Consider the following 144,179-nt stretch of genomic DNA (forward strand, 5'->3'; position numbering starts at 1 on the left):
TAATGAACCACAATTTTATAACCCAAATCTGCACACCAGGAGGAATAGCCTAGTGGTTAGAGCAGTGGACTATGAACCAGGAGACCAGGGTTAGAGTCCCGCTGTCGCTCCTTGTGATCTTGGGCAAGTCGCTTTACCCTCCATTGCCCCAGCTACAAAACTTAGATTGTAAGCCCTCTGTGGATAGAGAAATACCTACAGTACCTGAATATAAACCAGTGTGATATCTCAATTGAGATCAAATGTCAGTATATAAAAATAAACACCATAAGTGAAATAGATTTTTTTCTCATTCAGTAGACCTCATACATGGGCATAAGTTATAATGCTAGATAGCATGAGCATATATGCACCAATCAATTTATTTTATTATTATTTATTTATTATTTTTATATACCGACATTCATCTCAATTGAGATATCACACCGGTTTACATTCAGGTACTGTAGGTATTTCTCTATCCCCAGAGGGCTTACAATCCAAGTTTTTGTACCTGAGGCAATGTAGGGTAAAGTGACTTGCCCAAGATCACAAGGAGTGACAGCGGGACTTGAACCTTGGTCTCCTGGTTCCTAGTCCACTGCTCTAACCACTAGGCTATTCCTCCTCATAGGCCTTAAATGAATTTTCTTTGCTTCATGAAAACAGTCCAATTTTGGAAATAGTGAAAATCAATAGTGAAGCTCAATGGTCAAAATCAAGTTCATAATGTGCCATTGCATGTATATTCTTCTATAATTACAGGTATTTACTTAACTTATATTGCATGAAGAAACGCCATGTTTTCCATTGTAAAGGAGGCTCAGAATATCAAAGCCCGACACGGACCGTGTTTCGGCTATGCCTTCATCAAGGGGCCGAAATTCACCGCAAATGATAACAACAACAATTTATAAAACAAAGGTGCATTCTTTTCAATACTTGTGAACGATTCTCAGTGATGTAGTACTGACTTGTAAGCGGCTTTTCTTGCCGACCTGCCGGTAGTGCGTTTCCTCAGCCAGAGGGGCCGCACTCACGCCAATTTTTAAAGAGTGGAAAACCAATGAAACAATAACACGTAGGCAGAAGATGATGTCAGCAGTTGCTACTGTCAAGAAAATCCCTTTAAATGATAGAGTACCACGCCACTGATACATTTAGACCATTCGGTTGCATGCTATTCAAATTAAAAATCCATTGTTGCTCCCTGAGATTGAGGAGATGTTGTGGATCACCCCCTTCCCTGATAGATAAATTCAATCTATCACCCACCACTTCAGATCCACAAACTTGTGCTTTTCCAGTAAACAGTGTGCGACTATAGGAGCTTGGATTTTTGTTTCCATAATAGCAACAATATCCAAATCCGCCTCCACCATTAAGGCTTGCAGATCTAGGATTTTATTGGCATTTGTGCTCATAGCTTTCCAGCTTCTGTCTCTCACCTCGCTGCTCTTATTGGATGTATTTTCTGCCCTATTCAGCCCATTTTTGTTAATTTCTTCACTGACTTCTTGGAGCTGTCAGGGGTGACATTCTAGCTTTCTTCTACCACCCCTGACCTCTAGCATTTAAACTAAAGGATATGGCCTATGATTTGACTTTTTCACTTAGGATCCTTTTTCCTGCCACAGAAAAATGTAACAAACCAAACTATATATAAATACCACTGTGAACAGCGATCCTCCCAATTGTTAAACTGATCAAGAACAAAATATTATTATCATTCAAGAAAGCCAACACTAAAGAAATTTGAAGGTACCCGCTGAAATATCAGCATAATTTCATCTTGAATGGTTTCATTTATTTCTGCCTAGAGAGCAGTGCTGGTTACACCACGGACGCCACAGAAATTTTGGGACTATACAGAGAAAATATTAAAAAAAAAAAATTATTTTGAAAAAAATCACATATATTGAGGTGGCAGGAGGTTAATGATTATAACCATCATGATACTGGTGCGGGGACACCTACACTCTATATGAAACCTTCTGCTCTTCCTAAAAAAAAATGTTTTCAGATACATTTTGTTAAAAGGATTAAGTTTTATTGAAAATGTATTCATACCTACTTTGGAGTGTAGGTGTTGAAATTGAAAGTTTATCATTGAAAAAATGTTTTTCAAAATGGATAGATGAAATTCAACAAAAAATTGTTCCCACAGCGACAGAGCAATATTTTGTTCTTGATCAGTTTAACAGAAAAATGAAAGCCATCTTTGACACAGAGCCTTTGACTGTTCCATACATGGCCTCTGTCCCCAATATAGACAAACTTTCTTCCTTACACCAGGTTTGGAGCCATTCACTGAAGTTATCTCTATGGCTTAGTTTGTCTTTCCCCTTTCCACGAACAGGTAAAACTATTGAAAAGGCAATAGTCTTTGCCATGTGCCCAATCTGCTTTCCTAGAGTCTGGCAATCTTTCTGTACCGCTTGGATGCTGTTTCTAGCAAGGTAGTTGGTTCCCAAATTGTTGATAATGTCAACTTCAGAATCCTTATTTTCTTCTCTGATTTGCATTTCTACCAGCTGAGGATCCCAGAAGGCATTTAACTATAGTGTTTACCTTGAAAAGAATTCCCAAATTAGTGCCTCTGAAGACTGAGTCTCCCAGCACAAGGAACATTTTCTTATGGTTTTTGGTTATGTTATGGGATTTCTGTCTGCATCGGGTTTATTCTTTCCTTTTAGATACTACTTCAGTCTCCATAGCTAGAGCTTCTTCATTTTCCAATACACAAAAGACATTTTGTACTTGTGTCATCTGGGAGATTGGGTTTCTCTGCATCACAAGCCTTATCCTACCAGAGCCCACTGTAATCCATTTATTCTTGAGTTTCCAGATGCTGTGTGTGTGTGTGTGTGAAATGGGGAGGGTAATCTGGGCTGCACAATTGGGAAGAGGACGTGTCTTTGGGTCACAGGTCTTCTCCTACCAGAGCCCACTGTAAAACATTCTTCCTTCAGTGATGGAGCTGGCTCTGCATGACCATTGTCAAATTGTGGCATTTTTCATGAATGCCACAAAATTCTCCTTTGCCTCTGCTTTTCTATTGTCCGATGCAAGGAAGCAAGTTCGGACAGGGCCTGCCTGCTCTCTGTTATTGGGAAGCCAAGCCTTGAGTGTGCAGAATGGAAGTGGTGCCATTCAGCTGTTTGACTCATCTTTGAAGAATTCCTTATTTATTATTTTTAGGAATTCTTTGTCTTCCATTGAAAATGTAGGTTTATCATCATCTCTTGTTTCCAAGATCCTCATCACAATTCTCTGTTGTGAAAGTATTCAAATAGGTCTGTATAGCATGAGCTGGTTCTTTGTAGCCAGACATTTCTTTAGTGATTAGGACATGGTTTTTAAAAAGATGTATGTCCATTTTCTAGCACATTGGTAGTGAAATTATCAATGCTATCTGGCTTGCATATTCTATCAATGAAACCATTACCTATTACCTAACCAAGGTCCAGTTTTGGGGCAATAGAAGTGTTGTGAGAACCACTGCATTGTTAATGAATCTTATAGAGTCTCAGCATATTCCTGCCAAACAGAAGCAGGACCTTTGCATTGTGATCTAAAGATGAGATACAATGGGTTATAGCTTTCAAGTGGGGCTGATACCGTGCAGCCTCTGGTGTAGGAATATTATTTCTGTCGTCTGGTATTTAATTGTATTCTATAACAGCATTATTTATTTATTTAATGGCATTTGATATTCTGCTTTTTTTTTCCCACAAATGGTCTCAAAGTGGATTACAATAGAATTAAAGCAGATTACAATAGTATTAAATTCAGACAATAACGATTGAGCATTGAGAGGTAGCTCAATGCTGCCATCTACAGCTTTAATCACATAAGGAATCACCCTCCTCCTACCATTAGTCTCTATTGTCCTGTAGTAAGAATTATCTTTCTGTATGTTAAACAAGTCAAAGAACTCTGACCTGGCCAATGATCTATAACTCTGATCATCAACGATGTGTACATCCTTACTGATCTCTCAGGTTGACCCTTAGGATGCACCTTAACAAGGCATATTTTTGAGTAGGTTCTGCCATTATGTTCTTCTCCACAAACTTTAGAGCATTTGGGAATGACTTTTGGCAATGCTGTCTCTTCTTCTCCTTCTTCGCTGTCTTGAGACAGGGATAGAGGCTTTGGGGAAGCAGATTTTTGCAATATCTGGGAGCAGGGCAATAACATGTTTTATCACTGTACACTTAGGGCCGGATTTTCGGAGGATTTACACGCATAACTGGGCTTACGAGCGTCGGGTCTTTTTTCAAAAGGCCTGGCGACACGCATAAAGCCCCGGGACGTGTGTAAGTCCCGGGGCTTGCAAAAAAGGGGCGGCCCGTGGTGGGGCGTGGCAGGGGCGGGGCCAGAGGCTCCAGACATAGTGGCCATTTGTTGTCGTGCTTGGGATCACGCGCCGGCAGTCGGCCAGCGCGCGCAACTTACTTCAGCCCCAGGGCTGAAGTATGTTTTGAAATAGAAGCAAAAAAAAAAAAGAAAAAGGTAGGGGGAAAAGGGCGAGGGAGGTAGGGGAAGGGAAGGTGGGGTGGGGGGTAAGGGAATGGGGGAAGGCAGCGCGGTTTGGAACGGGCTTCGGCGCGCGCAAGGTGCACAATTGTGCACCCCCTTGCGTGCGCCGACCTCTGATTTTATAACTTGCGTGCGCAAGTTATAATATTGGGCATACATATGTGCGCACCGGGTAGCGCTCGCACATGTACGCCCACGCGCACCCTTTTAAAATCTACCCCTTAATGTCTACTTTACAGTCTTTAAAGAGGTGGTTTGTGGAAGAACAGCATCTGAAGCAGATTCCTAATTCCTTGAAACATTTTTGCATTCACCTAGCGGCTTTTCTCTGAATCTGCGGCACTTCTTTAGATGTCTGGCCCACAGAAATAAAGACAGGTAAAATGAGAATTTTGCAGGGCTGGCCAGATTAGCTGCTGGTGCACACAGGCTGGACAGAACAGACCTGACCAGTGATGAGGCAAAACCTCCCAGGTACCTCTTCTTGCCAAACAGAAGTTAACTCTTTAGATCCAGCTGCATGTGTAGCCTGAGCAGCAGTTGGCAGTAAAACAGCAAACAAGGAAACTGCTTAGAATAAAAGCAAGAACACGTTATCAACAGAAATAGAAAGACTGCTGTGGAAGCAGGACACTGTGAAAACAGGACAGCAGTGCATGGAATGGAAAACATCTGTGGAGACAGGACAATTGTACAAAGGTCTTGTCTGAATATTCTGCCAATAGGAAGGATGGAAGGGGTAGATGATGGAGATGAAACTTCTGTTTTGTGCACAGCTACCGTTTTTTTATGGTTGTTAATCCCAGGGATGGTTTTGGCTGATCGTATCTGATGCATCAAGCATAAAATCTGGATAATTTCTTGTCACCGGTAAGTCTTGGATGAACCTGGAGAAAACCTTGAAAGATGGGCAACATTATTGTCCATTTTCTATTTAGCTGTCTCGAGGTCCAGTAGTAGATCTCTAAGCTCTTGCAGCTTGTGATTATCTTTGTTTAAGATTTTTGGAAAATTCTCAGTCCTCTTGAACAGAGGACTCTCAATTGCTTCTGGGCTGCCATAGCATTGTTCAAGTCTTTGCTACATTATAGTGAGGCTCAATGAGGGATTATGTATGTGCACTGACCTTAGCCTTTTTATGCATTCTGTAGGTTCGTTCCCCAACCATTTCACCAATTGATTAATCTCTTCACTTGGCATAATGTTCAGTTCTGAGATGACGCTTTTGAGTATAGATTTTCCTGCTCTATAGTTTTTCAGGCAGTCATCCTTGTATTGACAAGTTCAAAATGAATCATGTATTTAGCAAGATGTGACATGTCTGTGGCCTTAGTCTGGGTGAAATACTTGTAGGATACTCTTGGAAGCTTTGTCTTTGTTCATCACCTGGCATATCAGTTTTGAATACTACAGTAGGGTGAGGTTGGTCAGGTGTGTGAAGGATATGTATCAGGTATCCTCAGTAGAAGCAATGTTGCAGCCATATAATGACCCCAATTCATGTGGGATAGCTGCGTGTGGGCATGAGGTAGTGTGTACCTCAGTGCAGATGTACCAGGATCTGGAGCCTGTGAATCTATGATAGGGCATGTGTTGCATCATGAGAAGCCTGTATTGCCTCAACATCTTTTTTTTTTCCATAAATTATGATTTATATTCTGCCTATCAGCCAGTTCAAAGCATTCACACCTCCTCATCAAATTTGGAGGGTAAGCTAGAATACCTGGTTTAGCACATAGACTCTGGTATGCTGGGCTGGATCCTCTAAAGTAATTTTACTAATCTAGTTCTTTGTTGTGGGCAGCGGCAGCATTTTGCTCCTTGTTTTCTCACTCTTTTTAGTTTTAAGGCTGCCTCTTTCCTACCATAAGTTGCACGTAACTGTGCGGTTTCTGCTTCAGCATGTACTCTGGTGGCGGCTGTGCTTACTAAAGACAGGTTGGAGTGCAGTGATTTTGAGTATTTTGTCGTGTGTCTAGAGGACACGGAGCATTGTGATAGTTTCTTTTGAACATTCCATTTGAAATTCTGCATTTGCAGTTATCTTTCCAATCACAATGTCATGTCCCTGATAAATATTTTTCTGAAGATTATGCTTCTGCAAGCTTTCCTCAGAGTTGATTTGTATTAGGAAATTGAGATATTTTTGTGACAGGAGCAGGTAGTGTCGGAAAGTAGACCTAAGCTAGCTCACAGCCTGTTTACCTGCTGTACTTACAATACTATAAATAACCATTATGAATCCCTTTCCAGGCTTTTTTCCAATTTTTCATGCTACTGGTTCATGAAAAACGCACTGTCTCTGTTTTCCTCGTGTCCTTGGTAAACTTTTACAGTACATGGTCTATGACAATCTCATAGCTGTCTCTGGCCTTCTGTGTGAGAGTCACAGTCTGCTTAGGCCTTCCACTTTCCTGAATTTACTGAGGCAGGATTTCAGCCTCTGCAGTTTCTGGAGGTAGGAGAGCGTTGTCTGCAGGCTTAGATTCAGTCATGATACACTGCTTATGAGTCTGTAGCACTGATAACAACTTAAAGGTAATTACCTTGCAGCAGGGATGAAAGCTGACAGATGGCACTGCTTAGTGAGTGGCACAGTCAGTGGCACAGAATATCTGAAGCCTGCTCCAGGCTTTGACTGTATAATCTGAAAAGAGGCCTGGCTGTAGAGACATAGCCACAGGAGTGAGTCTGCTCTGGGACCCATGGCAGCGCTGCTTCTTTACTAACCCTACAGTTTAATCTCTCATTTTACTATTCTGTCTCTGCTATGCATTTTCTATGCACAACTTAAACAGATAGTTTAACTTGATTCTTACAGAGGAGGCTTCTCCTTCAGCTTCAAACTTTATTAACAGGCAGACAAACAATAGAGTCTTACTGAGCATAAACTGGAAATAACAGTGACCAGCATAGTCTGGCCCACAGAAATAAAGACAGGTAAAATGAAAATGTTGCAGGGCTGGCCAGATTAGCTGCTGTTGCACACAGGCTGCACAGAACAACCTGACCAGTGATGAGTAAAAACCCATGAGGCAAAAACTCCCACGTTTTTGCCTCATGGGTTGCCAAAAAGAAGTTAACTCTAGAGCCAGCTGCATGTGTAGCCTGACCAGCAGTTGGCAGTATAACAGCAAACAAGGAAACTGCTTAGAATAAAAGCAAGAACACGTTATCAACAAGAAATAGAAAGACTGCTGTGGAAGCAGGAAACTATGAAAGCAGGACAGCAGTGCATGAAATGGGAAACACCTCTGGAGACAGGACGATGACTTCCCTAAGTTTGGAAGCTGTGCCATTTTAAGGAACGTCAGCTACAACTCAGTATCTGTAGCTGACGTTCCCTGAGAGCATCGGGAAGCTAACGCAGGTCCGATGCTCTCAGGGCTGTCAAAGTGCCACTGTAGCCCAAATGAACCACCCTCCCCAATCTGTGGAAACCCCCTTCTAGGGATTTGTGAGACCTCTATCCCATCCCACCCCCTCCACCACCACTTCGAGAGGTAGCCCCAAAACACCAAAAATTAAAAAAAAAAATTTTTTTTTTTTTTCATTGTTAAGCCCTCTGGAGATAGGGAAATACAGTACTTGAACATAATCCACTTTGAAGTGCTGAAAGGCAGAATATAAGATAAATGAATTGAAGAAAATAATATATTAAATGTCACGCAGCGAAGGCTTCTCCCCATTCCCATGCCCGCCTCTTTGAAACAACTGACTCCCTCAAGTTAAGGAAAGACTACGGCACAACCCGGAGGGAGCAGGTTTGGGAACCAGACGGGCTGTTGCCCTTTGAAAATTATTGTCCCTCCCGACGCAGCCGCGTTTGGCGAAACACGGGTCCGTGTCGGGGGACCCCTCGTGCCTGAGGAATTGTGCATCTATAAGCAATGGAGTATGCCGTGATTACTGCATTAAAGATTTGTCCTTATGAAATTTAAAAGTATGGGACTGATTTCAATTTTCTGCATTCCCTCATTGTGTGTTAAGATCTCCAGCCATGCAGGTCCACGACCAGGTTCCCTCACCTGTGCCGGCTGGAGAACTGGCTCAGCCCTCTCCGTCGCCACACCCACGGCCTGCTCTCGTGGTGCCCCGAATGCCACCAATGCTGGGACCTCCCTAGGCGCACGCACACACCGGGTCGCAGGATTTAAAGGGCCAGCAGCGGGAAAATTCCCCACGGCCTGGAGAAATGACGTCAGGCTAGGTGGGTATTTAAACCCTGCCTTGCTGCTTCCACTTTGCTTCAGCAATGGATCCTGCGTTCCTGATCCCTGCATTCCTGACTCTGGCTTGCCTTCTATCCCTGACTCCTGGTTTCAGCACTCCCGATCCTAGCCTCCGGTTCCTGCCTTGCTCCTCTTCCTTTCGGATTGGTCTCTCGGCCCTGACTCTCTTCCTGGTAATTTGACTCTGCTTGATCTCCGTCTGCCCTGAGCCTCTACCTGGTACTTTGCCTCTACTTGTCTTCTGCCTGCCCTGACTTCTGGCTTGCCTCCTCGCCTCTGCTGATCGCCGTCTGCCCCGACCTCTGGTCTGTTCCTAGTTCTTGTCAGCTGCCTGCCTCGACCCCTGATTCACCCGATGCTGCCTCTGCCTTTCATCTTCTGGCTCCACGCTTGAGACACCCGCACCTAAGTCCTGCTGGCCCTGGTACCCGAGGGCTCAACCTGTGGGGAATGAGGGCTGGTATAGGTGAAGGTCCTGTTGGGTCTTCTCTCCCAGAACTGCTTCCTGACAACAAAGACAACAGGGGCAATTCCTGTGGAGGTAGCAATATCCTCGTCTTGGCTCAAGAGTCCACTTTTCCAACAATGGCTTTTAACAAATATGATGAGGAATGCCATCCCTTATTAAATCCTGTCTGATCTGTATGAACAACTGTATGTATCATCACATTTACTCTGCTGGGCAAAACTGCAGCTAAAAATTTTTGCCTTGATTCAGAAGAGAAATTGGTCGATATGACTCTGGCAAAACAGGATGTCTACCAGGTTTGGGAATCAAAATTACCAATGCAAGATTATGCCCCATATCAAAATTCCCCTTCTCCCATGCAGCCTGAAACATCTCCTTTAGAGGTCTAGCCACATCATCTTTTAGCATCTTATAAAATTCCAGTCCAAAACCATCTGGACCCAGGGATTTCCCCAGCTTCAGCTGTGTAATCTAACAAATAATTTCAGTTTCAGTAATGAAAGCATTCAATGTTGCTCTTTGCATTTTAGAAAGACAAGGGAAAAAGGTATCACCAAAAATGTCTGTAGAGGGTATTGAACAAGAAATGGTACCTGTGTACAACTTCTGGTAATAGTCCTAAAATAGTTTTAGAATCTCGAAAGTAGAAGTTGCAGTAACTCCCTCATACTGCAGATGGGTAATCAGAGCTCTTGACCATACATTCCTTACCATGTTAGCAACCAGTTTACCAGCCTTGTTACCCCATTGAAATAGTTTGAATTTATAACATACACCTGATGCACGTGAGAATAGAAAGAATATTCTTTATCATTCACATGTAAAAATCTCCAAGAATCAATAAGATGTAATTCCTTGGTCAGAAAATCAATATCCATGTCATTTTGATTTTTTCTGGTGGTTTTTGAAGGTTTGCAATCTATCATGGGATTATCTGTGATATTGAAATTCCCCCAATAATACATGTGTATTCCATTCAATTTGCTATTTTAAACATCAGCATTGAGAAAAAAAAAACTGTGAATTTGTATTGGGAGCATAAAGATTAGCAAACATGAACTTTGATCCATGTATCTTACCTAAAATGATTATGTATCTACCATTGAAATCAGAGATTTGGTGTTCAATCTGAAAGGATAAGGATTTACATATCAATATTGCCACCCCTCTCTGCCTATCTGAAAATGAAGAAAAACAGCATTGCCCTATCCATTCCCTTTTAAACTTTTGATGCTCAAGATCATTGAGGTGTGCCTCTTGAAGGAAGGCAATGTCTGCATGCATTTTGTTCAACCCTGTCATGACTGTCTTTCTCTTTCCTGGCGAATACAGACCACCAACATTTAAGGAACACATTTGTAACATTAGCATTTAAGCAAACATGAAAAGTCCACATATATGTGAAATAATAGAGTAATTAATGAGTAATCCCTTCAGCCTAAGCCCCCCCATACATCATTATATCTGAATAAATGTTCAGTCCATTCTGACTTAACAAGCAAACAGCTGTTACATACAACCAACATATACACATTGCCAAACATATACCCACTCCCCTATCCCTCGCCCATTCAATATATTAGAAACCTTGTGCCCCTTCTCCACAATTTCTGCATCCTGATTCTTCTCATTCTCCAGCCAGGCAAACATTCCTCATAGAAACATAGAAGATGACGGCAGAAAAGGGCACTATTGCCCGGTATCTCGTCTGCCCAGCAAACATATAATACACAGACCATCAGGATCTGGGCCATGTAGATTACTTGTTTGATTTACAGATCTCACTAGTATGTCTCTCCAATGTTTATTTGTTTTCCCATACTGCCCCCTCCCCCCTTTTTTCTTCCCCCCAGACTAAAATTCATGTTTTGTTTTATTTGCTCCATCACGACAAAAATGTGCGGCATACAATTTACTGGACAATAATATAGCAACCAAATGATTATTTATTTTACACGTGCACACTGGAAATGTGCAAGAAATTTGATATATAGTTTACATTGTTTTAAGAGCGACAGAGCCCCGACACAGCCGTGTTTCGCCTCCAGCTGCGTCAGGGGGACCGAAGTTTATCGAAATTGTGTGTTTTGTAACAACGAAGTTTTAAACTATTAAAAAACCCACTTACAGGGTGGCTTAAAGAGAAGAATAATTCAAATTGTTTGGATAGGCTCATGGCTCAGAGCTCAAATTCGCTGTCAGATTTCTTTACTGTATGAAGGATCTTGCCTCTATCATGCCTCTTCCATTTCACTTCTCTCGCCTCTAGGGAACTGAAGTGTTTATCCCATGCGCTTTTGAATACCTTCATTGTCCTGCTCCTCACTACATCCTCTGGTAAGGCGTTCCATGCGTTCACCACTCTCGCCATGAAAAATATTTCCTGACGTTCAATCTGAAACGTAATCCTAGGAGCTTCATTTTGTGACCCCTAGTTCTCTTATTTCTTTGTGACAGAAGAGGTTTGTACTTAAAGTTGTTTCATTTATGCCTTTTAAGTACCTGAAGATCTGTATCATGTCTCCCCGGCTCCTCCTCTCCTCCAGGGTATACATATTCAGGACCTTCAACCACTCCTCGTAAGACTTTTGGTGGAGAGACCCCCCATCATTCTGGCGCTTCCGAACCATTTCATCCCATAGTTTCCCCAGCTGCTGTGCTGGTGCAAGAAGGAGGAGCAAACCGTCAGTCAAAAGGAGGTGCCCTGCGGCACACCGCTGCTGATGTGCCAAAGTTGTGTGCCAAAGGGGCGCGCCCCAGGCGTGGGTTTCCTGCTATGTAGGTTTTTGCTGTTTAGTAAGTTCAACTGACTCCCTGGCATCTTGTATTATTCTTTCTTTGCCGTGGTTAAAAGGAAGGGCCATTTGTGATCTGCTTTGGCCTCTTCGTCTTCCCAACATTCTATTCCACGTTTGTTTGGTGCTATGGAGCGGTCTATGTCAGGAGCCATGCTTGTTGTAGATACAGCCAAGGAGACGGTGTTTATCTACCAGAGTTGGAGACATCATTGAGATTTGACTATCACTTACCACCCCCTCAAGGATCCAAGGATGGTTTTATTAGGCCTTCATGCTCTGCTGTTTCTGATGTGCGTGCTGAATTGCTACCTGTTCCAGTCTCAGGGGATCCTTGGAAGTCAAATCTGATTAACCTTATTTTATAACTCTTGGATATTACAAGGGGTCAACTATCTGTTGTGCAGTCTACTTCAATCAACCAAGATCAAAGAATTAAAACTTTGAAAAGTCAAAATAATTATTTTCAAGAATTTAAGATTGCATCTATTAAGGACAATTTTTCTATTCATAGGAGAGTAGAGATTTTGGAATACAGATCTAGAATGTGGAATTTGTGTTTTCTTAAATTTCCTAGGTCCCCTCCCTTATCCCCTTTAAAATTACTTAAAAAGTATATGAAAGAAGTTTTGGGAACTGAAGATAATTCCCTTCTGTCAATAACTAAAATATATTACCTTCCTTATAAGAAAAAGGGTTCGAGTGGGGAATCTAATAATAATACAGCTATATTTGAATGTTCGAATTTGACAAATTTTCTGGAACAGTCTACTGATATTATAAATGATCATGCTACCATAATGGTTTCTCTCTCAACTGAAAAAGAAAAGAATATGTTTCTGCGGTTGTTTTTTTTCAAACAGGCAGTTTTCATTTATGGAAAATAAGGTCTGATCTTTTCAGATGTCTGTAAGCAAACTCAGGAACAGAATAAGACCCCGCAAATACGCACACATATACCTCTCCTTCTGTATTGCAAGGAATAGAAGAGGAAGGGTGTGTAATACTGAAGCAGACACTTTCAAAGCAAGAACAGACACAAAAAGGGTTTGATTTAGCATAAGAATCCTGCCCCATTGCACAGGTCCGTCCATCTCACCCCTTCCACAGTTCCACTTCCTTTTTTGTCTTCAAATTATTAAGCCCTGAGAAAGAATAAATTACATCCTAGGAATAGTCTAGTGATGGACAAGGTTGTGGGCTTATAGCTTATAGTTTGACTTGATTGTAATTGGCAATTAGAGACATACCAAGACACTTTGACCCTGAGATCAAGGGGGCCATTCCCTCTAACTGTATTTGCAGATTTGCTGATACAGAAGGAGAAAGAGTCACTGCTAGATCGTTCATCCAGCAGGTGATGTCAACAGCAATTAACACCCCCCCCCCCCCCACACACACACACACACACACCCTCCACCACACACACACACACACACACACACAGTCACACTTACACTTAGAGGCAGCCCGCAGAACTGAACCTACTGCACTCAGCACTTTTTCAGATGCTGCTTGGCAGCCTACAGCATTTGGCATTTTAAACTGGGCCAGCCTGAAGCACCATGTTTTCAGGTTTGCTGATAAAAGAAGAGAAAGAAATTGCCACTAGACTGCCCTAGTAGTGGATGACATTATCAGCAATTGATGTTTCTCCTTATTGGGGCAGTCTGCAGGCAGATCTTCCCACCAACAGGTCTTTGTTAAAGGACTCACCAAATAATGGCCTGTGCCTTTGTGGGCACAGAATGGTCAGCTCTATCTGTACTATGTTCAACCATCTGCTGACTTCCATTGGCCTTTGTTTACCTTGTAATTAGAAATCTGAAAGTTTTTATTAAGGAATCAAAATAATATTCAAAACTTAAAATGGGTTATATAAATGCTCAAATCTTTAAGAAATGATGGTACCCAGTTGCTTGTCTTATTGTTGGTTCAAGACTGGATGTATGTTCATTAAAGAATCCTGGTATGCAGATACTGTTTGTTATTACACTAAATGTGCTCCCAAGTGTTTACTTATGAGGGTGTATGCAGGGTTAGTAAAACTGGTGGGAGAAGAAGGCTCTTCTTTTCTTTAAGGAAGTATTGAAGTAAAAAAGGTTACCATTATCCCTGGTTTCAGATGTTGAGGGCTTGTTAAGATCAGTAATTGGACTTTTTGTCTAATTTACTGTCCACCAAATGTGCAGAATTAAAGAATCTTGTAGATAGCTAAAATATTCCTGACACTGCAGATCAGTCCTTACAACTTGACTATTGCGGGTGACTTGAATCTCCATTATAGATAGTCTTGGTGTATATAATGATGATGACTTTCTGTTTACATGTAATGGCGGCACTAGTTTGAATCTAAGTGATTCATGTCCCCACACATAAAATTTGCTGTTTTGTCAGGATTTTTGGGATAACCTAAGCAGTGTTCAGGGATTGCAACTCTTGCCCATTAGATGTACTGAACATTATTTAATGTTGCTCATAATAAATTCAACACATATTAGTGAGGAGAGAGAAGAAAAGAAATAATAATCTAGAACTGATCTGGAGGGGACTTCCGATGATGATGTCACACTAAGATGATATCTCTTTAGGAGTCAGTGTTAAAACCTTGAAAATATGCTGGTTCTTACTGAATCACGACCACAGAAAAGCGATTCTGCAGTAGAGCAGTTCATGGACAATTTTGTCATTGTCCATGAACCGATATGATGTATGTACGAATACCGGTATATTTATTAAAAACATGATGTATGATGTATGTCCGAATACCAGTATATAAAAACAAACAAACAAATAAATAAATAAAATTAGGTAACCAAGTGATATAGCTACACGACCAAGAGGATGGGTGCCGATGAACTTGGGCCTGTGGTAGAGGATAAGATGGCACCTGAGGTTCGCCCAACTCAAAACCACGAGGGAGTAATGGAAGCGCTCCTCAAAGATCTAACTCATGCTGTTACGGCAGCAAATATAACATCGGCTTCATAAACTTCAATCTGGGGAGGGAAGAAAGATGACTCTAATTATTGTGACTGCCCCTTCCAACCAAGGAACAGCACCGAGTAAGGGCCTGGAAGGAAATGCCTTTTGAGCTCTCAGACCAGGGTTCTCCAGAAAAGCCTGGGAATATCTTCTGAGGAATGGGGTTTGGAGATAGAGGGCAAACAGTGGGGAAGTAGACCATAGAGATAGAGCCTACACAAATCAAATGAAATTGTTTGCCTTCTAAAAATTATTGTTTTCTTTAAAATGTGAGGTTTTAGTATTTTGTCTTCCAAAACCTTGAGTTTCTTTCCAAACATGGATGCATGCAGATATTTATTGGAGGGTGTTATGACCATCGGTCGCAGATGGCTGCAAACTCGTCTACTCACATCTTGTACTGTCCTGCTTCCCCCTCTATGTCTGCTCGCGGCAGGAGCCAGCCTCTACCACTGTGTATCTCCTGGCCCCTTATGGCGGCCAGGACGCCACCACCATCTACGCCAACTCCTGGCCTTCTTAGGTGTGCGTGCGCGCCATTGCGCCCTCTTTTGAAGTTGCTACGGCGGGAACCTCAGGGGCGTCCCTGACTGATGACATCATTGGGTCAAGGTTCTTAAGCACTGCCTTCGCCCCCTGCTAGCCGACTTGGCAACGAGTTCCATCACTACACTACTAGCTCCTGTCTCCTCGGACCTGTGGTGGCTGTCTCGGACCCTTCTTGAACTCTGGACCCTGGCTCAGGTACCCTCTCCTCAGGGGCCTGTGTGCACTCTCTTCGGAGACTCGGTCTCCTGGCTTCCCCTACTCCTTGGGCTAGCCTTCTGCCTTCCAGGAACTCTACCCGCCAGCTCCCCACTCCCCAGGGTTGCCTCTGAGACGCCTCATCACTTGGGAGACCTATCTCTGTGCTTCCCCGCTCCTTGGGGCAGTGCCTACGTTCTACTCCAGAGACTGCCTGTGTTTCCCCGCTCCTCAGGGCAGTGCCTATGTTCAATGCCGGTGATAGCCGGCACTCCCCCGCTTCTCAGGGTTATCTACGTCATTACTTGGAGACCCGACTCGGGCTTCCTCACTCCACGGAGTAGCCTACATCATCGCATCAGTACCTCCCTCACTGCACAGCTCCGCCTCCCGGGGTTGCCTCTGCAGTATACCTTCTGTGTTCCTTGCCTCGCGCTTCCCGCTCCTTGGGCCTGCCTAGCGTCACCCTCTTGGAAGTCTCCACACAGGTACTGTTCTCCAGCCTACCAGCTTCCTGTGGGGTCCCTCAGTGCTGTGTCTCTCACCCCACTCCTCAGGACCATCCCACAGATTCTCTCCCAGAGCTCCTGCTGTACCAGACCTCAACCTCCTGGCAGTGTGGACCTGTGGGGCTCCTCCCCACAGGTGGTAACAACTCTCACCTCAGGCCAAGGGCCCACAAAACCCACAAACCATAACAGAGGGGATGAGACACTGTTATCAGCATGCCTCTTGCTTATTTAACCCTTAACATTTTGATTGATTGATTGAAGTCAGATGCCAAGCTTCTGCTGATTAATATAATTCCATAAAAGATATTATGTAAAAAGCAAATAGCTTCATGCTGAGAATAAAAAGCTCCCCCTCTCCCCCCCAAGGAGCAGCAGCCAAATACATCAGGAAACAAAGGATCAGTATCTACACTGCTTACAAAAAGCAATTTCTACCTTATTTCAGAGTGCAATACAAAGCAATCAAAACAAAGAATGGTACTCTATTAAGACATCACAATAAAAATGAGGTTTTATTCTGGATTGAAAATCTTACATGAAGCTGAGCTCATGCTTTGGGCAGAATGTAAGTAAAAAACTTGAGGTTTGAATGCCTGGAGTCCTTTGATTTAAACCAGTAACATGGATCCAGTGGTCTGAAGTGCTAGACCTCATTGAACAGGGACGGTGGAAGGGGGTCCACTCACCTTGGATGGTGATGTTGTCATGTGATCTCTCTCTCTTTCTCTCTCTCGCTCGCTCCCACTCAAATCGCACACAACAAATGACCCCCAACTCCTCAAAGAAATACACACCCAAAAACGAAAAACACCCTCCAGCTCTGTGTCTCGCCCGTGCCATTTCTCAACTCATTCGTCCTTTCAAAACTGCTACCCTTTCTGGCTACTCTGCTGTCACATCCACCCTAGGCCATCGCCTGTCTCGCCTAATGCTTCCACTAGCCCCAAACATGCAGGACTGAAAGGCTTGAGACGGGGCCTGCAGTTAAACAGAAGGGACTGAGGTGAAGAGACAAAGACTGAACATCACCAGGATCCTGCTATTGTCTTTGCTATTATCCTTTCTGTACTGTGTATTATTATTATTATTTTTTATATTATTAGTGATTTTTATAAACACTTGGAGGTCCATATTCAGAGGCATTTAGCCAGATAACTCCAGAAAAATGCTGACTTTTGATTATTTTCTCCTACTTATCTGGCTAATTTAAGGTCATTCTGGAAGCATTTCTGGGAGGAGTTAGGTTAGCCAGCTATGTTATCTGGTTAACTCTGGTCGTGCCACAGAGCTGTCCTAAAGTTAGGCAGATAATAAACCTATCTGGCTATCTTTAACATGGCCATCTATATTCAATAGTGAGGCTACCCTACTGAATCCCTCCAAAGGGAGCTGGATACGTTTATCCGGCTAACTTTGCAATCCATTTAGTGACTGAATATGGATCTCTTGGTGTATTATCTCTGCAAACAAATGCAAATTATCAGGTTAATAAAATTTCTTGAATCTAAAGAATTTTGTGTATCAGTGAGTTAAGACTTCAAGCACAGTAATGCTGGATTATCATAGAAGGAAAATGAAAGTAACTCAGGTTGGTAATGTGCTGCATGGCAAAAAATCTGTTTCCTGTGCCTTGGCTTATACTTGTGGGAAATAAAAGCAATGTAGAGGTGGCAGTTACAGCTCTTGGAGAGATAATGATTAATAATTTTTATTCCCTGAGGCAATGGTTCTCAAACCAGTCCACAGGATATCCACAATGAATATGCCTGAGATACATTGGAAGCAGTGCAGCAAATCTTTCTCATGCATATTCATTGTGGATATCCTGAAAACCTGACTGGCTATGTATGATCCAGGGACTGGGTTGAGGACCATTGCCTGGGGCACACCAAAAAGTCTCTTCCTTCCCCCAGGAGCTCCCAGTTTTGACCCCATCCTCTCAGCAATCCTCTTCTCCTTCCCCCTCAGCTAGCTGGTTCTGGGACCAGGATATGTCATCAATGAGCAGCAGCAGCAGTCAGTGCTTGTAGTGGGTGGAAGGAATGAGGTATATGCCTTGTGGCCTGGATCACACAAACACACTGGGAAAATAATGAAACCTGACCATGGCTGATGTGAAAATATGAAAAGCTATAGTTTGCTATATAATATATGCAGAAATCAGATGCTTACATTAACATCTGGGAACAATGACAAACAAAACAGAAATGCAGTATATCAGCACATGAGTAAAATAAGCAATCTTTTCCCAAATAATAGGAAATAATTATGCTGTATATATATAAATGGCCTAGCATCTTCCCCAACTTCTCAGTCGGTGTCTCTTTTGGGAAGACTGGAATACAATATCGGAGACTCCGGGTCTTGACAGAGAGGTTTTGTGCTCTCTGTTATGCTTTGCAGAAGTCCATCCCTCCCACCATATGTCCGTGTATTATGTTTTTTTCTAGTGCATGCTCTGAAAAGTTTTCTTTGTTTCCTAACTCTCCTGAAGATTTGCCTGACTACTGATAAGAAAAACTACTGCGTATGTTAGGCTTAATGGTGGATTTCTTGTGGTTTGTACCCTACCTCTAATTGAACAGATTTTCACTCACATGTGGAACCATTACCTAACATATTCTCTAAATCTATCAGTTTGTTTGGATACCCCAAAATAATAACCATATCAGCATATGTATCACTAATGTCAATGTCATGTAAAATAAAAGATAATACTTTGGACAGTAAGTAGAACTACTGTAAAAAAATGTGAATACTCCAAGCACTGGTATCCATAGGCTCTATGAAATCCTGTGTGCAATTTATATTGTGTTTATAATGTATTACTTACTAAAGAAGTTTTAACAAAACTATTCTGGGCAGTTGCCAAGTGTTTTCAGTCTCAGCTCAAGCAAAGCCACTTGTGATGTGCTCCACTGGACACGAAACCTTTAACTCGCTCTCTCCTGGCTCCTTCTCACATGTACGTGCTGTTCTTATTTTCTAACTAAAGTCTTGTCTTCATGTATGTATGTATGTGTATGTGACCTTGAAATTCTCAGTTACTAGACTAGGAGAAGGGAGGGCTAGAGTGGGCTGTAACAGGGAGAGCTATGGGTTGTGAAGGGAGAGGGGCTATCTAACAGCCCAAAATCCTGTAATTTCTTTAAGCAGTACTGTGTAAATCCCTTATCTTTTTCAAAACAAGCTACATACTGACCTTGTATTATAGCAATGGAGTCTAACTTGTAGTATTATAACTTTATCGTTTTAAATATTTTAATATTAATATTAATTTAATTCTTTTCTGTTATGCTTTATTGTTTTTAATTTGTTGTACATCACTTTGGAAGAACTTATTGTAAGTTCTGGAAGGCGATTCATAAAGTTTATAAATAAATAAAATAAACTTGTTCTTTTTTTTTACTCTCTCTCATATCCTCATTTGACATTTTTAAATCATACTTTACCATCTTTTCTGATCTCACTTTCAGACAGAAATGAGGCCTACTGAGCACAGGAAATCAAGCACAAGAACAAAGCTGCACTCTGATAACTATAAATCATTATAATGGTATTTTCTCTTTCATATGGGACTAAATTAACTGCTTGTGCTTCTCTTACTAATTAATACAGTGGCAGAACTGGCAAAGAAGATGTGAACCAGCACATACTCGTATGTCATCTGGTAATTATCTCTTCTGCTTGTTGCTGTCGCTCCCTGCACTCTGGAGCAGTTACCACCTCTGCCACAGCTCTTCAGCTAGTCTTGACACTAGAAAGACTCTTTCCTCACTTGCTTTAAGAGAGATGTGGTTTGGCCCCTAAGTCATAAGGTGCCGTTGCAACTCTTGATAAAGATGTAATAGTAATAGAAAATAGTATAGAGAAAATGTAATAGAAAATAGTATAGAGAAATGTGAGAAACTAGCAGATTACTTTAAAAATAAAATCTCCCAAATTCTTACTCGGCTCCCCTCCAATCCTGCCCCCACAGACCCACTACCTATTGACAATAAAATTAATCTCAGCTCCCTTGACCTCACCTCCTCGAAGGAAGTTGAATCTATACTAAAGAAGATGCGACCAGCCACACATATCGCAGATGCCATCCCATCAAAAATTCTCCTCACCATTCCTTCCGCCATTGCAAAGCCAATAGCAGATATTATAAACTGCTCCATCACCACCGGGAAAGTCCCCGAACCACTGAAACTTGCCATCGTGAAGCCACTACTGAAAAAACCCACCCTCGACCACAATGACCCAGCAAACTACAGGCCCATCTCCAATCTGCCATTTATATCCAAAATCATGGAGAAGGTGGTTAACATGCAACTCACTGATTTCCTAGAAGAAAACAATATCTTACATCCCGCTCAATATGGCTTTCGTCAAGACCGAAGCACCGAAAAACTCCTGCTTGCGATAACTGACACCGTCCTCAAAGGCATGGACCACGGTCAATCATATATACTTGCCCTCCTTGATATCTCTGCCGCTTTCGATACCGTGAACCATCAAATCCTATTATCACGGTTAGCGGAGATAGGCATCTCAAACACAGCCCTATCCTGGTTCTCCTCATACCTTGACCACAGAAAGTACCTAGTCAAACTTGATAACTTTGAATCCGCTCACATTCCCCTCACACAAGGCGTACCACAAGGCTCCTCTTTATCGTCTACCCTCTTCAATATATATCTACTCCCACTCTGCCACTTACTCTCTAAACTAGGACTAAAATTTTTCTTATATGCAGACGATGTACAAATACTTATTCCCATTCGGAAATCCCTTACTGAAACCCTGCAATATTGGGAAACTTGCCTGACATCCATCAATTCTCTCCTCTCCAATATCCACCTTGCACTCAACACCTCTAAAACAGAAATCCTTATCCTAACAAATCAATCAATCGACTCGATCCACCAAATTAATCAAAACGCCTCACAAGCTCACACACTACCGCCCTGTGTCAGAGATTTAGGAGTTTCCCTTGACAATCAGCTAAGCTTCAAATCTCACATTAAATCACTGCTAAAAGGGGGCTTCTTTAAACTTCAAACCCTCAAAAAACTGAAGCCCCTCCTCCACGCCCACGACTTCCGCACTGTTATGCAAACCACCATACTATCTAAAATCGACTATTGCAACTCCCTTCTCATAGGTCTCCCTGCCTCCACTATTAAACCCCTCCAAATCCTCCAAAATGCTATGGCTAGAATCTTAACAAACACCAGGAAAACTGACCACATCACTCCCATACTACAGGATCTCCACTGGCTCCCCATTTCCTACCGTTCCCAATACAAAACACTTACTATCCTCCATAACACATTATACAAAAACAACTCCCCCTGGCTTGAGGATATGCCACATTTCCGTCAAACTAATCGCCCCACCAGAAACACCCTCGCTGGCACCCTTCAAACCACCTCACTCAAAATTGGGCACCTTACCACTACCCGGGACAGAGCCTTCTCCATTGCGGGTCCTACCCTCTGGAACTCCCTTCCTGCTAAACTCCGCCTAGAACCGTCCCTGAGCCATTTCAAAAAAGGAATCAAGACATGGCTCTTTAAACAGGCATACCCCAACTCCTCCCAATCCTAGTCATTGTCATGTCTCGAACTTACTCAGCTCCCACTCTGCCTACACACCCCCTCCTCAACCTCCCCTTCGCCATCCCAACTCCCCCTGCTCCCTTACCTTCCCAGCTCCCCCCTCTCCCTTACCATTCTAGCTCCCTCACCTTCCCAGCTCCCTCCCCCCACCCTTCCCCAGCACCCTGCTGCCTCTCCCCTACCCCTCCCCTCTCTTCCTACAAACAGCCTTTCCTTGAAAGTGCCATTGCCTTAACGTTCTCCTATACCCCTACCCCCTCCTCTCCTTTCCCCTCCTCGCTAACCCCCTCCCCTTCTCCCTGCCCCTGCATTTAATATTAATATTGTAAATAAGTTCATATGTTAAGTTCTTAAGTGTACATGCATCCTTAACATCCTGATGCATACCTATTCTTAACATGGATAATCATCATCCAGTTTTGTTTTACAAAGTTGTATCCCTGCTCGTTGACTCTCTCTATCCTTGTTCCTAGTTCATTGTAATATCGTTGACTCTCTCTATCCTCGTTCATTGTAATTTCCTTTCTCAGTTAAATGTGAACCGACATGATGTGTCCTACGAATGCCGGTATATAAAATTGTTAAATAAATAAATAAATAAATGTACAGAACAGTTTTTGCCACTGTGATTAGGTAGGTGTATTACTGATAGACCCTGGATTCAAAATGTTATAGAAGGGGTTAACTGAAGGCAGACTTCTGTTTTTTTTCAGGTAGTGTGACAAGGAAAGTGTTGGATTCGTGGACCCTTGGAGCGAGGTGGAGTTGGCACAACCTGCAGAGAGAAGCCCCGCAGGTCCCCATTTTCTGTAGGCGGACCAGGATGAGGCAGAGGCCCAACAGGACCTTCGCCTTTACCAGCCCACCTTCTCCTTGGGTTGAGCCTTTGGACTGGCAGGTTTTAAGTGAGGGCTTCTGTTGACAACAGAGAGATCTGTTGGGGTTGCTGGGGAGGAGTAAGAGAGGCCAGGTGAATCCGGAAGAAAGCAATGGTTGGTGGCAGGTGGCTTCCAGGAATGTTCAGGAGTCAGGCAGTGTTCAAGAATGTCCAGGAGTCAGGCAATGGTCAGTGGCAGGCAGCAGGAATCAGGCAGTAGTCAGGGACAGGTGGCATGCAAGAATGGCCAGGAGGCAGGCCAAGGTCAATACCTGGAATCCATCTGAAGGGAAAGGTGTGACAGATAGGTGGGGCTGGAAGACAAGATACAGAAGAGATGGCCAGATGAGGAGACATGGAAGACTGAAGAACTGACCACAGGGGCTGACGAGAAAGACAAGAATCACTGGAACTGAAGATGAGGACAAGAACTGGAGAAAGACCTGAAGATGAAGACAAGGACTGGAAAGCGAAGACTCACTGAAGCAACTCACGCTACTTAGACAGCAGAGAGACCTGTTGCAGAGGTGTGAGTGGAGCATCTGCAGGGGCCTCTTATAGGCCAGAGGCGTGATGTCATCTGGAGGGGACTTCAGCCCTTTCCCACCGTGGGCCCTTTAAAGTTAGAGGCATTGTGGATGCACGTGCCTTAGGAGCGGGGTCAGAGGATGTCAGCGGTGTCCTGCCATGCGGGTGAGTGGCAAAGCGCCACGAAGATTCTGGGAGGCCAGCCGCATCAGGGAGTCGAAGGGCAAGGCCTGCCCCATGGCGGTAAGTGTGGCAGTTTGCAGGAGAAGCCCTATGAGGAAAGGCTGAAGAGGTTAGGGCTGTTCAGCTTGGAGAAGAGATGACATCACGCCTCTAGCCTATATGTATTCCACGCATTAAGGTGGAAGGAAGGCAAAACGATTACCGTCATGGTTAAAAGGTGAGGTGAAAGAGGCTATTTTAGCCAAAAAAACATCCTTCAAAAATTGGAAGAAGGATCCATCTGAAGAAAATAGGATAAAACATTAGCATGTCAAACTAAGTGTAAAACATTGATAAGACAGGCGAAGAGAGAATTTGAAATGAAATTGGCCATAGAGGCAAAAACTCATAATAAAAACTTTTTAAAATATATCCAAAGCAAGAAAACTGTGAGGGAGTCGGTTGGACCATTAGATGACAGAGGGGTTAAAGGGGCTCTTAGGGAAGATAAGGCATTGTAGAAAGACTAAATGAATTCTTTGCCTCCGTGTTTACTAATGAGGATGTTGGGGAGATACCAGTTCCGGAGATGGTTTTCAGGGGTGATGAGTCAAACAAACTGAACGAAATCACTGTGAACCTGGAAGATGTAGTAGGGCAGATTGACAAACTAAAGAGTAGCAAATCACCTGGACTGGATGGTATGCATCCTAGGATTCTAAAGGAACTCAAAAATGAAATTTCTGATCTATTAGTTAAAATTTGTAACCTATCATTAAAATCATCCATTGTACCTGAAGACTTGAGGGTGGCCAATGTAACCCCAATATTTAAAAAAGGCTCCAGGGGCGATCCGGGTAACTATAGACTAGTGAGCCTGACTTCAGTGCCGGGAAAAATAGTGGAAACTATTCTCAAGATCAAAATCGTAGAGCATATAGAAAGACATGATTTAATAGAACATAGTCAACATGGATTTACCCAAGGGAAGTCTTGCCTAACAAATCTGCTTCATTTTCTTGAAGGGGTTAATAAACATGTGGATAAAGGTGAACCAGTAGATGTAGTGTATTTGGATTTTCAGAAGGCATTTGACAAAGTCCCTCATGAGAGGCTTCTACGAAAACTAAAAAGTCATGGGATAGGAGGCGATGTCCTTTCGTGGATTACAAGCTGGATAAAAGACAGGAAACAGAGAGTAGGATTAAATGGTCAATTTTCTCAGTGGAAAAGGGTAAACAGTGGAGTGCCTCAGGGATCTGTATTTGGACCAGTGCTTTTCAATATATATATAAATGATCTGGAAACGAATACGACGAGTGAGGTAATCAAATTTGCAGATGATACAAAATTATTCAGAGTAGTTAAATCACAAGCAGACTGTGATACATTACAAGAGGACTTTGCAAGACTTGAAGATTGGGCATCCAAATGGCAGATGAAATTTAATGTGGACAAGTGCAAGGTGATGCATATAGGGAAAAATAACCTTTGCTGTAGTTACACGATGTTAGGTTCCATATTAGGAGCTACCACCCAGGAAAAAGATCTAGGCATCATAGTGGATAATACTTTAAAATTTTTGGCTCAGTGTGCTGCAGCAGTCAAAAAAGCAAAAAGAATGTTAGGAATTATTAGGAAGGGAATGGTTAATAGAACGGAAAATGTCATAATGCCTCTATATCGCTCCATGGTGAGACCACACCTTGAATACTGTGTACAATTCTGGTCGCCACATCTCAAAAAAGATATAGTTGCGATGGAGAAGGTACAGAGAAGGGCAACCAAAATGATAAAGGGGATGGAACAGCTTCCCTATGAGGAAAGGCTGAAGAGGTTAGGGCTGTTCACCTTGGAGAAGAGACGGCTGAGGGGGGATATGATAGAGGTCTTTAAGATCATGAGAGGTGTTGAACAAGTAGATGTGACTCAATTATTTTCACTTTCGAATAATAGAAGGACTAGGGGGCATTCCATGAAGTTAGCAAGTAGCACATTTAAGACTAATTGGAGAAAATTCTTTTTCACTCAACGCACAATAAAGCTCTGGAATTTGTTGCCAGAGGATGTGGTTAGTGCAGTTAGTGTAGCTGGGTTCAAAAAAGGTTTGGATAAGTTCTTGGAGGAGAAGTCCATTAATGGCTATTAATCAATTTTACTTAGGGAATAGCCACTGCTATTAATTGCATCAGTAGCATGGGATCTTCTTAGTGTTTGGGTAATTGCCAGGTTCTTGTGGCCTGGTTTTGGCCTCTGTTGGAAACAGGATGCTGGGCTTGATGGACCCTTGGTCTGACCCAGCATGGCAATTTCTTATGTTCTTATGTTCTTATGACAGATAGGCAGGGCAGGAAGGTGAGGACAAGAACAGACAGGAACAAGGCTGCAGACAAGCTGACGAAGATAGAAGACAAGCTGGTCAAGGACTGATGACTGGCTGGTTGAAGACTGAAGACAGGAACATTGGAAGCAACACGCTCTACTGTGAAGTAGTGAGACCTGTTGCTGAGCCAGCAAAGGCCTTTCAGAGGCCTAAGTGTGTAATGTCATTCAAGGGTGCCACGGATTTTCCTGCCATGGGCCCTTTAAATCCAGTGATGGCAGGTGCACACGTACCAAAGGAGGAGAGCGGTCAGTCGCAGTCAGCGGCATCCTGCCGTGTGGGACCTTGGTGGCATGCCGCCACATTGGAGCACAGCATTCTGCTGCCAAGAGGGCAGGAAAGGCTCGGTCACGTTGGGAGAACTGGTCAGAAGGGGGAGTGCAGCGGTTCGCAGTGGCCGCCCGTGGACCGCCAAACATAACAGAGTAGAAGCCAAGTCTATGCTATGCACTGTTCCACCATAGGCTCCAGGCTCCCTTCCTACCCTCCTGTTCCTTGCAGAGAGGAGGGGCTGGAGCAGGAAGCAGAGGGCTGTTCTCTGTTGCCTGAGATTCTGGGCACTAGCCAGTAAAGTCATAAGGGCAGGGCCCCGTGCACTCATGCCAAGGTTCCCCTAGAATATTCATAGATAAAAGCAATCCCATTGATTCCACCCCCCTTGAAGGCGGAGGGGAGGCCCCCAGCACTTGCCATCCCTCCTCTCCCCTATTCCCAGCGCTGCCACCAGAACAGTCTCTATGGTAAGGCCTGCATGGAAACCCGACTGGTGGTTATCAAGAAAGTCAGGTTCCTGTAGACTAGCAGAAAGCTGTATCAGTAATCTTCCCCAAGTAAGGTACATTGTAGATAGGATGATAGTTTTCTTCCAAACAGATATCAAGGTTAATTGTCTTTAGTCTAGGGTGAACAATGGATTCCTTTAATGAGTTTGGCAGTATACCAGTCTGGAGTGATAAATTAACAATATGTTTTATAGGCGCTAGTAAGTTAGCAATGCACACTTTAATTAGACCACTAGGACAAGGGTCAAGAAGACACTTTGTGGAATTAGTTCTCTTGGCATTAGATTAGATTTCTTTTCTAGTTACGAGTTCAAATAAAACAAAATCAGGGCTAGACATGGTCATGGGTTCAGTGAATAAAGGGAGCGGTGACATCTCATTAAGTTTGCAATGAATATCCATTTTTTAGAACGAAAAAATCTACACAAAAGTATTTGCTGAAGGAATCTCCAAAGAATCCTTCAGAGTTTGCTCTGGTGAATTCTTACAGCCATTAACTACCCTAAATAATTCTTTAGGTTTATTCTGGGACTGGAAAATGTTCACAGTAAGATTGGCTCTTCATTTCCCCGTGTTCCATGATAAACCTTTCAAGATGCAATCGATTGGTAATTAGACGCTCCGCACTCTTAAACGCATACCCGGCTTTTTCAAGCCTGCCCCCCTCTATTTTTAAGATGTGCACATCAGCAGTCTGCCAAGGGGAAGATCTGTTCTGAGTGCAACACCCCCGTTTATGAGGAGCTATTGTGTTCACCGCAATCCATCCACAGCCTGGGAAGCATCATTTTTGGCCAAAACATTATTCAAATCCTCCAAAACAGCAAGAGGTTTAGAGGGGGGATACGCTTATTTTGAGACCAACATTCCCGGAGGTAAACATTTTTAAAAAATGGTTAGACCGTGCCTGTGGAGAGAGCTTCAATTAGTTTAACTTCAGACTTAAATTATGATCTGAAAAGGTATGGGTTAAAGTATTTTCTCACATTCCTTTTGGAGAACTACCCGCCACCCCCTCTCAGCTTCATATGTTGATCCCTTGTTCTTAAGGTTTTCATTCCACAAAAAGTATTACCTTCTGGTATTTCCTTGGAGCCTGCTAAATATTAGAACGTTTATATTGTATCTCCCTTTTCCTTTCACCAGGCTCCTTAAGGAACAGTCAGATTAACACATCTCCATAAAAACATAATGGGGCCGATGCAATACAGTGCGCTCAGCCGAGCACACTGTGTATAACCCGCAGTCAGACGCAGGTTGAATAGGCGCCAATCAATCCCCTAATGCAATAAGGAGATTAGTGCATATTCAACGCACGTCCAACGTGGAGTGAATCTAACAGCGCTCATCACATGCAAATGCATGTGAATGAAGCTATTAGGCATTCACTCCTGATGCAAAAAAAAAAAAAAATGTACGTCTCGGACACACATTTAGAGCTCAGCTATTAATGCCTGCATGGACCCTAGGGCCTCTTGCTAACGTGACCCCCTAATTTAAATACTGCATGGCGCCCCCCTTGGGGGTGCCTGGGGTGCATTAAGAAAGCAGGCGCTGACTGTTCAGCATTCTATGCACATTTATTGCATCGGCCCCAATATAACCTATTGCACCAGATTACGCTAAATGCCAACCTGTAAGTACTACCAGCACACTAATTTGATTTTCCATAACTCTACAACCAAGGACACCCTGGGGACTCTCCCACCCAAAGCTCCTTGTACAACTCTCATAGATGGGGGCACACTTAGTATCCCCCCCACACAAAGTTATCCTTCTACATACAGTATACCTGGATAATTTTATTTGAGAATACACAGCTGGAAGTTTATTTTGCTGAATGTCCCTGATCATTTAACCTGCTAAAATTAGCCACAAAAGTTATCTATTTTCAATGTTTTTTTAATATTGGCCGCTACTCTTTAGAGCATGGCTTCCCAAACCTGTCCTGGGGACTCCACAGCCAGTCGGGTTTTCAGGATATTCACAATGAATATGCATGAAATAAATACTTTGTGTGGAGGGATACTAACTGTGCTCTCATCTACGAGAGTTGGACAAGGCGCTTTGGGTGGGAGAGACCCCAGGATGTCCTTGGTTGTAGAGTTATGGAAAATTAAATTAGTGTGCTGGTAGTACTTCTAAGTGACCACAGGCTGGCATTTAGCGTAATCTGGTGCAATAGGATATACTATGTTTTACGGAGATGTGTTAATCTGGCTGTTCCTTAAGGAGCTTGGTGAGGGTTTTCCCCTTAAGGAAATTGCTATTTGAGGACTGGTTGGGAGTGGCCTAGGAGGGTAAAAATTCTGGGTCAGTTTGGCAGGACTTACCCTTTCTGAGTTTGGAGTGAGAAAGAGAGGGATCTCCAGAATGTAGGGAGCCTGGAGGAGCCAGCCCTCGGATTGGTGGGCCTGCAAACCCTCCAAGTAAGTCAGTGAGTGGGCCTCTGCAGGAGCTTTTCCCCTCAAGGGAAGAGGCTGAGAGTCCTAGAGCTTAGAAGGCCAATTTCCTCCTTAACATGTTTTCTTATGAATTCAACTTAGCAGTAATATGAATGATTTATTTCCTAGAAATGAGAGAACAAAAATTCCACAATGTCGCAACATGGGTAACAACAGCAGGTGCAAAGAACTAATTACATAAACCTGCTGCATACCTTAGAGACTTTATCTTCAAAGATAAGCAAACATTACAATATTTTGGATCTTCCACATTATATTTATCTGAAATATCCTAAATGAAACAGCTCACATGGATTGTGACCTACAGCAGATATTCTATCAGTAAAGAATGTTATTTTTTTTTAGCTCTGTCATGGCTTTGTTTTTTTGTCAAACACGTCTGATATTTCTCAGCAGTCTCATTAGCACCAGTCTTTCTCCACCATTGCTCTAATCTATGGAGCATTTGTTTAAGATTCATGTAGAGTGGAGGTAAACCAGGGGACAAGCTGAGTGCACCTGGGCTGCATCATCCTCGTGGGGACCAATTCATCATTAGAACTAGTCAGCACTTGCTGTAACACATCAACAGCACATGTATTATCAGAAAGATTAAAATTATCCAACCTAGAAGTAATCTGCTCACAAAGGAATCAGGATTAATTCAGATGTGAACCATGAACTGAGACTGCACTTTTTCCCGAACAGCAGCCAAATCTGGAATAAATAGTTGGCATGAGTTTAAAAATGATCAGACCATAGTAGCTTTTTGGTGGATGTTTTTGGAAATTCTTCCCGAGTTGAACAAGTATTAGCAAAAATCAAATCAACATATGTCAAAATTTGTGGGTATGTCCTGTAACTTGAAGATCCAAACTCATCGCAGACATTGCCACCAAGAATACCTCATAGGATGATGATAAAGGTTACAAATCCATATGCAAGTTAAAAATACGCAATACAATAATTGACCTGGGATTGACTTCTATACTAGATAACACTTCAGAGATGGGAAGTAATTATGCACCATTAATCCAGGAGGGCAATAAATGAAATATTTACAATCTCATATGGGGCATTGAGACTACCAACAACAGGCTTAAAGGCAAGAGGATGCTTAAAAATAATCAAAAGTCCTCCACTCAGCAATCTCTCAGTTGTTAGGATGAGACTGTATAATCTGGTGGCCAAAACTGATAAACCAATATTATGTGTGTCTCAGTCAACCAGGACTCTGTAATGCACTCAGCAGCATAATATTAATTGATCATTATAAAAAACAATAAAAACGGATTTACCATAAATTGATCATTATTAAGGAGATGAAAATAGGAGTGATTCACCAGAGAAACCAAGTGACATTCAGTTCCAAGGTACTCACAGTGTTTATAAATGGTAAGAGAGCCATGCTTTCCCATTCCAGTGATTGTAGAAATCGGCTGAACAGATTCCTACAAACTATTGGTGACTTCATAAATAATCGAAACGGTTTATTCAAACAACTGAAAATTGTAATCTGCCTGGTAGAATTGCACTCAGAAAGGGGCACACAAAAGGGCGAGCTCCTTCGTTGTGCTTCTTCGTGTGAGTGCCACGGGCCTCCAAACCTCGGGATAAGTGGCCAGAATATTCAAACCTGAGTTTTTCCCGCTAACTCAAACGTTTTCTCCATAAACCCCGCTCTATATCTTTAGCTCCCTCAGCTCTTTGATGTATGGCTTATAGTATAGGCCATGCTTCGTGTTGGTGGTCCTCCTTTGAATTACGTCTCTCTTTACAACGTCCTTTTGTAGATGTTGGTCTCCAGAATGGAACATGGTTTTCAAAGTTGGATGTCATCAGAAACCTGTAAAAGTAATATTATTTCCCTCTTTCTGAGAGTGATACCTCTCATTATGCACCTAAGTATGCTATTAGCTCTCCCATGTGTTTTGTCACGATGATTGGCTTTCTTAGTCATCCGAGATTTTGAGCCCCAAAATGCCAATTAGCATATATTTATTGGAATGCAAAATTCACCAAGATTTTAACTGAATATTTTAGGAAACACGTTTATGTGAATGTTTTTAAAAACCAGAAATGTGACCCATAAAAACAAGTTCTGAAGTACTCTTACTCATTTTAGAAATACAAACGCTCCTCGTCACTGCATCCGGCACAACTGTTGCGTCACAGTCACTGTCCCAGTCTTCAAATAGTGTGCCATCTTCCCTGCCATTTAGGACATCGTTGATACCGTATTTCTTAAATGATTTCACAACAGCCTTGTGCTTCATCCACTCACACACCTGTGAAATTGTAAGCTGCGCGTCATTCTCCCTGATGGTGTCATGGACTCTGGGGTATTCATCCATTTGTTCCACTGCTTGCAGGTGAATGCCTTAGGACCTGTTAAGAGAAACACCGAGTGCCTGCAACTGACTAGACAGGCCCTCCAAAATAATGGGCTATGTATATTTTCAATATCACAGCCTTCCGTTTTGTAACTCTGATTATGCATGACATAAGCAAGTCATTTTGGAGCTCTCTAGGATGTGTGTTCAGAAGTATAAGCAACAAGGGTTTTAAAGCTTTTAAAATAGCAGTGTCTCAGAAAGCTTAACATGGTGAGTAGTGGATGGGGGGAACTACACCCTGGATTCTCGGTTCTGTGCTATAACCAATATGCAGTACTGCCAGGTGAAACAGAAACATAAACTCTGACAGCAGATAAGGATCATAAGGAGGCCCATCAAATCTGCCCACATGGAGGGCAATTTATTAAAACTATTTATGTGGGCAAATACTAAGTTACCTGGATAAATTAGCTCTGTCTAAAAATGATCCTCCTCAAAGTGGCTGAAAAATACCTGCAGGGTTCACAGCATGTGCACTTTTGGGCGTGTTTAGTTTGGGGAAGTAAAATATCCTGCGCCTTTGGCATTTTCAACAGTGTGTGCGCTACTTTAACCCTCCCCAATCACCTGTACCAGGAGCAGGTGCAAAGTTCACAGACGCTTTTAGCATGCATACCTCGCACCGGCTAATTCTCAAAGACCCTCACCCACTGTTTCCCTGTAAGAACATAAGAAACGCCATGCAGCGACTGATCAAGGCCCATCGAGCCCAGCATGCTGTCTCCAACAGTCACAAAACGTCTTTTAAACCACGCTTTGCTAGTCACCTTGACCGTGTCCTCTGGCAACAGATTTCACAGCTTGACAGTGCGCTGAGTGAAAAAGTGCGTTCTGGGATCTGCTTTGAATCTGCTGGTTGTTAATTTCATGGAGTGTCCCCCTTGCTTTAGAATTCTTTGAAAGGGTTAATAACCATCCTTTATTTATTGCATGATTTTACAAACTTGTGTCCTGTCCCATCTCTTTACCAAGCTGTTGTCTCTGAGGGCTAATTTAGGAAAGATTTTGTGTCTTTATATTTCACATTTACGCTTCTATATGGCCCTTTCCCCAAAAAGGGACCCAGAGCAGTTTACATCAAATCTTTAAAGTTAAAGCAAGTAATAAAAATATAATCAACTGAATCCAGTATCAGTGAAGTTTCTAAGGTCAAAGATAAATAAGAAGGATAATAGTGCTGTAAAATGAATGGGAATTTATTGGTTTGACTCTGTAGCCAAAAATGCACTAGACGTAATCTCCAAGTGCACTAAACACAGCTACACAATCAATCTGTTCCAATCACAGAGGATGGATTTGCCCTAAATATAACTTAAAATATAATGACTGTTTATTTAAAAAAAAAAATGCATTCAAGTTTTTTGGTACATCTGGTGCAAAGAATCAGTTATGAGTCACATTTCTGATTTCTGCTTCTCGTATGCCTGCAGCTGTTACCTGATGATTTTGGCAGTATGACATACCGATTAAAGAACCGAACTGCAGTGCAAACCTACACACAGGAAGGGACATTTTTAAAAGCCATTTCTATGGGTAAATTGGCTGTCTGAAAATCGCGAACTCTGTTTGCAGGTAAAATTACGGGTGGATATTAACAATGGGAAAAGCAAGTGAGCTTTAATTTGGGGTTAGGTCAAGGCAGGTTCCTCTGTTTTTTTAAATTCATCTACAGGATGTTATTTTATGGGCTTTGTGAAAGAGTCGGCTATTTTGGAATTTTTTTATTCATATCTGATTTTAATATGGAATAATTTTAGACAAAATTTCTCCGGGTCCCTGGTTATACTCCTTTGCTCCTATTTTTGTGTACATTATACAGAAAGGATATGGATTATTTTCCTATTTTTAATGTGGGTTTACATTGTGTTTATATTGTTCTGAGATTGGGCTATTTAAAGTTATTACAAATTGCTCCGTGTTATCTATTGCATTTATTCATATGTATGCGGAACAGTCATTTTTTTAAAGGTTGTAATCTGCTCTGAATAAAATATTTTCGAAATATGAAATATATAAAAAAAACAATGAGCATAGTTTTCTGTTTTCAAAAACCTCTCTGTGCTGTTTTTCAGGGAAAAAGTATCCATGCAAAAAGCAAGTGCAAATCTGTGCAGGAATTTTCCCAGGGCAAGTTCGAGGGTACTTTCCTCTAAAGAACTGTTGCAAAGTCTGCAGGGAAAAGCAACTATGGACTTTGCACCTACCCACATACTTTAGAAAATTCCCTCATAAAAGTCTATTTACCACTTACTATGTGACCCTAAGAAAGCCAACTGACCTCTATTGATGCTCAAACTTAGGGGCCTATTGACTAAAGAGAGTTAAAAACACATTTCAATAACATTCTTTAGTTCCATTCCACCTCCTGCTCACCCAGTGAATAAGGGATTTATTAAAGAGTTTGAAACCCTTAATAAATCTTGTGTACATCCCCAACTCTATTTAATATTTATCTAATACCACTCTGTCGACTACTGTCAAAACTGGGCTTTCCACATTTCATTTATGCAGATGATGTGCAGATCCTTATACCTGTAAACAGTTCTTTAGCTAATGCTCTGAATAGCTGGAACACCGCCCTCACCGAAATAAAAAAAAAACTACTCACTGACAACTTTTTGGCCATTAACACCAACAAAACTGAGCTACTCATCATCTCACCGCCAAACAACCCTGCAATGAATACAACATCCCTATCCCAAGTCTGCCCATCCACTGCACAACAAGTCCGCAGCCTTGGCATTATCATTGACAACCATTTTACGTTAAAAAAAATTCATCAATTCCACAGTTAAAAATGGATTCTTCAAGCTTCATACTCTAAAACGAATAAAACCTCTCCTACATCCGTAAGACTTCCGCACAGTACTACAATCTACAATCCTATCAAAGATCGACTACTACAACTCATTACTATTAAGCTTACCAAAAAATAGTTACAACCATTACAAATGCAGCTGCCCGCATACTCACCAACACTCATCGCCACGACCACATCACCCCTGCACTTCAGTCCCTACACTGGCTTCCCGTTGCTTCCAGGATTATATACAAATCCATTACGCTAACACACAAGGCCATTCATAACCAAAACATGCAATGGTTTTCTGAACACCTGTATGTCAATAAGACAAACCGACCAACAAGAACACAACACCTGGCCAAACTGCGGACACCTTCTCCTAAACTTGCCAAACATGTATCGATAAAGGAGCGTTCAATCATCATTGCAGGAACTACAATATGGAACAGTATGCCCACTGAATTGCGCCAGGAACCTTGCCACAGAAAATTTAAACAAAACCTAAAAACCTGGCTGTTCAGGACTGATTCGACCTTCTACCGGCCGCTCACTTCACTGTCAACCTCCCACCTGTTTCCCCCCCCCCCCCCCCCCATCCTGTCTGGCTCTTACTCCCTAGAAAAGCTCTCCACGGTATTTTTGCCTATATGTTGTTGCGGTCTCGGTCGCCACGCTGGCACCCGAGGCCTTACCTTCTTCCCGGGTCTCGGGCAGCTGCCGCGTTCCGCGGCCTCAGGACCCCAGTCAAGGCGTTCTCAGCCGTTCCGGTCCCCCCGCGGGCCTGCAGGGTCTTCGGCCGCCATGCTCCGGTCCCCATGCTGCCGCTGGCGTGCTCTCGCGGCCAGCCCCGCCCCCAGGCGCGCGCGCGCGACTGGTCTCTGCTTTTAAAGCAACCAGCGCGGGAAAACCCGGCTCCTCCCTCCTCTGACGTCAGACGCTGCAGGGCTATTTAAGCTCTGCAGTTCCTTCCTTTCTGTGCCTTGCAACGAGGTTCTCTACTTCCGGTAGTTCTTAGTTGCACTTCTGATTGACCTCTGATTGCCTGACTCTGTTTGCCTGCTACCAGCCTTGACCTCTGATTGCCTGACTCCGTTTGCCTGCTACCAGCCTTGACCTCTGATTGCCTGACTCCGTTTGCCTGCTACCAGCCTTGACCTCTGATTGCCTGACTCCGTTTGCCTGCTACCAGCCTTGACCTCTGATTGCCTGACTCCGTTTGCCTGCTACCAGCCTTGACCTCTGATTGCCTGACTCCGTTTGCCTGCTACCAGCCTTGACCTCTGATTTCCTGACTCCGTTTGCCTGCTACCAGCCTTGACCTCTGATTGCCCGACTCCGTTTGCCTGCTACCTGCCTTGACCTCTGATTGCCCGACTCCGTTTGCCTGCTACCAGCCTTGACCTCTGATTGCCTGACTCCGTTTGCCTGCTACCAGCCTTGACCTCTGATTGCCTGACTCCGTTTGCCTGCTACCAGCCTTGACCTCTGATTGCCCGACTCCGTTTGCCTGCTACCTGCCTTGACCTCTGATTGCCCGACTCCGTTTGCCTGCTACCAGCCTTGACCTCTGATTGCCTGACTCCGTTTGCCTGCTACCTGCCTTGACCTCTGACTACCTGACTCCGCTTGCCTGCTACCAGCCTTGACCTCTGACTACCTGACTCCGCTTGCCTGCTTCCTGCCCTGACTCCGGTTCGTATTTGACCTGCTTGTCTTCAACCTGCCTTGACTTCGGATTGTGACCCCGACTTCTGCCAGCTTGTTGTCTGCCCAGACTCCAGTCCGGATTCCACTCCTGGGTTTCTTCGCTCTCACCTAAGTCCCAGCGGTCCGGGCCCCTACGGGCTCCTCCTGGGGGGGCTTCGGGCTTCCAGGGCGAAGTCTCCTAAGTCCTAGCAACCCGGGCTCCCACAGCTTCTCTGGAGGAGTCTCGGGTTTCCAGGTGAAGATTCTTTTGCCCAGTGGGAGTTCTGCCTACCGACTGCTCCTTCGGGCCGGTCGGCTCAAGGATCCACATCCGGACTTTCTCCAGCTCAACATATGTAGATCAAATTTTCGGTATATCGTGTTACATATAAGTCAATGATATCTATTTGATTAAAAAAAAATGGTTCTAGTTGCTAAGATGATTGTTAAGCTTTCTGCATGTACTGCTCCGTTTAATATCCTTTTGTAAAGCCTGTTGCTGAATTATTGTTTGCTACAGTATGTTGCAGAATATAACCTAAGTTCTAATTAGCCGGATTAGTATTAGTTATATCCGGATAACTTTAAACCTGCTATAACAGGAGAAGTTGCCCCACCTCGATCTGCCCATTGCCCACCCCCAAGATATCCAGCTATCAACTTAGCTGGATAAATACTTAGCCAGCTAAGTGGTGGCCGCTGAATATAACCAGATATCAGCCTCTTTAACTCCCACTACAAATAATAGGCAACAATTGTTTGCTATCTATTTTTTTTATAGCATCTCAAAGTATTTTAAACTCTGCTTGAGTAAAGTTCCAGTTGAAGCTTACTTTCCCGTCCCAAATCATTCCTCTTCTCCCCTTCTCCTTCACCCTCACTCCAAGCCTTAACATAAAGGGGGTAATTTTGTAACAGCTGAACTAAATTTGAAATCAAATACACACTCAAACTACACCAAATTTCAAAGCAAGCTTAAGTATGTAAGTTCACTTTGAAAATTATCCTACCAAATTTCCCTGCACACAATTACACCTAGTAATCTGTGTGCAGATTTTCTCTGGAAAATTTAACTGCATACTTTTGAAAATGTGAACGTATTCACATAAATGTCAGTATTCAGCTCCTGAACAGCTTGGCTAGTTAGCCAGACAAACCTATCCGGCTAACTTTGCTTATATATTCAGCAGCACAGCCGTGCCGCCAAATATATCCGGCTATCTTAAACATAGCCAGATAAGTTATTTGCCTAACTCTGAATATTGGAGTTAGCCAGATAACTTAGCTGACTAACTTAGCTCCTCCCAGTTATGCCTTTGGAATGCCCCTGATCTGTCAGGCCAAATTTTATCCAAATAAAAGGTTATGTAGCTGGAAAAATGCCCAAATATTCATTAGTTAGATAACTTCTGAATTACTGGCTAAATGCTTCTGAATATGGAAACTCCACTCCTGGAAACGCCTCTGATGAGAATGGGTAAAATTATGTGCATGCATGACATATATTTCTAAGTTTACCCACATGTCAGGTGTACAATTTTGCATTTAGCCATGTATGCAGGTAAAACACTTTTATCCCATAAGTGAGCATCTGCTACAGGCTCTGGGGTCCTGGCATCACCTGGAAAAGCTGAGGGGAGGGGCAAAAAACTATAACCTGAGTCAGCAGGAAAGTAAAGGTGTAGTATGGAAATTACTACGTTCTGATCTCCAGAACCAAAGCATTTTTTCAGATATTAGAGTGAAATGTGTGGGCCTTAGCAACAAGCATTCAGAGGTTACCTGAATCAGCTTGGGTTGCTAAATGTAGCACATTGTTTCTGAAATTCTGAAGTTTTAGACGTATCAGGTAATGAATATTGCAAACCAGTTAAATGCAAGGATATGTCAGGGTATTTTTCTCATAAGACTGCGTGAAAGGGATGCTTTCTATTTCAGGCAAACAATCCAGGAGAAAACATTTCTTACATCAAGACAGTATTCATGTATGGAACAATAATTCAACGTCCTCTTTCAGTATACAAGCTGTTAATGAAAATGCTCTAGTCATATATTATATACAATGAAAACAGCTGGCACAGTTTTCTTATCCGCAGCTGGTGATATCAAGCCTTATCATCAATACTTGTTCTAGGCAGCTAGCACTAGGACTACCCTTTTCACAGGAAACAATGTTCTCTTCTCTGGAGCTTCCGTTGTCCTACAGATTAAAAAAAACCCAAAAGCTATGTTAGGAATGTAGACATAATTTACATCATTTATTGCTCCCCTGAGGGAGAGGAAGGAATATGGAGTTGAGTGGGAGATGCAGATGGACTAACTGGTTGGGCCATAACATCCTGAGCTGTTGTCAGGTTTATATGATTCACTTTGGGAGTGACTAAATGTGTTTTATTTTCATTGTTCCTGCATTCAGTATACCAAAATGCAGCAAAGGTGTTACGCCCGTCAGTCGCAGACGGCTGCGACCACTAATGCTCACCTCTTTCTTTGCTGCCCTGTCATCTCTTCGTCAACCTCCACCAACCACCGTCAACCTGCCTGGCGTTCCCGGGACTGTGTGGGCGCTGCCGACCGCCATCTTGTTTCAGGAATTACCTAGGCGCTCGCACAGGCCACCTTTGTACATGTCATGGCGGGAACCTCGGGGGCGTCCCCTCTGGATGTCGTCATCTATCTGTTGTACTTAAGCTGGCTGGCCCTACGGTTTGATGAGTTAGCAAGGAGTTCCCTAGTTGATGAATTCCGCTCCATCCTTGGTCTTCTGGTTCCAGATTCTACACTTGGGGTGAGACACTCTGGGTACCCGTTCCTCGGGGGCCCTCCTTCGTCTCTGGCTATCTGCTCCTCGGAGGGCCTTCTTGCCTTGGACTACTATTTATCCCGCTTCCCAGGATCTCTCCTTGAACAATCTACTGTGAGTACTATAATGCTTCGGACTTCAACTATACCAAGCCTCATTGTGGGATCCTCTTCGGTGTATCCCGTGCCTCGGGCTACTACCAAATCATCCCCAGTAGGAACCACTCTGGTATACCTTGTGCTGCAGGCCATTACCGCACCATCGCTACAGGACCCTCTTCGGGGTTCCTGCACCTCAGACTACCATCTCATTACCACTACTGAGACACCTCCTTGGCGTACCCCGCTCTGCAGGCCACTGCCGGATCTGTGCATCTGAGGTACAGCTACACTACTGAGAGACTTCCCGGAGTACCCCACTCCGCAGGCCACTACCAGATCTTCACATTGGAGGTATCATCCTTGGGTATACCCCTCTGCTCAGAACTGTACTTATACTGCACCCCCCGCTCCGCAGGCTGTGCCTCATCCTTGGGTAAACTCCTCTACTTAGAACTGTACTTATACTGCACACACACACCCCCCCCTCCCCCGCTCCGTGAGCTGTGCCTTCTTCTTCCTTAATAAAGTCTCTGTTCCACAGCTGTGTCTGACACCACTGAGACTGCGCCTACCGACGATGAGGCTCACAGGGCTCCTCCCTGTGGGCAGAGACACCTCTCACCTCGGCCCAGGGTTCATACTCTTACAAGTTATAACGAACGTTAATCCGGCATGCTCCCAATCTTCAGCCTGGGCTTGCAGTTCTATTGGTGATAGCTCCCCTCACCATGACAGAAGGTAACAGCTAACCTTACCAGAGCTGCAACTGCAGCATTTACTATCCAGTTGTGTCCAATGCTACTCATACCCTTCTCGTGCTCCTTTCCCAAAGTCTTCTTTTTTTTCCTGATTAGCAAATTAGCCACAATGCCTCTACAATATGCAGTCCTAGGTGTGCATTGTTAAAGCAACATTCCCATTCATTTTTCCTCATGTGACAGCCTCGTCTGACCTACTATTAGCTTCTAATCATACCTAACAATATATCTGTAGTCACCCTTAACCCTTCTCTATCATCCTCCTGTTCAAAAATAAAACAAAAGAAAATGACGGAAACAAGAAAGATAAATAACAACTAGTACCGATTGGTTTGCATATTTCAATAAATCATTTGTTTTGGTAAAGAAACTTTTCTAGGTAAATAAGCTGCAATAATTATCTGCCAATAAGACTACATGCAGTTCTAATGTTACAACAGTGTCTCTAGGAGTAAAAAAAAATGCATTGTAACCCTCCCCCATCGGGGTCCTAAGGCCAGTAATTGACAGGGGCTCACTATAAAAATAAGTAGCACCTCTATGTATCTGTAACATCACAAATAGTTTACAAAATTGGCAGGGGAAAGATTCACCAGAGCTCTCTGTTTGCTAGAAGTAATATCCACATATACAAATGGTTAATGCACAGTGTCCAGACATTCTCCAACTATTTCCTACTGGTTATAAATCCAAGAGCCATCCGTAATATACCTACATCTGTTATGTAATAACAAAGAAACTTTTACTTAAAATACCACTGGACATGGGTAACCAGCATAAGCAATTGTATTTTGTGCAGCAAATAACAGAAACTTAAGTATTAGTTAATTATATATGAACAAGCAAAGAGGAAGGGGCATGAAAAGAAAACATGGTTTAAGAATTCCAGTTCTTTAATGCACTGAAAATGCGTACACAGTCAAAAAGTGAGTCCTAGGAGAAGAAAATAAAAGCAGTATAAAGTTACCTTTCCGGGGAAAGGGAAAATATTGTATCTGAATGTAACTTGCCTAAAGCTACCAATGAAAAAGTGTGAGCTAAATCTAAATAAATGAGTTACTTTAGCTGGAACACTTAGGGGTAGATTTTACAAATCTGCGCGCGTGCGAACAAAAGTACATGGGATTTTATAAGATACGCGTGTATCTTATAAAATCCGGGGTCGGCGCGCGCAAGGGGGTGCACATTTGTGCACCTTGCACGCCGAGTCCTGCGTGCGCTGCCCGTCCCCTCCGAGGCCGCTCCGATTTCGGAGCGGCCTCGGAGGGAACTTTCCATTCACCCCCCCGCACCTTCCCCTCCCTTCCCCTACCTAACCCACCCCCCAGCCCTAACTAAACCCCCTCCCTACCTTTATCTTAAAAGTTACTACTGCCTCCGGGCACGCCCCAAACACGCCCCTGATCCTAAACCACGCCCCCGACCGCCCTATTTTGCAAGCCCTGGGACTTACGCGCATCCCGGGGCTTGCGCGCACCGCCGAGCCTATGCAAAATAGGCTCGGCGCGCGCAGGGGGGATTTTAAAGGGTTACGCTCGTACCTTATGCGCGCAACTCTTTTAAAATCCGGCCCTTAGGCTACAGGCCACTGGCCAAATATAGCAAACGTTCTAAAAATACTGGATGAGTGGAGTGAAACTGAAAGTATCTACTTGACTAGGAAGATGTTGGAGGACTGATAACAAAAGGTCATTATCCAGACCAGACAGCAGGAGTTAAAACGTCCTCAGCCATGTCACCCGATGTTGTGTGGGAAGGGTTGGGACTATAAGGGTTAACTAGATAGAATCAACTTGTACTAGTCACTCGAGCCTCCATCTGCCTTCCTGCCTATTATACTGGTCACACCAGCACAATCACCTGTACAGAACCATGTAAATGTATATACAATGTTTATTGTCTTTCTATAAGGGATGTACAAATGCAAAATATTTCTTTCAGTTTGTTTGATTCATAAATCACCTACCTTTTGTTGGGTTTGTAATAAATGAAAATAAAAATTTCATTTATTTCTACCATTCATACCATTTCCTTTTTTTGAAGTCAATGAGGGAAGCAATTTTTAGGCCCTATTAATTCCAATGTAAAAAAAAAAAATAGATTGGGCTGGGCCCTAAGGCTAAGACCCAGAACTGAAGCCTAGGCCTAATGCCAGGGCCCAAGCCGAGGCTGGGTCCCATCACTGAGACCGGGCCCCATCACTGAGGCCTAGGTCTAGGCCCAGGCCCCGGGCCTAAGGCTGGGGCCCAGCCGAGACCAAGTCCCATTGTCTAGGCCTAGGACTCAAAATCCAGGCCCAGGACTGAGGCATAGGCTTGACACCAGGGCAAGGATGAGGACAGGTCCTATCACTGTAGGTCCAGGCCTGATGCTGGGGCTTGGCTGAGGCTGGGTCCTATTGCTGAGACCCAGGCCTAGGCCTAGGCTCAGGCCCTAGGACCAGGCTTCACACTGTCCTCTTCAATATGATGCCATCCATTGGAAAGACATGCTTCAATGATGTCATTGTGGTGCCTTCTTTCCATGAGGGTGGTGCCATATTGATGTATGGCCATACATGTTAGCTGCAGTACATCAATAAGGTGCCATACGCTCAGAAGGAAGGTGCCACAGTGATGTCCCTGAGGAGGTTTCTTCCAGCGGATGGCTTCATTTGAAGAGGATGTTGGATGGAAGAGGTTGACATGAAGCTTGGTTCTAGGGTATCGGCGATGGGACCTGGGCTCGGCCAGACCGTGGTGTCCAGGCCTGGGCCTGGACCAAGATCTTTGGCCTGAGCCGAAGCCTAAGCCCAGGCCTCTGTGATGGGACCCGTTCTCAGCTGAGCCCCAGCATTGGGTCTGGCCTAGGCCTTACACGTGGCCTTGATGATAGGACCCTATCTTAGTCAGTCCCCTGTGTTAGCCTAGGCCTAGATCTGGGCCTCAGCAATGCAACTCAGCCTCAGCCAGGCCACGGTTTCAAGCCCAGGCCTAGGCTTAGGTTGGTCCTAGGCCTAGGCATGGGCCTGGGCCTTGGAAATGGGGCACTGTTTTGGCTTTGCCTGGACCTGGGCATAAGCCTCAGCTGAACTTTGATGGGACCCAGCCTCAATCAGGTCCTGGTGTCAAGCCTGGGTCTGGGCTTAAGTGATGGGATCTGACCTTGACCAGTCCAAGGAATTGAGCCTAGGCCTTGGTGACGGGACCTGGCTTCAGGCCTAGCCCCAGCAGCAGGACTAGGTTGAAACCTGGTCCCATAAGAGGTCTGTTTGGGTAATAGTGCATCCTATTTGCTAATAGGGCACACTATTTCCCGAAAATAAAAAATTCATGAATTTTTTTTCTGAAAAAAAAAATTGGTTTATTTAAAACAGAACAAAAACAGGCTCTTTCATTATATTTTTCATTTTTGTTTTAAAAGAATGAACATCCATATTTTCTGTCCCAGTTTCTCAAGTAAACAATCCTTCCATGCTGCCAAAGAAGAGTTCTGAGTTATTTCTGCATCACAATAAGTTTTTCTCTGGGAGGTGTAGGGGACCTTGCTGTACACATCCAGTTCTGACCCTGACAAATAGACTGGGCCAGATTAAATAGATTGGGCCAGATCAATATCAGAGAAGAAGGAAAAATATATCAGTTTATAGGCCCAAAGAAGTCTGTGAATGTAAAGGAAAGGTTCTGAATTGAGCAGTACTGATCCAGGGATATGCACAGAGCTGATACAAGCCTGAGCAGGCTACAGAGCAAAGTCAGAGGTCAGGGAAGACAAAGGACGTCAAGCAGGCACCCTGCTGCTCCGATCAATGAAACTGAGTACAACAATGAAATAAAGCAATTAACTGTGAAATCATGGCTTCCAGCATAGACCTCAGAGCAGCTGCAAACAGTTAAATGCAAGCAATTATCAGATATGGACATTTAAGATGGAAATCCTGGGAAATAAAAATGAATTATGGAACGTGGTATACAAGGATAGACCTATTGAAAATGTAGAGCATTGGGACCAGAGGGCTAAGGAGGCAATTGCATAATTTCTCTTCTTGTTGAGAATAATTAATTAATGCACATCTAGGGGGTTACCATGATGAAACAGATGTGGAAAGGTCTGAAGAGATTGCACATCAAACTGTTTCTGCTTCACAAATTATACAGTTTAAGACTGAAAGTCCCAAGAAATGGAGCATATTTGAAGAATGATTATTGTTGGGAACGTGGACCCTTGAGCCGGCTCGAGAGTTGATCCACTGAAGGGAGGCCTTCAAGTGGCACTTGTAGCCGGGAGGCGGAACAGGACCAGGAGACCTGACAGGAACTTCACCTATTCCTGCCCTCGTTCCCCACAGGTTGAGCCTTTGGGTGCCGGGGCCGGTATGACTTAGGCGGAGTCTCCTGGCGGAGGGCGATCCGAATCGAGGCTGGCAGAAGTCCAGAGAGACGGTGACGGTCCAGGAGTTGTGGCGGGCAGCAGAGGTGCAGCATGAAAAACCAGGCCAGAGATCAGGGCAGGCAGAAGCCAAGCAGAAGCCGGAGAACATGCCAAGGTCAGGACAGGCAGAAGCAGGAGAATCTAGATACCAGGCCGAAGTCAGAACCGAAGAGACAACCAAAGGCAGGAGCAGGAACAGAGCTGGAACAGGCAGGAACACAGGAACGGAGACTGGAACAGGCAGTAACACAGGAAAGGAGACTGCACAAGCAAGAACACCAGGAACTAGCAACTACTAGCTACTCAGAAGAGCTGATCTGTTGCCAAGGTGAAGGTCTGAAGTGGCCTTAAATAGGCCTCTGCTGGTGACGTCAGGTTTGGGGCTGGGCTGAGTTTTCCTGCTGCGGCCCTTCTAAATCCCAGGCTTGGGCATGTACGAAATGTCCATATCGCAATTCACGATAAATTTTTAGAATTGCGTTTTGGCCATTTCTGGACTTGGAGTGAGGGGGGGGGGGGGGGGTGAGAGAGAGGGAGAGAGAGAGAGAGAGAGAACCCCTGGGCCCTCACTGTGTGCACCTATTTATATCTCTATAGGATGGCCACCTAATAGGTTGAGGTGAGGTGTTAGTGGTAATTTAGTGTTTAGGGTCCAGTTTCACATGCAGACCGAGACGTACAAACAGCACAGAACACGTTGGTGAAGATTTGACATCATTTGGCGTGAGAAAAGTCTCACAAAAATGAAATTTTGTACTATGTTCTCTCACCCTAGCTTGATGGTACCCTGTTATAGAGTCCATTAGGCAGCTCTACATGAATGAGGGAGAAAAAGAGAAACAAGTTTTTCAAACCATTCTTGCTTTAAAGGGAGGGGCTGGTGGATGAAATCAGCCCAGGAGAGGAAAAATCTATTTTTTTATAAACATTTGATATTCCACCCTTTTCCATTAATGACTTCAAGGCAAATTATAGAGCAGGTTTTAACTAACAGTTACAGTGCATAGGTCGAAGGTCATTTACAATCGCTGTTGAATCAAATTTATAATGGATCGTATTGAGAGGCCAAGGTGTGTAACTTATAGTACTTACTTGATAGTTCCGATAAACAGATCAGAAAGACTGAATGTTTCTGTTGAGGGAACTCTAAGAGAAGATGTGGCCAAAGACTTTAGCTACTTTCTTAAAAGTGAGATAATATAGCTTGAGGCATAGGGGTAACGGTACCTTGTTCCAGATTGTTGGAGCAGAACAACTAAAGACTTGCAGTCTCATACAGGATAGCTGAAGCTAGAGGAAGGAAGGAAAGAAGAGCTATTTGAGAGGATTGGAGTTCTCCAGTGGGAGTGTAGGGGAAAAGAAGTTGTGAGAGATATTCAGGGGCTTCTTTATTGATGTACTTGTAGATTAAATAGAAGGTTTTGAGTTGTATCCTGCTTTTGAATGAGAGCCAGTGCAGCTGGTATAGTTTTGGTGTTATGTGGTCAGTTGCTTTGGCCCCTACCAAGATGGTTGCGGCTGTATTCTATTTAGACTGTATTGTCAGATGCATTTTAATGAAGAGATGCAACAGTCAATTCTGCTGGTGATTAATGCATACATCATAGCAGAAAGATTGTGTTTATTAAGGTTCCTCATAGAGCAGAGGGTAAAGCTCGTGGGCCAGTAAAGCTCAGGAAAGGCAGAAATACCTACGTAGATGGATATGTGGTCAATGGGTGGTCGCAACCCAAGCTATGCTATCATTACAGAGATGTGGGGCATTTGAAGAGGAGCTGCCCAGTTTAGAAATCTGAGAACCAGAATGTCACAGAAAGATAGGAAGATTAAGACTGTGAACAGCAATTTTGAAGCTGAAAGTACAGATGTGCATTCATATGACACAAATGGGTAAAATGCAACAAATAAGACCATTTTCATTTCATTTGTGGACCCCAAAATGAATGAAGGGTGCCCATTAATTTAAACACAAATGTTAATTTAATTCATATATATTTCTCATTCAAGACCATAGCTTATTGCTGCAGTGAAACTGGTAGCTATAGCAAATAACCAATGCTTGTGTGAGGTAGCAGCCTGGGAAGAGCAGAAGCAGGAAAAATAGGCAAGTAGAGAAGATGGAGGACCAATCAAATTGAAGCATTTTTTTAAAATTAATTTATAGCTAGCATCTCGATCAAGAAGATCTGAGCATGTGCAAAGAAACCCCATTCTCTCTGTTGGATTTCATAGAGCAGTGTTATCTTTTCAGAAGATCTCTTAGAGAGAGAGAAAAGATTTAAAAAGTAGAGAGAATAATTTTGGCATCCTCACTGCTGCAGTCACAGTGCTATCACTATGAAAGAGCAGTGCTGCTACTTTCTGTATGTTCATTGGAGCGGAGCAAAGGTTAATGGAGAATAGAGAAGCACTGCTATTGAACAAACAGCAGTGATTTTTGTCTTTAACTGCACAGAGTACTGCTTGACTAGCAGAGGGAGAGAGAAGAGCAACCTTGCTAGTTTTTTCTCGGTCAGATATTTTTTTGTGTACAAAAGATGTTAATCAGCAGTGCACACAAACACACATTGTGATGTGTGTATGTAAGCAATACATTTTTGGATGCATTGTCAGGAATAGCCCTAGAAAGACAGAGTCTGAGTTTGTGCCACTAGCAAGATGCTAACTCAGCTTGGCAACTTGGCATTGTTCTTGCCAAGCACCGAAGCAAACTCAGTCTGTCAACTTGATTAAGTGTGTATGACAGTCAGTATTAGAATGTACTGGTAAGAGGTACAGAATCAATAAAGTATATTGTGACATCAAAACCGCCAGTAACCACTTCTAATTTTATCATGCTATGATGACTAAAGAAGAGAGGAGGGAATGGCAGTGGACAGAAACATGGTAGAGGCAGAGGATTGGGTGTCGTTGCAGAGCCAGCCCAGCCTATCATAAATACAAGCAGTAACGGTTGTAGTGAAACAAAGGGGATCCTGCTCCTAAACTTAAAAGAGACTTTTTTAGCTGAAGAAAGCAGGAGTGGAAGCTGGCTCAAGCCATAAAAAAAAAAAAATAATTAAAATTGGGAAAGTATGTGCCACTGCTGCCTATTCCTCTCCCTCTTGCTTGGAGCAGGGGCAATAGGTGGGAAAGCCATACTAGGCTAGAATTAGCAGGGTAATGGCAAGTACAGGGGCAACAGAAGTGCAACACCTAAGTCCAGCAGCATGCTCCTCCATGACTACTGCTTCTGAGGTAATGAAGGCAGTATTTTTCAAAAACGGATTTTGAGGAAGAATCATGTCTGGGTTTCCCTGAATCAGAAGATATTGAAAAGCTAGTAACTGAAAAGAAATTGGGAGTTCTAATCAGTAGTGTCTTAGCCTCCAGTGATGAGTTAGGGGAGGTAGATGATACTGATGGTGTTGAGCTGAGCAATCCCCAGGAAGATCAGACAGTGCAGGTACAGAGTCATGCAGGCCTTTTTCTTTCCAGTTGTGGCTGGGTTCGGAGGCCTGATCTCAGGGAGAAGAGCAGGCATGACAGTGAGTTAGCTTCTGCTCTGCTTTTAGGCCTTGCCTTCACTACAGAAGACAAGAGGGGGAGTGGCCACAGATTCAGTCTCATGCTGGCTCATTAACACTCAGCTGCAGCTGCTCCCCTCCCAGAAACTGGGCTTTAAGACTGGCTGCAACTGTAAAAAAATGGTACATAGAGGAGGAGGTATTAATTGTTTTGCTGGCTGACAGGGTGGAGGAAAAAAGAAGGAATGATTTCTTGCCTATTTTTATTAATGATAAACTGCAAACCTTTCCCTTGTCTCTTCAAAGTTGCAATCCCTTTTTTGCCCCGATCTTCAGAGTTATGCTTCCCTTCAAGGCCCCATCCCTGCAAGAATGATCCCCCCTGAAACTACCTTCTATGGAACTGCAGCCCAATCCCCTTCTTCCTATTGCTCAATATAAGAAATATAAGAAACAATCTCTGATGGATCCGTGCCCCCCCCCCCCCCCCCCCCCCACACACACATGAAGAAGATCCCCAGCACCCCTCTGAAATCTCCACTTAAGACTGCAGAGGGTCTTACTTCTTCCTCAACAGGAAGGACACAATACTTCCTCCTGGCACCACTGAGATATGCTGAATAATGCTGCTTTCAGTGTAGCTCAGTGGCCATCAATTTAAATTCTCACTGGAAGCCAATGTAATTGGCGCAACAGTGGAATCACACTTACCCTTCTTAGACAGTCTTGCCACCTTATTCTGAATTGCTTGCAAATGGTGTATAGGTTTATCAGGCAAATATATAAACAATACATTATAGCATTCCATCAAAAGGGAAAAGTAAGCTTGAATCGCCGTCTGAAAAGAAGATGTACTTAAGAAAGGAAACAGTCTATGTAATTGGTGCAGCTTCAACAAAAGCTCTCTGTAACACTCCCATAATGTGCGAGCCTAGGTCAAATTCAGAGTTAAGCAGGACACCTAAATCTCGTACCTTCTCTACTGCTATAACTTTCCTATTAACTTTCACAGACAAGGAGGGGCATGGATCCCCCATCCCATTCACTAATAACAACTATGTCTTAGCTGCATTCAGCAGCAAATGATTAACAGGCAGCTATTCTGAAATCTTCTGTAGATCTTCATTCAGTTCTGTTAATGGTGCAAATCAGCCAGAATAGGATATTTTGCCTATTATATGTTTAACTGAACCATCGACAATTTTTTTATATAGATGTTACTGTTGATAAACTTACAGCCTAAGCTTGAGACATCGGGAATAGATTTATAAGGCTTCAGATGCTCGTTAACATCCATGTCAAATACACAACCTCAAGATTGGACTAGTGGCTCAGGAACAAGCAGTGTGCATTGTCATGCAGAGGATTTGCATTTAATTCTCAGGTCAGTTCTCCCTTCCTTTGGTTGGCCAGTGCTGTGGACGCTGTAGAGCAGGGGTGGGCAATTCCAGTCCTCGAGAGCCACAAACCTGTCGAGGTTTTAGGATATCCTAATGAATATGCATGACATAGATTTGCATACAACTGAGGCAGAGTGCATGCAAATCTCTCTCATGCATATTCATTAGGTATACCCTGAAAACCAGACTGGTTTGTGGCCCTCGAGGACCGGAAGTGCCCACCCCTGCTGTAGAGGCAGCTTTCACAGCACCTGAGCGGTGTGGGGGAGGGAAGGAGTCTCTGTCATCACTCAGTAGCGACATCTAGCAGTTGGACTTAGGGATCATACATGCAGGCTCTATTAACATGCATAGCGGGGTCACTAAGAGATCAATACTCATACATATTCAGCATTATTCAAATAATGAAATATTGCAAAAAAAAAAAAAAAGCATATACATACATCATTTTTGTGATCACATCAGATACCAAATGTACAATAATAAGATAAATGTCCTACAACAGACACATTGCTGGCCTAGGCATGCCCATACATATTGAATACAATTAAAGAGATGGATTTCACACTTCGGTTCTTGAGCTTTAATTCATTTATTTATTTAAAACAATTATATTCCACCTAAGATAAACTTTTTGTTCGAGGCTGATTACAATGCAACATAAAATCTTATTAAAACAAACTATTAATATACAAATACATATTAACAAACATAATCAATTAAATAAAAATAATAATAATAATAATAATAATAAATAAAACTATATAATTAACATTAAACATGCTACATGCTACCAAATGGTTCACAGAACAGCCAGGCATTCAAATGCTTGTGGAAAAGTTTATAATCCTTCATGTTTTTCAATTCACTAGGAAGTTTATTCCATGTTTCAGGATCAATAATAGAGAAGACTCACTCTCAAATTTCTTTTAAATGAGTATCTTTTAATAAAGGAACATCTAATAAAAGGCTCTGTCCTGAACATAAATGAGTAGGAACATGGACCTTAATAAGCACAATCTCCAAGTTATGTTTACAAAAGCCCTGGAGCAATAATAACTGTAACACTGAATTAAGTGGGGAACAGCAGAATCAGAGCAGAGAGATAGCTCATACTCTGCATTTTTTTTTTAAATGTATAAGTTTGTGCTGTGCAGTAAAAAAAAAAAAATGATGATTTGGTATTTCATTACTGCGGAAGATGCAATCTAGGGCTCAGCCAAGGGAATCTGAAGATGCTCTGATCAAGAAGAAGCACTAGGGGGGAGCCTGTTGCAGCAGTTGTGATACAGTACAATTTCAGCAAAGCATTTGTACAAGCAGCTGTTGCAGGTCTTCTCTGCTTGTATGTGTTACCTTCTCTCTCAACGTAGATTACTCCTGGTAAATGATACAAATTCTGTCTCAAAGCTCTGGAAAACTGAGAGTCTGTACTTTAAAACTGAACAGTTTCCCCCAAATGTTCTATTATGGGTTGCTACTAGGCTCTCAAAAGCCAGTCACCAATGTGTTAAGGTAGTTCAATGAAAAGGTATCACCTATAATGAATTTGAAAACTTTTTATTCTGCATAACTATTAGGTTTTGAGGGAATTAGACATGTATTCATTTTTTTCTTGCATAGAGAAATACTGTAGATCTTGCGTTCATTTTTAATTGCAAGTTCTCTAATAATTGCTAAGTGAGTATCTTGTTGAGTTGTAACACTAGTGATGTCTGTTGTAGCAGACATGATGCAGTCACAAGACGTGACTAGGGATGTGAATCGTGTGATCGATTGTCTTAACGATCGATTTTGGCTGGGGGGGGGGAAATCTGATCATCATGGGTTTTTTTGTTAAAAAATCGTAAATCGGGGGAGGGGGGAAAACCGGCACACCAAAACAACCCTAAAACCCACCCCGACCCTTTAAAACATATCCCCCACCCTCCCGAACCCCCCCAAAATGTTTTAAATTACCTGGGGTCCAGTGGGGGGGTCCCGGCGCGATCTCCCACTCTCTGGCCACGGCTGCGTTAATAGAAATGGCGCCGGTGGCCCTTTGCCCTTACCATATGACAGGGCAAAGGTAGCGCCGGCGCCATTTTGGTTCCTGTCACCCGACGTCACGAGTGCAGGAGATCGCTCCCGGACCCCCGCTGGACCCCCAGGGACTTTTGGCCAGCTTGGGGGGGCCTCCTGAGCCCCACAAGACTTGCCAAAAGTCCAGCGGGGGTCCGGGAGCGACCTCCTGCACTCGGGCCGTATTGCCAATATTCAAAATTGGCGCCGGCGCTACCTTTGCCCTCACTATGTCATCTGAATGTTGGCAATACGGCCCGAGTGCAGGAGGTCACTCCCGGACCCCCGCTTGACTTTTGGCAAGTCTTGTGGGGGTCAGGAGGCCCCCCCAAGCTGTCCAAAAGTCCCTGGGGGTCCAGCGGGGGTCCGGGAGCGATCTCCTGCACTCGTGACGTCGGGTGACAGGAACCAAAATGGCGCCGGCGCTACCTTTGCCCTGTCATATGGTAAGGGCAAAGGGCCACCGGCGCCATTTCTATTAACGCAGCCGTGGCCAGAGAGTGGGAGATCGCACCGGGACCCCCCACTGGACCCCAGGTAATTTTAAACATTTTGGGGGGGGGGTTTGGGAGGGTGGGGGATTTCAGGGTTGTTTTGGTGTGCCAGTTTTCCCGCCCTCCCCCCCCCCGATTTACAATTTTTGACGATAAATCGGGGGAATTGCTATTGTATCGCGACTCTAACGATTTTTGACGATTTAAAATATATCTGACGATTGTTTTAAATCGTCAAAAAACAATTCACATCCCTAGACGTGACTATCAGGCTAATAATAGAGCCTGCATCCCATTGCTGCTTCTTGTGACCTTGGGCAAGTGTCTTCAGCCTCCATTACCTCAGGTACAAACTTACAGGGCCATTCATCAAATTGCTTTAGGGCTTTATCGCAGGCATTAGGGCCCTGTGTATGGTGCCAGCTTTTCTCTCTTGAAGATGTCACACTATAAACTCTTTAATAGAAACATCCAGAGTGTCTAGTCTGGTTCTTTGACACCAATATCCAACAGAACTGCTTACTAACTTCACACCCATAGAAAGAATGTTCACCCTGCACCTTGAGCCGTGGAAGTCTACCTTCCTGCCTTCTCTTCCCCCATTGGAAAATCAACCTCCTGGGCTGTGTAGGACTTTGTGAGAACTTAGCCCCAGGACTGAGTATGACCCCCTGCCTTCTCGGCATTACCTAGAAGAGCAGCTACAAAGGCAAATTGGGGGAAAAGAAACGGAGAGCAACTATCATAAAATCAGGTATTCAGGAGATATTTGGCAAAAAAAGATATTTGGAATAGCCTTTAAAAAATAATCAGGGCACATAGGTGGAAGGCTCACCATAGGCACACTTCTCACTATCTTGTCTAGAAAGATTGAGAGGGCAATTTTAGCCAATTTATCCAGGTAAATTGGCTAAAAGTACACACAAATTTGCATAGAGCTCATACTTTATCTGGACTGCAAGGAGGCATTCCCAGAAGTTTGTTTATATTGGGGGAAAAATACAGCACATACATGACATCTTTACAAGTAAGAACATAAGAACGTCCATACTGGGTTAGACTAAATGGTGCATCGAGCCTAGTAACCTGTCTTCAACAGTGGACCAACCTGGTCTCTTGGAAGAACCAGCAGATCCTAAATAGAAGATCTCTTCCCTCATGTTAATTTCCAGACGTAAGAGGTGGTATATGAAAACAGAATTATAGAAAAACAGGAGAGTTGCTTGGTATTCTCAAGAACTCAGAGCTAAGAAAAGAGATATGAGTAGAGCAGAAAGACATTGGCGATGGCAGCCGTCAGCAGAAAATTTGGGACTATATCGACAAAGTCGCACAGAATACAGAGAACATTGCTACGGAAAATGTTATGTCTCATTGTGTTTGTTAAGCACTCTAAATAGAACAATTGAGCTTTTAATACCATCATCAATAAGATTGTGAAAGCCACCTCCTAGAGATTAACTAAATTTGCACCAGCTCCACAAGAGTTTGCTGATTATTTTCAAAATAAAATCAAGGATTTAGTAGCAGATAATGCAAATAGTATAGACAGTAAATCAAGTAATCAACTAATCCCAGTGACCTTGTGGAGTTCTTTTGAACTTGTTCCTTCATTAGACGTTGAAACTAAAAAAATTCTCACAGTCAACTTGATTCTTGTCATTCTTGGATTTTATCTATTCTAAAGAAAAGATTCTTAAGGACTTGGTTAACCTGTCACCTGTGGAAGGTATACTATTGGATATCCTAAAAAAATCTATTGTACGGCCGGTTCAAAAGAAGGGAAACTTATCTAGTGAATTTCCTTCAAGTTATAGGCCTATTACTAATTTAATAACTATGGGCAAATTGATTGAAAAAGCAGTATACGTGCAATTTACAGAATTCCTGGAGAAACAAGTGCTATATGTCAATCAATGTGGTTTCCGCTCTGATTTGGACATCTCGAAAGGTCAGGCCAGTGGACATTACAGGTTTGTCTATTTTAGGAGTTAATTTAAAGTTTACAACACAGATACGCAATTTAGGAATCCACTGTGATGCCCAGTTGACTTATTGTCCTCAAATTAGATCAGTATTAGGTAATGGTTAATTTAAATTAAAACAGCTTTGTCATTTGAGACCTGTACTGGAGCAGGATGATTTCAGAACAATTATGCAAGCGTTCGTTCTGACCACTATAGATTATTGCAATTCCTTGTACTTAGGGTTTCAAAAACTCAGATACGAACATTGCAATACCTACAGAATTCTGCTGCCAGATTGATTACATACACACTCATAAATATGATCGTATTTCTCCAGTTTTGCAAAGTTTACATTGTTGATTGTAAAGACATTTTAGACAGAATGATGAATCCTGCGAAAATGGGGGGGGGCGATGTCTTTGCTGCCGGCTTTCGCACCGAATAGCGCCACCATGAAAGGTGATGCTATTTTGCACACTACTGGCGACGATAACGTTACTAACCTTATCGTCACCAGCGAAGACACCGCCGAGTCCACCCCCTCGCCGCCCCGACTCCTCCCCACACTGCCCCAACTCCGCCCCCAGCATGCTATCGCATGAGAAAAGGGCCTTTTTGCGTGCGATAGAGGCTTATCGCACACGATAAGCCTTTGAAAATGACCCCCTTAGTATTATTTAAAGAATAATTAAGAACATAAGAAAATGCCATACTGGGTCAGACCAAGGGTCCATCAAGCCCAGCATCCTGTTTCCAACAGTGGCCAATCCAGGCCATAAGAACCTGGCAAGTACCCAAAAACTAAGTCTATTCCATGTAACCATTGCTAATGGCAGTGGCTATTCTCTAAGTGAACTTAATAGCAGGTAATGGACTTCTCCTCCAAGAACTTATCCAATCCTTTTTTAAACACATCTATACTAACTGCACTAACCACGTCCTCTGGCAACAAATTCCAGAGTTTAATTGTGCGTAGAGTAAAAAAGAACTTTCTCCGATTAGTTTTAAATGTGCCCCATGCTAACTTCATGGAGTGCCCCCTAGTCTTTCTACTATCCGAAAGAGTAAATAACCAATTCACATCTACCCGAGCTAGACCTCTCATGATTTTAAACACATCTATCATATTCCCCCTCAGCTGTCTCTTCTCCAAGCTGAAAAGTCCTAACCTCTTTAGTCTTTCCTCATAGGGGAGTTGTTCCATTCCCCTTATCATTTTGGTAGCCCTTCTCTGTACCTTCTCCATTGCAATTATATCTTTTTTGAGATGCGGCGACCAGAATTGTACACAGTATTCAAGGTGTGGTCTCACCATGGAGCGATACAGAGGCATTATGACATTTTCCGTTTAATTCACCATTCCTTTTCTAATAATTCCCAACATTGTTTGCTTTTTTGACTGCCGCAGCACACTGCACCGACGATTTCAACGTGTTATCCACTATGACACCTAGATCTCTTTCTTGGGTTGTGGCACCTAATATGGAACCCAACATTGTGTAATTATAGCATGGGTTATTTTTCCCCATATGATTCACCTTGCACTTATCCACATTAAATTTCATCTGCCATTTGGATGCCCAATTTTCCAGTCTCACAAGGTCTTCCTGCAATTTATCACAATCTGCTTGTGATTTAACTGCTCTGAACAATTTTGTGTCATCTGCAAATTTGATTATCTCACTCGTCATATTTCTTTCCAGATCATTTATAAATATATTGAACAGTAAGGGTCCCAATACAGATCCCTGAGGCACTCCACTGTCCACTCCCTTCCACTGAGAAAATTGCCCATTTAATCCTACTCTGTTTCCTGTCTTTTAACCAGTTTGCAATCCACTGGCTAAAAGACTTGTTCTGCAATACTCATGGTTTTATAAACTTCCATCATACCCCTTTTCAGTTGCCTCTTCTTCATGCACACATTATTTTCCTCCTTTCAACCGCCCATACACAACAGCCCATACACAACAGCATGTGCAAAGTATGTAGCCACTTTTGAAGAATTTTAACACAAAGGAAGTGGCTGAAAAAATTAAGGCAAAAAGAACAGCGTTCAAAAAGTATAAAGGATCACTAAAAGAGGAACACAGGGAAGAATACCTGGTAAAACTGAGGGAGAGGAACAAAGAAATCAGGATCACAAATGGTCAAGTGGAAGAAAGGATTGCCAAAGAGGTAAAGTGAGGTGTCAAAACATTTTTCAGATATATCAGAGAAAGAAGGAAGGTCCAAAGCGGAATAGTGAAACTGAAAGGTGATGAAGAGCAATGTGAGGAGAAAGACAAAGAAATGGTAGAAATATTAAACAAATACTTGTTCAATGTTCACTAAAGAAGACCCTGGAGAAGGACCATTGCTGGTAGACAAGATCGAGGATGGGGATGGGATAGACAAATCTCCATTTACAGAAGAGAATGTATGGGAAGAGCTAGGCAAACTGAAAGTGGACAAGGCCATGGGGCCGGATGAGGTGCATCCCAGGAGCTCAGAGAATGTGCTGGTGGGTCCGCTGAAACACTATTTCAATGGATCCCTGGAAACGGGAGTGGTGCCGCAGGATTGTAGAAAAGCGGTGGTGGTCCCTCTTGTGGTACCACAAGAGTGGGAGCAGAGAGGAGGCTGGAAACTTCGGGCCGGTCAGCCTCACCTCAATGGTGGGGAAAAGTAATGAAGACGCTGCTGAAGGAGAGGAGAGTGAACCATCTTGCATCTCGTGGGTGGCTGGATCCAAGGCAGCAGGGATTCACCAGGGGAAGGAAGGTCCTGTCAGACAAATCTGATTGATTTTTTTTTTTTTTTGATTGAGTGACTAGAGAACCGGATCGAGGAAGAGAGCTCGATGCGATCCACTTGGATTTCAGCAAAGCTTTTGGTACAGTCCCACATAGGAAGGTTTGTGAATAAAATGAGAAGCTTGGGAGTTGAGTGACAAAGTGGTGCATGGGTTACACACTGGCTGACTGATAGGAAATAGTGTGTAATCTGCACGGTTTTTCCTCCTCTCTAAGTGGCAGTTGAGGTGTTTCTTTTTTGCCATTTATCAGTCAGGATTTGAGTACCTGCTTTTACGTTATCCGCTTCTTTCCCATCCCCGCCATGACATGTACATTGAGTCTCTAGTGTGAGAAACGTTTAAGGACTGGCAGCAGACATGCCCAGGGCACTCAGATGTATCTCTGCATTTCAGTTATAAGTATTTAAAAGAATTTTGAATTGATTCACCAAATGAGAGGTGGAATACAGAAGTGAATCATTTAAAATAGACTAATAGTGAAATTAAGGGATATTTGAAAATATAATTTCGATATTAGATAAAGCAGATAAATTGATGCCCTGGCTCGTTGGGCTCCTTCTACAATAACTTAATGGCAGTAAATCGAAGAAGTTGGAACCTGATTTGTATATTAGAATTGTCCTTCTTTCTTTTTAGTGTGAAGCCGATAATTAAGATAAATGAAGTTGGGACAAAGGCAAAACGAAGTGACGCTCTCCTCTGCGATTGAGCCATGGCAGGGGGACGTTCAATTTTTCCGAGATGAGATTTTTGTTCCACCCCCCCACCTTTGCTCCCTCGCTTTCCCCGCCTCCCGGCCACCGCCCCCAGCAGAGGGAGAGGGCGTGCGGCCGAAGGCAAAGGTCAGAGCGGGCTGCGGCCATGGAGCTGTTCTCCTCTCTCTCCCCTTTCTTCGTGGCGATCCTAGGCCTTCTGGTGGCAATTATCCTGCGGGGCAAAAGGAGAGGCGGCCCGGAGAAAGCCAGGTGGGAAGAATCCCGCCCCTGGGTGGATGAGGACCTGCGGGACAGCACCGAGCTGCAGTTAGGAGAGGGAGGTAAGGCGACCCCTGCCGAGGAGGAGGTCGGGGGGAAACTGTGCGTTTGTTCGATCGAAGGAAAGGGGGTGGGTGCTGCAGTTTGCAATCCTCCATTGCTATGTAAAACAGATAAAGAAACATAAAAATACCTCCGGTTTCACAGTCAGCGAGTCTCTGCATTACCGTGGGGCGCAGTGTGATCAGACAGGAGCAAAAGCTGTGCTGTGCTCTACCGCTGAAAAGTTAACTCCGGATGCAGTAAGTTCATAGCGTACGCGTGCAACGGGGACTCTAAAACGCGTGTGGACTTAAAAATGTGCGTCAAACATCCCCCAAATAGCATGCATAAATCATCTTTAACATGCACACAGCACGGCTTATGCTTAAAAACCTTCCTTTTCAGTTTCAACCAATTTTCACCCATAATTTCCCTTATATATTTGCAAAGGTGACAATCGGTTTAAATGGATTTCCACCCTCATTTTAGGCTTCTTTTAGAGCAGCTCCAGAGCTGCAGTCGCAGCGTTTCAAGGTCTCCAGCCACTGCTGGAAGCCAGTGCGAGCCAAAGCAAGTGTACGTACACACACACACACGCACACCCCCCCCCCCCCCCCCTCTTAAGTCCCTGGTGGTCCAGTACTCCAATATTTCACTCCAGGGGAGACTTGGGAAACTGGAGTGAAATATTGGAGTACAGCTGGGCGAATAGCCGGTACCTAAAAGATTTTCAGAGAATGGTCTCACAGAAAGGTGCAGAGATGAACGACCATCCAGAATGATAATAGTTGCATGGGAACCACTGATTTATTAAGTTAAGTAATCCATATATGGACTTTTAAAATATTGCATATAAAAAAGCTAAAAAACTTGGTTTTGGTATATAACCATTTGTTACCAGTGATTGATGATTATATATAAGGCAGAGTCCACATCGATGAAGTAGTATGATGGTCACTCATTAGGAAATATGATACTGTTATATAATCAGTGTCAGAGAACCATTAGGAGCATAGCCATGGTTTTTACATAAAAGTTGTGCCCCTAAAAGTTGTACGCAGAGTACAACTTTTCCTCCTAAATTATATGCACAAAACATGAGTTAAGAGCACAATTTCATGCCTCTAATAGTCTTGCGCATAAGACCCAAATTCAGTGTATAAAATTTGTGCTTATAGATTTGTACAGGTGCATAAATCCTGAGCACAGGACCCTGGCATCCCAAAACTCCAGGTTCAGCCACGTAGGCTAATACTAGCCCCTGAAATTTTACTACGCCTCAGAGCAGCAGTTGAATTTCCAGCATTAATAACACACGAGGAAAGCCTCTGCATTGGGGAGTGAAAGCTAATGCCTTGATTAACATCAGATTTGCATGGATGAGTGCTTAGCTGTGCGTGCGTTTTTTGTGTGCAAAATGCCTTGCTACATCAGAAGTAAAGTTCAGCAAACAAAAATGTACACCGAATACGTGCTGACATGAAGTGCACCTTATTAAAGCAGAGCTTATGATAGGACTTTTTCTTCTTGTGTGTGTTCACTATATTTACATACTGGTCCATCACAATTCAAAATCTAGATTTCTTTTTTTTTTTTTATTTAGCCTTTTCATTGGTAGCTCAAGGAGAGTTACATTCAGATCTTTTTGCCTGCACCCAGAGCATTTACAATCTAACGAGTACATTTTCAAAGGGGTTTTGTGCACAAAGATGGCATATATGCAGGCAAATAGCATGTGCTCGGGAATATGATAATTTATAAGCATCTTAGGGTTTGTGTGTATTTTACATTTTGCGCACACATTTTACTGGCAGAAAAATGGCAGGGTGGAGCATTTTGGGGTATGGCTCAGAATTACATAAGGTAGTTGCTATTTTGTAGGAGATACATGATTACATTACCAAACTTCTATGTACACTGTTGCGCCTTCTAATTGAGTGGCGCCAGCGAAATCTGACTTGTCTATTGGCTACAGTTTTGGATGGGAGGTTTGGGTTAATTGATGGGGGCTCAGGGTGAAGTGCTAGAGCAAGCATGACCAACTTCAGTCCTGGAGAGCCATAACCAGGCCAGGTTTCCAAGATATCCACAATAAATATACATGAAATAGATTTGCATACAATGGGGCGAATTTTAAAAGGGTTACACGCATAACCCTGAAAACCCGCTCCTGTGCGCGCCGAGCCTATTTTATAGGCTCGCCGACGCGTGCAAGCCCCGGGACGCGTGTAGGTCCCGGGGCTTGAAAAAATGGGCGGGACAGGGTAGTCCAGGGGTGGGGCATGGGCGTGGCCAGAGGCCTCCCTACTGCCGCTGGGCCCGGGGATCGCACGCCGGCACTCGGCCGACACACGCAACTTACGCCTGCCCAGAGGCAGGCGTAAATAAAAAAAATAAAGGTGGGGGGGGGATTTAGGTAGGGCTGGGGGCGGGTTAGATAAGGGAGGGGAAGGTGGAGTGAACGGGGAAAGCCATCGGGGCTCCCCTGGGGCTCGGTGTGCACCCCCTTGCACGCGCCGACCCCGGATTTTATAACATGTGCGCAGCTGTGCATGCATGTTATAAAATCGGGGCGCCGGGTTGCGCGCACAAATCTACGCCCGCGCATATCTATTAAAATACGGCCCAATGGGAGCAGTGCATGCAAATCTGTGTCTTGCATATTATTGTGGATATCCTGAAAGCCTGGCCTGTTTATGGCTCTTGAAGACCAGAGTTGGTCACCCCTGTGCTAGAGGCTGTCGGTGAACTGGAGATGGATGGGGTGAATTGGTGAAGATATCAGCAAATTGGTGGTTTCAAGTATGCATACAAAGTATGCATCCAAAACCATATGCATACATCCTTCATGAAATGCTTGCCTCTGTGTATAAATCCGGATTATTATGCATACATGCTATATTTTTTACAAATGTAGAATATATGTGTTTATAAATAGGTAGAGAAAATATGCTTTCTTGTATTGGAAATATTTGCTTGTACTTTCAGAGCTAAACTACGTGATAGTTTTTTTAAAAAGATTTTTATCTTTATGAGATTTCACAAAATGCAGACAAGTACACTATTCCAGCAAAGACTGCTAACATAATTTCAGTGTTTAATGTAAGAATCCCAAACTTAAAGGAAATTTGACAGCAATCGAGTGGCACTTCATGGACTAACCAATTTATTGAAGCATGAGCTTTCGAGGATTGAGCCACTTCGTCAGATGCATGAGGCTTTCCTTCTGAAGATTTTTCATCTAAAGGAAATATATAAGGGGTATTCATTAGATCCCTAAATATCCATTTCACCCTAACAGGTAGATTGTAAAAGCGTAGCTTTTGCAAAACCAGCCCCATACACGCATATGTGGGCTGTGTGCGAGCAGTGCAGATTTTAAGAAGCCAGGAAGTACGTGGGTACATACCTGTGTGTGTGCTTCAGGAGTAAGGAGGCAGAAAAGGGGTTTGGTATGAGTGTTCCAGGGTGGGACCAAGATGTACACACGTAACCCCTGAATTCTGCAAGGCTGACCATGGCTTCTGGTCCTGATGAGTCACAAATCTGGAGATTTTGAGATCCTGAACACTGGGGGGAGGAGGGAGGGAGAGAGAGAGACTCTTTTAAAGAGGCATTTTGACACTCTATGTATCTCCCACTGTAAGAGGGGCACTTTCAACTCAGGGTGGGTTTTGGGAGGATGGTGTTACATTGGTCTGCCTAGGGCACAAGGATCTGTAGACCCTTGTAACACTGCCCCCCCCCCCCCCAAAACCCTGAGTTGAAAGTGCCCCTCTAAAGTGGGATATATAGAGAGTGTCATATTGTCTCTTCAACACACTCTCTCTCTCTCTCTCACATCACTTGTGAGTGCACAGCAGAAATATTTTAAATGCCACTTGCATGCACGATATAAAATTGATAATATTTTTGCTTGTGTGCCCAATATGCGCATTTATGGACGTACACGTGATCCTTTTAAAATTGACTTGTAAATGAGGAGTCAAAAGAAAAATTAATAAAAAAGACAGGCAATAACATGATAACATCCAAGTATAATAAATTACAGCACGATGCTCAAGCTATTTCTCTTGTGGACTCTAATGCTCCAGTAAATCTTTTAGAATCAATAAAGAAGAGCAATTGTTCAGGCAAAAATATTTGATACCTACTTCTAGTATATTTTTAGGAGGTACCTTATAAAGTGTGCAGATCCCACTACACAGTTTATAAAATGCTAGCAAAAATCTCCAAAAACGCTTTCCTGTGAATAGGTTTGAAAGTAAGATTCTAAGTTTTACCTAAGGCTTGCCTGAGGGCACAGGGAGCAGCAGCAGGACTTGAACCCAGTGTCCCAGGCTACTGCTCTACTCCTAGTCCCTTACCCTAACCCCTATAACATCCCCCACCGACAGTGTCCATTTGACATGAACACATCCACAGTCTAATTGCGTCCAGTCTATTCACAGTGAGATTTAGTCAGTTATATATAATACGGTATGGGTAGCAGATATACGGATATAATAGTACGAAACTCCAAAAACTGAAGAGGTTCCTCCCAGAAGTACAAGAGCCTGCCTCCCGGGACATGCACACGCGCATATCCACCGATACGTTTGGTTCAGATTTGAGAAACCCATCCCTATCAGAGCCCTCGTGTTTCCTCCCCGACATGTCCAGAAATCTGTTGTGGATACGACCCAAAATAAAAAAAGATATAAGATGGGCATATATATACCCTCGGATGCGCAAACATAATAATCTTATAAGCCTTATTCTCCTTCACAAAATAGGCTAAAAAGGGTAATCACCTCACAAAATAACTGTGTAGTTTATCTTTAATCTTCAGTGATGATTTCTTCAGATCGTGGACCATTCTATAATTGGGGGGGAATGGAAAGGTTTAGTCCATTTTTTATACTAAAGCCAGAGGACATCTAGTTGCAAGCAGAAGACCATTAATTAATTAGATTTTTAAGATCTACTCAAAAGAAAAATTACCAACGCTTGCAAATTATAGACCGGTTGCTAATGCTAAAGTTTCAAATTAAGTTAATAAAAATTGTAATTTCTTACCTTTTGAAGTTCCGTACAGCACATAAAGTCATGAGTAATTAAATTCCTCAATGCAAATTTAATGCAAAACCTATTCAGACTAATAAACAAGGAATTTATGTTTAAGTTACAAAACAAAAACATGGTCACACCTCCCCTAACATAAAAATAAGTAATAACTCCACACACCAAAAAAACAAGTATTTTAAATTGAAATTTATTGAATATAGCAGCGTGAGGCAGTACAGTACACTTTTATGTCGCGTTCATTTGTAAACACATTTTTTCTACAATGCTGTGCTCATTTGAATACATGAGGAGTTGCATGTGGGAAAAATTAAAAAGCAGCCACCCAAGTATTTTTCTTCTCCAGTCACCCAGGCGGCTTTCTCATTTATCTCCATATTACACCAGTCAAATCATATTTTTAAATCACCTGGACTGGCGAAATTCTCTCTTTCCCTGTCACACTAGAGGTTGTTGGCTTAAGGCTTGGGGTTTCCAGATTATTCACTATGAGTGGAGTTCACTAGATGCTAAAGCCCTTAGAGTATTTACAGGGAAAATAATGAAATGGCCTCTGTTTATTTAAGGTTATTAGGGGCAGTGTTTCAGTTCCAACCTCTGAAGATAGAAAGTTTTAAGCAGGCAAATAAATTGGCAGAGATAAGTAGATAAAACATTCAAAATAAAATTAATTTTATTTACCTTTAATTTAAAAAAAATGACATTGTCAGTAGGTTGGTTTTTATGTATATCAAACATATAACAATTTTCTTTCAAAATCAGAAAATACTATACATTTCAGTTTTATGATATCCTTTACCCTCTTTCTTTATACCAATTTGTTAATTATCGCAAACAAATCAAATTACCAAATGACCTTGTATTATCTCTTACAAAATAACTCTTATTACAGAGTTTTACTTCTCTGGAGAAAATATACTATCAGAGCTGTATCAGAACTTAACTTTCAGATAAGTATTACTTCTAATTTTTCCTAAATTTGAGCACTCAAATATTATGTATATTTATTGGTGTTCTTTTAGAAATGTGATTCTTTGGTGTATTTCCTTCTATAAGGTGGTCCAGATCTCTGGATGGTAAGTATGAAGCTACTTTTTCACTATTCATTCTCTTGTGTATTTTTTCTGTTTCCTTTGTTATATCTTCTATTTGTCTTAACTCTGTCTTCCTCACTATCTCACTTTGTTGTCTCAGAGTTTCTACATGTTTTATACTGTATGTTAATTAATTTTATATGATATGTTAATTATTATTTGTTGTAAACCGTTCCGATAGATTCTGAGGGACGGTATATAAAAGATGTTAAATAAATAAAATGTTCCTTTGCGCTTTGTTTCTGGCTCTTATATGTTGCATCTTCTTTTATTCTTGGTTTCCTTCTTTATTTTTTGTGTACTTTAATCTAGCTAGACCTTTTTCCTGTGTGTTTTTATTTGTATCTGTGTGCACACTTATCTCCCTGTAGGTTGTGTATGCAGTCTGAGAATGCAGCTAGGGAGCCGTGATCCTTTTTAAACTGCAGTCAGAGAATGTAGCTCAGATATGCAGCTGGCGAAACGTTGCTAGTGATGCTTAAGTAGAATATTTCATCACCCCCTCCAGGTTTTGAAGTCTCCAATCTGGTTTTCCCCTCTCCAGGCTTTGAACTACTATTCTATTCCTTTACTAACAAAAAGGGTGGAAAAAACTAACTACATTTCCACTGAATATCTTAACACTTCTAAGTGTTCCTTTTAGTGTGTCCTGAAGACTTGTTGAACTATTTCACTAAGTAAATAAAACCAAAGGATAATTATGATTCCCTATGTTCAGGATTGAAATAGAAGGAGCAACTATCATTTGTTGGTTCACTCACTCAACATCTTCCTTTTGACAAAAATTTCAACAGCTTAGTTTATTTAAATATAGGGTCTCCTGCTAACACAGTGGGAGGCCACTAACACAGTGGGAGGCTTTTCATGCAACAAGCAGAGACCTCACTGAGCCCCATAAACACATTTGCCTGCCTGTGAGAGCATATAGCTGCTGTCTCAGCAAGTCGGATTCTCCCACAAACCTCTGTCAGCAGAAAAAAAAATTAGCATCTCCAAAACAGCAACAAGCCCCTCCATCCATGGGATGACCACAGCCAGACACCTCCACAGAGCAGCAAAGGGGCAAAGCAGGTCATCTTTTTTAAAGAAATCAAATTTTTTTTTTTTTACCCTAGTCACACATTTCATGGAATTGATCTAGTCTGTCTTCCATTGTTACATACTTGAAAAAATGGTTTCCAAATCTCATGAAATTTGTGCTCAGTAACATGTTTATCTATTTGAGGTTTTCTGTTGAAACAATAACCCATACCCTGCTGAGCCACTCATTAAAACCTGGTCCAGCAGGTGATCTCCACTTTGCTGTCATCAAAATAATAGCAGCCAGCAGCAAGTTTGCAATTAATTTATCTTTCAGTGAGTAAAACTATTTTTATTGACAGTTCTAATATGAAAAAAACCCACAACATTTTTTTAAATATTATTTGAGTCTCCACTGTCTCCTGTATGGGACTTGGAAAATATATCCAAGCTCTTTTCCCCCTCCCTTTCAAATGGGACTGTTTGAGATCTACTTCAGCCTGACTGCTTGAAGTTTATATAAATCCTCCTAGAAAAGATTCAGCTAACCGGGAGTATTAAGGGGTGGAAGAGTAAGGAGGGGAGAAGAGATGTCGGAGTATTTTTTTGTTATTGTGCTTTGTAATTATGTTTTGCTTTATTGTTATAATCTTCTGATATTAGAGGACATGTTGGGTTTCTTTTTTTGTTAATGTTGAGAGTTGGAGGAATTACTTGTCTTAGAATTCGTTATTATTTTGTAACTCGCTTAGAAGCTTTTTGTAAAATTAAGCATGTGATAAATATTTTAAATAAATACATATATGCACACATCATAGGCTTTTCTCAGTCTAAGGCATGCAAAGTAGTCAAGTTCCAAAATTCCTCTAAACAAGCAACTATAAGGAAAGACTCCGCTTGCTGCTCTAATAGGAGGCCTTAAAGGATTTCAAAACACTAGGCACTTAGGGCAAATCCCACGATAATAAGTAATTGCCAGCCTGCAGGCCCAGATTTAGGTATAGGCAACACAGGCAATTGCTTCAGGCATCACCCTTGCATAGGCACTGGAGCATTGCCACCACTGCCATGACGATATGGGGGCACGTGGACTGCACCGCAGTGCGGTCCACGTGCCAGCAGCCACTGGAGAAATTCAATGCAGGCCCTCCTGCAGCCTTGGTGCGCTCACAGGTTCTGAAGCTCCCTGCCCTGTGCACAGGTTTCCACGGTAACAGAAAAGCCCACGTTGGGAAAAGGGGGGCAGGATTCTCCTAAGCGCTATAAGAGGCCCCCACACTGAATTTCTCCAGTTGCTGCTATGGGCGCGAGACTGATGGCAGGACTTAGAGATGAAGAGAGGGCCCATTCTGAGAGGGGAGAATTTGGGCAGGTCCATGGGAAATGTTATCCCCTCCCTATTTGTGAGGGAGCGGGCACTCCACCTTTGCTTATGGGTGCATGACTTAGAGTATACAAGTAGATTTCACTGAGCTACTTGTATACTCTTCTGACCTGTCCTGTCTTGTTCACATCCAACTTAAATGTGGCCCTGCGGGGCCATGTCCCACCTTGGGCCCTCTGCACATACTTTCCCTGTGAAAATTAGTACATCTGCTAGGAAAATGTACCTGCAGACTTGCACATTTGTGAGCGGTTATAAAATTACTCCCATAATCAGTGATGTGCAGCTGCTTTTCATATCACAAAGCTTTCTTCAGTTCTGCTCTATCTGGCAAGATTATTTTCATAAAAATGATTTAACTCTCTATATGTATTGATCCAAAAGATAGTAAATTGTATGCCTAGGATCATCAGCAAATATAAGGGTGTCACCCACATATAAAGAGATGACATGGCCCCCATTATGCACACAAATACTCTTAACACAACCCCGGAGTCTAAGAGAAACAGCAAAAGATTGTATTGCCAAGAGAAAGAGGAGGGAATGGGTCAGATTAATTAACTAGAAACCAAACACACTCTCACTAACTCCAACTCACTAAACACTTCCACGAGAATGCAAACTGGGTCCATAAGCATATATTTTGACAATTAAATAGAAAGTCTATTAAAAGACAGATCACTTCCATTAAGTCCCCAATCAGAGTCGAATTTGCCAGGAACATTGCAGCAGACACCTTTGCTGATTTTAATAGCAGTCTCTAAGTCTGACGTATGATAGTCTTGTAATCCCTGTTGTATCAGCCAATAGAACGTAGGGGCACTATTGGGATCAGTGAAGCAACGAACACCCGAAGCTCCCTGGGTCCTTTCTTGGCAGGTGACAAAGAAAAGTCTTTAATGGCCCTTTTGGCTTGTGAGATGTCTTCTGGAATCTAGGGGCAGTTGTACCATGAGGCAGGATGGGGCAGTTGCCTGGGGCACATGATTATTGATGTGCCATTGGGGATCCCACACCCACTGGCAGGAATAGAAAGTCCTGCCCCAGCGCCACGCCTGGAAAGACTGTGGCTGGCGGGAATGCTCAGCCCTGCTAGCAAAAGATGGTCCGTCAGCCCCACCGGGAGGAAAGCTGGCCCAGAAGCTGTGTCCTGTCAGCAAAATACAACTCGGTGACCCCGCAGCTGGAGGACAGCAGCTGCCAGCGAGGCTGGGTCCCTCGCAAAAGACCACCCAGGAGGACCATGGCTGCTGGAGAGGCCTAGGCCCTGACAGTCAAAGAAGAGCTGGAGCCTGCAAGTGAGGAGAGAGGATGGGCGCGTGAATGTTGGAGATGGAAGGAAAGAGAGCGAAGGATGGGAAAATGGAAGGGTAGGGGTGAATGGAGTGGAGGACAGGGGCTGAGAAAGGGAAGGATGGGAATTTTGATGAGAGGGAAGGGAGCTAATGGAGGAGGGAGTAAGGGAAAGGATGGAGTATGGGGTGAGTAGAGGGGACAGAATGGAAGGGAGCATGTGAGTAAGAGAGAAGGAGGGAGAGAGTGTGAGAGAGCTTGAGTGTGAGTAGGAGGTGAAGAAGAAAGTTTGTGTCTCTTGCTCCCTTCCACTTCATTCCCCTTCCCCAAGTATATGACAATCTCTGGGTGACTGGAAACCAAATGTTCCCAGGTATGGAGAGCAGGGAATTTCTTTTCCTTATTAGTTATAATTATTGGGTGTCATTTGATGTATACTGTTTTGAAATATTTTATTGGTTAAAAATTGTTTTTTATATGATTTTTTAATTATGGATGTTCTATTCATCACCGGTTTTAAAATATTATTTTTATTAATATGGTTTAATATTATGATTGATGTTTTATATTTCTTGATTTTGTTTGATATGAGGAACAATGTTTCTGTTTTTTTCCATTGTTGCACTGCATACAGGGTCAGTCTTGTTGTGATTTCCAGTTTGGGTGAGGGTCTGTCTGTGTTCTGCATGTATGAATTAGGTGAGGTATTCTCCTAACGTGTAGTTTCTGTGTAGGGATCTATAGTAGCTTGGTTTGTTCTGCTTTCCTAATAAAAGGTATAACTGTTTCAGGACCTGGTGTAATATTTGCAGTATTGCATTTTCACAAGTAGGGTTGTAACTGTTTGTGTGCTGGCAATTGGTGATGTTTTAGTATAGGAGATTTACTATATAGTAATTGTAGTTTAGTTTACTTATGGCTTTCTGTAGGGCATGCCAATACTTGTTACAATAGACTTATCATATGGATTCCAAGTGTCTTTTTTGCAGGGTTATTTGGTTGGCGCCACAGCAGTGCATGTAAATATAATATACATGTTGTAAGTGATATTTATTTCTCAGAAGACTGAATTTTGTCCTTCTTCTTGTAAACTCAGAAATACATAATTTTTAATTGTGTATCTATGTCTAAACAGTGCCTCCCTGTGGCAGAGACCTTTTATCGCTGTCATGGCCTAGGTTGGTGGAGTGTTAGATGTTTCTTTGTTGCAAGATATCTAGTTGGAACCTCACAGGGGATACTGTTTGATGCTCTCTTCCCAAATGGGTCTTCTGTTCAGAAATGGGATCTAGAACCCACTCAGCTGTTATGAATCGGCTCCTGTGGAAGGAGGAGTTAGCAATCTGTTGTAGATCTGATGCCGGATGGACGGAGACATCAGATAGGAGTAGCAATCTGTTAAGGATCTGCTAGGGAGTTAGCGATCTGTTATGCTTCGACTTCTGAGAGAGGAGGAGACAGCATTCTTGTTATGTGCAAGCTCCTATAGAGGGAGGAGCTAGCACTCTGTTATGGTTAAACTCCGATGAAGGGGAGGAGTTAGCAATCTTGATAGGAAAGCTCTATTGTGTACTAGCTCCAGAAGGAGGTGGAGTTAGCAAGCTGTATGAATCTGTTAATGAAGACTCCTGGTAGGAAAGGAGTAGCCATCTGTTACCAGCAGAGTGCTTGGAGAGGACACTCAGCTGTAGAGGAATGTAAATAGGTGAATCCTTGGGCCGATGGCAGATGACAGCGCCCCCAGGAGGATATCCTGAGAGGGACCACCGGCTAGGCTTGGGTACGGAGACAGACACAGATAATTATTTTATTAGACAGGTAGTAGAACCACCAGAGGTGACAGTAGTGAGCTGCTATGCCCGGCAGGGCTGAAGTCCCTCAGGTACTGGAACCACAATCCTAGGGAAGCTGAGCTGTAGAGAAACTATAGATAGTGAGTAGACAGGTATACTGTGTTCATAGCCAGAACTGGATGACAGATCTCACATAAGGGCTTTAGAAAGCTCAGTAGCTGGAAAGGGTTAGGCCCTCGAGGAGCGAGTACCTGGTTCCAGGGAAAGCTCTGAGAGAGCGATGATAACTCACAATTGTCTGTGTCTGTGATAGCTTCCAGGCAGTAGAGAATCTTCAGAGACTTCAGGAACATGGACCCTCGAGGAGCGAGTACCGGTTCCTATCGTCAATATGAAATAAAGAAAAGAGAGCGAGGCCCCCGAGGAGTGGGTACCCCTGGTAAGTCCAAGGAGGCAGAGTAGCATAGGTAGTGAAATCCTTTGCTAACTACATCCATTAGCAATTTCTGAGACCTTTTATATTGGAAGCAGATGACGTCAGTTTAGGGGAACGCCCCCCCAAAGTTCGCGCCCTTGCTGGTACATCATTCGGAGCGCACGCACGCGTCCTACATCATCAGGAACATGGCGGATCCACAGCGTCGTGCCGGTCCGGGGACGCCGGAGGAAGACGGCAAGAAGACGCTGCGGCAGCAAACCATCCATCAGGCCCGGAGGGAGTCGCCACAGTGGTAAGGAGGGCGGAGTGAGGGCATCGAGCAGCGATGGACGCAACATCAGCAAAGTCTCCTGAAAGTAGGGAGGGGAAGCAGGGATAAATTTAGGATTAATTGTCCTGAGAACCTCTGAAATAAATAACTCCTAAAGCAGCAGGTTTAACACATTTTATTTTACTAATATGAAAAAAATTTGAAATTTGCTGGCAATAGACAATACAACAAGAATTCAAGTTCTTTCAGTAGGAGTCTTTAAAACAATACTTAAACTTTTACCTCTTTTTTAATGTACATTAGACAACACATTTGAAATTTAAATGCTTCTAAACTTTTCTTAACAATTCTATTCTGTTTCTTGTAGGATTTTATGCTGGATTCACCTGAGTCAGATAAGTATTATTTTTTATATTTCTATTTTTGTTACTCTTCCAGACTTCCAAATTTGTACCTTAAAAAATTGAATCTTTTTCATTTTTTTCTTGTCTAGGCTCTTCAAAACAGAGAGTGCCTTCTATGGTAACTGTCATTGTCTTTCAAGCTCTGTATTTGTTTGTTATATTTTTTCAGTGTTGTCTGTCTTTTTTGTGTTGCTTTCCTATTGATCTAATAAATTTTCCTAGACTGCTAGTCTGGCCAGACCTAGGGTGTGTCTTTCAGATGTATGTACACACTTATCTGTGCCAACTCTGAAGTGATGGTCTCTGGTGCGGCCAACATCTCCTGGCAATGGGTCCTGATGTCTCGTGCATGGTGTCTTCTTCCATCTGTCCACCTCCAGCGAGTACCTACTACCTGGCTATAACAAATCTCTAACAGAGACCGACTCCCAATCCCCGAGTATCTTTCCGCAGCTAAGGGTTCCCTAGTGAGGGTGTCTGACGGGTTTCATAAACTGATGATCTAGCTAATTTAAAACAGATAATCACAAATTCCCTGTCTTGAATTTCTCAGGGAAACAGCAGTCACTTTTTTGCAATCTTCCTAACCTGGAGTCCTGGCACGGAGGCTTTCTCTGACCATATTAAAGTACCACTAACTACAAAATGTTTCCGCTAGACTCTTACTAGGGACAAGAAAATTTGATCACTTCACCCCTTTGCTGATAGAACTGCACTGGCATCAGATACAATCCAGAATTTATTGCAAAGTATTAACTCTAATTTTTAATATCATCAGCAACATTAATCCAAGCTTATTTGGAGTGACACTTCAACTATACACACCACAGAGAGCACTGCTAAAGGTACCCACAACACGGAACATACACCTAACACAAATAAGAGACCAACTGTTTTCCATAGCAGGCCCTAAATTGTGGAACTCACTTCCAGAGTCACTACATGACAAAAAGAAAGAGTTTCAAGTGTGAACTGAAAACATGGCTCTTTAGAGATGCGCATGATTTAACATAAAACACCAATAACTTCACTGTCAGGACCAGAGATTTTCTTAGTAGAATGAGAAATAAGTATAAAGCTGTATAAAGTGTAATGTAAGGAGAATTAGAACTTGTACACAATGTTATGTTGTCCTAGGAAATTAATGAATGAGTATGACCCAGAATCCCTTTACTGATGTATTGGTGACCTAAAATATGAATGTTAACCCATATTGTGAAAATTGAGCAAGGATATGCATATTGATTTCTAAACTATTGTGATCCTATTTTGGAACAACGGTATGTAAAACACCTGAAATAAATGTCATCAGCACTCTGCAGTGGCTCATGCTCATGTATCAGTTTCTTCTGGATAGAACTGGATTCTGCCTTATTAATCTTAAAGAAAACCCACTTCAACTTAGGCGCAGGACTACTTCTTTGATTGTTGCTGTCACTGCCAACCTGGCCAATTTTGGAATCAGTTGCTTTACCTGCTCTGCCTTTCCCTATCCCTGACATGAACGATTTTGTCACTATGAGTTTAGATATTAAAATGATTTTATATTTTTCAATGGTACTATAACTGACTGCATGCCTACTGACTGTGCCAGCCTAACGAGTGTGCATGGGGAACTCAGAGCCAATGCTGCACTGAGTGTCACACTGTTACCCATCTTGTCTTCACCGCCTTTTCTGGGCAGGTATTCAGCACTCTCTCCGTGCAGAAATATTTTCTGATGTTGTTTTTGAGTCTTCCCCCTTGGAGTTTCAGATCATGACCTCTAGTTTTATAGCCAACTTGCCATCGGAAAAGATTTGATTTTTGCACACCGTTATTTGCTTTCAAGAATTTGAATATCTGAAAGAAACTAATAAGATGCAAACAAAAAAATCAAATATTTTCCAGTGGCAAGTTGGCTACAAAACTAGAGGTCATGATCTGAAACTCCAAGGGAAAGACTCAAAAATAACGTCAGAAAATATTTCTTCACGGAGAGGGTGCTGGATGCATGGAATGCCCTCCCTGAAGAGGCAGCGAAGGTGCGGAGTGTAATGGAATTAAAAAGGGCTTGGGACAAACACAGGAGATCCCTGCTGGCTAGCAAATGAAAATGAAGAAATGGAGTAACTTTACTGTTTCTGCTTAGGGGGCAAGCCTGCACAGAGCAGCAGTTGCTACTACCTTTAATACTAATTTAAATTGTTATTTATTTATTTATTTATTTAATTAATTACTTAATTAGTTGAAAGGAACTTGCTAGACAGACTAAATGGACCATTTTGGTATTTATCTGCTGTCATTCACTATGTTGCTGTTTCTATTCATGTACTAGTTCTGCTGAGATTAGTGATAGGATCCACAACACAGCCTGGTGTGCTTCAGTCTCTGCTCATCTAGTGCCCACTGCCTAATGCCCAGGCAGATAAAGACAAAATCAGTAGCAACTCTGTAAGCAACTCTCCACATTCTGCCTCCATCCTCCCCAAAGGAAGAGAAAAAAACTGCAAAACGCTGACACACAGCTTCCACAGGTGGGCCTAGCTGATTTTCTCTGCTGCTGACTGACGCGACGGTCTAACATGGGCAGCAGCCAAAATGTTGTTTGAAAAAAGGTAGAGAGAGCTCAAACAGCATCCTTCACAAACAGTACCTATATAAAGAATACACAGAAAATATCAGACATGCTCAGACTTCAAAATCAGCATCACTAGATCTGGTGCGCAGTGACAGGTTGGATTGGGAAAATGCTTTGCTGTGATACGCCATCCCTGTTGTCTCCTTAACAAATATCCATCCTAGCCATGTCTGCTGGCTGGCTGCTCTGTACTTGTATCAATTCCTTTCTGTATACCTGTTGCTCTCCCATAGATTTCTATGAGGCCGTTGACTTTAATGCTCAAATAAATCATTCATTTCAAAATGAATGAAATGAATAGGATTCATTCAATTTGTGGGTCCTTCTCAATTCGTTTCAGGGAGCCCTGAAAGAAACAAATTGTCCCCAATTCATTTTGAGGTGCCCATTCATTTTAAATGAATGCACATCTCTAATGTTTACGTACTCTCCAGACAAGGAGATTTTCTGGATCAACAGGATTGCGTATTTCCTGATGTCTTCAGGGCAACTCAAACCAAGCATCCACATTGTTAGTAGAAGTATTTGTTAAATTTCATTGTAAAAGTTTGGCTATATTTAATGGAAATAACCATGCCTGGATTTTCTAAGTATTTCTAAGGCCGTTGAAACAAAACCTACTTGATATCAGATATTCAGAGGGATAGCCATGTCAGGCCTGGATTCATCATTCCTCGCAGAATGATGAATCCTGCGAAAACGGGGGGCGGGGGGGCGAAAGGGGGGTGGGCCCGCGAAAGCCCACAGCCTTCGCACCATAGCGGTGCGCCGGCTGCCGGCTTTCGCACCGAATAGCGCCACCGTGAAAGGTGGCACTATTTGGTGTGCTACTGCCGGCGATAATATTAGTAACATTATCGCCGGCAGCGAAGACACCGCCGACTCCGCCGCTAAATGACACAGTCATTTTATAAAGCTACTATCATATTAATCCCAAAATAAGAGAAGGACCCCAGGTAGTTAAAAAAAAATGATTGCCTTATCTTGTTACTTAACACAGAATCTTCACTAACATTGTGTTATTGGTGGGAGGCATATATGGCTTCTCTGGATTTTGTCAGGGACCATCATTGGGCAAATAACATGAAGAGATTGGATGGCGTGTATTGTACTGTTCTAAAAACTAATTTAAAACTTGCTGTACTCTCCCTTGATACCAAGAGTAGATAAATTGAAATGGGAATACTTTTATACAGGTGCTGTCAACATTTCAATTTAGGGATTTATTGCTTGAGTTAAAGCCCTTTAATTTTTTTTTTTTAAACCTGTAAGGCTGCCAAAGGCCTTTGGTCAGACTATTTTTCCATTGTAGGACTTCTTTTGTGTTATATCGTTATTAATTTTTTAAGAAAATCATGAGCATGAAATTGATATTATTTCATCTCTAACATTTTTTGGGCTTGCAGCCTAGTATAAAATGCAGTATATGCTTCAATTTACTGCAGTGGCTACATTTACAAAATAGCTTTATTTCAGGATACAGATTAGTACATGCAATTGACTGACATCTGTTTGAAGGTAAACAAAATTGTACTATATAATACAAAAATTCCTTTTATTTTTTTCAGTGTTCAGTTTTCGTTTTTTTGTACTGTATTATGAGATGCTTAATATTGGCTTTACATTTTTAGTGGCAGTATAGTCTGAACCTGTGAAAGTTTCAAATGCATATTTTCCTGCACATAGTATACCTAGTTAAATATATACAGTATTATTACTGGAATTGTATTTTGTGCACCTTCTCATATTGTCTGCACATGAAATGTTCTGTTCATTTCAACTATTCTTACCTCATTGTTCTTTGATGATAATTAGTATACTGGAAAGTATTTTTATTCTGGGCCTAGAAAAACAAAATTGCAATGGCATGAATACAAGAGATGTACATTAGCTTCAAACTTATAGGGAAAAAGAAACAAATAGGATCCAATTTGTTTCTTTCTGGAGCTTCCAAAACAAATTGAGAGGACTCACAAATTAAAGGAATCACATTTGTTTTATTTATTTTGAATAGAATGATTTCTATAAGCATTAAAGTTAATGGACTTATAGAAATCAATAGAGGAGCAACAGGTATTCAGTTAAAGGTGAGTTTTAAAAGGCTGGCATGCACCAAAACTGGGAGATACACGCACAAGTTAGGCCACTGTGTACCAAGCGGATTCAAAAAGCCACCTAGATATGCGTGACCTTACCACTGTGACCTTACCACAAATGAAAAGTTCAAAAAAAGGGATGAGGTGTGAGCATGGTCTGGGCGGGGCTAGGCATTCCTGGATTTAACTTGAAATTAGCACATAAATAGTTATGCACCCAGGCACGTTCTGGGGTTCCCTGCCACGTAACTTTACTTCTGCTATGGATGACGTGTAAGCTGTAAAAAAAAATAATAATAAAACTCTAGGCAGATCAGAGAGTCGTGGCTAACAGGGGAGAAGGAAGGCTAGTAAACTAGGGGGGGTTTGGAAGTCCTATTTCTTATCTGGGTGAACTGGGAAAAATGGTAATGGCATTGGTGCACGTGTCTTTTAAAACCCCCCACTTATGTGGAAACCCCCCACTGTGTCATTTGTGCGCATAAGTGCATGCCAACTTAAAATTGCGTGCACATGTGCGTGCAGCCAGGCAATTTTATAATATGAGTATATACACGTGTATGTTAAAAATGACCATGGGCTGATGAACATGCGCACATGTGCGCCTGCACACCGGTTTAAAAGGTACCATCCCTGTGTCATGGTTTCGCCTGCTATGTAGCTTCCCTATGCCACTCTTCAACCTGCTGCACAGTTTAGCAAGCCCCGCTCACAGCTGTTCAAGTTACCTTCTCACTGATCACCTGATGCCTCCGCCCCCAGCTTTGTTTCATCAGTTTGTCCAGTCCCTCAGTGCCTCTTCGTGGAGTCACCATAGCTCCTTGACCTGGCCAGCCTTGTCTCTCTATACTTTGCCTTGTAGCCTACCCAGGCCTTCTGCCTTGCATTGCAGCCTACCCACAACTCCTATTTTGCCTTGTGGGCTATCCAGGCCTTCTGCCCTGCCTTGTAGATTGCCCAGGCCTCTTCTCTTGCCTTGTTGTCTATCCAGGCTTCCTGTCTTGCTTTGTGGGCTATCTTTACTTCCTGTCTCACTCTAGACTATCTTAGCTCCCAGCCCTTAGCTCTGTAGCCTTCCAGGCTTCCTTGCCTTGCACTGCTAGGCTATCTTGCTTTGCCCAGTAGCCTTCTGGGTCTACCTATCCTGCCTTTCAGCCTCCGGGCCTACCAGGGTTACGTTGCCCAGTCTCATGCCCTGTTGGGCTCTCTTGTTTGTTGTTGCCTGTCTAGTTCTGTCCATATCTTGTCCAGTCTTGTCATTGTCTGCTTCAGTCCTTGTTCAGTCCTCTGCCTAATCCAGTCGCTTGTAGGCTTGCCCAGGCCTTGCCCTCAATTCCAGTCTTGTCTCTAGCCCAGTCTGTACCTAGTCCCAGTTCCCAACCAATACCTGTATCCAACTCCCATCCACTACCTGTATCCAGCTTCCATCCAGGACCTGTATCCAGCTCTATGCCAGTGTGTTGTCTCCAGCTTCCAGCCAGTATCTAAAGCATCATGATGTTCACCAAGATAAAATGCCTACTGGCCCCCAGAACCCAAGGGCTCAACCTGTGAAGGAGGGAGCTGGTTAGGCAGAAGATCAGCTCCAGATTTGCCCTACATTGCTTCTGCATGAGTGCTTCCTGATTCCAGCCTGCCAGACCGTGACAGTAAGGAATCGATACACAGTATAGAATTGCCAACAAGTAGACATGGGTAGGAAGGACATGTCAAGGAGGCAACAGGGATGACGTATCACAGTGAAGCATTTTTCCATTCCATACTATTGTTGCGCACCGGGTACAACGCGCTAATCTTGAACACTGAGCATGTCAGAGATTTCATATGCATTCCTTAGGCATTTCTTTGAGCTTTCTATGAGTTCCTAGATAACTTTTCCAATACAACATTTTGGCTGCTACCCATTTTAGAGTGTCACACGGTAGAGGAAAGTAGCCAGGTAGCACTGTGTCACAGAAGCCCTGTGTCAGAGCAGACTTGTGTTGCATGTTCTTATTTTTCCTTTGTGGAGACTGGAGAGTTGCTTGCAGAGTTGCTACTGATTTTGTCTTTGCCTGGCCAGTGGTCACTGAGCGGTTTGGACAGTTGGCACAAAGTGATCACTGAATGCAGTGTAGAGACTGAAGTATACCAGGTCATATTGTGGAGCCTGTCACTAAGCTCAGCAGTGTCAGAACTAGTGCATACAGTGTGACACTCAGTGCAGCATTGTTTCTGTGTTCCCCATGTGTGCACACTTTAGCATGGAACAGTCACTGGGCATACAGCCCCTCCACTATCTTAGCTTGGTTCTCCCAACCCGTTTGATGGTTTATTTCATTGGTGTTGTGTGTCCAAAAATGCCCTTCTTCAAAGGAAGAAGTAGTAACACAAGATAAAAGATGCTCAAGAGAAACAATTTCCTGTAAGGAATGTCATAAGAGGTTAGAGTTGTAAGAGGCAACTCATGCAAAACCACAAAATCAAGAAATTCAATAGCCAGAATTCAAACAAGATATGGGAATTTTTTTCTATAAATAAACAACCCTCACAACTTACTATACACGCCGGCCCCTATCATTGTGAAACCATGTTCATGTACTGACTGTGATATCAGTCTTATTTGGTAAGCCCATTTCACAAGAAAATCCAAATTCCACTATGCACCTTAGGGATAATTGTGCCACTCAATCTTGCTTCCATGCCCAGACCTTAAACCTTGCAGTTCTCTTTGCCACTGTGCCTTGCTGTGGTACCCCAGACCTTACACGTGGAGTTGTTGTTGCCAGTCTGGGGGCCTCTTTGTTCCTCTCATGATGTTTTGTAGTCTTGAAGCCACTCTTCATGCTGCATGGCCCTTTTATCAGTGCCTGCCTTGGGAGGCTTTCTGGCACTTTTTCTGCTTAGTTCCCCCTTTATGCTGCCTTACGAAGCTGCTGCCACGTTTGCTGCCAGTTTGCCTCTTGAGATGTCATCAAGGGTTCATTTTTCTGGTACCCTCTTTTGGAGCTTTGGGATGATGTTCTCACTTTTGCTGCTTTTTGGCTTCTCTGCCAATGATTTGGAGAACTCCTGCCAATGCTGGTATTCCTTTGCCCCTTTATGAAATCTTAGGCCATTCATGACACGTTTGGTGCCACTATCCACTTCTAGGTACCTTGGAGTTCTTTAACCCTTCCATAGATTTATTCCCACATATTTTAAGACAATTGATTAGAAAACCCCAATTTTGGAGTCCAATCTTGGATGCAATACTTCCGCCATTGACTTTAATGGAAAACGAAAAACAAATCAAACTAAAAAGTTCATTTTTTTTTTCAGTTTGAAACTAAAAAATTGAATTGGGGTCCCCACGAAATGAATTTTGAAACAAAATGAATTTTTCCTACTGCACATCCCTAATGAAAACTGGTTTATGTTGCTCACTGATACAATTGGTTTAAAAAAAATCTCCCTAATAAACATAGAAATTGACTAATTATCAGAATAGGTTTATTTGTAAAATAGTGAAAATCACACATTTCATTACCCCCTACACGATGCTTAGGGTCATGCATTGACCTCTCTAATTTATTTATGTGTGCCCAGTATAATGTAGTAAATGGTAGAAAAATGGTTGCAAAACTATTATCTTAAGGTTCATCACTTTAGTTTGGTACAAAGTTTCCTGTAAATACTTAGGCAGTTGAGGGAGAGTGGTCCTCCTATGTCATTAGTGCCAACATGCACCAGGACCATGGGCCATTCCCATCCCCACCCAATGATCTGTTCTCTCTGGATGTGGACTCATCCACCCCAAGGGCAAGTGCCATGACTCTATCTCTACAACATCTCTGAGTTCCGGTGGGTGCTTGAGGAAGTTGTACCCTCTAGTAGATCAATATCTTTCATGTATTCCCTTCCATTCTTTCTCAGCCTGACACATTTGTGGGTGTGATTATGGGCAGGCTCATCTGACATCGTCTCTGCTCATCTGCCTCTGGTCTCTGTCCCTTAGTAAACCCAATTCTATCAGATCTTGGAAGGTAAGCGGGGTTGGGCCTTGTTAATTCTTGAATGGAAAACCATCTGAGAAGAACAGGTGCTGTGTGCAGTAGAAGATAATAGCAAAACCACAGCTGTATGTTGATGGGGAACATCACAACTGCATGGAGAGTTGTGAGTGCTAACATCTGTGAAACCACCAATATGGTAGTCTAATGGTTAATTTGCTCTTATGCTTTTAAATAAGCTTTACCTGTTCAGCTGCAGTCAGTGCAGATTTTTACTTTCTAAACACAGGCAACAGTCCCAAAGAGAAATAAAATATAAACTGCGAGTGAGATATAGATTGCAAGAAGAAAAGAGCAAATTTAGCACTAAGAAAAAAATACAGAATCTAAGTTAAGTGTAAAGCCTTATAAACCTTGTAGGATTAGGGCTAAACAATTGGTGCCCGAACTGGGACTTGAAAACAGGAGAGCACGTGATCGTTAAGACAGGAGTGTTGCTCAGTGTTTATAAAGGATGATTTGTGCTGGCTGCAATAGTTCTTTGTAGTTTTACTGCTGATTTGATTGAGATTAAGCTCCTTTAAAGTTAAGGAAGGGATGCCGGCTGAGAGAAAAGGTGTGAGAAGAAAACACTTGTAATTATCTTCTTTGTGTATGAATGCAGGTGCCTGCCTTGACTGTCTTGTCAGTCTTGTCTGTCATCTTATGTCTTTTGCTGCTGTGTAAATAAACTGTTTTAAGGGGATTTGCATTGTGTTGCACACAATGTAAGTTGTAGTAATGTATTTAGAGGAAGTTATAGTAGAAGTGACAACACCGTTAAAAATAATATGTGATAAGAATCTGCTGCTGTGGAAGGAGGTGAGTCAATATTGTGAGAAATGGCATAAGATGAATAAAAAGAATCCCTTTCTGAATTGGCCAAGGGAATTAAGTCTTCTGCCATCTGATTTGTTTAATCTGTTGCAAATTTTGCAGGAAAAAAAAGGGATAAACATAGCAGACATTTACAGTTTTTTTTAATTTATGTACAGTGAGCAAGAAAGGAGAGCTATAATAGCTGAGGAAAAAGAGATACATAAGGATGCCCCTTCTCTTTATAATAGAGATTCTTCAGCTTTGTATCCTGTCCTGCCGGCATCACCTACTGCTCCTCCCGAGGAGGAGGTTGTAGAGGGATATAAACCTGTAGTCATTGATAAATTGGAGACCTTGGACAGTTAACGTTTTACCCTTGCCTCTGCTCTCACCGTAGTGCCTGCCTCTGCAGGCACTATTTTGAGATATGGATAGCAAAGGAAACTTGTGGGTAGCAAAGGAAAACAGAAATGATAAGGTATGCTCATCGTTCCCCTCACGTGGCATTGCAAAAGCAGGAACTTAGTCAACGCAGTGGACCAGTGCAGACCTAGATGGATGATTTATTTTTGACAGAACAGAAGTGAGAATTCTGTAGTGGGAAGCAGATGTTGGGGTTTTTGATGCAAGAGATTGGGGTAGTAAAAATCATTGCACGCAATCACATAACGGCATCTGTAGTTCACTGTGAACTTTTGTATCATTGCATAATGGAACAGAGGAAAGTGTGCATACATTGGATAAGATGACCAAGAGGGATGAAAAAAGGGTGGGAGTCATGTGTAAGACAAAGGAAAAATGTGTGGCCTGGTGTCATGAGGCGATAATTTATTACTCACAATGATTTTGTAAAAATCAGGTATATAAGGAGGTACAGTAAGCCGGAGAAGTTTGGAAAAGGCTAGTATATTTGCTGAGGCATGTGACTATGTTAAAGCGTAGCACGCCTTATCTTCTCTCCAGGCTAAACGAATAAGAGAGCTGATTTTGGGATATTACTTTTGTGCTTTTTCAATTATAGCTGAGCTCAAGATTATGATTATTATACAAATTATACTTATGAAAGAAATTATTATAACTAACTTGTAATATTTTTCATATTTTTTACTAATAAAAGAATTATAATAATAATTTCTGAATACAAGTTTTTCTCTTCTTAAAATATATATAAGGTAAGGGAGAAATGGAGACATTTGAGGGGGGAAGGAAGGTTTAGCCTGACTAAAAGTAGTCTTTCCCACTTCTAAAAGGGAGAAGTGAAACACGTCTATTTTTCAGATTCATAATTCGCCTATGTAGGGTAAAGCTATTAGTAAATGTGGGATAAAGTTCAGTCGGGCTAAACAACATAAAACTAGGTGGCATTTAAAAGTCATTCAAACCACACACACACACACACACACACACACACACACTTTATTAACCCCACAGCTAGTTAGGTTTTCAGGAGATCCAGAATGAACATGCATGAGATAAATTATCATATATCGAATCTCCAGTATATGCAAAGGTATCTCATTAGGAATATCCTGAAAACTCAACTGGCTTTGGGGCTACCAGGACAAGTTTGGGAAGCCCTTAAACAGAGTCACTTCTCTGCAGGAAGGAGATGAAGAGGGAGAATTGCAGGAAGAATGGGGAAAGGAGAAGGAATCATAAGGAGGAAAAGGACATCTTGGGATGGAAAAAAGGTGGCAAGTGCTTAGTGCAAGCAGAAGCCTCATTTAATCAAAGGCTGGGAATGGACAGGATGGAACAAGGAGTGGGAAGAAAACAGATATTCATAGATCCACACCCATACACCTCACCTGACTTTGGCTGGCCTAGTAAGAATCTTCCCCTTTTGCCAGGGAAAATGAGTGTAAAGGCAGGGATTCTCTCAGTGCCAAATACCCTACTCTTGCCAGAGAATTCCCTCAGCCAAAAGAGGCTGAGCGAATTTTCCAAGGAATTTTGTGGGTAAAAGTTGCATGTATCGTAGCAATTTTCAAAAACTCATTTATGCGCATAAAATCCATTTTCACTTGTAAAATCATTTGAAAATTCAGCCCACTTATGTGCATAAATCCTTTTGAAAAATTAGCTCCTAAGGGAGGAGGGTGCCTTGTTCCAGAAACCACATTAAATACATGCAACATAAACATACAACCACTAAGCTGGGATTCTGGCATTGCTTAAGGTTTAGGTTTCATCCTGTGGAACAATGGTTTCGTAAGGGCTTTGTGATTTATGGCACTGCAAACCCACCAGTTTGCCATTTTATCGCAGAGGCTGTAGCATTGTCCAGTGAAATGGAAAAAGCAGTAGAACAGAGTGAATGTCTTATTTTCTAACAAGATCATATGGCGATTGTCAGGTATTAGCCATATTCCGACTCGAGAGTTCCAAGCAAGGTTTTATTCACAGGTGTGCATAACAGAAATACAAGCGGTCCTGGCTTACATATAATGCAAGATATTAAATAACTCAAACAGGCTTTAGTTATAGCACGTCCTTGGAGATGCAAGGCTTTACCAGTTCAAGGCAAGCAAGGGTCTGTGGTTCAGGGCCTCAAGGTACAAGTCAAACAAGGATTTCTAGGACAAGGCTTCAAGGATACCAAGTAAGGCAGAGTTTTCGGGTTCTTGCAGTTGGCCTACTAGCCCTCAGATTGCCAGCAATCTGCTTTTGTGAGCCCTGAGGATCCATTCTTAGGGAAGGGGTTTGCAAGGCTAGGCTTGGGGCCGTAAGCAAGCCCTTCTACAGGCTCAGCTTTCCTTTAGCATAGCCACCAGGGGGCTCAGAGACAGAGCTCCTGTTTCTTGGCCTAGCAACTTGCTACGTCAAGGGCATCCAGAGCTTTTCTTTTATTTATTATTATTTCTTTTGCCCTGCCAGCTGCACAATATAGTGCATGGGGGCCTGCTAACCAGCTGTTCCACTATTGGTTAATGCCAGAAAATCGAGATGACTCTGAGCAGAAATGGGGCAAACTTTCCTCTCCGGAGAGGAAGAGTGGTTGATCAGTGATGCATGGTGAGTGGGCCCTTTCCTTGCTTGGATAGGCTCACTAGAGCTGCTTCATGGAAGGCTGGAAAGAGGTGATTGCTAGTGAGCTTTATTCTGTTATCTTTTCTCCGGTGAAACAAAGCACACTCGTATTCTGAAGGCTCTGCAAGCATACACAGTCAGTCTCTGCTCAGTGAGTACTTTCAAGTACAGTTACAGGTGAAAACATTTCAGACTTGCTTTTTGATTATTTAATTGCACTTACACAAAAAAAAGTTGTTTTTTCTTCTGTTACTTCACTGCCCAAGACTCTTCCTTTATTTATTTTTTTTGCCTGGGAGTGGGATTATGCCAACCAGATCAAAATGCAGTACAAATTAAAATTAAAACAAAAAGTTCTGGACTATGATGCACACCTCACTGAGAAGAGCTTTACAATCCAAGCAGAGCTCAGGCTACTATCCTACTATACAAGTTTCTCTCAAAAAATGCAATTATTTCTTTCCTCAGAACTAATATTAATATTCATTTGATCACTGGGAGAAGGAGCATGTGTTAGAAAAATATTGACTTCTTTCAAGCTGAGCTCATTTGTACCTGCCTAGCCCATCCCCTAATCCCATCTACTCATTGTACAGTGATGCTCGGAGCCATCAGGTTTATTATGCTTTCTGAAGCTTGACGTTCGCTTTGAAGATGTTTGACATTGCTGAAGTGAATGTCAAAAGAAGTCTACAAAGCCACTGGCAATGGAGGACTCTCAAACTGTTACCAATTACTTAAGCTCTGAAGAAAGCTTCAGATACCAAAAGATGCATCAATTTCAGCTTCTTGCAGGATGGCCCAGGCAGGGGCAAGCTTATGACTTGTGCTGCCTCCATCCCCCTGCAAACAACTTTTGTCTGTTATTGCTACTACTCTAATTATCTTGAATGTCTTACCTTTTCGTATCGCATAACCTCACAAATGCTCTCTGCTTGATGAATGGCAAGAAACGGAATGTTTATAAGAAGCAGGCAATTTTCTATAAACTCTAAAGCACAGGAATAATAGCAGCTTGGATCATCTGTTCATAAATGTCATTCAGGGACATTCATCAAATCACATTAGGGTGTTATTGCAGGTGTTAGGGACCTAATGCCTGCAATAATGCCATAACGCCCATGATAACAAATGCATCACGAGATGTGTATACAAAGTTTGGAGTTTATGAAAATGAGGGATGTTTAATGCTGGAAATAACGAGAGAGAGAGAGAGAACACCTCTAAGAAGGGACTGCTATTAATCAATTATTTATACCACTGTGGGAGGGTCAACTAGGAACTCAAGAGGAGGTTGTAGTGGTGGTTTAGGGTTTGGGGGCAGTTTTACATGCACATTCAGATATACAAATCAGTGAATATTTAATGTCATTTTGGAGTGAGGAAAGGGACACAAAGATGAGATTTGTACACTGTACTCTCGCCCTAGCTTGATAGCACTCAGGTACAGAGTGCATCAAACTAGGTCGCGAGTACAATCTACAAATCTCATCTTTGTGTCCCTCTCCTCACTCCAGCTCACATAAAATCTTCCCTGATGTGTACTGTGCTGTCTGTACCTCTGACTGTGATGTAAAAGTGTCCCCCAAACTAATATGAGAACCTTATAAAGAGTCTCTCTCGCGCACCAGGAGCAGCCTAAAACGCGGAAATGCCTGTCTGGGCACTTCTCAGCTTGCAAAGTGAAAATATCAAGGGTGTAATAAATTGAATGCGCATTGCGGTAAAATACCTATACGAAGTGATAAAATAGCGCGTATTGCAGTATCTGAAAAATTTCCCTAACACACCCCTTTTTTTATTGCGGATGCTATTCATGCGAAATTTATAGCAAAATGATGAATCTAGGTCAGTTTGCCAGGATTTCTAACAAATCACTAGTTTGAGTTTTGCAGACAATTTATATTGCAACTAGGGTAGTCGTATTCAATAAAGATGCTTTCCTTTTTGAATAAGGCCCTACGTCTCTAGTTATTCAGGTGGGACAAAGCACACCTTTCACTTTGTCAACATGCAGTCCTCTAACATGTATTTATTTATTAAAAGGAACAAACTGAATCATGATTTATCTTCTTCTTATTAAAAATCATCCTATTCATTATTGCATACTGATAGCGTAAAAGGCTTGAATGTGTCACCAGATGATTTTTTCTATACACAAAAAAATTAAGACAAACTTCTTGATAAATCAAGCTCTAATTTTATAGCTAATGAATATGAAAGCTTAAACGACAGAAAACAGAGAGTAGGATTAAAAGTTCAGTTTTCTCAATGGAAAAAGGTAAACAGCAGATTGCCTCAGGGATCTGTACTTGAGCCGATGCTTTTCAATATATTTATAAATGATCTGGAAAGGGATACGACATGTGAAGTGATCAAATTTGCCAATGACACAAAATTATGCAAAGTAATTAAATCACATGTGGATTGTGATAAATTGCAGGAGGACTTTGTGAGACTGGAAGATTGGGTGTCAAAATGGCAGATGAAATTTAATGTGGACAAGTGCAAGGTGTTGCATATAGGGAAAAATAACCCTTGCTGTAGTTACACGATGTTAGGTTCCATATTAGAAGCTACCACCCAGGAAAAAGATCTAGGCATCACAGTGGATAATATATTGAAATCAGTGGCTCAGTGTGCTGCAGCAGTCAAAAAGGCAAACAGAATGTTAGGAATTATTAGAAAAGGAATGGTGAATAAAACAGAAAATGTCATAATGCCTCTATATCGCTCCATGATGAGACCGCACCTTGAGTACTGTGTGCAATTCTGGTCGCCGCATCTCAAAAAAAGATATAATTGTGATGGAGAAGGTACAGAGAAGGGCCACCAAAATGGTAAAGGGGGTGGAACGGTTCCCCTAGAGGAAAGACTAAAGAGGTTAGGACTGTTGGAGAAGAGACGGCTGAGAGGAGATATGACAGAGGTCTATAAAATCATGAGAGGACTAGAAGGGGTAAATGTGAATCGGTTATTTACTCTTTCGGATAACAGAAAGACCAAGGGGAACTCCATGAAGCTAGCAAATAGTACATTTAAAACAAATCAGAGAACATTATTTTGCATTCAAGGCTCAATTAAGCTCTGGAATTTGTTGCCAGAGGATGTGGTTAGTGCAATTAGTGCAGCTGGGTTTTAAAAATATTTGGATAAGTTCCTGGAAGAGAAGTCCATTAACTGCTGTTTATCAGTTTGACTGCTATTACTGGTATTAGTAACATGGGATCTACTTAATGTTTGGGTACTTGCCAGGTACTTGTCGCTTGGATTGGCTGCTGTTGGAAAAAGGTTGCCGGGGTTGATGGACCCTCGGTCTGACCAGTTATGGCAATTTCTTATGTTCTTAAAAAGATTTCTATAAAAAGATAAGCATGAACGGACACCTGCGAGTGCTGTGCTAACAAATATTAGCAACTATGTGTGATGATTCTTTGGGATTCATTACCATTAAGGCCCTAGCTCAACTTCTTTAGCTAGGAACATTTCAGGCTAGTAATGTGTGGGGGGGGGGGGGGGGGGGTACCATTCGGTGAAGGAGCTGGAATGGCTGTCCCTTTGTGAGGAAATAATAAAAGCAGCTGTCTCCTGAGAGCTCGGGAGGCAATGCTCTTGAGTTGTGGAGTTTTGAGGAAATGCAGGAGGTTTTTCCTGCATTGTAATTTTGGGCCTACTTGAGGGGGCTCAGGCAGACTCTGCCCGGTATTCCTGAGAATGGTCGGGAAGATGCCCTTCCAGTCTCTACTCACTGGCTGATTGGATTTGTTTCCATGATTGTATTTTGGGGTGTTTGCAATGTATTCTTGACAAGAGGCCTTGTGAGACCCCTGGGTATCGCCTGGAAAGAGGTCATGGAGGCAGGTCTTCCTTAACCTTTCCCTGGGGGGCCCAGGATAAGGAAGACCTGCAACCTCCTGGAGGACAGAGATACGGTGGTGGTCTGTGCAGTCAGTTTCTGGTCTTTTGGAATCATTATTTTTTGGGAGAAGACTTTTTTGGTTATGGTTATGGTTCTTTTATTTATGCACAAAGGCAGCACATAAATAAAAAGAACCGCGAGGAGGAATTTTGCTGCCCCCTTCCTACCCTGACAAGCAGGAACATCAAGAGCTTCTGAGTGGATCCTGAGTGGATCCTTCTCAACTAAGGATTCGATAAAGACATTTGGAGAACTGTGAGTAGGATCAAACTAAAACTAAGTCTGAGGACTCCCACTCGGAGTCTTCACCCCTGGGGAGAGAGGAAATTGGGACTCTCTGTGCATGGACTGCTTTTTATCATTTTTACCAGCATTGGAGGGGATTTTCCTGTCCACTTGGGAACCTCCTTTATCCATGACCTGGAGGGTGAGTGTTTCCCCTGCCCTAATAATAAGAGAACCCTCGCACAGGGGGTTAAGAACTTTTTTTTTTTTAATAACTTTGCCATGAATTCATCTGCTCCACCTTCAGTAAAGTTGACTTTTGAACACTCCAGTCTGAGTCTCCTGCATATTATTGACGCCTACGGTACCAGGATTTATACCTCTTCCAGGGAAAAGAGCCACGGTGTGAACCCTGCCACTCCGGGTCTTGAAGGAGAAGTAAAAAACCTAAGCCCTGGGGAAAGATACTTGTGCGTAAGTGAGCACGACTGGATCCAGCTTCAAGATAAACAGATTCTTTTATGGCCCCCCTTGGTAGTGACCAGATACCCCAAAAACCGGGTTACATATGCTAATCGGACACACTAACCGTTCTAAACTCGACACACAGGCAGACTGCAGAGCATTATCTCTAGAGAAATACTGGGAATAATTCAAGTTCATGGCTATAGAGAAATACCGGGATGGTTAGGGATGCCTGCTGCAAAAGCATGCACATAGTTTTAAGCTCAAGCAAAAGCAGCCAGTTTTCAAACAAAATGTCTGCTACACCGAGCCAGTATTCAGCTGTGGGGGAGTCTGGCAAAGTTAGCAAGATAAACGTATCCATCTCAGTTATACTGGATAATCAGTGGCAGGGCCACACTGCGGACTATGCCAGGCTACCTTAAAGTACTTCAGTATTATCTGGTTAGGTTTGGCCCATCCCGAAATGCTCCCAAATTATCCATCTAAATTTTAGCCAGCTAATCACTTAGCTGGATATGTTGGTTGTATTTAGACTAGCAGGAATTTTACAACCCATACTTTCTCAAATGTAACCAGATAAACTGTTTCAATGTGAACCTCGTGTTTAAATATTACATTGCTAGGTGGATGAAAGTTTGTGCATACCCTTACATATATCTAAGTGATCATATAAGGTAGCTGCATTAGCAGCATGCCTGCAATCTGCGTGCTTTTTTGGAAGTTAAATATAGGTGTGTATGCCCCTGGGATTTCCTCCTGGAGCACCTCTTTTCTGTGTCTCATATGGTACACGTGTACTTTCAAGCAGATAAAAATCCACTTACTGAATATGACTGATTTTGACAAATTAACTCTATTTATACCTGACTCTTTGAATATTAATCCCTAAAATACTGGAGATTATCTCTGCTGTACCGGAGAAAGGACACTGCTTCCTCCTCCTCCTCCTCCACGCTCGGTATGATGGTAAATCAAATCCTTGCTTGAGATAAATCTGTTTTTTTGACTCGAGCCTTCAGAGTGGAGGAGTAACCTCGTGCAAACCAGGGTTCAAATCCCACTGCCACTCCTTGTGACCTTGGGTAAATTGTTCCATCCTCCATTGTCTTAGGTACAAACTTAGGGCACGGTTCATTAAGGGGCAGATTTTCAAAGCTTACGCGTGAAAATCCAGGTGGATTTACGCACGTAGCCGCTCCTGCGCGCGCCGAGCCTATTTTGCATAGGCCTGGCGACGCGCGCAAGCCCCGGGACGCGCGTATGACCCAGGCCTTGAAAAAAGGGGCAGGGCCGGAGCCTCCAGGCCGGCATGCGCAACTTACGCCTGATCGGAGGCAGGCGCAACTTATAAGATAAAGGTAAAGGGAGGTTTTTAGGTAGGGGCTGGGAGGCAGGTTAGGTAGGGGAAGGTGGGGAGTGGAAGGAAAGTTCCCTCCGAGGCCGCTCCGAATTTGGAGCGGCCTCGGAGAGAACGGAGGAAGGCTGCGAGGCTCGGCGCGCGCAAGTTGCACAATTGTGCACCCCCTTGCGCGCGCCGACCCTGGATTTTATAACATGCGCGCGCAGCTGTGTTGTGCACACAAATGTAGGCCGGCACGTACCTCTTAAAATCCGGCCCTAAGGCTTTTCTCCCATTTTGTCACTATGGGAAAAACCCTTAGTTAATCCAGTACTCAGATTGTGAGCCCTCTGAGGACAGGGAACTATCTCCAGTACCTGACTATAATCTGATTTGAAGTTTATGAAAGGTGAAATATAAATCAAATACAGACTGCAAAAAGTTAGAATTAGTAGATTTTAGGTTCTGTACTGCTGAGGCACCTCAAAGCAATCTCGTTTCCTGTACATTCAGAGTGAGAAACCCTTTTAAATGTGCACAGAAATGGGATTTTCCTCTCTCAGTTTTTTTTAATGATGTAGTTATGTGTTGCAGGATGTTGTGAAGCTCAGTTATTATATTTATTTGTTTTTTAGTGAGATAAATGACTTCTTTTAACATTCTATAGCCTACTGATCAGTGCAGTTGTAGATGAAAGCATCACAACAAACATCTCTACACACCAATCTTAGCCACGGAAAATCCAAAGCCAGTTATGATGTGAGTAATCATACAGCTTTGATTGTGTTATTGGTGGTACAAAATCTTTGCAGAACGTTTCTTATTGTAATTGTTTAAGGCAGTGCTTCTTTTAACCATTTTTTTATTTTGTAGCAGACAGCAGACTTTCAAGTTTTCTTAATTCTTGTGGCACACCGAACAACATATTGCAAGATCCTTGCACCTCGCCGCCTCCCCCACCACCACTGGCCAGGTAGGGTTTTGTTTGGTGCCAGCTGCCCCTTAGGTGGGAACAGAGTCTGGTGACCTCCATGGCACGGGAAGCGAGGAGGAGAGAGGGCCCAGAGCGCTGTGGTCGTTAAAGAACATAAGAAATTGCCATGCTGGGTCAGAGCAAGGGTCCATCAAGCCCAGCATCCTGTTTCCAACAGAGGCCAAACCAGGCCACAAGAACCTGGCAATTACCCAAACACTAAGAAGATCCCATGCTACTGATGCACTTAATAGCAGTGGCTATTCCCTAAGTAAACTTGATTAATAGCAGTTAATGGATTTCTTCTCCAAGAACTCAGCCAAACCTTTTTTGAACCCAGCTACACTAACTGCACTAACCACATCCTCTGGCAACAAATTCCAGAGCTTTATTGTGCGTTGAGTGAAAAAGAATTTTCTCCGATTAGTCTTAAATGTGCCACTTGCTAACTTCATGGTATCTTCCATAATGGGGTGGACGTCCCCCTTGGAGTTCTGAGTTGGTGGTGCCTCTTTGAGGCCACTGCGGCAGCATCTGTAGCGGGGGGGAAACCACCCCTCCCGGAGTGCTGCAGACAATGGCACTCCTGAAACACCACGCCTTGCACAGCTGCATACGTTGACCCTGCTGACAGGAGAAAAGCAGCACTTTTACCCATGTGTGCGCGCCTCATCCTGACATCTGAGCATGTGGAGTTAACCAGTCCTGCAAGAATCACAGGTCCCCCACACGTTCAGATGTCATTGAAGCTGGCAGAGGAGGCACGCACTGGTAAGAAGCGCTGCTATTAGTGGAAAGAGGGGAGGAAGGCTAAGGTTTCCAGTTTCTGGTGGGAGAATCTGAGACACTTGTCCTCCGTTGTCCCTGTTTCAACACTTGGCTCTTCTCAGCGCTCTGCCTCCCCATCACTGGCTTGATCCCCCAGTCCATCTCTTGGAATCTGGTTCCCTTCTTCCCTAGCAGCTACTCCTCTCTTGCTCCCCATCATCCCCGCACTAACCATTCCCCTCTTACTCTGATTTCTGATTTAGTTTTTTTTTTTCATTTGTATTCTGCATTTCATGACTGGTCAGCTGTCAGAGCTTACAGTCTAAATACCTCATTCCCCCGTGCGGTAAATGGCCAGAAGTGGGGGAGATGTGAAGTTCATCAAATATCTCACGTTATTTAGCTCCCGGCATTGTGCATATTTAAATGGCACAATGGGTACTTGCCAGGTTCTTGTGGCCTGGTTTTGGCCTCTGTTGGAAACAGGATGCTGGGCTTGATGGACCCTTGGTCTGACCCAGCATGGCATGTTCTTATGTTCTTAATAGCATATTTATTTAGCACATTTGCTAATCAGCTCCTCAGCCTGTCCTGGCTTTCTCACCCCCCTCTATTCCAGCACCTCCACCCTAGCCCTGGTCCTCTCACTCTTGCTGCATGGGCCTTGGTAGCTGCGAAAGTTGCCAAACAGCCCAGGTTTGCATGGTTCACTTCAGGGAGAAGGCAAAGAGAAGGCATTCACCCCTCTTTGTGCTCCCCCCCAGCATTCACTGCTCTCCTCACCTCCCAACATTTACCCTCTTTTTTTTTTGTCAGCCCCCACAGGCATTCACCCCTTTTTCGCACCAAGCCCCAGGAATTTATCACCCCCTTCTCGCTCTACTTCAGCATTCACCGCCTTTCCCTTTTCTCCATGAATCACCGCTGGGTTCTGGAGCTGGTTCTGCTCCAGCTCTTCTCCTGCCCTCTTCCTCTGCTGGAGAGAAAGTCGAGGAGGGGTGGAATCGACACAGCAGACGTAAGAAGATTACCCCCCCCCCCCCCCCCCCAGCCGCTCTCAGCCCAGCCCTCCCCTCCCATCATTCCTGTCAAGTGCTGCCTTTTACCCTGGGAAAGATGAGATAGGGCCTGGAATGGGCGAGTAAGGACCCTTCTTTGCTGTGTGAAGTCAAGTTTCTCTCCGCTGCCTGCTCCAAGCTCATCGCTTCCTCTTATTCCCTCCACAGGACAGGAGGAGAGGAGAAATGATAAGAGGGGAGGGGCTGGATAAGGGAGCAGAGTAGCTCTGCTTTGCTTTGCTATGTGCTCTGTCCAATCCAGTACCATCCCCTCGCCTGCTATCTGGGAGGGGAGGGGCTGAGAAAGAAGCAGAGGGATATTCTGCACTGCCTGAGACGGGTACTGACCAACAGAGTCAAGGCACATAACCCATTTCTAGATTATTGATGAATTTCTTATGTATTTTATGATGTATTATATGTTGCCTTTTATTGCTGCATTAATTATATGATGTATTTTGATTGTTGTATTTGCTTAATGTAAATTGCCTTGGGTTGAACTTGTTTCAAGGAAGGCGATAATAAACGTAACATAGGAAGGAGTTTCCCATGGTACCCTGAGAAGCAGTGGCATAAGGCTTAGAATGATGTTAGACCTTTGCAGGGCTGGCAGATCGTTTGGCTTCACTTTGCATATCTTTACTGTATCACAGAAGAAAATGAAAGTAAAAAAAAAAAATGCAAAAGTGAGCAAATCTTTAATTTTAAAAAAGTGAAAAAAAATCAATTTCACTTCTATGCAAAGTGAATACATTAAATTATTATTGTAGCGACCTCCTAGATCTCTAGATCTAGGTGGACTTTGTCTAAGCCCTGGGTTTAGAGAGTCAGGATAGGGGGCACAGCACTCATACAAAAGCTCCTCTGAGGCTTGCTGTAGTGATGAGCTCCTGTTTGAATAAGGGGTAGGGATGGGCTTTCATTTTTACCTTTGAACTAAGAGCATTGCGGGCAGCCTGTAGTTTCGCAGATTAAACAGAAAACGTCAAGAGCATTTGAAGACACTGTGTGTGCAGCTTTAGCCCCTGACGCAGAGCTCCTCTAATAACATAGTACTGTCTGGTGAATTTTCAAAAGAGAAGCAAGTCCTTTTATTAAATGTGTGCTTCACGCAACTTTTACTTGAAATACATATGAACAATTATATTGACCAACCAGGCAATTGATAGTGTGATATGGTGGATCTATGAACATACACGATCCATTTCAGTGGTATGGAAGCATAAAAACTTCTCCACAATATAGGTATTATGAAGTTCCTTTTTTCAACCGCACGATTTGTTTAGGAAGCAATGTTTAAAATATATTGAATGCTTTTGTGATTTGCTTTGAACATTGGTGCATTCAAAAGCTGACTCTCCATTTTTGGGGTAACTTTCATTTTTAATGACATTGGCTATTTTTATTTCATGTCATTTCTAAACGGAAGTGTTAAAATTCATAAAATTTCGATTTTGTTTTTTAATTTTTTGCTCAGTGTGCACTATTTCAGCAGTGCGCCCTGTTTGAGTTAGTGCACACTATTACAACTCAGATAGTGTGCACTAACTCAAATAGTGAGCTCTAAACTGAAAATAGTGCACACTAAAAAAAATTGAAAAAAAAAACCTGTTATTGAATTTTATTATTTCAGTTTAGAAATGACATGAAAAGAAAACCTAACAAAACAAAAAAAAAAGGGGGGGAATGAAATGAAACAAAAGTTTTATTGATGCACACATATAATAAGGGGGGGCAGTATAGAGAGGAGAGTGGCGTTTTTGGTTGGAGTTCGAAGTGGAAGGAGTTGGTTTTTCTCCTGTCCTTTTGTTTTGGCCTCACAGCCTAATCTTTTGAGAGAGAAAGGTTTTCCCTGCCTACAAAGATCAGCCTCAGGTTTTAGATCAAATGAACTGTTTTGTGAAGTTCTTTCTGGAAGTTTTTGTTCTTTTTTTTGTGAATCCCTGGTCCTGGCCAGAGGAGAGATGAACCCTGCCTTGGACAGGGTGGAAAAGACCCCTCTCTCCATCAGGGAGGGACTGTGGTGACTTGCCACAAAGTCAAGAGTTTCTTCTTGGAGTTTGAAAAAAAATTTGGTTTTGTCATTTTCTTGAGTTGGGGAGGAAGTTGGAAGCCACCTTTCCTTATCCCAAAGGTTGGGAAGGGTAAATATCTGGTTTTCATCCAGAGAGTCCAATGGAGCAATGTAGAGAGCAGAACAGGAGTAAAAAGAGTTGTGACATCTGGAGACCCCCATTGGATCCTTCACCCTGGGACACAGGGACAAGGTCTGGTGTTTTGAATATCTGGAGTTCACCTGGGACCTTGAGAACTATTGTGGAGGGGATCCCACTTCACTTAGGACTCTCCCACCTAGGACACTTATCTTTCGACTCCCTGGAAGGTAAGCCAATCTCAGGACTTAGCACTGAGGGACATTTACACAGATAGAGGACAGAAGGGTAGTGAAAGAGACCATTCTGGACATGGATTACATGGGAACAGCTTTGTTGCATTTTGTAATATTTATTTATTGTTTTTTTATAGTTGCAAGCTTACTTTGAGCACTTTTAAAATAGAAAGGCAATTTTAAATAACATTTGATGATAATAATGTAACCCCAATTCAGCTTGTTGACTGAACTTTGCAAGGGCCATAGTCAGTCCTAGGGCTATGTCCTAATTATACAGTCACCAGTCCTTTTACCCCGATGGGGAGAAGGCTGACCTTCAACACCCAAGGCATATGGGTGTTACCTGTGACTCTCAAGTGTGGGTGCACTGAATGAAACAAGCAGGACAAGCTGGTTGGGTGACTGTATAAATAGAACATAGCCCTAGGATTGGGACCCAACACCACCTCATAGAATGCTACTGGAGTCCATCCATGCCCTCCTGGGGAACCCAACTGCACCTCTGGACCTGCCGATGGGGTCCCCTTTGTACTGGGGGACTGCTCAATATTCTGCTGGGTTCAACACCCTCCTGGGGGACTTCTCAATCTGCTTCTGGGATCCAGGGGGACCACTCGATCTGCTGCTGGGGTCCCCTTCCTCCAGGTGGACTGCTCCATCTTAAGATCTGCTGCTGTCCTTCAGTTCTCCCTAAGTGTTTTCCCTGGCTTAGGTTTACAGCTCATAGGTTCATAGCCAGTCATTTGCTGTTACCCAGCCTAGATGGGTCACCTTCTCTTGGCCAAAAGGCCAAGACCCAGGCAGGACCATGGAAGAGAATATGTGCACATCTTTCCATTCTGCCAGGCCTTTTTTTCTGTTGTCTGAGAGCTGGGTGCCCAAGGTTCTGACTCCTCTTGTTAGTCAGGGTGAGAATCTGTTTGCTTCCTAGGACTGTTTTTTCAGTACATTTCTCTCATAAATCCCCCTCTCATTCAGAATTCTCCAATGTAGGACTTTTCCAGTCATAGTTCTGTAATTTAGTACTTTGCTATCCTTTGATTTAAAGTGATATTTCACTGCAAGTTATCAACAGTAGTACATGGGGCTGTGACATGCAAATCCCCTACCTGAGTCTCTGACTCAATCTATTCAATTATTATTTAAGCAAGTTTCACAGTAAGTAATAGCACTTGCATCAAGCTAGGTAGAGAGTACATTGTACAAATCAACTCCCCTTTTACGTTTCATCGCTCCAAAGGACAGAAAATCTTTAGTGATGTCAACTTTGCTGTTCGTACCTCTGACTATGTATGTAAAACTGCCCCCTCAAACATGAAAAAATTAGCGCTGATATAATAAATTTATCGCAGCTTGTGGAAATTACCTGTGTGATGCAGGAGCAGAGAAATTAGCCTAACCTAACTCCCTTTTTATATTGCAGGTGCTATTTTTGCTATATTTATAGCTTTTTGATTAATCTAGGCCTAAATTAGAGAGACTGCCCCTCACCCTTTACAGATCTTCTCAACATATTATGTGTCCTATAATTTACTTGTTTAAGTTAATTCTTTATAATGTTACAGTTCTAAAGTGCTGTATGAAACAGATAGCTTTTAGAAGTTTTTTAAAACTCAAAAGTGTATTAATGTTCTCCAGTCCCATGTAACTAGGATAATTCCTCATAGGTGAAAAGGAACTGAACCGTGAGTTCAAGGTCATTTTCTCAAGGATAACTAGATCCAGGGTTGCATAGTAATATTTATTATTTTCAGCTTCACCGCAACAGACATTGCTTTGGGGAAGCTAACTGGCTTGCTTGGCTTCAGTTGTTTTTGTTAAAGCAATTGTTTTAATTTTGCTTGTCTTCAATTTTATTGCTTGTTATGGTTTATTATTATGATGCATTTTCATATGATGGCTTAACGGTCATAAATTGTAAACCACATTGTGTCACCCCATTCAAGCCAGGATTGCAGTATAGAAATTGAATAAATAAACCTTGGTGAAGCACACAAAGGCCTCCCGCTTCCTTTAGCCTCCCCTCTCAACCCCCCTCACAAATGGGAGAGGCTCTAGCTGTGCAATATAAATCAGCCATTCCTCCAATCCACTGTCCATAGCTTCGCAGCAGGAGTAATCATAAACGTAGTGTATGACAGCAGATAAAGAGAACCTCGAGGCCCTTGTAGTCTGCGCATTCCAAAGGCAATGCTGCAGAGCTCGACTGATCTCGGGCCTTACTATCACTTTCTCACAGCCATGCTTTCCTGAATTTCGTTACTGTGGCTTCTACCACCTCTACTGGGAGGCCGTTCCATGGATCTACCACCCTTTCAGTGAAGAAATCTTTCCTTGTGCTTCTCCTGAATTCACCTCCTTTCAGCCACATGTCACTCACTGCCCTCTACTTTTAGAAGTTCCTTTCCATTTCAATAAATGTGCTCTTTTAGTAATACCGTTGAGGCATTTGAACGTCTTCTATCATATCTTCTTCTAGAGCAGAGGTTCCCAAACATGTCCAGGACCCCCCAGCCAGTCAGGTCTTCAGGATATCCACAATGAATATGCATCAGCTAAGTCGTCCAGGGAGCAATTTTCAAAACTAGGTGGCTTGTTGCACACTGTAAGTACTCTTCCCTGCACCCAGAAGACAAGCGTATTTTACCTTTTAAAATTGCCCAGGGAAAATGTACCTGCTGAGACTTCCACCCCTTTTTCTGCAGATAATTTTTCCCTGAAAAAAAGACACCTGTAGTTGTGAAAATGCCAAGATATTCACATTGTTCCCTCCCCCAACCTAACCCCACCTCTGACCCCTCCCCCCTTTCCTGCAGGCATTGCTGTTGATATCCACAGTGTACTTTAACCCACATTCAGGGTGGACAATTTTCAGACAGCCCATTGCCTGGGTTTATTTTATTTTTGAAAATTGCCCTCCATGTCTCATTTTATGGGGTTTCTGGTATAGACTTTGCACCATTTAGTAGCCCTGTTCTGGAGTGCCTCTGCTTTACCTAGATCCTTCTGGAGATTTGACTTTCAGAACTGGAGGCAATACTCCAGATGAAACCTTGACGGTGGCGTGAACAGAGGCATTCTTACCTTTTATTTTCTGGTCATACCCGCTCCCTATGTGTCTTGGAATTCTTCCAGTCATCCCCACCGCCTTTGGCAGGCTGTTCTTACAACCTTGAGGACACCAGATGTGCTCATACCAAGATCTGATTGGCTCACATCAGTATTTCAGCCCCCATCAAGTACTGTTCCCCTGGCCTTTTGTACCCCATGCATGACTTTAACTGTTTTGCATTGAAAGTGTGGTGGACACATGGGGAGGTCTCCCAGTGGGGACTGCTTGCCCTTTGCACCTGTTTTGCAGATGGGACAAAATCCACAGCTTAAACCGCACACAGGGATTTCAATATAAAATCCCTGTGCGTTGTCAGCCAGCTTCGCCCTCCACCCCATTCCAGACCCACTCTTTTTTGCTGCAGGTGCAGATATCTGTACTGTGAAACAGCACGACTAACTTTACCCATAGAGGCTTAGCGACCCTAGCAAAACTGATTGAAATATGTCCTCTAAAATAACAGGTTGCTTAGCCAGTATCTCTTTAGTTCAACAGATTTTCTTTTCAGCTCTGCTTAGTCACTGAACTGGTAGTTTTCCTGACTCTTCCACTCAGTTCCCTAGTCCGTTTCAGTTTGCATAGTTGCTTACCTTGTAATGGTTTACTTATTGGAATTCTTATCTCTGTAGCATGGTTTTTCTTGTGCAACACTCCTGCCAACCTGGTGCTAGCACAGCAGAAATTGTTCAGAGCTTTGCGGTTCGACATGGAAAGGGAGAGGACCTGGGGATAAACAAAACAGGGGATCTTCTTGCAGCCTCGTCTACCCGAGAGGGTGGTGTACAAAGGAGGGAAACTACAGAATCTGTCATGGATAAGGAGTGATATCTCACAAGTGATCAGCTCTGTGGCTGGCAGTCTTCAACGTGGGCAGGACTAACTGGGCAGACTAAATGGACTAGATGGTCTTTTTTGTGCTGTCTTCTATTCTCAACTCATTTAAAATACTTTTAACAATTTCACAATGGCGTAAATGGCCAAGTTGTGAAATTGTTAAAAGTATTTTAAATGAGAAGTTGAGAATAGAAGACTTAATGTGCTATCTTTGATAGGTTGAATCCCCTGAAGAAGGCGGTAACAGTCGCCGAAACATTGCCAATGTTGGGAGTTAAGCAGTGCGTGCAACGCGGAGGGCAGCATTAAATGAAAAAAGACAAAGAAGATAAGTTGAGAGTTGAATAGTGTGTGTAACGTGAAAAAAGAAAAGAAGAAATAGGTTTTTGGGTAACATATTGGAACACCGCGGTGTCGGCTAAGTTGAAGGATAAGTTGACCATAAAGTGTTTTGGGCAGATATGGGCACTTTGCACAAGGGTTTTTTTAAAGTGTGGTGATTATACAATGCATGATTGAAGTATTTAAAAAAAAAAAAGAAACACACATTGGGAAATGGTAAATGAAGTGATCTCAAGTGCTACATACACGAAACTGGTTGCAGCCCTTTGTGGGCAAGAGCCAGACGACTGTATTTGTTAACAGCACATTATTTTCTGATACTAATTCCCATATGTAATAAATAAGCTTAAATCCATTGACAAACATTGGGTTCCTCACAAGTGATGGTTTAATGTTGCATAGTTTTACAGTGAGGACATAGTAGGGGATTAGGGGGGTGATAGGGGGGAATATATATATTTAAGGCCTGTGTTGGATGTCAGTCATGTTTGTCACACTGTCGTGCCCGTCTGTGGCCCAAAATAGTGAAAGATGCAATATGCAAAGATAATATGTTCTGCCTGCAAAGCACTGTCACAAACACACCCACAGGCATGCACACACAGGCAGACAGACACACATACACACACACATGTTGTAAAGATGGTCCCTTAGACTAAGATGAGGTTGACACCACCTGCAGGGGGACGCCCTGCAGGTCCTCCTCATCGGCAGGTGGAACTGGCTGGTGCGGAAACCCAACAGGACCTTCACCAATACCAGCCCTTGTTCCCTTTGGGTGACAGGGCCGGCTGGACTTAGGCGCAGATTTCCGATGTCGAGGAATCCCACAAAGGACAGTAGGCAGAAACAGAGTCAAGATGTTCCAAAGGTCAGGGCAGGAAGCCAACAGCAGAATCCAGAAGATGTATCAAGGGTCAAGGCAGGCAGAGATCAAGCGAAGTCTGGGAAATGTACCAAAGGTCAAGACGGGCGACGATCAAGCAAAGTCCAGAAGAGATCTGAGGAGAAGGCCAAGAAGCAATCCAGAGGAAGACAAGACAAAGGCAAGGAGGCAGGAGCACGGAGTCAGGAACACGGAGACAGGCAACCAGCTACTCTTTAGAGAGTTTGACCTGTTGCTGAGGCAAGGACTGAAGGCAGGGACCGGCCTTAAGTAGTCCCTGAGTGATGATGTTATTGGTGAGGGCCACAGGGAATTTCCCTCCGCAGGCCCTTTAAATAAATCAGAGAGGCATGTGCGCGCACCTAAGGGAATGCCGGCTGGGACCGGAAGTAAGTGGCATGGTCGGTAGCTCCGGGCTGTGAAGAGGAGCTGCTGCATCAGCAGCGGGTCCCTGCTGCCATGAGAGAGCCCAGGGCTGGTCCAGCCATGGCGACGCAGCGATGGGTGAGTGAGGCCGGCCATAGGGCACTGCAGCTGGTGAGCGCAACAACACACACACACACACACACACACACACACGCTCCCCCAAACACATACAAAGGCAATTTTTGCTAATTCATTAATATATTAGCAAGGTGTGTTAGGCCTTTTTTGCTTTTGTTTTGTATGGCTAAAAAAACCCATCGTATTCTATCCAGTATTAAATTCAGATTTACAATTTGGAAGTTTGAACAGAGTGTGGCTATAACAGATTGTAGGTGAAACAAAACTGGTCATATGTTTATGTAATTATCCAGAGTAATAGCTGTCTAGTGAGGGAAAATCCCCTAACTGCTCTTGTATGTCACAGTACTTTCCTCTTCCTTCTCAGCCGAAGATGATGAATGGCAAGGTCTGGAAGAGAACCTCCAGCACGTCCCCTTCTCCTCTGAACGCTATCCTGAAGATGAAATGGTGAAAAGGTCAAGGGAGTTTTATGAGCTTCTCAATAAGAGAAGATCTGTGAGATATATTAGTGATGAGCCTGTTCCCAGAGAGGTCATTGATAATGTCATCAAAGCAGCAGGTATGTACATGGCAGTATGAGAAGTGCTTGGAAACAGGAAGGCTTGTGGATGTGGCTATGCTATTCCAGTTGTATTACACTGCAACTGTTTGTATTACCAGGGATTATAACCAAAACATGTTCTTGAAATTCCTTTTTAATATAATTTGGTACTCGAAGGACGTAAAAGCATCCCACTGAAATTATCCCTCACCTGATAGCTGTCTTACCTATGTTAACAACCCCGTTAATGCAGGGTTCAGGTGAAAATTCCAAAATGTCAAGCAGTCACTGAAGGTCCTTAGTGACTGCTTGTCACTACGGACCTTTCTGTTTTACTTTGTTACTCCTTTGTGTGCTGAACAGCTGAAATTTAAAAGAGAACTAAGCTTCCCTAGGATTAGCCACTAGTTATGTCCTTCTTGTTCAGACACAGCCTGCATTCTGTGAAATTCAGAGGTGTAAAACACTTTGGGGTAGATTTTCAAATACCGCGAATAGGCGTACTTTTGTTGGCGCTCCAGGCGCAAACAAAAGTACGCTGGATTTTAGCGGATACGCGCGTAGCCGCTAAAATCTGGGATCGGCGCGCGCAAGGCTATCGATTCCGTATAGCCGGCGCGCGCCGAGCCGCGCAGCCTACCTCCGTTCCCTCCGAGGCCGCTCCGAAATCGGAGCGGCCTCGAAGGGAACTTTCCTTTGCCCTCCCCTCACCTTCCCCTCCCTTCCCCTACCTAACCCACCCGCCCGGCCCTGTCTAAACCCCCTCACTTACCTTTGTTGGGGGATTTACGCCTCCCGGAGGGAGAAGTAAATCCCCGCGCGCCAGCGGGCCGTTAGCGCGCCGGGATGCGACCTGGGGGCAGGTCCGGAGGGCGCGGCCACGCCCCCGGACTGACCCGGGCCGTAGCCACGCCCCCGGGCCCGCCTCCGGAACGCTCCTGACACGCCCTGAAAATGCTGCTGCGCTCGGTCCCGCCCCCCGACACGCCCCCCTCCGAAAACCCCGGGACTTACGCGAGTCCTGGGGCTCTGTGCGCGCCGGTAGGCCTATGTAAAATAGGCTCACCGGCGCGCAGGGCCCTGCTCGCCTAAATCCGCCCGGATTTGGGCGGATTTAGGCGAGCAGGGCTCTTAAAATCCGCCCCTTTATGCATAGGAGTATTGATGGGAAGTAGATGACTGTTGGCTCAAATATTGTTTTAGTAACATAAGAAAAACCACCAGAGGCTAAATATCGCTAGATATTCGTCAGTGTCTGCAGCCTAGGAATTTAGTGGTATAGAAGCAGGGAGTTTTCCTGTGAAAACTGTCTTGCAGGCCTGTGCCCACTCTGAAAACTGGCTTACCCATATCTGATTTATGGTATAAAGATGACTCTAAAACTCCAGACAGTTGCAGCCCAAGGTAGCAGTAATATAGCTGCATTGTGCTTGCTGGAAGGCACAGGGTAATTTGAACAGAGCAGCAATTGCTACCCTAAAGAGGAAACAGTGGGTGCTGGGATCCATGTGTGAATTTGATTTGGGTAGCTATGCGTAAAATCACTGCTGGCCAGATAAATGGGCATTTTTGGTCTTTATGTGCTGTCATTTACAGTTTATTATGTGCACATTTGCTAAATTTTTTTCTTATACAGGTTGCTACAAAATTATCCCCATAATGACTGTAATTAACATTGCAAAATATTTAAGTACAAATTCATGGGGTTTCCCTTTCTCTGGGTCACCGAGAACGAATTGCCCAAATATGGTGAATTTGACAAAGAGTGATCTCGAAGGCCTATTTTCTTACAACCCAAGAAGTTAAACAATAATTCATAATAAATTATTAAGTTATATGGCATAGGAGTGCAGTTCAAAGTGTTGTATAAGTGCTCATAGTGCAGAACAGAATCATGTCAGAGCAGGAAATACTTTACATCAAATCTGTTTAACGCAATCAAAGTGGAAAGTACTTCTGTCTGCTCTTTGATAGCATTGAATATTCTCAGTGAAAGGTGTCAAACTATAATGCAGTTCATTTATATTATTTCTTGGATTGCTATGGAGATGAAAACTTTTTTGATGTCCTATGTCAAGTCAAGTCCTATGTCCTATGTCAAGTCAAGACGAAAGCATGACTTGAGTTGTCACTATTTCTCTGCCTTTCCAACCCCGCCCGATAGGAACCGCACCCAGTGGAGCACACACGGAACCCTGGACCTTTGTAGTTGTACAAGATCCAAACGTGAAGCACAAGATTCGGGAGATTATCGAAGAGGAAGAAGAAGTAAATTATAAGAAAAGGATGGGAGAGAAATGGGTTAATGACCTGAAAAGACTGAGGTACAAAACCACATGCAGACTGAATACACGAGACAGCCACATTGTACTTGCACTGATAAATGGATATTTATACTTAGAAATAGACTGGTTTAGCTTTGGTAATTTGTGATCTGCGAGTGCAGCTCGGTACCAAACTGGAATTGTGACTTAATGCCAGGCTGAGATCAAAACAAAGGTTTTTCTGGAAAAAGAAATGGGATGGCAAACCAGATCATTTCTCCTGGGATGGGGAAGAGAAAGAGAGAGAGAGGAGGCGACACACATAATGGGCTGAATTTTCAAATCCATTTCTGAGTGGAAATGGGCTGTTAGAAAATAGCCTGGGGCTCAGTGCACATAAAACTCTGCTTGTAACCCGGCGACGAGAGTACTTTTATACGAACTGCGAGAGGCAAGCCGGGGGGAGGGGGGGTAGGCGGAGTTAAGAAACTTTTGTCCATACATTTTGTATTTTAAAAACTATGGGGCGGATTTTCAAAGGGTTACACGTGTAACCCCGAAAACCCACTCCTGCGCGCGCCAAGCCTATTTTGCAAAGGCCTGACGACGCGCGCAAGCCCCGCGATGCGCGTATATCACGGGGCTTGAAAAAATGGGCGGGCCGAGGGCGGGATGAGGCCTCCGGCACAGCGGTCGTGCCAGGGGCTCGTATGCCGGCCGAGTGCCTGGAGGCAGGCGCAACTTGGATAACAAAGGTATGAGGGGGGTTTAGGTAGGGCTGGGGGGCAGGTTAGATAGGGGAAGGGAGAGGAAGGTGGGGGGGCGGCGGAAGGAAAGTTCCTTCGATTTCGGAGCGGCCTCGGAGGGAATAGGGAAAGCCATCGGGGCTCCCCTAGGCTCGGCGCGTGCAAGGTGCAAATGTGTGCACCCCCTCATGCGCGGCACCGACCCTGGATTTTATAACCTGTGCGCGTGGCTGCGCGCACAGGTTATAAAACTGGGCGTCGATTTGCGTGCGCCAGGTTGCGCGCACGAATCTACGCCCGCGCGCAGTTTTTAAAATCTGGCCCTATGTGCACAAAGTAACCCGCACAAGTTACACTTTTTTGAGGAGGAGGTGTAACTTTGTGTGAGTTAAATTTGTGCGCGTGCTGGACCGCAAACTTTCAAAATGAACCTATGTGCACAAGTATGCTTTGAAACCTGGGGTAGCGTCTAGCGCACAAACGTTACCTGCAGACTTTACTCAAACACACACAGCTATGAAACTACCCTCCCTCAGAACAATTCTCTCTTTATCAGTGTATGGATCTCTAGGATTAAGGGTTCTGGCTAGCTGGGTTGCTTGTATTTACAAATGTGTGTGGCTGCACCACAGGAAAAAATGAAGTCAAACAGAAGCTTCACTCAAGGGCATAAAGGAGTAAAGCTACTAAGGGCTTCCTCTCAAAACAGGCACAGAAATGTTAACTTAATTTCAAATTCAGAACGGTCAGGGTGACCTGCTGCGAGAGATCTGTGACGAAACCGTCGCGGTGACAATCTTATTTTTTACTTTCACCTTCCTCTGTGCTGCCGCATCTGACACATGTGAATTGAAACCACAGGATTGATCTGTCCTGCTGAGTTTACGAACCCTCTAAACTTGGAAATAAATGTTAGACATCACAATGTGGCACACTGGTGATCCAACTCCTTTAAATTTATATTTAAATTAATGGGAATAAAACTGCCAAAGCTTTAAAAAAAAATGCACAGCATGCTAAAATGCAGGTTATTTTTATTTGTCTGCCTTAATTGCTAATGTTTCATGATGCTCTGTTCGATTTGATTTATGAATGTTCTATTTGTTTGTACTTCGCTTAGTGCCCGGTGCGTAGGCGATTAACACATTTTAATAAAGATAAAAAATGGCATTGTTAAACCAGCATTCTTCTCTTCAACCCTGGGGAAGCCATAAATATTTTCATTGCTGACTTTCAGAATCGTGAATTAAGGAGAGTTGCATTTGTTTCTAACCAATGCCAAAAATGCAACTAATAAGGCCATTATTGATTCATTCTGAATGGAATTAACTAAAAATAGCCTTCTACAAAAATAACTAAAAACATTTGGGGGTATTTTCATGTTTGGGGCATTTAAAACACAAACGGGCCTCCAGAAGCTCTGGCTAAGCCTTCCCTGCCAAAAAAACTGCCCAGACTTGGTACCAAGGCCTAGGGCTAGGCTCACGCCTGGCACCTAAGTGTAGGCCAGGGTGAGGCCCAGGCCTGCTCCTGTCTGGGTCCTTGTAGTTTAAAATGGTGCCACTCATCTGGAGAACGGCATCGAAGTGACATCACTTCAGTACCTTCGTCCAGTGCAGCTGATGCCATTTTAAAGTGCAGCCATAGAAATCTAGGGCCTACAGAAAAAATGACACCAAGCCCACAAGGGGAAGGCACCAAGGTGTTAAATCACTTCGGTGCCATCCTGCCGGTGGTTGGCTCCATTTTTAAAGAGCCAGGACCCAGGCAGGAGCGAGTGGGGCATTGTTCCTGCCCTTTTAGAAGCAGGATCTGGGAAACAGGGAAAATGGGGGCCGGTGTCAGAGCTCTTGTGCCCCAGCTATTTTTACAGAGAGGGAGGGCCCGGCTTGGGCTTAAGCCTTGGTGCCAGGCCTGGGTCATCCCCTAGCCAAGGCTGCCAGAGACTGGTTTTTGGTTTGGGTTTTTTTTTAGCAATTCATTTTTTGTTTTCTTGTTAATGTGTTTTTTGTGTGTCGCGAACAAAGCAAACCCAACAAAAATAACATGGAATAAAATGAAAAAAATAACCTCCCCCCCCCCCAACCCAAAAAAATATGAACCAAACCTAAAATTTTGTGACTGCACATCCTTAGAGTCTTTGTTGATGCATGTTATGGTAATTTTTAGTTGTGTGCTCACCTGACTGTATTTTAGTAAAATGCAGAGTGCTGAAACATTTGACATGAGTCCTCAGCAGTATATCCCACAGACAGACAAGTGAGTGGGGGGAAAGCAAATCTTCTTTATTCTCTAAGCTAGCAGAACGTCAAATCAAATTCCAGAAAATTGTCTTCAAAGATTTTTTTTTTGTGTGTAGGACAAACTGGGTCAAAGATTACCTGGATACTGCACCATATCTGATCCTCATCTTCAAGCAGGTGTACGGATTGCTTCCCGACAACAAAAGGAAGACCCATTACTACAATGAGATCAGCGTTTCCATCGCATGCGGCATATTCCTGGCTGCACTGCAGGTACGCTTCTTACGCGGAGGCACTGTCAGTCCTGACACCAATAAGGTTTTTCCCCACCCACTCCCAAAATAGGACACCTCTCTTCCCCCACAGGCTGAATATGAGACTATAATGAACGGCTATGACTACTAATAATTAAGCCAGAAAAAAAGAAAGGCGTGATTACCAAAGAAATGCTCTGCAGACATCATGGAGTTGATTCACTGCCGGCGTTTTTTGGCTTCTGAATATTGGCAGCTATTTGGGTTTTCATGGATGGCAGGGTAGTTTTTTCAGGGCTGATCAAAGAATGTCCGGCCTGACCTTCCAAACAAAGTTTCACAGAGTGCAGCAGGAAAAGCCACCATAGATGCCCCATTGTTGCCCTCCGCTTCTGCCACAAGTTAGTCTACAAGGAGCCTTTCGCTCACACGTTCATGTTTATTTGGCCTGCGCAGCTCTTCACCCCGGTTATAAATGTACTCCCGTTCAGCACAGAAGTAAGTCCCGACTGAGTCTCCTGAAGCTTTTTTTTCTACAGGAGAAAAATTTGTCAAATTATTTTGTTTTCTTCCCATGGAAAATAATGGGAATTAGAATGTGGCACCTTCTGTCCTTTTACATATTTCATTTGCGTGTAAAATGAAAGAAAGGTCAGTGCAGAGATCCCAGAGGGCTCCATTTTGGAAGCCTTTTCAACACTTTTAAAGTAACCGTAGCAGCTCTACTGCAGGAGATAACAGCACTTGCTGTACCTTTTTTAAAGCACGTTGCCATACCCTAAATACTACATAAGCATCCTAATACTTTCAGCTACTACTCTTACTACTTATCACTTCTATAGTGCTACTCAACATACACAGCACTGTACAAAAATATATAAAACAACCCAAGTTCATTGGAGCTTACAATCTAATCAAGGGAAACCTACATAGCAAAAAGAGACTTCTGGAATTTCATTTATTAAGAAATTGGTTAAAATCATTGAGGCTAAATTGTGATTATCAGGAATTAAGATTTTTAAAGCAGCCTCCAAAATGTGGGTTTTTGGACACACATGCTTCTTCCTTCAAAGGCTCTCTCAGCCCTCACATACAAACACTGCCTGTATCCACAATGTTGTTCCGAATGTGGACCCTTTGACTGAAGGAGAGCGATCCAACCCGTGAGGAGGAATCCCCCACTAATCCCTTCCTGCAGGAGGCGAGGCTGGAGAGAATCGGAAAGCCCGCTGGAGCTTCGCCAATACCAACCCACATTCCTCTTAGGTTTCCTCGGGTACCGGGGCCGGCTGGACTTACGTGGGGTCTCTGATAGACGTCTGGGCACAGATCAAAGCAGGCGGAGATATTCGTGGTCAGTCAAGTGAAGATCATACGGGTGTCAGTCCGAAGAGTAAGAGGAATCAAATTCAGACAACCGCAGGTACCTCTGAAAGCAGCGGAGGACTTAGGAAGCACAGGAAAAATCAGAAGTCACAGGAAACCAGGAACCACAGGAATGTCTGGAACAAAGAGAAACTCAGGATACGCAGGAAAAACAAAAGAGCCAGGAGCTGGAAAAGTCGTTGCCAAGGCACTAGTACAGTGCATGCACTATCCTTATACAGTCCCTGCACTGGGGTGTCAAAGAATAGGGCCGCGAGGAAAAAGGTACTGGCCCTTTAAAACAAAAGGTAAACGACGCGCGCGCCTAAAGAGCCTCGATGACAGCGAGGCCCAGCGAAGACGGCAGAGCCTCGATCGCCTGAGCCACTCCAGCCGCGCGCCCAGCAACATCCCGGCAGCGACCCGACCCCGGAGGCAAAGCCGAAGCCAGAGGAGAGAAGGCTCCAACTCCCACGCGCACAGCAGCGACCGCGCTGCGGTCAGATCCCGGCCCAGTTCCGCGAGCACAGCATCGGAGGCACCGCGGCCGGGCTCAGCGCCGCGGTCAGGCCCAAGCCCCAAACTACGGCCAATTTCTTTTCAAATTTTCTCTTCGCCTCTCTTATCAATTTCTTACATTTAACTTGCCAGTGCTTATGCTTTATCCTGTTTACTTCTGTTGGATCCTTCTTCCAATTTTTGAATGAAGATCTTTTCACTAAAATAGCCTCTTTCACCTCCCCTTTTAACCATGCCGGTAATCGTTTTGCCTTCCTTCCACCTTTCTTAATGCATGGAGTACATCTGGACTGTGCTTCTAGAATGGTATTTTTTAACAACATCCACGCCTGTTGCACACTTTTTACCTTTATAGCTGCACCTTTTAGTTTTTTTCTAACTATTTTTCTCATTTTATCAAGGTTTCCCTTTTGAAAGTTTAGCGTTAGAGCCGTGGATTTGCTTACTGTCCCCTTCCAGCCATTAATTCAAATTTGATCATAGATAATGATCACTATTGCCAAGCGGCCCCACCACCGTTACCTCTCTCACCAAATCCTGTGCTCCACTGAGAATTAGATCTAAAATTGCTCCCTCTCTCATCTAAAATACTTAATACCGGATATTCCCACTTGAACCTTATGGTCCCAAGAAAAAGGGTTGTAATGGATCCGTTCTTTGAAAGCTGCCCTCTTAAGTGACATCAGGAAACGGGTGTTTTCCAGAGTGGGTCCCACCTTATGGAATGAGTTACCTGATTTCGTACATGGTCTGGATGATATCGTCTTATTTCAAAAACAACTGAAGACCCTGCTGTTCAGTGAGGCCTTCTTGCCGGGTTAGACTGATAAAAGGAGATAGTCTTTTAGTGTTGAAGTACAAATATGCCATTTGTTATTTTAATTTACTTTTAACCTTTTGGGCAGATTTTAAAAGTCACGCGCGTGGCCTATATTTGTGCGCACTACCCGGCGCGCAGAAATGTACGCCCAGTTTTATAACATGCGCGCGCAGCCGCGTGCATGTTATAAAACCAGGGGTCGGCGCGCGCAAGAGGGTGCACATTCGTGCAACTTACGCGCGCCGAGCCCTCGGGGAGACCAGCTGCCTTTCCCCTTTCCCTCTGAGGCCACTCCGAAATCAGAGCGGCCTCGGAGGGAACTTTCCTTCCCCCCCCCCCCAGCCCGAACCCCCCTCCCAGTACCTTTGTTGTGGAAGTTACGCCTGCCAGAGGCAGGCGTAACTTCCACACGCCGGCCAAGTGCCAGTGCGCGAACCCCCAGCCCAGCGGCCGTACGGAGGCCTCTGGCCATGCCCCCGCCCCTGCCCCTGGATTGTCCATTTTTTCAAGCCCCGAGACTTTCACGTGTCCCGGGGCTTTACGCGCGCCACTGGGCCTTTTGAAAATAGGCCCGGCGCGCGTAATCCCCCCTACGCGCGTAAATCCTCCTAAAATCTGCCCCTTTGTGTTTTTTGTTTTATTCCTGGATTCATTGTACTCCGCTTAGCACGGCGGGTCCAATATAAGCATACAATAAAAGATGTAAATAAGTAAATCAAGATATTGAAAATAAATAAATAAATAAATGGTTGTCAAGTTAAATTATCAAAATCTCAGCGAGGGGTGGGGAAGGATGCTTATGGGCCTGAAATTTAATGGAATGAGGTGGACGCACAAGGCTGAAGGTTCACCTTGGGTGCCTACTAACCCTGCATCAGCCCTGGTCACAGGTCTTCTTTGCTCGGTTGCCTCCTGCAGAGTGCCACAGAGCTATCTCTAAATCCTGTAGGGCAGGGTTTCCAAAATCTGTCCTGGGGACCCACAGCCAGTTGTGCTTTCAGGATACCCTGAACAAATATTTGAGATAAATCTACATACTCGGTATATGCAAATTTATCTCATGCATATTCATTATGACTATCCTGGCTATGGGGTTCCCAGGACCGCTGCTAAGCAAGGTTTCAACGGTAGATAACCATCCCAGACTCATACATAGACCCAATTATCTAGGGATCCCCAAGCTTAATGGAGCCCTGGTTCTTTTTGCGAAGGGGGTAACACCTAGAAATCGAACGAAGAAACCTCAAATAAGAAAATGAAACAACTAGGAAAAAAGATAAGACAGATTTGGAACTAGGTCTTGTATTGAACACTGTTAATATGTCACATTACAGGGTCAGTGTCCATAATAAAGGGACAGTGAGGAGTGGGCTTTGCTTCGCTCTTGACTGCACTGTGCATCCAGTTAGTATAGTTATTGAACCCAAAAGCCCTAGGTATGGGAATGTATGAGAAACCTGAGCTAATATTACAATACTTTTAAGCTCATCATTTTGGGATATTTTCTATATTCGTCATCATTGTAATTGTATGAAAAACATACCTTAAAGCACCCTTTTAACATTCTTTAGTAACTAAACCTCCTTTGTTTGAACTGTCATGCCTTTTGGGTAATTCCTTTAATTCATAAGTGGAAAAAAAAAGTCCACAGAAAAATAATCAGGCAAAGCATAAACCAGGGCAAAAGGTAGAGGGGGGCTCTAATGCCCTGAGGTGTTAAAGCTCAGAATCGAGCAGTGAAGTCTCAACGTGCCACTCTTGCTGAAGATTTTACCCTGCACGTTTCTTTCTGTGGTATTCACTCCCTTACAGCACTGGGAGCAAAAGAAAGCCGTGAACAAAAGGTGCCCTCTTCCAAAGCCGTCCAAGCACATTGAATTGGAGTCTGCTTACACTTCTGTCTTTTGACCAAACTAAAACCTGGCCCTAATGTCTTTAGAGGGTACTTTTCCAAACTTTTGGCATGGGAAATGAGCTTATTTAAAATTGCCTTCCTCCTTCCCCACTCAGTGCGGGTGTATCCCATGGAAAATTAGCGGTGCAGGCCTTCGGGTAAACGTTGCCACTCTAAAGTCCTTTGGGAATGAGCAGCTCTATGGGCACTAGGGCGCCATTAAACAATGAACTTGTAGCCAAAGAGGATATCCAGGCAGGTGTGCTAAAAGCAACACTAAACCAGTGTCTCACCAGTTCAATGCACACACCTCTTGTTGTCCATGCTAAGGTAGTTATTTTGGGAGATATGTAAATTAGCAGGAATACAGTATATTCAGAAAGTATCCCGACCCCTTCACTTTTTCCACAGTTTGTTACGTTACTGCTCTATTCTAAAAAGGATAGTATGCATTTTTTCCCTCCACAATGCACATCAATATCACATTGACATAAGTATTCAGACCCTTCTATGACATTCAGAGTTGAGCTCAAGCATCCTGTTTCCTTTGATCATCTGTGAGATGTTTCTCCAACTTGACTGGTGTCCACCTGTGGTAAATTCAATTGATTGGACATGATTTGGAAAGGCACCCACCTGTCTATGTAAGGTCCCACAGTTGACAGTGCATGTGAGAGCAAAATCAAAGCCATGAAGTCAAAGGAATTGTTTGTAGACCTCCGGGATAAGATTGTATCAAGGCACAGATCTGGGGAAGGGTACAAAAAATTGCTGCAGCATTGAAGGTCCCAAAAAACACAGTGGCCTTCATCATTCTTAGATGGAAGAAGTTTGGAACCACCAGAACTCTTTCTAAAGCTGGCCACTCTCCCAAACTGAGCAATTGGGGGAGAAGGGTCTTGGTCAGGGAGATGACCAAGAACTCGATGGTCACTCTGACAGAGATCCAGACTTCCGCTGTGGAGCTGGGAGAAACTTCCAGAGGGACAACCATCTCTTCAGCACTCCACTAATCAGGCCGTTCTGGTAGAATGGCCAGATAGAAGCCATGCCTCAATAAAAGGCACATGACAACTCGCTTGGAGTTTGCCAAAAGGCACTTAAAGGACTCTCAGAACATGAGAAACAAGATTCTCTGGTTTGAAGAAAGCAAGATTGAACTTTTTGGCCTGAATGTCAAGCGCTATGTCTGGAGGAAACCAGGTACCGCTCATCACCCAGCAAATACCATCCCTATGGTGAAGCAAGTGGTGGCAGCAGCAGGCTGTGGGAATGTTTTTCTGCTGAAGGGACTGGGAAACTAGTCAGGAACTAGTGAACGGAGCAAAGTATCCTTGATGAAAACCTGCTCCAGAGCACTCTGACCTCAGACTGGAGTGACAGTTCACCTTCCAACAGGTCAATGACCCTAAGAACACAGTCAAGAGAACAAAGGAGCAGCTTCGGAACAAGTCTGTGAATGTCCTTGAGTGGCCCAGCCAGAGCCCGGGCTTGAACCCGATCGATCATCTCTCCAGAGACTTGAAAATAGCTGTGCATCAACACTTCCCCATCCAACCTGACAGAGCTTGAGAGGATCTGCAGAGAAGATTGGTGGAAAAGCCCCAAATCCAGGTGTACCAAGATTGTAATGACATAACCAAGAAGACTTGAGGCTGTAATTGCTGCAAAAGGTGCCTCCACAAAGCATTGAGTGAAGGGTCGGAATATTTATGTAAATGTGATGTTTTAGGGTTTTGTTTTGTTTTTTTAATTAATTTGCACAAATTTCTACAAACCTGATTTTTCTTTGTCATTATGGGATATTGTGCGTAAATTGAGGAGGGAAAAAATGCAGATTATCCATTTTAGAAAAAGACTGTAATGTAACTAAATGAAGGGGTCTGAATACTTTCTGAGTGCACTATAAATCAGTGAATGACAGCTTGTGCGGAGGTAGCATACACCATGCCATGCATTGAGGCATGAGCTTTCGAGGACCAGAATCCATCAGATGCATGAAGCATAGTATAAGAGGTGTCTTCTCTTTGTTCTGTATCCCCCAACACTCCCCACCTCCCGCATCCCACCCATCTTCATGTATATTTACTCACCTCCTGTACTGTGCTTCATACATCTGATGCTGTGGACGCTGTTCTTCAAAACTCGTGCCTCAATAAATTGGTTAGACAATAAGGTGCCACCCAACGCTGTCATTTAATTACCCTGGACTAACACCCTTTGAAGATCCAGACCATGTATATTATTCAGTTCAGATAGTCCTGTTATAGGAAAGGCTGCTCAAGGGACATGATGTTGGCATAGGTTTAACAGTCGGTAAGCAAATAAGGTTTGGAATCTGAGATAATTTATAACAGATACAACAGGTGAGCTCCTTCAGCTTTTAATTGAGAAAGTGGAGTTATTGCCAGTCCCCAGTGGAGGGTGTTTAGTAACTTATTAGTACCTCCTCTTTCTCTCCTTGCCCCACCCACTTTTCTTCTCCCAGAACGTGGGCCTGGTTACCGTGACCTCCACTCCCCTGAACTGTGGTCCTCGCCTGAGGGTGCTACTCCAGCGCTCCCTGAATGAAAAGTTACTCCTGCTGCTCCCTGTGGGGTATCCCAGCAAAGATGCAACCGTGCCAGATTTGAAACGGAAGCTGCTAGATGAAATCAGGGTGATTGTTTGAAAAAGTATAACAGATACTTTTCAGAAAACTCACCAAAAAGACCATGGTCTACGGTGTACTGTTCTTTTTGCTTAATTTTCATTAAACATGTTTCTACAGTATTTGGGGGACTTTTGTTTTGTTTTTAAATCATTTATTCGCCTATCTTCTTCTTTACTTTCACCCTCAGGCTACTACTGACATTCATGGATAACAATATAGGCTGTAAAGTCTGCGGAGTAAACAATAAGTCCGGGGTCTTTTGCATTCCCTTAGGGAGCACTAGACACACCAAGGAGTGACATATTTAGAACATAAGAAAATGCCATACTGGGTCAGACCAAGGGTCCATCAAGCCCAGCATCCTGTTTCCAACAGTGGCCAATCCAGGCCATAAGAACCTGGCAAGTACCCAAAAACTAAGTACCCAAAAACTTATTCAAAACAATTCATTTTAGGAAAAAAATGCCTTTACATTTCCATTTTATCAGCAATCACAAAGAGAGTTTTCAAGCTGATTATATAGCCACTAACTAGTGAATATATTTAATCCTCGGCCATTTCACTAAGCACTTAAAAGGTTCAGTCTAGGAAAAATGCCAGTGATATTTGCTGAAGGTATAGTTACGCTCCGAAAAGAGAGAAACTAGTAAAAAATCAAAACTAACATGTTACCATATGGACATTACATTCGTACTGAACTTGGGAAGAACTGCTGAAAAATTTTTATTCACTTTCACCAAATATATTCCGTGGGCCTGAGAGTAATTCCCTGTGAAGTGCGATAGGATAAAGGGAATGCAGAGTCACTTGCCACAACATTTTCCAGATGTGAGTTCCCTTGCTGGGTGTATCATTCCAATGAAATGTTATTGAAATTGCATTGGATGAAAAATGTATCAATGTAAGCATTCAAACAGTAGACAAAAACCCCAAGGTACAGAAATGAACCACCCAGAAAAAATACTTTGAAAAGATGCTGGAAGCACAATCAAGTAGTGAGTGATTTTGTAACAATTATTAAAGGAGGAGAAAGGACTTCAGATGCTATGTTTTAGGCCTACTGGCCAAAAAGACAATTCACATTTATAAAGCCAAATTAAGGCCTGGATTTATCAAAATGCGATAAGTATCGCATGAGATAGCAAAAGGGATGTGTTTTATGCTAATATACAGTTTATTGCAATTTGCACTAATTACCTAGGGGGAAGAAAGGAAGAGAGTGAGAGAAAGCCTAGCCATAATGTCCTCTCCCAAGATAGGTATTTGTATCCCTATGGGAGGCCCACCTAGCAACTCGAGGTGAGATTTAGGTATTAGTGTAGGGGGATAGGGGCCACTTTGACATTCAATGTGAGACGTAGGAACAGAACAGTGGTCTCTTGTGAAGATTTGATGACCTTCAGAGTGAGAAAACTCACCCAAAGATGAGATTGGTGCAGTGTTCTCTCAACCTAGCTTGATGGACCCTATACCTGGGTAACATCAAGCTAGGTTGAGAGAACATTGCACCAATCTCATCTTTGGGTGAGTTTCCTCACTCAGAGTGTCATCAAATCTTCACAAGAGAGCACTGTTCTGTTCGTACGGCTCACGTTGAATGTCAAAGTGGCCCCTATCCCCCTACACTAATACCTAAATCTCACCTCGAGTTACTAGGTGGGCCTCCCATAGGGATACAAATACCTATCTAGGGAGAGGACATTAAGGCTACACTCTCACACTCTCTCCCCCCCCCCCCCGAGATGGCTAGGCTGGTGCTCCAGGAGCTTCAAACCTACTAAAACAGGCCTTTCAGGCAAAATGCACTAACACTTTACTGCCCCATAACACAGCTTAGCACTACTGAAAAAGGTGTAGTTAAAATCAGCATTAAGTCTGTGCAATAGCACTTCACAGACTGGCAAACCCAGCCCACTCCCACCCCTAACTCCTCCTCTTTTTTGGATTTGCATCACACCATACGATATGGTGCGATCACATGCGTTAAAGGCATTTTCACATGGGTTAAGGGCCTATCGCATGCGTCAATGGGGCTTTTCGCATGCGATAAGCCGTTAATGCATGCAAAAACGCCTTAGTGCATTTTGATAAATTACCCCTAAGCCTTTAAAATGATGATTTTTCACATAATCATGAATCCACAAAAAAACCTCCTTGTGATTGAAAATAAGTGTAATCATTTGCTTCTCACTTTTAAAATATTGTTCCTACTTTGAAATGTTCAGATTTTGAAAAATTTATATGGGTAGATATTTAAGTTAAGTTTTCCTTCCATATTTTTGCTAAGAGTTGTTACCTATCTTGAGTTTTCGTGAAAATAAGTTTTGAACATTCTAAATTGGGAACAATATTTTAAAAGTGAGAAGCACATTATTACACATTTATTGCATGATCAATGTAAGTATTCTCCATGAATTGTTTACAGCACGGAAAATATTTTCCCAATAAAAATTAGTCCCTAATTAATGTCTTAAACATTACAAGCAAGACGACATAGAATTTTCTGCTGAGTTTGTTGCAGCAAGATTTTACACATTATGGGCCGGATTTTCAAAAGTCCCGGCAATGCGTGTAAAGCGCCTGGGACGTGTGTAAGTCCTGGGGCTTTACAAAAGGGGCGGTCCGGGGGCGGGGCGTGGAGGGCCGGGGGTGGTCAGGGGCGGGGCCAGAGGCCTTCACATGACCACTGGGCCGGGGATTGCGCGTCGGCAGTTGGCTGGTGCACGCAACTTACTTCAGCCCCAGGGCTGAAGTAAGATTTAAAACAAAAAAAGGAAGTCATCAAAGGTAGGGGGGAAAGGTCAGGGGAGGTAAGGGAAGGTGGAGTGGGGGGTAGGAAAGTTCCCTCTGAGGCCACTCTGATTTCGGAGCAGCCTGGGAGGGAACAGGGGAAGGCAGTGCGACTCTGAGCGGGCTCGGCGCGCGCAAGGTGCACAATTGTGCACCCCCTTGACCCTGGATTTTATAACGTGCGCATGTGCACATGTAGGCTGCGCGCGCTTCTTTTAAAATCTACCCCTATATGCTTGTTAATATAGTATATGCAATGATCCTTTGGATTCATGGCCAATAAGGTCCTAGTTAACTCCTTGAGCTAGGACAGACAGGGTAGTATCTTAGGGTAGGCATCATTCGGTTCTGCCCCTCTCTTTGAGGGTGCTGGGATAGCCATTGCCTTGTGGTATAAAAGCAACTCGCTCTCTCTCTCTCTCTGAGAGAGTGGGGCAGTACAGCTTGATGTTTTGAGTTAGAAGAAGCAGGAGTTAAGGCCTCAGTTGGATTTTTGGGCCTGTCCTTGGGGCTCAGATACTCCAGTCTTGTGTCCTTGGGACCAGGTTGGGCAGCTGCCTTTCAAGTCCATTCCTTGGCTGGTTGGGTTTGCCTTGTAGGTTGTTTTGGGGCTTTTTTCAGTTTTAGTTGTAAGAAGTCCTTTGAGACCCCCTTGTTTTGGCCTGGAGTTGAATTATGAGGAAATCTCTGCCTGGAAGGGCCAGGATAGAGAAGATCTACCTCTCTCCACCCTCAACAAGGTGATCACCCACTGCAAGTGACTTCTTGTGTTTGGATTTAGTTTTGAGGAGTAACCTTTTGGTTAGAAGACCGGAGAAAGTTTTTTCTTCCCCCTTCCTGCCCTGAAAGAGGAATATCGGGAGAGCTGTGATTGAATCCTTGTGCCAGCGAGAAAGAGACATTCTTGAGAACTGTGAAGAAGACCATTCTGCGATTTTTCTGAGGACCCCCAACAGGAGTCTTTACCCTGGGGAAGAGAGATTTGGGGGCTCTGTGCAGAGACTGAGATTTACTATTTTTCTTCTCAGTTTTGGAGGAGGGTTTTCTGTCCAAACAAAGATACTCCTGGCCACTTGGGAGCCTCATTTTTCCACCTCCTGGAGGGTGAGTGTTTCCCTTGCCCTGGTACAGAGAGAGAGGGAGACCTTTGCATGGATAGAGAAGAGTCTGTATTCCATCTGTAATGCCAAGAACTGATGTGAGCTGCGCCATTTATTCAGGCAAGAACGTCCACAGAAACGTTTCCTTTTTTGGGTTTTTTTGGGACACTCACCCCCTCACATTGCTAAAGGTGGAAAGGAAACCCATAACTTCTCCCTGGTAAAAGAGATACTTTCATCCCTGCTATCCAAGGCCTTGGAGGAGACATTCCGGCTCCCCCCTCCCTCCCCAGGCTAAAAGACTTGTGTGAGAGACACTGGAGTCGGAAGAAGGGCCCCCAGAGCCCTATGCGCCCCTGCATCAATGCAAACCGCCAGAAGGGGTTGCACATGCAGCCGTTAGAAAAGTTACTCGTGTATAAAAATTCAATTAAAAAATATAAAATGCGTATGAAAATTGGATAACTCTTGCTTTCAGCCAATTTTCAAAACTTTTTGGAAACCCTTCTTGTTTTATCATCATTAGACAAAATCAAAGGCACGCTTGTCACTTTCTAAACGTTGTGGGATATTTCTACTCAGCGCAGGTGGGAATTTTATGCAACATTTTTGTATTTCCTCCGTTTTTGAAGATGATTTTCCTGACATGCACACTACAGCCTTAAACTTTGCAGCTGCTAGATGAGCACAGCATTCTCTCCTAGGAGACAATGAAAGGTCAATGAAATATGAAGATTTTACGCACTAAAAGACTTCTCTGTAGGCCACAGAATATATTTAGCGGAACGGAATACAAATTTTTCAGTAGGTAGGTTTTACGATGTGCAAATGTAATGTCCATATGGTAAGATGTGGTTTTGACTTTTCCTCGTTCCTTTCTTTTCAGAGCTTAACTATGCCTTCGGCAAATATCACTGAACCTTTTAAGTGCTTAGTGAAATGGCCAAGGATCAACAAATATATTCATCATTTATCCTCTAATTGGAGCATTTTCCTCCCTAGTCTAAAGGCTAATTGATGTTTGTTTGCATACTCTGCAGATGAATTTCTTACATGTCCTAATCACAGTAGCAAAACTGTTGAATTGTATATGTGGTGGCCTCATCATTAAGTCCTGGGTGAGCCCTTAGTTCAGCTACAGTAATGCAGTATAGTGTGAAAGGGGGAGGTACCATTCAATTGCAGCCCCCCCCTTTAAGTGGTCTGGGGTCACCGGCCCCCTGAGAGTCTGTTTAACAGCTCCCTACAGAGAGCTCAGGAGGCCGTCCCTTTAGGTTTGCTGAGAGTTAGCAGGCAGAGAGGAGCTTTTTCTTGAGCAGTTTTTTCCAGGCCCGTTAGAGGAGCCAGGCAAGCCCTGCTTGCTGGTCCTGACCCGGACTGGAAGGGGTTTCCTCTTCCAGTCCATTCACTAGTTGGTTAGGATTTTCCCTGCAGATCTGTTTTAAGTGGTAGGCGCCTTTCTTGGACTCAGGGCATGGGGAACCCTGTGTCTGGGATAAGCAGGGATAGGGAAGACCTGTCCTTGAAGTGGTGGTGACCCAATGTGAGGATGAATTCCAGTGTTAAATTCAGTTGGGGATAAAGGACTGAATTCAAGATCCAGGAGGACGTTTTGGCTGCCCTTCCTTCCTATAACAAAGGGAGGTGCTTGCTTCAAGGGGGATCCCTCCCATCAGGGATCCAGAAAGAAGAGATAAAGAGACTGTGTCAGAACCAAAGAAATCCAGAAGATCTGCTAACTGTGAGTAGGGGAAATCAAACATCACTGTGGATACCCATCTGTGTTTTCACCATCCTGGGGGGAGAGAGAGAGTTACTCTCTGTGCCGTAGACTCTTTACCATTTGAAGCAGTTTGGAAGGAATTTTTTTGACCATATCTAAAGAGACCCTGCCCCCCTGGGAAATTCATTTAATCAAGCCCTGAAGACCTGATATTTCCCTGGCCCTGATATGTGAGTCCTGCACAGATAGAGGAAAGAGAGTGCAAGAGAATTCTGTGGTGCTGCAGTTTGACTTATTCATCATCATTATTCGAACTGTAAAGACTTTAATTTTAGACACTAACTCAGTGACTCCAGAGTATTTCTTTCACACTCACTGCACCCACCAGGAGGATAAGTCCCTTCTCACAAGGGAAATGTGTAAAAAGGACGCCCCTCTCACATTGGGCCTTGGAAGTAAATCTCTCCCCCCCCCCCCCCCCCAACCTATAAAGGATCCGGCCCTGGAAGTAAGTCTATGTATGTGTGTTGAAGCCTCTGTGTGTGTGTATGGGGGGGAGGCTGTGTGTGTGTGTGTCTTTCCACCTGTGCCTGTGCCTGCGTTTGTCAGGGCTTTGCAGACGGAGCATATTCTTCTTTCCAGAGTGCACCTTCCAATGTTCCAGATGCCACCTGGTGGCTATAAAGAGACCCGACAGTGTGACCAGCACAAGCCTTTTATAGGTCTTCTATAGAAGATGCATGGCAAAATGAAAAATATCTGATAAACCCCATGAAACACAGCATATCAAGAAATGGAGAAAAGGCCTCGCTAGAGAACTGCCTGTCTAATACTAAACCTTTTAACACTGTGTGCACATTCTTCATGTAGCAATCTTTGTTGACAGGTTTCATGATAACGGTCTCATTGAATAATTGTCAGAATATGAAATATAGAAAAATAAATATGAGTCATAAAAGCAGAAACCAAAATACCCCAAATTTTAAGCCTTGTACTACAGTTTACAAAAACAGCCTTTTTTCTTCGTTGTCTGATTGTTGCTGTAGGAGGTGGTAGCACTGTTTAGCCAAAACCCCCAACCCCAAATATATTATAGGCACTGCTGCCAGCACTGTCTATGATACCTTTAATGTCTGCAGCCACGCCTGGTTTTCAGGCTGTCCACCCTGACCGTCTATGAAATCTGAGAACTGGACTCCTTTGCAGATTTTGGTTACCCTGAAAATCGGCTCTGTTTGGGAGCCATGCTGATCAAAGTTGCAAACCACTGCAGCATCAGCCAGAGCAATGGCATGGTTCCCCTCACACTTACATCGTGAGATCCCGATTGTTGCGGCCGTCGGTCTGCGACGGCTTCGCCCCCGCCTACCTTATTCTTCTTACGGCTCCTCCCGCTCACCTCGGACTGCTGGCTGCCGCGGCGTCTGTCTGCCGCCCTCTCCGGCGTCCCCGAACCGGCTTTGGTGCTGCTTCCCGCCAAGCTCCTCCAAGGTACCATAGGGCGCGCGCGCGCACGCCGCCCTCATCTTTATTTCCTCAATGGCGCGAACCTCGGGGGCGACCCCCTGAGATGACGTCACGCTGCCCGGATATTTAAGCCTAACTCCTTTGCTAGCTAATCGAGTTAGCAACAACTTGGATTCTACGGATGGGATTCGCTCTCCGTGCCGAAGCTGCTCTGCCACTCCAGCGATATCTGGAGCTCTTACTGCTAACGGGGTACCCGCTCCTCGGGGGCCTCTTCTGCTTCTTTCAGGTGCTATCAGGAAACTGGTACTCGCTCCTCGAGGGCCCATGTTCCCTGAGACGCTGCCTGCATCTACAACCCTTTCTACTTGGAAGACTTCACTAACAGTTTCCATCTGTGAGTACAACTACCATCTATTCCACAGTACTGCTTCCCTGGAACCAGGTACTCGCCCCTCGAGGGCCTAACTTCTGTTCCAGTGCCAGACCTCTCGTCTAGTGGAACCGCTGTGTGAGTACAATACCACTGAGTCTCTCTAAGGATCAGGTACTCGCTCCTCGAGGGCCTGCCCTCTGTTCCGGTGCCAGACCTCTCGTCTAGTGGAATCTCTGTTACTGCTACGTGAGTACAATATAACTGAGTCTCCCTGCTCTGAGGGACCAGGTACTCGCTCCTCGAGGGCCTGCCCTCTGTTCCAGTGCCAGACCTCTCGTCTAGTGGAACCGCTGTGTGAGTACAATACCACTGAGTCTCCCTGCTCTAAGGGATCAGGTACTCACTCCTCGAGGGCCTGCCCTCTGTTCCAGTGCCAGACCTCTCGTCTAGTGGAACCGCTGTGTGAGTACAATACCACTGAGTCTCCCTGCTCTAAGGGATCAGGTACTCACTCCTCGAGGGCCTGCCATCTGTTCCAGTGCCAGACCTCTCGTCTAGTGGAACCGCTGTGTGAGTTCAATACCACCGAGTCTCTCTACTCTAATGGATCAGGTACTCGCTCCTCGAGGACCTGCTCTCCCTGTCACGGAGCTTCTCCTATTCTACCTGGGACTCTGTGTGTTTCTCACTGTGTACTCATAACTCTCAGTCTCTTTCCACTACAGCACAGCCAAGCAGAGGATCTGCTGTTCCAGCATCCTGTGGATACTATCCCAGTCGGGCTCAACATCTACTACTCACTACTGCCACCTCTGGTGGTTTCCAAAACTGTTTAAATAAAGATTCACTCTGTGTTTGTGTGGCCAGAGTTTAGCCTGACACTGTGGTCCCTCACGGGACTGCCCCCCCTGGGTGTGGTCAGCTGCCACAGTGTCCAAGGATTCCCCCAAACACCAATAACCATAACACCTATCCCTTCAGATCTATCTAAGTCCTGTTGTAAATCTCAAACCAATACCCGTGTAAGACCCCTGGGAATCTGAGTGCCCTGCTTGACCAGAATAAAGACTATGGAGTCTGTTATTAAGTTTCCATAAGTTCCAAGTGGCTGATATTTTGCCCCTGTAATTAAAATGATTGCTATGCATGTTGCATGTTTTATTCTGGGACTGGTTATACCCCTTCTGTCAGTGAGGTGTGCAGTGCACTACCTGCACTAAATCATTGCATGTTATGCTGTTGAAATCAGTGACCCTGCATCTCTAGACCTTCCCTTCACCAACAATAAAGTCAGCATGGACCTTTCAAGGACCTGCCAGGATCAGATACTGATGATGCGAGTCCAATAACAGCAGCAGGAGTTTAACTCCCATCTTCAGTCAGTTTGGATAGGGTGAAATCCAATTCCTTGGAGACTATACCCAAACCAAGTGGATTCTGTAGGGTCAGTGCTAAAAGAAAACCAACAGACAGTCTATGAATTGCAATCTGTAGAAGCATGTCCTTCTTTTACAGAGAATTGCAGAAGTCTGACTGAACACAAATTGCCAGAGGATGCACAAGGGAAATGTTTACTCTTTATCAGGCATGATTTCTAGTGACTTTTACCCTGGCCTTATAGGGGCCACCAGAGCAACTGTATTTGACTTTTTTTTTTTTTTCAGCTTTGCTGTGACCTCTAGTGGTCAACTAGAATATTACAGATTTTGTTTGCAGTAATATATTGAAAGTGAAACTGGTTTGCTTAGTTGTGTTTATTACGGCTTATGTTTTTTTATTCCATAAATAAATACTCTAATTTATTTTTGTATTGTGTAATATATTTTTTGCACTTTTGTAGTATTTAAATATCATATCTCTCTAACCTTGCAAAGTGCCCAGGACATTGTGCATTCTATAATTTTTCTTCCCGAGTAGCACCCGCCTCCCCCCATACTCTTACTGGGAAGGCACAAGATGGGTAGAGGAGTTGTTGGCGCTAATTGTGAAGAACAGAATAGGGAGGCATTCGCCCTCATCAGCTGTGGAACGGAATCCAGGACCTGTGACACTGCAGAGAGTGCTGGTGAGGAGCGTTGTGCTAGAAAGCAGGAGTGCAACAGGGCCATAGGAGTTTCACCAGTAATGGAACATACACAGCCAACCAGTTTTTGCATAACAGAAGTTTTTTCTATTTAACACAACACAAACTGAGGCCAATGATTTTTCTAGATAATGGGAATTTTTTGATAGAGGAATTTTGGATATAAGGTCCTCTAATCTAGTTCCCTGACGATGATATATCACTCAACTGGTGTGGTCTCCAGTTTTGAGATTGAAAACTACACAGCCTTCTTGGGAAGAGGACACAAGTAGAAGGAAACTATCTTTACAGAAACAAGGTAGATACAGATCTTTTACAGCAGAATTTGCTGTTCGACATGAACAATTATTTTTATGGTGGGAGGGTCGACAGTTTGATATAAATAAGATTTATTATTATGCTTGATAACTGTAGTTCACGAAGCACCAAAGCAGACCAGATAGTTCAGTCTGTCTGCACTAAAGCACTTTGACACCATTGATTTTCTGGTTTTGGGGACAACTAAAGTAAGTAATTTCAGTATCATACTGTGCTCACACAATTGTCGGGTGTCCTAGACTGCAGTCAAACTTGACAATCTGCTGGAATTTGTTGGGAAAATATAAGCGTCCCTGTACGTGAAGTGATAACACATTACACTCCATTTCTACAAGGCTACAGCGTGACAAGTCTCCAGGACATGCAGTAAAAATGAACGGCGTGTGAGTTCAGGAGTACACCGCATGTCAGGACACAAACTGTCACTCTGTATGACTGAATACGCAGACCTGAATGCTCCACCTGCTCCTGATCCTTGAAGAATGCTGTAGACGTTATCATGTTAACAATAGTGTCCCTGTCCGCCTACCACAAAGATAATATTAACCTCATAAAATATGCAGGTAATAACATAAAGTAAAGAGAGGAGAACTGCAGTTCTCTCTGCCAGCTTAAGCTCCCCAGTTTACTTTCTGCCAGTGATAAATTTCCTCTGTGATCTGAAGCTGTTTCTGCAAAAATGTGGTGAGCTAAGCAGCTAGCAGAGTATCTTAAAAAGGCAGGCGTGACCCAGGTCAGCACCAGCAGGCTGAACCAGTCCTGGTTGTGCCCCATTGCATGCATGGAGATGTAGTCCTACTTCTAGGGAAGTCTCAATTATAATTGAATGCATGCATTTGAGCACAGCCAGGACTGGAGCAAACTGTCCGAGTTGACCTGGATGCATTGCCAAGCCCATCTGGAGCTGTGCTCAGTATGACACTGACAGTATATACTAAGATTTCACTTGAATGAACCATGCAAACTGCTTGTTAAATAATATTAAATGCTTTGCTTAAGGTGACCTCATACAAATAGGCACTTTGACTGCAACATTTAAACTGAAAACATGCCAAGTTATTTGGAATCATCGATCCACCATTTACTGAGGGTCCCAAGTTTTATTTTAGGGGGGGGTTTGAGAAAAATGTTTTATATGCAAATAAAAACGTAGCAAAGAGGAGATAAAGACTGACTACTTAGCTTATAAACTCCAGAAGGTTAAGTGTAGCCGATGATTGCTTGTAAAGAACGTCAAGTCCACAGGAATTGGTTGGTATAAACAAATTGTCTCCTATATTATCCTGATCACCGATGATTATAAATAACTTGGCATGCTCTCAGTTTAAGACGTAAGACATCCAACTAAATGGTGCAATCAACGTGCCTATTTTAATGAGGTCAACTTAGAAAAGAAAAGGTGATCAGGATAGTATAGGAGACCATTTTATTTATACCGACTGATTTCTGTGGAAGTTCTTTACAAGCAATCTACGGCTACACTTATCCTTCTGAAGTTTATAAGCTAAGTACTCAGTATTTATCTCTGCTTTGCTACATTTTTATTTGCATATAAATAATTTTTCAAAAAAAAAAAATATACTTGGGACCCTCAGTAACAAGTGTTATCCTGGACCGATGATTATAAATAACTTGACACATTTTCAGTTAAAGACAAGACCTATGCCTATTTGTATAAGGTCACCTTAAGCAGAGCATTTAATATTATTTAACAAGCAATTTGCCTTGTTCATTCAAGTGAAATCTTTGTAGCTACCATTTGATATTTTTCACTTCATGGTTTTATTATATTATCCAGTGACATACTGAGGCAGAACTAGGGTATGAGGGCAGCAGAATAAGGATTTTAAACTTCGAACTTGTGCGTAAGCCCCTTTTCGGTGGGTGTCCTGAGTACAGGGGTGCACGGTTGTCCTGGAGCCACAAACTCCCTCTTACTTTCTCCAGTCAGTCCATAGGCCCTGGGTGCTGGGTTTGTACCAGAGATGGGGAAGAGGTTTCAGGTTCCAGGGGCCCACGGCACACAGGGGTGGCAGGACTCTCAGTCTCTCTCTGCTGCTTACTTTCTTGGATGTGCTCACGTTTGGGACGTCCTTGCTTTAGGGGCATCTTGGAATGCTCACAAAAGGCACTGGAAACGCCGATGGGGTGTTCCAACAAATATTTACTGTAACCAAAAATATCTTCAATCCAATTAGCAACAAAAAATTCTCCAACTAATCTTTACAAACAAAATTCCCAAAAGTGCTGCTTGTCTCAGACCTGAGCAGCCGAGCACAAATCTACGCCCAATTTTATGACACGCGTGCGCAGCCGCGCGCATGTTATAAAATCCGGGGTCGGCGCACACAAGGGATGCACACTTGTACACCCCTTGCGCGCGCCAAGCCCTGATGGCTTTCCCTGTTCCCTCCGAGGCCGCTCTGAAATCGGAACGGCCTTGGAAGAAACTTTCCTTCCGCCCCCCACCCTTCCCCTCCCTTCCCCTACCTAACCTGCCCCCCAGCCCTACCTAAACCCCTTCCCATACCTTTGTTTTGTAAGTTGCGCCTCTTGGCCAGCGCGCGATCCCCCGGCCTAGAGGCCCTACGGAGGCCTCTGGCTACGCCCCCACCCCACCCGGACTGCCCACGCCCCGCCCCTTTTTTCAAGCCCCGGGGCTTGCGCGTGTTGCCGGGCCTATGCAAAATAGGCCCGGCGACGCGTAGGGCTTTTAAAATCTGCCCCTATTTGTTTTCCAAGGCATTTCCATAATACTTTACAGACTCTGCTCCTTTCCAGAGCTGTATTGTATAAATAGTCTTCTTAGCTATTTTTTGTGAGTTTGTGTTTAATTTGTGTATGGTTTTTATTGTAATCTGGCTCGGATGATTTTTGTGATGAGAGCAGACTATAAATCTTATAAATAAATAAATAAATAAATAATAGAGATGGTCTAGTAGAGACTGGGGATCTCCTATCTCTTTCTCTGATGTTACTATGGACATCTGGGTTAGAAAGTCCCAAAAAAAGCAAAAAAAAAATAATATATATATTTTCTCCTTCCCATGGGCAGAACCTGGTGGCAAACATTCCTCCCAAAACCACAAGAACTCAACTCTTCTCAGAACCACTGCTCTCTTCTTCTCTGGCAAGACGCTGTTGTCCTTCCTTTGCAGGGCAGGCAAGTGAGCACAGTTGCTTTATCTGACCTCCTCGAGACAGAGGGGAAATCCTCCCGAGGCAGGAGCAGGCTCCACACAAAAATACAAAACTCATTCAAAAAAACAAGACTCGCACAAAACTTCTTCTTCCACTCCACTCCCAGAGGCCACCCCTGCCAGACTACGGACCTGGAATATACTTCTTCTCCTGGTATCAGACAGACTTCGGGCCTAAGATTGGGGGAAAACTCTGCAACATTCTCCAGATTCCTGTAATTCTGCCTCACCACTCCCTGTGCTCTCCCTGTTTTTACACTAAAATGACTCCTACCTAATCCTAATTTAGGGCTTAACATAGGGACAGAATAGAAAGATGAGATCTAGAGTCTCTACATATGTGTTTAGCTTCACAGATAAATGTTAATTGCGCTCAATAAGGAGCAATCAGTTATATTCTGATCGGTATCTACTCTGTCTGCGTATCTGCAATCAATAATTGCAGGCACAAAGAGCCTGAAAAAGCCTGTGTTAGTGAAATCTCTGCCTCTCCTCGCACACTCTGGGCGATGCATCACGACATGTTTTACTCTCTGCCCTCTTTCTCTCATTGTTTCCAAAGAGCCTTTTTATTAGGCATCTTTGTCAGTGCAAAATGCCTATTATTGATGATCAGTCCATGGGTCCGTCTGTCTGTCCATCCGTCTCTACACATGTTGCAGCAGCACGGTCACTGTACAAATTTGCCTAAAAATCAGTGCGATGTTGTCCACTGAAAGTTGTTAGGGACTCCCAAAATTTGGATCAGATAGGCCTTGCCCTGGATCCACTTGAAACCCAAATGTGCCCCTATGATACACAATGTGCAACTCTCTTCAGTTGGTTAATTCTACAAGGAGATGGTCCTGTTTTCCTGCACAGTTCATATTGGGGACAACTTTGACCTTTTCATATCAAATTTAAACTAGGGTTGCCATCTTCCAAAAATTCTGCCCTACTATCCCTTATCCCTTCCGTCACATGCCTTCTCTGCTGATGCATAGTTGTTGCACTGGCAGAATTGCAAGCCTGAGGGGGAAAGAAACACATGTGCATGTTTCCCCATCCAGTCACCATGCTTCTCTACTTAATGCAATGCACTGTGTTATCCCTGCATGCTCCAATGCTCTTTAATCTCCCTCATTTCTACCAGTCTGGGCCACAGCAGCTAATGATATAGCAGTACCAGCCATCTGGCATCACACTGTAACAATGTGCTCCATCTGTATTGTTGTGGGTGCAGAAATACATTTCTCCACAAATACACATTTTAGTTATTCATTCGCTTATTTGCAGGAAATATATTATTCATTTACCTAACTGAAAGAGTGCTTCAATATAAATCAGTAGAGGTGACATCACACTTTTAATATGAGAGAAAAAAGAAATAGAATTGCCCCTTGTTCTCTAAAGGCAGTATAGAGGAAAAAAGGATGGCGTATAATTAGGAAAATCCACAGCTGAGGCACTAATAAAAAATACTGCAGAACTAAGAGCTTATCATGGGCAGAGAAAGCATAATTTGCAAAAAGTCATAGTGCTGAGTGCAGCTGTTTACAGTGGTAGGATGAAGGAGTTAAGGAATGATAATTACCTAATCAGGGAGCACAGACCTTTAGAAACAGAGAACCCAAAGTTTTAGAACACAGTTATAATTTAAAGAAAAGATAGCAGCAATGTATTACAATACAGATTGAAATATAAATCCAATGGTGATGTCATGCATTTAACACAGAAGAGAGAAGGAATACTCCTTTTAACCTGTACTATATAAAGGCAGTGTGTAATTATGGAGACTACTTCAGGAGGGTAAATACATTTGTCAGTTTCCTCAGACTAGAGCAAGGATGAGGATCTTATAGATGCATTTTTCTTTAGAACACAACCATAACTTAATTTCAAAACCTATGTAGCCAAAATGGCACAAGTATAAAGTATAGGCAGAATATGAAAGGGAACAGAAGAAAATCATTCACTTAATATAAGGAGAGAGAGATCTGACAGAACTGATAGTCAGCAAGTAAGAAAATAAGCAGTAGAATCTGGAATGGGATTTCAGATAAATCAGGAAAAATCTAAGCGGTCAATATTCAACTGCGGAGTGGCTAGTTAAGTTAGTCGGATACAGCTATCTGGCTAACTTAAGAGGGATATTCAGCAGCACTGAATATACCCAGCTATCTTAAAGTTAGCCGGATAGGTACATCCTACGGCGTGACCAGAATTAGCCACATAACTTATACGGCTAACTCTGATTCACTCCGCAATGCCTCCCACCCGCCCCAGACCACCCCCAACTTATACGGCATACGGTTTTAAATTTAGGCGGCTAGCCATTGAGATGGATAACTTTTCAAAAAGTATGCCGATTTCAATAGATACGCGGGTAGCCGCGCATAGCTTTTGAAATCCAGGGTCAGTGCACGCAAGGGGGTGCACAATTGTGCACCTTGCATGCACCGAGCCCTGCCGTGCGCTGCCCGTTCCCTCCGAGGCCGCTCCGAAATCGGAGTGGCCTCAGAGGGAACTTTCCTTCTGCCTCCCCCCCACCTTCCCCTCCCTTCCCCTATCTAACCCATCCCCCAGCCCTACCTAAATCCCCCTATTAACCTTTATCCGCGAAGTTACGCGCGCCGGCTGTCTGCTGGCACGGCAGGCCCCGACACAGGCCGCTGTGTCAGGGCCCCCGAACACGCCCCCTGGCCACGCCCCCGACTGCTCCTTTTTGCAAGCCCCGGGACTTATGTGAGTCCCGGGGCTTGCACGCGCCACCGAGCCTATGCAAAATAGGCTCAGCGCGCACAGGGGTTTATTTTAAGGGTTACGCACAGAATTTATGCGCGTAACCCTTTTAAAATCCGGCCCAAGCTGTTTGTAATCAGAGAAAGAACAGCTCAGAAGAATAGCTTTTGGACATTACTCGGGTTAATGAAGTACTTAATGAGCTGTTGCTGGTTTCCCGGCGGGCTGTGTTTCCGTTCTTCCAAAGATATATCAGACTTACATTGGGGAACTGTGAGGGGAAGTATTTTTGTGTATATATTCTTTTATGCAGACTCTTATCTTGTATGCTTTTATTGCTTATTCTCAGACTTAAAAGTAAAACTTCTACACTTAATCTATGACAAAATAATCACCAGTTTTCCTACCCACTACATTGGTGTCACTAAGGAAAAGTTTAGTGAGGGTGCAAAGCCGCCATCACATGCGTATTGTACTAAGTGGGTATCCACTCCTCCTTCTACCAATTGCCAGATTGGCAAAGGAATCCCTTAGACTAAAAGACACCAAGATGACTGATAAAACTTCTCTTTCTGAGGTAGGAAGAGTGGATAAAACTTTCTCCTAACAAAAATCAAACAATCAACATACACTTTGAAAAGGGAGATAAATTTATCAATCGCTGGATATGAGTTGAAATGAATCTCTTCCCTGACTAAGATTCCTCAGCCAAGACTTTTAGTCCCGCAGATATCCCTCTTTCACTTGCAGAGTTCAGGCCACACATCCACTCTGAGCACTGTCGCAGGCAGGATCATGGCAATAATTAATATTTGCTGCTGAAATCTTGCATGATCCAGAAGCACATGGAAGACAGCGCAGCTAAGCTTACAGCCTAGCTCTGCAAGCCTGCCCGAAGACCATCTCTGAAGGTGGTATGAGATCTGCCATGGGAGTGGCAGGGAAGGGGGAGAGAGAGAGAGAGAGAAAGAGAAAAGTACAAGGGAGAACATGCCTCTATTTATATTTACCACTGTAAGAGGGTGGGGGGGGGGGGGTGTTACATTGGTCTGCCTAGGGCACTGTAGCCCCTTGCTAAGTGAGAAATATGTGAAGGTTCTTTGTTTTCTGTATTATTATTTAAATGAAAACACTGGATTACACAGAAATGCAAAATGATACTATTGTGTCCGTCGGTCTTCGACGGCTTTGCCCCGCTTGTTGCACCCCTATCTCGGCTCCTCCCGCTTACCTGGGCAAGATGGCTACCGCAGCGTCGTCAAGCCAACTTCTCTGGCATCCCCGGAATAGCTATGGTGCAGTCGTATGCCATTGCTCCTCCCAGGTACCTGCTAGGGTGTGCGAGCGTGCAACCCACGTCTAAGTACGCCCAGTGGCGCGAACTTTGAGGGCATTCCCTCATCTGACGTCATGCCAATCCGGGTATATCTACTTCTCATGATTGCTGGCTCATTGAGTTGGCAAAGGCTCAAATAGACTCAAACTGTTCCTGTCTGCGCTACTCTGCCGCTTCTCTGCTGCCTGCAGGAAGCCTTCCGTCTGCCCTTCGGGGTTTACTACTAACTTGGGTACCCACTCCTCGGGGGCCCTCTGTTCTATTTCAGGTGCCATTCAGGGATCAGGTACTCGCTCCTCGAGGGCCTGCTCTCCCTGCCTCAGTGCCTGTACCTACAACTATCTGGTGGAATCGCATCCATAACAGCTAACACCGAGTGAGTACTCTAATCTCTCATCTGTCTCATCCACAATAACTCCTTGCTGCGGAACCTCCTGACGTCATCTAGGAGAGAAGGGCTCCCTCTGCCGAGGACCCTGAGACTACAACTCACCACTGCCACCTGGTGGCTACTTCAAGCTATACAATAAAAGAGTTCAATTCCGGTGTTTTGTGTATAAGAGTCTAGCCCAGTGCTGTGGCTCCTCACGAGGCTCCTCTCTGTGGGCGTGGTCATCTCCACAGCACCCAAGGATCCACTAAAACACACGTAATAACAATAGATAATTTGCAAAAAAATATTGTATTATTTTGACAAATAAATGTGCAGAATTTTGCAGAATTTAGAAAGTGTATGTGCAGAATTCTTTTTGCGCAGAATTCCCTCAGGGGTATTGGATCTGTACTATACAAACCTAAGGGAACTGAAAGAAATAGATTCTACTCTCTCAAAATCAAAACTAAAAATCCATACAGACACTAGGGATCATTTGCTTTTTTTTGCCAGCAGCAATAAACTATTGCAGCAGCTTCCAGTGGGGATGCTATGACAAAGACAGTGCATTCCTCTGCTCTGTACTGCTCTGACCTAAATACTAGGCCAGACTCCTCTAGGGATCTCAATGGGGCCCTACACTAGTATCGCTGACTATAGATTATTATAGATTTGGGGTTAGGCATGAGAAAGGTGGGAATTGGAGGGAATTAAATGTGGAACTTGTATGCTGTTCTAACCAAGGAGGTTGAATCCAAAGGAGGAAGACAAAGGAGAAATCTGTTGCTGTCAGCTGAGATGTTTCTTTAAATGAGGGGATAAGATAACTAGGCAGAGTGGATGGGCTGAATGGTCCCTTTTTGCCATCGCTTATCACGTTACTATGCAGCACAACCCGGGGTTGTCGTTTTCCCTTCCTTTGGATGGAGAACTATGAGTAAGACCCGCACGATGCCTGCCCTGAGTAGAGTTCAAGAGCATTGGCTTCACACAGCTCAGGGCGATAGACGCATCAGTCCCCCAGCTATACCAGAAACATAGAAACATGGTGGCAGAAAAAGACCAAATGGTCCATGGAGTCTGCCCATCCGTCTACTTTATGTTGCCCTTACAATTCCCGTGACTCCCTCAGATATCTCCTGCATTTATCCCTTGCTTTCTTGAATTCAGATACTATTCCCTGTCAGCTCCGCAGAGCTGTGGAAGGAAGTTGTGCTAATGTTTTCCAGAAGCAAGTGCTGCCAGAGCTGTGTATGGTGTATGCTGCTACCGGGATGTGCATTAATTGGATTCATTTCATTTTCAGATACTGTGAACACTAGCACGCATTACATTTCTTATAGTGTGCACTGAATGGCCCATCCAGTCTGCTTGCTGGGCAGACTGGATGGGCCATTCGGTCTTCTTCTGCTGTCATTTCTATGTTTCTATAACCCCATCTTCCCAGGAGGTCACCTTCCCAGCCATGTGTGTGTATGAGAAGGTGCATGCGTGTGAGTGTGTATGTGTATGTGAGGGTACGTGTGTGTGTGTGTATGGGTAGGAGAGGGTGCGTGTGTGAGTGTGTGTTTGTGTATGAGAGGGTGCGTGTGTGTGAGTGTGTATGTGTAGGAGAGGGTGCGTGTGTATGTGTGTGTGTGTGTGTATGTGTAGGAGAGGGTGTGTGTGTGAGTGTGTGTGTGTGAGGAGAGGGTGCATGTGTGTGTGTGTATGGGTAGGAGAGGGTGTATGTGTGTGTGTGTGTCTATGTGTAGGAGAGGGTGCGTATGTGTGTGTGTGTGTGTGTGTGTGTATATGTATGAGAGGGTGGGTGTGTGTGACTGTGTATGTACCAGGGCATGGGCTGGGGCAGAATCCCCTGAGGACCCAAGTGGGTCACCAACAGCTTGAGAAGGCATAGTTCAGTCACACACCAGTACTTGTGCTCCAAAAATAATATTTTTACTGTATATTAATCAATGTGACAGAAAACAGAAAAAAAAAACCACGCCACAGTTCAAAATCAATTCTGCAGCAGTAATGTCAAAATCAGCAAAAATGTTCCAAGTTCAAAAATTCATTTTTCAGTTCAGAGAACCAAGAGTAGCAAAACACAGTTCTCAGCTTTTATCAAAATATCAATTTCCTCTTTTTTCCTGAGATCAGCTGTAATCCTAGGAAAGAAGTACATTTTCTATTTACTCTTGTTCTTTACCTGGAAAAGTTCCAACACTTCACGTCTCAAAAATCACAAATGGGCTTAGCTGTATACCCCAGAAAAGACAGTTCAGGGTAAATAGCACAGGTCACACTCCCTTTCTCCACTTCCCCAGTTCCTCCTCTTCCTTTGTATCAGACCCTCTGCAGATCCTGTGAGTTACTCAAAGTTACCATAAAATCTAGAGGACATGAATGAAGAGTGGGTGACTACTGCGTGGAGATAATACCCTTATTCAATAAACATACACACGGCTAATGTGACTCCAACATTGCTCTAAGCTTCAACAGCAAGAGGAAATGTGGAAAAAAGGATTTGCATTCACAAAAAAGCGGGGAGTAGCTTGCTTGTTACGGTGGTTACTACCCCAAACCAAATAAGCCTGATACTTCACTTTTAATGCATATCCAGCATAGCTCTCTGCTTCAACGGCAGGGGAAAAAGACTGATACTTCACGCATTTCCAGCATAGCTCTCTGCTTCAACGGCAAGGGAGAGAGTCTGATACCTCACTTTCAATGCATATCCAGCATAGCTCTCTGCTTCAACGGCAGGGGAGAAGGACTGATACTTCATGCATATCCAGCATAGCTCTCTGCTTCAGCGGCAGGGGAGAAAGTCTGATACTTCACTTTCAATGCCTATCCAGCATAACTCTCTGCTTCAACGGCAGGGGGAATGAATAAAAGTGGATCTATATACAGACAACAACCAACAAGGACTGAATTACATAGTCTGGGTAAACAAAAAGCATGGGTGTAGCTTGCTTATTGCAGCGGTTACTACCCCTAACTAATTAAGCTAGATATTTCACTTAGATGCAGTTCCAACACTGCTCTCTACATTAATGGTGGGGGTGGAAGGGAAATAGAACCAAAAGGTTACTAAGAGCCAAGAGTAACAGATAAGTATGAGAAAAAAAAAAGTGTGAAGCTTGCTGGGCAGACTGGATGGGCCGTTGGTCTTCTTCTGCCGTCATTTCTATGTTTCTCTGTCTTTTTAGCCAAAAAAAAAAAAGTCTCTATTCACAGACACCAGGAATGGATCCCCGTCCCTTGGGCCATTTGCGGTTCCTTCTCTCTGTGCTGAGGCTCCAGCAGGCATCTTTCCCTTAGGTCCTGTGGCCTCCAACCCCAATATCCAGGCCTGTATCACCAAACCTCTCTTCCTCTGCGTCTCCTCCGCTTCAGCTTCTCCTCCAGCTTGAGGGCTTTCAACACCTCAGGGCGTCACCTCAGACTCAGGGGCACCACCGAGGATGGAACCTTCTACAAACACTCATACTGAGCCTCCGTTGTCCTAACCCGCACTGACAGCCATGTCTCCTGGGCGCCCAATGCAGAGGAGATGCTAGGGGCTCGCAATTTCCCCTAGCGCCTCCTTTTCTACGTGGCGGCTCATTACCCTATTGCATCACGCGCCCGGGAGAGGTGGGTGGGCGCACACTAGGAAAGCGGATACTGAATCCTGAGTGCCCATTTCTCGCGCACCGATATTGCATCGGCTCTGATGTTTATTAATCTCTTCCCATACCTGCTCCTCCACGTGGGAAGCACCACCTTTTATACAACTCCCTCTTAAAGCACTCCCCTTATTGGGATGAACCACTCTGTCTATCAAATGAATAGCCTGCACACCCAATGGCCTCTTAGTACCCTTCCTTTCCAGAAGCTTCCTAGTGTTAAAGTATGGGCACCCTTTGAATGAATTTTCCTGAAAATGCAAACATGAATTTAGACTCAGGGGCCATTGAAAGAATAAGCTCCACAAACCACTAAAATCCAGGCGCCATCTAGTGGCTAGGGCCACATAGAAATAGTGTGCACTACATGGGGTTTAATGGGGCTGATTCAATACCGTGCGCTAGCCGCTGCGCACAGCCCAACACATAAGCCCCGATCCGATAAGGGGATTTGCACGTCCAAAATGCCCGTCCAAATCTCCGAGTAGCTAATAGTGCTCATCACATGGAAATCCATGTGGATGAAGCTATTAGCTAACCCCCGCGATCCAATACATTTTCCGTTCTGCCAACGCGCCCTTGCAATGCAGCATATTTTACAGCGGCTGGCGTAAAGGTAGGCCATGCTCAAGGGTGCATTGAAAATAAGAAGCAAAATCCCGCTTTTGAGACTCCTCCTAATAGTATCATAGCGATACTATGTGAGGAACCAAATAAAGCAGGATTTATTTCTAAAAAAAAATTCTTTGAAAAAAAAAATGTTGAATGTCCAGTACACACACAAGTTGCACAGTCCAGGCTGTGTATCGCGTGCATGGTGTATGCCGGTAGCAGGAGAAAATGGACGCTTGTAGGTTGAGCATCCGTCTTCCCAACCGGCTTGACAGCCACCTCTCCTGTGCGCCCGATTACGAGGAGGCGCTTGGGCCGCACATTTGTCTCTAGCGCCTCCATTTTAGCGTGACCCCCCTGTTTTAGTATTGGATCGGGAGCCCAGGAGAGGTGGCTGGTCGTGGGTTAGGAAAACGGGCGCTCAACACCGAGCACCCGTTTTCAGCGCACATTTAATGCATCGGCACTAATGTGCAGTAAAATGAAACAAAATGAAAAACCCAAATGAAATAGAGAAAAAAAAGCAAACAAACATTTTCTTGGCTGCACACCCATATACTGTTATCATCTTTGTGAGAAGATGATGAATTCATTTACTGTGAGCTGTCTGTGCAGAGGATTTATCACTAATTTTGCTCCAGTAAATAAAGAGACCTGAGGAATCATCACTACAGTTTCAGTCAGATCTTTTGGAATAAGATCTGACAGCTATAGTTACACAATGTTGGGTTCCATATTAGGTGCTACAACCCAAGAAAGAGATCTAGGTGTCATAGTGGATAACACATTGAAATCGTCGGTACAGTGTGCTGCGGCAGTCAAAAAAGCAAACAGAATGTTGGGAATTATTAGAAAGGGAATGGTGAATAAAACAGAAAATGTCATAATGTCTCTGTATCGCTCCATGGTGAGACCACACCTTGAATACTGTGTACAATTCTGGTCGCCGCATCTGAAAAAAATATAATTGCGATGGAGAAGGTACAGAGAAGGGCTACCAAAATGATAAGGGGAATGGAACAGCTCCCCTATGAGGAAAGACTAAAGAGGTTAGGACTTTTCAGCTTGGAGAAGAGACGGCTGAGGGGGGATATGATAGAGGTGTTTAAAATCATGAGAGTTCTAGAACGGGTAGATGTGAATTGGTTATTTACTCTTTCGGATAGTAGAAAGACTAGGGGGCACTCCATAAAGTTAGCATGGGGCACATTTAAAACTAATCAGAGAAAGTTCTTTTTTACTCAACGCACAATTAAACTCTGGAATTTGTTGCCAGAGGATGTGGTTAGTGCAGTTAGTATAGCTGTGTTTAAAAAAGGATTGGATAAGTTCTTGGAGGAAAGTCCATTACCTGCTATTAAGTTCACTTAGGGGCGGATTTTAAAAGGCGCGCGAATAGCCTATTTTTGTTTGCGCTCCAGGCGCAAACAAAAGTACGCTGGATTTTAGTAGATACGCGCGGAGCCGCGCGTATCTACTAAAAAACCTGGATCGGCGCGCGCAAGGCTATCATTTTGTATAGCCGGCGCGTGCCGAGCCGCGCAGCCTACCCCCGTTCCCTCCGAGGCCGCTCCGAAATCGGAGCGGCCTCGGAGGAAATCCTCTAACACCCTCCCCTCACCTTCCCCTCCCTTCCTCTACCTAACCCACCCGCCCGGCCCTGTCTACACCCCCCCCTTACCTTTGTTGGGGGATTTACACCTCCCGGAGGGAGGCGTAAATCCCCGCGCGCCAGCGGGCCTCCTGCGCACCGGGCCGCGACCTGGGGGCGGGTACGGAGGGCGCGGCCACGCCCCCGGGCCGTAGCCACGCCCCCGTACCCGCCCCCAAAACGCTGCCGACACGCCCCCGAAATGCCGCGACGACCGGGCCCGCCCCCGACACGCCCCCCTCGGAGAACCCCAGGACTTACGCGAGTCCCGGGGCTCTGCGCACGCCGGGAGGCCTATGTAAAATAGGCTTCCCGGCGCGCAGGGCCCTGCTCGCGTAAATCCGCCCGGTTTTGGGCGGATTTACGCGAGCAGGGCTCTGAAAATCCGCCCCTTAGAGAATAGCCACTGCCCATTAGCAATGGTAACATGGAATAGACTTAGTTTTTGGGTACTTGCCAGGTTCTTATGGCTTGGATTGGCCACTGTTGGAGACAGGATGCTGGGCTTGATGGACCCTTGGTCTGACCCAGTATGGCATGTTCTTATGTTCTTAAGAGTTATTCCCATTAGGGGGACAAGAGACTGATAGCCAACAGCAAGGATAAACCCTTGGGTCTAGGCCTTACCGCAAAGCCTTGACAATCTTCAGCGTAAGTTAGTCAGCCATTACTAGTGAATGTTCCACCGCAGATGACCCACTACACCATCTGTTTCGACTATTGTCAAATCCAGGGCCCAATAACCCAGGCAGGAATTGGAATCCTCCTTCCAAGCAAGGATTAATAAAATCATACATTTTCATCTAGGACTCTGAATTAATTATGCTCCACAAGGTTCGACAGCACCAACACTTGACTGTGCTTAGTATCAGTCCGGTTATGATACAAGCTCACCCTGACCTGTTTACTGATCAGTAGGAATGTCCAGGAATGCCAAATGAGCCACTCTATACATCTTGAAAGCCACTAGATGGCGCTCTACAACTACAGTACAAAATCACAGCCATTCACTGTCACAATACAGTGTTTCTTAAAATGGTTTTCAGGCATATTATTTATTATTGAGCAACTCTGAAGGATTTCATATTAATTATCAGGTATTTAATTCTTCCACAAGCTGAAAAATATACCTATCATGTTTAAGGACTTAAGAAAGTACTAATGTCCTTCTGGATCCTTATCTTACACATAGGAGCCTAGGCATTACAACTTGCTCTAAAATTTTAAAGCGTGTAGCCCAAACATTTTTAGTACACATGATAAAATGCTATTTAATGGACAATGCATTAAAATATTAAGTGTGCCTGCAACATTAGCAAACATGTTCAGGGCTGTGCAAGATTTCAGGCTGCCTTATGTGGCTTCAGATTTGTTGCCCTCCCCAAAAACCGGTGTGATATCTCAATTGAGATGAATGTCGGTATATAAAAATAATTAATAAATAAATAAATAAATAAATAACTTCTGGCTAACACCAGTGCTGATAATGCCTCCTTTCTCCTCAGTCCCTGCTGAGGGCATCCGACATGCCCACCCCTCCCCTCTGGCTGCTGATTCCTCTCACCTGGCCTTCACCATTGCTCACATTCTCGCTCGACTCCTCAGATATACAGCAGGCAATCAGGCACTTGCCTGAATATGGGGACTCTGAACTACTGCATGCATACAGACCCTAATAAGATGTGGCCTTGCCTCTTCTCCTTGATTTGCAAGTATGCCCAAGAGAAGGAGGCAGCATCACAGAGATTGTGGGCATGCAACACACAACCTGATCCATCACTACCTAGGAGGACTTCAGTGAAGAGCTAGGGGTTGCCACAAAAACATAGAAACATGATGGCAGAAAAAAAAACCATATGACCTATCTAGCATGCCCATCTCTGCAATCCCTACCACTCTCTCAGAGATCCCTGGTGCTTGACCCATGCTTTCTTTAATTCAGATACTGCCTCTGTTTCCACCACCTCCGCTGGGAGGCTGCTCCATACATCCACCACCCTCTCTGTAAAGAAATATTTCCTAAAATTGCTCCTGAATCTATTACCAGTCACTCTCATCCCATGACTCTTCATTCTAGAGCCCATCTCCTGTGCATTGATAACCTTGGAGATATTTAAAAATCTCTATCATATCTCCCCTATCTCACCTTTCTTCTAAGATATATATGTTCAAATCTTTAAGTCTGTCCCCATACACTTAATACAAAGACCAATGACCATTTTCCTAACCACCCATTCTTAAGGACTCCATCTGGTTTATATCCTCTTGAAAGTTCAGTGTCCAGAATTGTATGCAATATTCCAAATGATGGCAATATTATCTCCCTTTTTCTGACAACTATTCCTCTCCCTATGCACCCACTCATCGTTCTGACTTTTGTCAGCACCTTCTTCACTTGTTTGGCCACCTGAGGTCCTCAGATACGATCACCCCCAGATCGCACTCTTGATTCGTGCATAGAATTTCACTCCCTCTACTGTGTTGCTCCTTTGTTTTTTTTTTGCAGCCCAAATGACTGATCCTGCATTTTTTTTAGCATTAAATCGTAGCTGTCAGATCATTCTTCAAGTTTCACTAGAAGGACGTCAGCAGTGAGGAGGGGGTGGTAGCAGAAGGCAATTTTACCTCCACTTGCAATTTGCCTCCTGGGTAGCATGAGCCCTGAGAAGTCGCTCTATAGTGCACATTCAGACAGCCCAAGTTTGGATAATGGACAAGGGAAACAGGTGTGTGTGTGTGTGACAGAGGAGAGAATGCAGGGGAGAGAAGCAAGTTACATCCCCCACTCAGAATTACAAGACATAGAACTAACAGGGCTCAGGTATTATAGCAGAATTTAAAAAAGGCATGTCATGTAATCAGATATTAAATTAGAAAATAAACCATTTTGCCTTTTTTTGCCCCACATCATACTGGAGCTGATACTCAACTGGCAGGTAGCTGAATAAGTAGTAGGGATGTGAATCGTTTTCCATATCGTCTTAACGATAGAAATCGTGTGGCAGGGCAAGAAAATCGTCTTAGGCACGATTTTTTAGTTAAAAAATCGTTAAAAATCGTTTTTTTCCGATTAGTGCGCACTAACTGGGAGTTAGTGCGCACTAACTGAAAATGATACAATTTGACACTTTTCAGGTCAGTTAAGGTCAGTTTAGGAATGAATATGTATTCCTATTGGCTGCCCTCTTATTTATTCATGTTACCAAGTTTCCTACTGACAGTATATGGGGGATGGGAAATGGAAACAGTTGGTAGCTTGACAAAACAAGTAATGTGATCAGTCAATGTGACTAGAACTTGTGCCCTAACCCTGATACCAGGGGTATTGTGATCTTCCTGCACACAGTGCCCTATCCCTATTAATACCAGGAGTGTTGTGATCTTCCTGCACACAGTGCCCTATCCCTAATACCAGGGGTGTTGTGATCTTCCTGCACACAGTGCCCTATTCCTGATACCGGGGGTGTTGTGATCTTCTTGCACACATCCCGGTATCAGGGATAGGGCACTGCATGCAGGAAGATCACAACACTCCTGGTATTAATAGGGATAGGGCACTGCATGCAGGAAGATCACAACACCCCTGGTATCAGGGATAGGGCACTGTGTGCAGGAAGATCACAATACCCCGGAGGAGTGAGGGTCAGGCAGCTCCCCCCTGTCTGTGAAGCCAGCCTCTCACTAGTAATGCAGGGAGGGAGCTGTCTCAGACTTCACCCTCCCCCCCCCCCCCCCCTCACCCACACACCAGTCACTAGCTGGGACATGGGGGAAGTCAGGAGTGAGGGTCAGGCAGCTCCCCCCTGTCTGTGAAGCCAGCCTCTCACTAGTAATGCAGGGAGGGAGCTGTCTCAGACTTCACCATCCTCCCCCCCCCCCCTCACCCACACACCATTCACTAGCTGGGACATGGGGGAAGTCAGGAGTGAGGGTCAGGCAGCTCCCCCCTGTCTGTGAAGCCAGCCTCTCACTAGTAATGCAGGGAGGGAGCTGTCTCAGACTTCACCATCCTCCCCCCCCCCCCCTCACCCACACACCATTCACTAGCTGGGACATGGGGGAAGTCAGGAGTGAGGGTCAGGCAGCTCCCCCCTGTCTGTGAAGCCAGCCTCTCACTAGTAATGCAGGGAGGGAGCTGTCTCAGACTTCACCATCCACCCCCCCCCCCTCACCCACACACCATTCACTAGCTGGGACATGGGGGAAGTCAGGAGTGAGGGTCAGGCAGCTCCCCCCTGTCTGTGAAGCCAGCCTCTCACTAGTAATGCAGGGAGGGAGCTGTCTCAGACTTCACCATCCTCCCCCCTCCCCCCTCACCCACACACCATTCACTAGCTGGGACATGGGGGAAGTCAGGAGTGAGGGTCAGGCAGCTCCCCCCTGTCTGTGAAGCCAGCCTCTCACTAGTAATGCAGGGAGGGAGCTGTCTCAGACTTCACCATCCTCCCCCCCCCCCTCACCCACACACCATTCACTAGCTGGGACATGGGGGGAAGTCAGGAGTGAGGGTCAGGCAGCTCCCCCCTGTCTGTGAAGCCAGCCTCTCACTAGTAATGCAGGGAGGGAGCTGTCTCAGACTTCACCATCCCCCCCCCCCCCCCCTCACCCACACACCATTCACTAGCTGGGACATGGGGGAAGTCAGGAGTGAGGGTCAGGCAGCTCCCCCCTGTCTGTGAAGCCAGCCTCTCACTAGTAATGCAGGGAGGGAGCTGTCTCAGACTTCACCATCCTCCCCCCCCCCCTCACCCACACACCATTCACTAGCTGGGACATGGGGGAAGTCAGGAGTGAGGGTCAGGCAGCTCCCCCCTGTCTGTGAAGCCAGCCTCTCACTAGTAATGCAGGGAGGGAGCTGTCTCAGACTTCACCATCCACCCCCCCCCCTCACCCACACACCATTCACTAGCTGGGACATGGGGGAAGTCAGGAGTGAGGGTCAGGCAGCTCCCCCCTGTCTGTGAAGCCAGCCTCTCACTAGTAATGCAGGGAGGGAGCTGTCTCAGACTTCACCATCCTCCCCCCCCCCCCCTCACCCACACACCATTCACTAGCTGGGACATGGGGGAAGTCAGGAGTGAGGGTCAGGCAGCTCCCCCCCTGTCTGTGAAGCCAGCCTCTCACTAGTAATGCAGGGAGGGAGCTGTCTCAGACTTCACCATCCTCCCCCCCCCCCCCCTCACCCACACACCATTCACTAGCTGGGACATGGGGGAAGTCAGGAGTGAGGGTCAGGCAGCTCCCCCCCTGTCTGTGAAGCCAGCCTCTCACTAGTAATGCAGGGAGGGAGCTGTCTCAGACTTCACCATCCTCCCCCCCCCCCTCACCCACACACCATTCACTAGCTGGGACATGGGGGAAGTCAGGAGTGAGGGTCAGGCAGCTCCCCCCTGTCTGTGAAGCCAGCCTCTCACTAGTAATGCAGGGAGGGAGCTGTCTCAGACTGGTATCAGGGTTAGGGCACTGTGTGCAGGAAGATCACAACACTCCTGGTATTAATAGGGATAGGGCACTGTAAGAGATGACTGTAGTAGATTGAATAAAGATCTGATGTTTCTGCTCTCCTCACACCAAACAAAAACAACACACAAGCAGAGAAGCCCTTCTTACAAAGCTGAGCTAGTGAGTTAAGTAGGAGGAAAAGTAAACATACTGGTGCCAGTGTGGCTACTTAAAAAATACACTTACCAACAATCAATTACATATATTTGAACTGTGTACAGTTCCAGCCAGGACCACCTTTCTAAATGCACAGTGATTGGCAAATTCAACATGCACTAGCATTTCAGGTGCCTGCTAACAAAATAATAAACAAACAAGTTCTAGTCAGGTGAGTGCTGATCATTACATTACTTTTTTTGTCAAGCTTCCAACTGTTTCCATTTCACATCCCCCCAACCATATTGGTAACATCAATAGATAAGAGCACAGCCAGCCAATAGGAATACATACATACATATTCATTCCTAAGTGACCTTTACTGACCTGGGAAGTGTGAACACTTTGTTTCATTTCTGTTGGTGTTCGTTAGTTTCCAGTTCCATTTCCCATCCCCCCAACCATCACCTCAGTGGTAACCTTGGTAACATCAATAGATAAGAGGGCAGCCAGCCAATAGGAACACATATTCATTCCTAACTGACCTTCAGTGACCTGGAAAGTGTTTATTTGTATCATTTTCAGTTAGTGCGCACTAAATCCAGTTAGTGCGCACTAACGGGGAGTTAGTGCGCACTAACTCGAGTTAGTGCGCACTAACACGATTTAACGATTTTTAACGATAAATCGTTAGAATTTCTATTGTATCGTGTTCTATAACGATTTAAGACGATATAAACATTATCGGACGATAATTTTAATCGTTGAAAAACGATTCACATCCCTAATAAGTAGGACTTATCCAGCTGTCTAGCAGCTGCTGAATATCCACTCAAGTTCAGCAGCCACTAGATAGCCCCAGTTACTTATCCAGCTGTCTAGTTAGCTGGATAAAAGATGGGCGGGCAATGGGAAGATAGGGGCAGTGCTATATAGCCAGATAAGTTACACAGCTAAGTTGCGATATTCAGCTTTAGCTGGTTAACGTATCTGGCTAAGTTAGACCTGCTCAATAAGACTTATCCATCTAAGTGGTGCTTTTAATGGAGACATTCAGCTATTATAGCCATGTGTCAGAATGTCCCATCTAAGTTAGCCAGATCTAGCTATCCGCCTAACTTAGATACACGGCTTGCCTTTCAGTATTGACCCCACTGTTTTCACTTCTCTGCTGTCACCTTCTGGCTTCTCCTGACTCCTTTCCCTGGGTTTTTTTCCATGTTATTTTTTCTTTCTATAACTGTTCTCCTTTCACCAGCTCTCCCTCCATTCTCCCCATCTCTTTTCTCTGCTTCTTCCATCCATTGCCACATCACAACTCTCAATGTTTTGCATCTCCTCTATTTTTAACTCTCACTTCTCTATCCCCAAGTTACTCTTCCATCCCAGCTGTTCATTTCTCTTATCCTATACCTACCTAGCCATCTTTATATAACCGGCAAACAATACTCTCCCCTCTTACATCCATCTCTAGCTCCCTTGTGCTTCTTCTGGCTCTCTCCCTGTCAGAATCAACAGTGCTTGATTCACCATCACCTTAAAAATAGTTACTCATCTGCATCAAGTCAGCCTGTGGATTACTATTAAACTTAAGTTCTGTGTTGTTTCAACGCTCACCCTTGAAGTTCCAGTCCCATCACCATATCCCAGGGGCAGGAGGGGTATCTCCGTGTACATCCCGGTTAAACTTGTGGTGGGCTTGACTATTGTCTGTTGCCCTCAGAAGGCCAAAGGCTCATAATGTGGCTGCAAACTCTTCAGGGTTATAGAAGAATAAGCACCACAGTACATCCCTGAAGAGAGCCAGGAGACAATTGTATTCATTACTGCATGTGTATCACTGTGCCTAGTGATTAGTGTGGTGTTACACGCTAAAGTGAGCTTACTGATATAATTTAAAGGTGTATCAGGCCTTGGTACCAGTAAATACAAGGTTACATATTATTCATGGTTTGCACTGATCATGGATGTATGCACCTGTATATGTTTAACCCTTTCTGTCCAGCTCTCTCAGTGCAGTCCCTGCTCTTACATAATAAAAGCAGTGTTGTTTCACTTGGGTGCGTTTGTTATTCACAGAAACAGTTCCCCTCAGAGGTCTATTCCCAGAGAGGGAGTCCGTCAGCAGGCAGGCCCCACCTGTAGAAAAGCAATTGCTGCTAATTCATGGGCTCTTCTTTTAGCCCTGCCAGGGAAATATCCCCAGTGCTGCCTCTTTTTATCTGGCTAAGTTATGCCGGAGTTACCCAAACAAACGTAGCTGGGGAGCGGGGGAAGTGATTAAATCTTGCAAAAATAACCTGGACAAACTCTTTGAAAGTTGATCTTGTAGGCTACTTATTGTAACCCCATCCTGAAGTACAGAAAACGATGGGAGGGATTTCGCTATTGGTGGAAGGGTCCTTCTCTCAAATGTATTTAGTGGGCACTGGAGTTAGGTCATGCTGAGGGTGAAGCAGCTCACATCTC

At 43.8% G+C, this 144,179-nt stretch overlaps 1 protein-coding gene across 1 annotated transcript; it reads left to right on the forward strand.

Moving 5' to 3' along the window:
• The first annotated feature begins 56,992 nt into the window (after positions 1-56,992).
• Positions 56,993-112,822, forward strand: IYD (iodotyrosine deiodinase). Its single transcript, XM_029596545.1, has 5 exons — positions 56,993-57,264; positions 99,769-99,963; positions 102,110-102,269; positions 105,315-105,471; positions 112,539-112,822. The coding sequence occupies exons 1-5, from the start codon at positions 57,090-57,092 to the stop codon at positions 112,719-112,721; spliced, it is 870 nt and encodes a 289-aa protein (XP_029452405.1). The 5' UTR covers positions 56,993-57,089; the 3' UTR covers positions 112,722-112,822.
• The last annotated feature ends 31,357 nt before the right edge of the window (positions 112,823-144,179 follow it).

Source organism: Rhinatrema bivittatum, chromosome 3 (genome assembly GCF_901001135.1).
Source record: "Rhinatrema bivittatum chromosome 3, aRhiBiv1.1, whole genome shotgun sequence".
NCBI classification, from domain to species: domain Eukaryota; kingdom Metazoa; phylum Chordata; class Amphibia; order Gymnophiona; family Rhinatrematidae; genus Rhinatrema; species Rhinatrema bivittatum.

What these genes read in the sequence shown, in the direction of transcription:
- IYD (XM_029596545.1), top strand. Translation starts at nt 57,090, where the DNA reads ATGGAGCTGTTCTCCTCTCTCTCCCCTTTCTTCGTGGCGATCCTAGGC. An exon ending in GCTGCAGTTAGGAGAGGGAG is followed by an intron (nt 57,265 to 99,768) that starts GTAAGGCGACCC and finishes CTTCCTTCTCAG; the next exon opens with CCGAAGATGATGAATGGCAA. An exon ending in AATGACCTGAAAAGACTGAG is followed by an intron (nt 102,270 to 105,314) that starts GTACAAAACCAC and finishes TTTTGTGTGTAG; the next exon opens with GACAAACTGGGTCAAAGATT.